Below are 144,179 nucleotides of genomic sequence, written 5' to 3'. Positions count from 1 at the left end.
AAGTGCTGCATTTTAGCACCTTGGACAGATTAGACATACAGTACTTTAGTGCCTCAAATTATTAGCTGTTCTTGATGAGATTCTATCTTCCTGGTTTGGGTGGCCTGAAATTGACTCTTACCATATTTGAAATAATATTGTTTTGAATATAGATAAGATAGAATTATGTGTTAATATGAAGGTATTGTAATTAATCTCACAAATTTGTATTTTATTGTTCAGAAAATATGTTTAACAGCATTTCGGTGTTGTGTGAGTGCATATAAAGACCCACGTGGTATTTTTAAACTCTGTATAATGATTTTTATTTTTTTTATTTTATCAATCAGGTGTGCATAAATAAAAGGTCACATGTCTGTGGTTCTGAATATAGCAATATTAATTTTTTCCCATTTATTAATTTCCTTAAAAAAGGCACACCAATCATTTCAGTTGATTTCTGTGTTTGTAAAATGCATTATGAAGTAATAATCTATGCAAACAATTGTCATTCAGCTTCGTGGTGCATTTATCGTTGCTATTATCGGAACAAAACAACCTATCATAAAAAGCAAAGATGCCAAAGGGCAGTGTTTGGTCACAAGGTGGTAATAATGACAGTTATTTCATAATGCTGCCCGTTCATTGTTTACTCGGGCTAAACCATTCCAACACTCCCGAGCCTGTCAGGTGTTTATGGTTCCAGTCAACGTCACCCAATCAGAAGTCAGGACCCCTTCTCAGATCCGCCCTTAAACGAATGTCATTGGTTGAACGTTAAAACGTAGTGGTGTTATGGGCGGAGTCTATGGCGCTTTGAGGACTTTTCTCCAGCGGTGACAGGTGACGCTGCAGCTGGCCTGAGAGGGAAGACGAGACGAGCAGTCTGCCCTGTTCTCCGTCTAACGTCACACAGCCTACGGGTGAGTGAGCTGTATAGTGCATCTCTTTAACGTGTGTTTGCCCTTACTTCTGGCCTATAATCTAATTAGACTATTAGAAATGCACCGTGAGGGTAACAAAGACTATTGGTCGCAATTTGAGGGAGTTCACGGTAGCTCGTGTGAGCACGTGCAAGAGACAGCTGAATGAGCCAAAACATGATATTACTGAACATCAGCAATATTTCAAAAAGACTGAAGGTTTCGGGGTTGTTGTTTTTTTAAACGTTATGCAACGATGGACTGCTCCCCTTCCTCGAAGATATTTCGTCTGTCTGAAGGAAGCTGGTGAAAGAAAATAAATGAAACATACGCATTTTGGACAAAACAAAGAGCCATTTAAGTCTTTATGTGTCTCTGGGTTCCTCTGTTGGTCGTAGTTTGAATGTAAATTGCAGGCGACCCCCCCATTACCTTCACTCCAGAAGTGCGTGTACTTGTATTACTCATGTTGCAGGATCCGCCCCCCCCCCCTCTTTATGGAGATACAATGCAAATTCATATAAGGTCATTTATGAATTAATATGAATGATAAATAATTGGTATGGTTAGATTTGGGTTCGGCAAGTAGTACTCACGGTTTGGGTCAGTCTCCAAGAAATGTATGGAAGTAAATGTAATGTCCTTTGAAATAATGGAAATTGTGTCTGTGTGAGAGAGAAAGAGAGGAGGCATAATGAAACATATTTACAGTAACGGTGTACAACTTTATCTTATTTGAATGCATTTAGAGGCATCAGTGTTTCCAAAGCCTGTTGAACAAACATCATCAGGCTGACCTCCACCTGAGTCCCTGTTTATTATCTCACCTGCACTTTAATCCCTCCAATTACCTCATTATCTGTTTATAAATGTTCATCTAGTCGAAATAAACCGTGTGTTTTGACTTGTTAGGACGTCTGTCTTTGAGTCATTTGTTAAAAGAAGAAAGGTAACATCCGTTTGTTTTTCAATGTCGCTCTTACTTATTTGACGTTCAAGACTGTTGTGGTGTACAAAGTGCAGCACACTGAACCGTAACAGATTATAATCTGATAACTGGATCCTTCGACAGAGATGAAAGGTGCGGAGGCCGCCAGGAGACGAACCCAGCACGGTGCCAATGGCAAAACATCGGACCAGAGGGAGCAGCCAGCTCAGTGGGGGAGAGCATGGTGAGTTCATGTCCTGTCACAGGTTGCCATGGAAAATATGTTGTTGTTGGGTTTTTTTAGAGTTTCACCACAAGTCAAGTTTGACTTGTTCAGAACATTTAAACCCCATCTGGTACTTTGGCAGCGTCACCAAACTCATCATACTTGCTATAAACCGTTTGACGATCGCTCTCTTATACTCCCAACACACAAAATCAGTCTCGGTATCAAGTAAGAAAAAGACGGAGGGACAGAGAGTGTACACTGAATAAAATGAGCTCATATTTGGAGTCTATGGCTCTTTGAAGCTGCAATTACCACTTATCATTACTTTGGCAAGTATGTGGTTATAAACCGCATACATACAACGAAACGTGGATCTGATGACATCAATAGATGAAACATTCAGGAGTCGCCAGTCGGACTCACTGGACGTAGACTCTGAATCGAAGCCCGCCATCGGTTGACTCTTTCAGTCGGTGTTCTCCTTCTGCTATTTGCATATTTGTGCTGTCAGTTTAACAGCGTTCTGCTTTAGTTGAAGTGAGTGAAATTCAGAAAGAATGAAGAACGTAGCAATCAGCCACCAAAGAAAAATGTGCCGTGACATAGAGACGTCTGTCTCGCACAGTTCACCTTCAGAGAAACATCCATTGTAAGTTCCCTCAGCTTGGATCTGTTGTTACGCTGCGTCCTCGTTCTGTACCTCTGTGTGTATCTCATCCACTCTCAGGGAGGTGGACTGGTTTTCCCTCGTCAGTGTCGTCGGCCTCCTTTGCTTTGCCCCTTTCATCGTCTTCTACTTTGTGATGGCCTGTGATCAGTACCAGTGCTCCATCAGCCAGCCAGTGGTTGAGTTGTACCGAGGAGAGACCACCCTGCTCACCATCTGGGCCCGGGCACCCTCCTTCTCGTGGTCAGCTGCTAAGATGTATGCCATCTGGGTGGGCTTCCAGGTAAGCAGAGGAGGTTTAGGGCTGTGCGACGCAAAGAAACTGTCCGTTTTCATTAAGTTGTAACAGTCTGTGTTGTCCTTCAGGTGTTCCTGTATATGTGTATTCCTGATGTTACCCATAAGTTTATTCCCGGCTACGTCGGAGGGGTGCAGGACGGAGCACGAACTCCTGCTGGTAAGTAAGTCGCACATGACCCTGTCCATCAGTCCCCGGCTTCTGTTTTATTAAGAGCTCCAGTATTACCAGTGTCATTTAATGCTTTTGGAGAGATTAATAGAACCAAACATTTTATGCCCATTTAAAACATCAATTTCCAATTCATCTCAATGCACCATGTACATAGTGACTGTTGAAATCTTTCTTTCTGTTTTTTTCTTCTATTCACAAGGCCTCATTAACAAGTATGAGATCAACGGGCTGCAGTGTTGGCTGATCACTCACGCTCTGTGGGTTGCCAATGCACATTATTTCCACTGGTTTTCACCAACCATCATCTTCGACAACTGGATCCCCCTGATGTGGTGCACCAACATACTGGGCTACGCTGTGTCCACCTTTGCTTTCATAAAGGCTCACTTATTCCCCACCAACTCTGAGGACTGGTGAGTACTTATACACATGTGGCAGGATGACTTAAATAGTAGGAGCGGGTACATATATCTGTCTGCACAGTGCTCATGACGTCCTGAAGATAAACTTATTTTCGCTGAATCAGCGTGCGGCTTTCTTCACATGTTTTCTTCCGACTGTTTGTGATTGAACAGCAAGTTCACAGGGAACATCTTCTACAACTACATGATGGGCATTGAGTTCAACCCACGCATCGGCAAGTGGTTTGATTTCAAGCTTTTCTTCAACGGCCGACCCGGCATCGTAGCCTGGACGCTTATCAATCTGTCCTACATGGCCAAGCAGCAAGAACTGTACGGCCACGTCACCAACTCCATGATTCTGGTCAATGTGCTGCAGGTAAGGTTGGAAAGGGATGTTTATTAAACTAATATCACAGACGGGTGCTATTACAGTGGAAACATAGAAACTGGAAGTTAAATCGGTTCTGATTTAACTTCCAGTTTCAATGTTTCTCGCCTTTCTTACTTTAATCACGTCCGATCTTATAAATCTGTGACGTCATGCTTGTCTCGCACACAGTGGTGTCCAAAAGGTTTGAGGCCACCAGTCTACCTCTACTACTATTTCATGTTCAGTTCAAACTTTAAACAAAGGGAATCATTACACATCATAAAGGCTTCACAGCTCAAGTGAAGAATGGAATCTCTGAAAACTGCATGGATTTCAGAACATCTTAGTATTTGACTTGCCTCTATTTTTACTGGCAGCTGCACTCAAGCTGTATGGACTTCACAAGTTTGTTTTAATCCTGATGACTCGTGTTATCCAAGCATGACAAGGACCCGTTTCCAGGAATGTTTGGCTTTCTCAGTCTTCAAGATAAAGGTTCAGTTGGGTTGAAGTCAGCTCGGTGAGGAGGGAAGTCCAGGACAGTCATCGCTCCTCGGTCCGCTTTGGTCCTCAAGTTGTTTTTCAAAGCTTTTAGGAGTGTTTTGATTTATTATCTGGTATAATATCTCTTTTGTTCGTCTCCTTACATTCACCCCTCTGTCACTGCCACAAACCTCAGACGTGGATATATCGGTAAATAGGATTTTAATTTCTGCATCATCCACAGTGAGTAGTGGTGTGTCTCACCATAGAAGTATTTAAAGATGCTACTTATTCTGTGAGAGCACGACCAGGCCGCCTCCTTCTGACGCCACTTTTGCTGTCTGTATTTCTCAAATTCTGTGTCTGTGATAAAGCTGCTTTTCAGTGTCTCGGTGAACGAAGCTTGACGTATCGATCCTCTAATGGTGTGCTCCTATTCCGTCTGCCTGATCACGCTTCAGATGTAATCGATCCACTATCTCAGTGCTACTTTGTAAGCAATGTTTTGATGGAAACTCGTATTTATAACACGCCATCATAATATAAATAGAATATCAATGGTGTCTGAGACTTTTGGACCCGACTGCATCTCGATCACTTTAGAAACTCCTGAGCTTTCCATCTGTCACGTAAACGTTGGGGCTGTGTTGAGATGTTCAATAATTCCTCCCGACATATTTCATTTCGTGCTAAATGTAAACCGTTGAAGATAAGTGTTTGAGTTTGTTTTCTTAAGTTTAGAGTTCTTGACTCTGAAGCTGTAGTTTGAGTAAAAAGTCACATCATCTCATCCAGAGTTTAAACAACAGCTTAGTGAGTCATAATAACATGATAGTATGCACTAAATTGGTTGTTTGCATTTTCTTGTAGGCTATTTATGTCTTGGACTTCTTCTGGAATGAGGCATGGTACCTGAAGACCATCGATATCTGCCACGACCACTTCGGATGGTATCTGGGCTGGGGAGACTGCGTCTGGCTGCCGTACCTCTACACACTGCAGGTAACAAACGTGTACATACCAACACACCAACAAACAAGTCAATTATGAAATGCCAGCTTTGTTTTTGCATTTTTATCTGCATCAGTTGTAAATACCTCTCTAATACTCCAACAGTGACAACTCAGAAAATCAATAAACGAAAGCTTTTCAGCAGCAATAAATGTGTGCGTGTCTCTGCAGGGCCTGTACCTGGTGCACCATCCGGTCCAGCTCTCCGACGCCCACGCCTCCGCCGTCCTGTTGCTCGGCCTCGTCGGCTATTACGTCTTCCGCTCCACCAACCACCAGAAGGATCTGTTCCGCCGCACGGAGGGCTCCTGCTCCGTCTGGGGCCGCAAGCCGACGTCCATCGAGTGCTCGTACCGCTCCGCCGACGGCGGCGTCCACCGCAGCAAGCTGCTGACCTCGGGCTTCTGGGGCGTGGCCCGGCATCTCAACTACACCGGCGACCTCATGGGCTCTCTGGCCTACTGCGCCGCCTGCGGCTTCGGCCATATACTTCCCTACTTCTACATCGTTTACATGACCATCCTGCTGGTCCACCGCTGCGTGCGCGACGAGCACCGCTGCAGCAGTAAGTACGGCAAAGACTGGAAACGCTACACCGACGCTGTGCCTTACCGGCTGATTCCTGCCGTGTTTTAAGGAGGGAAAAGTCGGGACAAGGAGGGGTGAAGACGAAGATTAAAAACAGATACAGAAATGAGGAAGTTGTATGACTTTAGGAAGATAAATATTCGTTTTTATGATATTGTGAATATACCACACTGAGCATTCTACATCGTATTTCAAACATTCTGTGTTTATTTTATGATTTCTTATGCGTATGAAGGTATTTCATGAAGGTATTTATTATGGGATTATTCATAATAAAACCAAACTTAAACCAGCTCAAGCAAAAATCAGGGACAGAAACAGTTCTGCACAACACTGTGATATCTCTATAATTTGTATGGGTTATACTCTTAACTTCCCATTCATCCTTTATCTATACCCACTGTATCCTGAACAGGGTCACGGGGCGGGCGGGGGGGCTAGAGTCTATCCCAGCTCACTTTGGGTGAAGGCAGGGTACACCCTATCACAGGGACAACACATAGAGACAGACCGAAACAAAGAAGGGACATTTATTTTGATAGAATCACCAATTAATACACATTACATGCAGGTTAACATGTCTTTGGACGGTGCCTCCCACCCATGCAAACTCCACACAGAAAGGCCCCTGGAAACCAGAACCCTCTCGCTGTGAGGCGGCAGTGAGAATCACTGGATTAATGAAATTGTAGTGAAATAAAATACAAATAAAAAAAAACATTTCCCAGTTAGATGGAAGAAAAACAAAAACCAGCAGGTTGAAGTTTCTCACGTATGAGAATTGTTAAGTTTTATATTAATATCCGTTTCTAAAAAGTAAGAAGATTGAAGACAATTATGTCGCCTTTGTAGAAAGGTTGCCTGAAGGCTGAGCTTCATTCAGTTTCATTCTCAGGTTGGGTAATAGCTCGTGGTGTTGCTGCGAATTTCCCTCAATGTGGTCGGGAGCAGGTTGTTCACATAAATCATCTTAGACAGGTTTAAAGGACCACAGGAATTAAATCGTTTACAGCACTTTTGTTTTGTATGATGTTTGTTTTGTGTTAAAGAAACATGTTGAGATCCCAGTCAATGCTGTTAGATATGTTTTTGCTGTCAAACCATCACGTTTGTTTTGTTTTTGTTGTTTGTCCTCATACCAACACTGCCTTTATGGTACAAATAAAATAAGAAAATAAACTTCTACAGACCCCATATGCCTCTGTACTTTTGAACAATTTCATTATTTATGCCTTTTTTATTTTTGTATTGTTCTTGTGATATTTCCTCTATTTGTTTGATTATTTTAGAGGTCAGAAGGATACATTTTAAGAACTTGTTGTATCGGTGAACAAATTTAATTATACCTATAATATTTTTGTAAATACTGGATATATGTGTTAATGTTAGGGCCAAAGAATCGAATTAAAGAGTATCAATAGAGATGTCTATCCTACCTCATTTAATTTGTGATGACTACCACTAGAGGGCAGCAGGTGACAGTTAATCCACGAAGTCAAGTCAGTTTAAGAGAGATGTAGGCGGGCTGTAACAGGTTGTCCAGCTCTCCTGGTTGCTCAGGGTTTGTTGTGACTCTTGAGAAACACTCATTGTGTTATCACCATCATGAAGTTGGTGCAGTCATGCGCACATCAACAAATCAACAGTGCAACGGTTCTGGATAAAAAAGACCAATAGAACGAACTCTATTTATTCAATTTGCAAAGTTATTCTGAAAACAAAAAGCAAGACATTGATGAATCAAAAAGGGAATGAAATTAACTTTTAATTTGCTGGTCTGGATGAAAACCTCCAGGACAGCTACTGAATGGACTCTGATCCGATTGTCCTCTCAGCCACTGTTTCCAAGGCAAAGCTGATAGTGAATCCTTTAAGTAAACAGGAAAAAAAAAAAAACATCTGGGATGTGGAACATCTCACTTTTTATGACATCTGGTAGGACATCTGGTACTGATGGTTTTCTCAACATCACTGGCAGGGTATTCAAAGGTGCTTTCTCTTTTGACGCAGGTGTTCAGTTATAAACTGTAGAAGCTACCTTAAATCCAACATCGTAGATGCAGTTTTAAGATGGATCATAACGTGTGAAGACATCCCATTTATGATTTGGCAGCTTGTTCTGAAGTGTTTGGTAATCCATCAGATCCGGTGGCCTGTTGAGTCACGTAAGCACAATAAGCCTGCTCCCTGGACCTCACCATCAGTGGGTGTCCTCAGTGTAATGGTTCACGTTATGGATGTACATCAGTTATGATAATGGCATTGATTCCTCTTGCCTTTGTTCACGGCTAATGCAATATGTGCCCGATTCATTACATCACATTACATGGAACCAAATTACCTTTGATTCTTTTTTTAAGGTTAACTGATTCTCAAATTACCCCCGAAGGCAAGGAAGTGTTGCATAAGATTGAAGGGGCTTCAGTGTGCGATGGCTGAGTTCACTCATAACCAAATTGACAAATAGCTCTCTGTGAAAGAGACGGAACTCTAAAGAAAGGGGTGATCTTTTTGTGATGACACTAAAAGCTAGACTATTGAATTTGCCAGTGGGGATCATGCACCCATCCATATAAATGTCCAGAGTACACAGTAACCATATTGTTGAAGCCTACTTTTTGCAGCTGCACATTCATCTGTTGTAAGGGCAGGTGGGGGTCATGGAAAAAGAAAAAAACGTCAGCAAAGTGGGCAGTTGGAGTGAGTGGCAAAGACAACGAGAGGCAAAGACAGACAGGGAGCAGTATAATGACATATACAGAAAGCACAATGGGATGCATGGAGCTGGTGCCACTCCTCTGCTAAAGTCGGCTTGATTTTCCGAGAGGCCAAATTAGTTTTTATTGGGAGTTTGGGGGTAAGAGACTTGCGTGAGAGTCGTAAGCCAGGAGGAAAGGGGCACCGCAGAGGGAGGGAAGTACATGATTTGTCAGCAAACTATGGGCTAACTGCTAATTCACATGTACCATAAAGTACAGCAGAACACTAAAGAGCATTCCAAGCCTCGGTAGGCTTAATAATCACATTGCGGTGGACGAGGTTACATCGACTGGCTGCTCGTGGTTGATGGCAGAGGAGCAATTCTAGCCGTCATCATGTTGCTTTCTCGTACTTTGGGTTTGATGGTTGCATTTATTGCAAGTGTCTTCTTTTATTTCTTCTTAAACAGCCTAGCAACACAATAAATCACTCGAGTCCTCTTTTTTGATTTTAACGTCACTAGTGGCGGCTGTTTGTGTGTCAGTCTTTGGACAGAACTATTTACTGAATCGCCATAATGTTCTGTACAGCCGTTAATGGTTGTAGAAAATATCCTGTTGACTTTAGTGATCCCCTGACCTTCCCCAAACACCATCTTTGGGTTGACATTTTTTGTTTTTGAATGAGATGTTTCCACATGTATTGGACGGACTGCCATGAAATTTACACTCAGAAACCTTCAGAACGTGGCTGGAAGTTTAAAAAAAAAAAAAAATCACCATCATTAAGCTGGTTGAAATATTCAATTTCTCCACGACTTTTGTTTTTGATTAAATACGGGCACAACTAATGAGACCCATCCAGCATAGACATTATTAGCACGCAAACATGCACAATTAAGATGATTGACATGGCAAACATTTCACCTCACAACCTAACACCGCTTTTTCCTACATCTGTCTGACAGTTGGAGTGACCCAAGTCTTCATTTTATTTTTTTTTTTTTCTTCCACTAATATTCCTTCCTTCTTCTTTCTTTTTTCCTGACCGCTGACCTTAAGCCCGGTCTGTTTTAGCTAATGATAACTGATGAGACAGCCAGACTGCCCATCAGCCTAAACAAAAAGCTCTCCACTGGTTGATGCTAAAGGTCAGGGCATATGGTCAACACTCATAGGGTTTAATAGGGCAAAAATACCCCAAAGATAGTGTGACTACTGAAAATTATTTGGAAATCAGAGCTCTGGTCAGATATTTGTTCCTTTTCAGTTTAGCAGCAACTTCAACTTCATTGGTCCAGACCAAATCCACTTCAGCCTAAAGCCAGACAACACGTACGTCCCACCTTAACTCTAGTCTTTCTCTGTTGTACCCCTCCAGACATATTGAAGCAGGTCTCGAATTGAGAAAAAGAGTTGGCCAAAGTAAGCAGACAGAATCCTATGCCTACATGTTCGACTTGACTCCTTGTAAATCACTTCAGAGTTGAATTAAAAAAGGATTAGGAGTAAAGTATTAGAGGGATTTAAAAGGATTCTCAGGCCGCACCACAAAATCCACCACTGATGTGGTGAAAAATGATTGGCTGTAGATGCTGCATCTCATATTAACAAGGCTGGTGAGGCATGGACTCATGCTCTTCACACATCAGTGGTGACACCAGCAGGAGCCCAGGCAACAAATTGCCCATATTTTACATGTCTGGAGTGTGAGAGTCAAGGGCCCAACTTCCCTCTGATTTCCCTGTGTTGATAGTCAGACTCCAATTTAAAGCGGCTTCAATTCTGCACCGCTTACAATGAGCCAAATTGAGCTTGACAAAGCTGCAGGGGAGCTGCTGTGTCTGGAGTTACATTTACACTGTTTACCGGATTATAAAGGATGTTCTGATATCAGCAACATTTTTGTTGACTCCTAAAAAATAACAACCAAAGAACCGAATAATACATTTATTTTCCACTGAACTCACAGATAGACACAACACAAACTGTACAAACACAAGTGTGACGCTCATGAACATGTTCCCCAGCATTGTAACACATACACAAACAAACAGGTGGGTAGTTTCCATAAGGAGGGGATTTCTTGAACATGTTTGGTTGCTTTGGAGACGGGCAGACATGCATGTATGGGTGTAAGGGTGTGTGTATGTGGCAGAACTGCCCAAATGACAGCCAGTTGTCTGGAGGGTAGGGAGTAGGGTAAGGGATATTAGCTGGCACTAGTGTCCAGGGTTGACACTGCCAAACTGAGCAGAACCTCAACACCAAGGACGCCCTCTGACCAGATTTTCCGTGGCTCACCAGGCCTCGCCCAACTCCAGAATTTTGAATATTAGCTGGCATGGCATCTGGTGACAAAGACTCACTGACAGTCATTTCAGAGTCACACTGTGATGCCGGTCCTAATCATTCAAGATTGTCAGGTCTTCTTACAGTTTTAAACTGATTTAGAAACTGTCATTTTTCAGCTGCTTAATTGTTGCAGTTTTTTTAAACAATAGACCCTTAATTTCTGCAATGTAGACTGGAGCAGCTTCTCATTTGTGGTTGGACACCACAGATGCTACAGTGACAACTGTCACTATCAGATTTCATCAGCTATTGCTAACTGTCCTCTTAAAATAGCATAAACTTGTTGAAAACTTTTAAAACAGCTATTCTGTAAAACAACAACAACAAAACAACAACAAACAAACTTTATTTAATGTATAATTGATAGCTACATGTACCATGTCCCAGGCAAAAAAAAAAAAAAAATGCTTTTATTATATTAAAATACTACACCCTCTATCAATTGGGAGTAAGGGGTAGAAAATACTTAATAAATCCGGCACTGCTGCTCTGCAACTGACCTTGACATTAACAGTGATACGTTGCGGATGAATATGAAGAGTAAACATATAAATGCTGTGCTAATCCTTATAGTTCCCAAATTCCACAATAGAGCCACAATTACTGTATGTGAATCCTCAAAGAGAAGCTGAGTGAACCTCGCAATTTTCTTTTACCAATTAGGTGACTGGTTTGAACTGGATCTAATGATAATTGACGCTGCAGCAGCACGTCTCACAGCCCCTAATAGCTTTCTCTTGAATAAATCACAAGGGCAATCACTCTTCCATTACCTTCAATCACACTTGCCACAATCACACACCATTAAAATGCTGCACTGTATAGATTATACATGACAGGAATCCAATCCGTTGTCTTTTCAGCAGCCTGAAGTAGAACCAGAGTTTGGATGAAGTCAGCAGTTTTAGTCACACATGCACATCATAACTGTTCAGTCTTGCCTTTTGTTGGCAGTCAAGCAATGCCTTTTAGCTTTGTTTCACACTTTAACCACACTGCTCCCCATATTCAATCTATTCTACTAGCCATCCTAATGCTGAGCCCAGCTCTTCCTCACCACATTATTAGCTTTGACCTTTGCGTGTCGATTCCAGCGTTGATACCGAGCCAGAGAAACTCTGCCAGAAATAAAGGGCTAACACATGTTGCATTTTATGAACAGTCCAGCTTCGGATCATACTTATACAGTCATGAATAGGTCTGTAGGGACTGTAAAACCATGCTCGGCTCTCAACACACACAGAGTCGATTCCCATCCACACCCTGCAGCTCTGTCTTGGCTTGAACTGTCTATGTATTTGTGTGTGTGTCACCCCATCCCCTTAATAGATAGATAGATAGTTACTTTATTAATCCCCAAGGGGGATTATTATTATTATTATTTTTTTTTTTTTGCTACAGCAGCATTTATAGATACAGGAAAGAAATAAAATAACAGTAAAAAATATTAAATATAAAAATGCACAGTATATACAATAAAATAGAATAAAATAAAATAGAATAGAATAATTAACCCTCGTGTTGTCCTTGGGTCAAAATGACCCACAGCTGTGTTCAACCAAGTTCTATTTTATTTTCATATTTTTTGGGATCATTGGTGACAAGGAGGCTGTGAGGGTTTCTTTAAAGAATGATGACCAATGATCCCAAAAAATATAAAAATATAGAAATAAAATAGAACTTGGTTGAACACAGCCGCGGGTCATTTTGACCCAAGGACAACATGAGGGTTAAATTAAAACTAACTAAACAATAGTGCAAAGTTGTTGTTTTTTTATATGTATATTTAAACAACCAAGAAAAACAGACAACAGACAACAGTGTTATTGTTGAGTGATGGATTTTGCCAGAGGTGAGTTATTGTACAGTATTATTGCAGTAAAAGTAATGCTCACTTATTCCCATTCACTTCCTCACCTTCCTCCAATGGGGAAATACGAAACAAATATTCTCATCCCCTCCCTTACTTTGACCTTCCACACCCTACCATCTCCACACTGGGTCCTCTGACTACTGTACGATGTCTCATGATCTGTGATTTCTGCTGTGTTGTCATGATTCCGATTGTCGGCCAACCCGTTCTGGCACACATTCACCATCAGGTCACCTTTTCTCCCTTTCATCATTGAGAAATCATAGTTAAAAGGAGTGGTGTCCTGTTCATCTGTTAAGTTAATTTTTGCCTTCTCAGCAGCTTGTGAGTAATTGGTCACCAGTGGTTGTGAGTGTCAAAGGATTTCCCAGTTCCTGTATTGCTCGACACAGACACAGAGCTCATCTGGACATTCTGAAACCAACAATAAATGACTCTACATATAATTTATTGAGATATTAAGGATGCTCTCAGCATAAAAAAAAAAAAAAACAGTTTTTTGACACAGTGAATATTCAAAGAAGCAAAGCAAGACTACGCAATAATGAGTAAATTACTACCAGCATAAAGTCTAAACTGCCTCCCGAACTGGGGAGCAGCATGCTTTCAAGTCAAACGTGGACTGTTGCAAAACTAATCTATTCCTTTTGGAGTTTTTTTTTCGAGTAGCGGTGCTGATGAACATGAGCAAGCTGTGTGCAGATTGGTGGTTTAATTATAGAGCCCACAAGTCTTTAAATGAGGCTTTGCACCTTTCTAGTCTAGAGGTATGATTCTCGAATTAGTGATATTTAAACTGTTGAAGTTTCTACTCAATCACAAGCGGAACTGCCTTTGCTTTCAAAAATGCTGCTAAAGATGACTTTTTCATGGGTCGTTGGTGTCGGGGTGTGATTCTCACTTAGGGTGTGAGAAGTCCCAGTCAAATCCTGGACGAGCCCTTATGACATGTGCATGTCTCTGAACTGAAAATTCTGCATTTAAAAAAAAAGTGTAGTTGAAACACAATGCTCTTGAAAACTTCACATGTACTTCCCTGTTTCCATTTTAAAGTGCTCGTATTGTGCAACAGAATAGTACATCTCAACTGTGCCAATCCCGGTTATTTCCGTTTCCATTCAGGATGAGACTCTACTTCATTGAGCCTCATGTATTGCCGATGCATACAGCGGCACTCATTACTTGTGGTAAAGATGTAACGGGAGCAAATTTGAATTAATCACAAAATGTTCATCGTCCGAGGGTGAACCCTGGGCCACACCTCCAGCTCGGTGGATTAGGAGGTCATGAATAAGGCAAATTTTGTGTAAACACCTTCACCAAGCTCCTGCTGGAGGACAGAAAGGAATGTGGGTCGAAAGAAGAGAAGGAAGTAGCCACACCGGTCAATCATTATCGTGCTGAATTCAGTCCTTTTTTGGAATAACACCCAGTCCTAAATCTGAAGTCCACAAATAAATCAACTTCACCCGGATGAACAAATAATATTTCATTGATTCCAGTACGGGTGACGTGCATGGCTTTCTCAAGACGTGAACAACAAACATGCCAAATTTGGGTTTCATGGTGTAACGTTATCAGTCTGGGCTCTGAATCCTGTGATCCAAGCTCAAGTCTTGATGGAACGTCAACATTTCCGGTGAAGCTGACAGCTGAGCCCGCCGCCTCCTTCAGAGAGGAGGAAAATGAATGGATAGATGACTGCAACAATAGTGGCAGGCAAAATGGCACTTTTATCTATAGGCAGCCATTAGTGATATTTAAAATGTTGAACTTTCTGTTCAATCACAAGCGGAACTGCCTTTGCTTTCAAAAACACTGGTAAAGACTTGCTTTTTCGTGGCTCGTTGGTCTAGGGGTGTGATTCTCGCTTCGGGTGCGAGAGGTCCCGGGTTGAAATCATGGACGAGCCCACAAGTCTGTAAAATGGCTTTGCTGTTTGAAAAATGTGGTACAAAAAGTCCTTTGCACCAACTCAGAGGTGTCTTTTCAAAGTGCTACTAGAGCTAAGGCATCGACCTTCTTCAACATTGGAACAGAAAATACTCTTCAGGCAACCCAGTCACATCCACATATTTTGCATATAAGCAAAGTATCCCTTTGTCAGATGTGTGTGTCTGAGTTTGTGATTATTTAGTTCTCATCTCCAGGAAAACCCCCACTGATTCCAGTCCCTCTTTACTCCTCTAGTGGTTTGAAAACTGTTATATGTTTACAGCTGTATTTGTGTATTCCTGTGTACATTTACATGATCTGCACGGCACGTTGGGACATTAAAATGTTGTTTGTAAAGTCATGCCTCCGTAGCTTGACTTCTTGCATTGCCTCCTTGTCCTACTCATCCAGTTGACTTCTGACAAACTATGGCTGCATGGGTCAAGCATCCAAGCTACTGTTGTCATATTCACAATCTTTCCATTATTTTCTTTTAGAGTTAGCACACGTCTCTTTGATCTATAGTCTCCTCCCTCCTTGCTTAATCTGATTTTGAGGCAGCTCTAGAATTTTTTTTTTTAGCTGTTTAAGCCTCTGTCCATTTTTTAATAATTAATTTAACTTTACTAAAGTACTGAGGGATTGTCAGTGACTTGGAAATGTTCTTGTATGTATCCCCTGAATATTAGCGGAGTTTGTCTTCATGTTGGTTTTGCACCCAACACATTGACAGCAGAAGCTGGATCTTCCAGACAAAGGTGTTTTCCAACTGATACCAACCCCTTACACACACACACACACACACACACACACACACACACACACACACACACACACACACACACACACACACACACACACACACACACACACACACACACACTGAAAACAACTTTGTGTTTTATATTTGTAATTATTTCACATTAATTTGTAGAGATCTGTTTTAATTCAACATTCCTTCTTTTCTGCTCAGCAGTGTCAAAGAAGTCACAACCGATCTATTTCAACAATGTAAAAAAATAATAGACAACTCAGAGGTGGGAATACTACTTGCACGTATACTTGTATAAGCATGGAGAGCGACACTTCTGTCTGAATGGGTCTCACTGCTAATTCCAATCAGTAGCTGGTGCAGTGATCTATTGGCTGGGCTTTGTGTGTGAGCTGTTTTTAGAAGGAGGGAATGTCACTGGATTTATGTGGCTAATGCCAAAACAGCTGCTGCCATGAATAGCTGAATGAGGCCTTGTACTTAATATCCACATCCAGATCAGTGTCATTCAGGAAATGTTGCAGGTGAAGGTTAGACAATAGAAAGTCAACACATATTTTAATATAGACAGGGCATGGTGATTGTCTTGGCACTCTTAAACGGCTCAGTCTTTATCTGCTACTCAAACACGTACACACTTAAATGTACACACACAAACATACACCAGTTTTCTCAGCCAGCCAGCTGGCACAGCGCCCAACTCAGTCCATTCTGAGGCTTGTCTGCCCATTATGTTTCCAGCTCGTCTATAGGCTCTCCCATGTGTGTGTGTGTGTGTGTGTGTGTGTGTGTGTGTGTGTGTGTGTGTGTGTGTGTGTGTGTGTGTGTGTGTGTGTGTGTGTGTGTGTGTGTGTGTGTGTGTGTGTGTGTGAGCATCTTCCTGTGGAGGACGAGTCCTTTGGCACACACAGTCACATTTCAATACCCATTCACCCACTCTACTCCATGGATACACCTCCCCATTCACACTGTCGTAGTATGCGTCACACACACATACACACAATAATGGGTTTGTCAGTTAGCTGAACCTGACATTACTGGAAGTGAACTAAGAGTGGAGCTTATGTGTAGTGGTGAGTGTGTGTTTGAAAGAAAAATGTATGCATGAAGACAAGACATAGTCAAAAAAAACTGTCATTGAATATTTATGTTAATAATTCAGTTTGTATTAGCTAAGAAACTTACTCATGTTTATTAGTGCAGATTTAAAAATATACATCTTAGGTTACAAATAGTGCCATGTGTAGTACAATGTGATCAGGTATCTTCACTGCCCTGTTTAAGGCCCTCAACACAAAGTACATCGGTTCATATTGTCAACATAAAAATTACAAAACATCTTAACAAATATGTTGCTATTCTCCCAAAACAGCTGTGCACTGTAGCTTTTAGCCAACACTATTCAACAAGAAGTAAACACAAAATGTAGGACTATTTTCAGCAATGGACTAAAACACATTTGGCATTTGTCGGTACACTCCAACAGGATGGTGAATATTTGCAATTGACTTGGCTGTCAGCGGTAACAGTAACACAGTGACAAATACGCAGCCTTTCATGTGAGGCTTTCTCAATTATAATCACTCCATGTTTTACTGTTGAACACTTATGTGAATGAGTAGTTTTCATTTGAAAAGGAGAGCGACAGAGTCCAGCTTGGGAATTAAAGTCACTGTCAATGAAAACTGTTAAGTAGAGAAGTAATTACACACACTGTATACAAGGAATGGCTATTGCTTGAAAAATGCCAACAATTTATATTAAGAAAAAACTTTATTCAAATTAATGGAGAAACTGGTAAAAGAAACCAGCTAACTAAGGAAAAGGTGAAAAACAAAGTAAGAGATCACACATGAGAAACAGACTCAGCATCTCTAAAAGCATGAAATGTTTTCTTTATGAAATGAACAGTATGTGTAATGTAATAATAATTATAAAATGTATAATATTTCCCTTCTACCTTGCATCAATAATCCCCTGGTGTTTTCTTGACAGTAGAATCTTGAATGCCGCATGTTATTTTTCATGTCAGGTGTACGAATCTGAAATCTTGTAAAATGCTCTAAAGTAGAGGAAAGACATCTGTCTAGATTAGAGAGCAATAAAATCCGATCCCAGAGTCACGGTGACATATTAGTGTTACTAGCAGTGGTTGGCAGTGGGAGCTGTTGCGTGTGTGCCGGTATCTGTTTTCAAGTGGGTGGGTGAATCCTTTTATAAATCTTGGCTGTAAAGTGGAGCTAGAATGTATAATACGTCGTGACAGTTATGGATGTTGTTGCTAGCAACAAAAAAAAAAAAGGAAACATACACACACGGAAAAATCTATTCAGGATGCTTTATGATCTAATATACAGCAATCTCATTACAATGTTAACAGTAATCAGTCTGGTAATCAAAGCTCTGTCTCTGCTTCCTATGATGGCAACAACTTGCTCATCCTCTCTCTGAGGTGCTGTTGCCATCCAGCAACAATAGTGACTGAGAGATAACACACCAACTGCAGACAGAGACCATCCTTCTCTGCTGGCTTACTTCACTCTAATTGTATCACTAGGATTGATGATGTCTGAGTCCATGTTTTCTACCCAAATGATGACCCTGTACCTACTTGTACTAATATTTCTGTACGACTCATTCCCCTCTAATAACTTGTACTAGTACTGCTTACGCACATATTTATGTTTAGTCCTAGTTTAGTTAGATTACAGGCTGTTACAAGCCACACTATTTTTGAAGTAATATCTGCGTGGAGGAGGGCGAAATCACATGCTGTTTGGTTACAACTAACCCGAGGTCTATACCCAATAGGGTGGAACAACTGCAAATGATTCCCTACGCAGCCGGCCAGAAGCAGACACATCCAATCAAATTGGGTCTGCTTTGCACCAGATTATATGCAAACACCAACTTGTTAACATTCGCTATACCTGACTCAAAATGTTCCCTAAAATTACTGTTATAACTGCATAGGCTACAACCTTTCAGACAATTTTCAAGACCTTTGTGCACCAATTTTCTAATCTAATCATCAGGATTGCGGGGTGATATATTGGAGGTAGCAAAAACAAAGCTGAAAACCTGGCTGTATTTTGTTTCTGTTATTTGCTGCTCCTTTTTTCTTTCTTTTCTTTTTTTTTTTTTTTAGATAAACATAGAAGGTTATTGGAACCCAACTCATCTGCATCAAAAACTAGAGGAAATATGATGACATGCTGTATCATTCAACAGTGACAGGAAAGTACTTTCTGAAGAAAAAGCGGCTGTATTTTTCGGAAATGAGCAAGTGAGACGAGAGGACTGGTGGTGACAAAGAAAGGAAGTAAAAGAAGAAAAGAGAGAAGAAGGGAAAAAGAGAAGAGCAAGAACTCAAGGACACGTTCTATTTGTACTTTTTGTCACTCGTCCAAATTTCCGCACTTGAGAGCGTAAGTGGAAATAAATCAGCCGACAAGCCTGAATGTGAATGAGAATCCGTTGTGTTTGTGTGTGTGAGATAGCTAGAAAAGGAGTACACACCCATTTATTACTGTTGGGCCAGACAGATTGTGAGTGAAGAGCCATCCGTCATCTCTGCCATGCCCCCCGCCCCCCCGTTATGACTGCACCCCCTCGGTCTCCATTCACATTGTCCCATCCTCAACGAGTACCAGAGAACCTGCACGGCCATAATTGGTGAACTGCCTGCACTGGGTGACAATCACATCAGTCGTCTGTCCGCCTCGCTTTGTGCTTTCTTCCTTCTAATTTGGGGACCTTTTTTTTTTTTTTTTTCTTTGAGCATCCCCCTAAAAGTATCATTTCATTTTTCTTCATCCATCACACTCACTGCTTCAGCCTCCAATCTCAACCTCCACGTCCCCTCTGTCTACGTATTCATTTAACTCTGCGGCCCGGCGTATTGTGGTGAATGCTAATAGGTTCCCACGCTCGCAAGGTACAATACAGTGAAGAGTAAATGACTGTATGCATGTACGTGTGTGTGTGTGTGTGTGTGTGTGTGTGTGTGTGTGTGTGTGTGTGTGTGTGTGTGTGTGTGTGTGTGTGTGTGTGTGTGTGTGTGTGTGTGTGTGTGTGTGTGTGTGTGTGTGTGTAGGAGGCTGGGCGGTCAATCCACAGTTCCATTAGCCTGATGGAGTTTCTATTAAATTAGAAACTCTCTCTCTCTATATCTCTATCTCTCTTTCTCTTCCTCTCTCTTTCTCCCAATCACATTAGTGCTCTTATCTCATTTGTGGCTCTGCAGGCAGGGAGGAGTGTGTGTGTGTGTGTGTGTGTGTGTGTGTGTGTGTGTGTGTGTGTGTGTGTGTGTGTGTGTGTGTGTGTGTGTGTGTGTGTGTGTGTGTGTGTGGTGGGTGGGAGGGGAAGGTGGAGTTATGATCTGGAAGCGGACATGAAAAAGGACAAGCCCTCGTAAATAGAGAGAAGCAGGGCAGGCAAATGCTGTGTGTCTGTAGTATGTATGACCATGGAATGACGTGTGTGTGTGTGTGTGTGTGTGTGTGTGTGTGTGTGTGTGTGTGTGTGTGTGTGTGTGTGTGTGTGTGTGTGTGTGTGTGTGTGTGTGTGTGTGTGTGTGTGTGTGCGTGCGCGTGCGCACCCTTTTTGTTACATATGGATTGAAGTGCGTGATGATTTTAATTGTTCGGTTGTCAGGGATGTTTAAAATGGAAATGGTCCATTAACATCTCTGTGACAGACATGGCAGCCTTGAACGCTGCCTGATGATGAAACGCAGCATTAGAGACAACCAGTGTGTCATCCTGGAAAGCAAATGTCAGTAAAACATGTGGATAAATATGTTTCATGTAAGTGGAAAATGGACAATTTGGCATATTCAGAAATATACACATAAGTTTATACCACTGTCATATCTGTTCAGTAATGATTAAGCTACAGTCATGACATGGTTCGCCTAGCTTAGCATGAAGACTGGAAGCAGGGGGAACAGAGATTACAAAATCACAGCAATTTCGTTCAGTATATACACGAGCAGAAATTGTAGTTTTAGAGGGAGTTGCTGTAAATATGTATTCATAAATGACAGTTCATCCCTCTGTGAAAGATCTGCTGATAGCCTAGAAACCTCAAGGTGACAACAAGAATCAGGGAAGTTCACTGCACCCAGCTCTTCATCTGAAACAAGTATGGATTCAGCAGAACTGTAACAGAGTTTGAGGATAGTGTGGATTAAAGTATACTAACATTGTTTGCTGTATCTCCAGGTCATACCTGAACCATATGCAATACAACCTGATACCCTTGACACATTGAAACGTTTTCAACGGTCCTGTGTCGGCCAACTGACCCAACAACGCGACTGCTCCCTTTTCTCCTGAAATATGACATTCAGAGGACCGTTACTGAGAACTGTCAGACGGCAAAATGAGTGAATAGTTTCAGGCACTTGTCATTTGTGTCTCCCTGTTTGCACATCATGGCGTTAGCGCTCAGTTTGTGACTGATGCGTTTGATTATTTGAGTTCTCTAAGTTCAGTAAGATATGACAAATATAGTTGACCACATACTTAGGAGTGAAACATTTCAGACACAGCCCAAGTTTGTTTTAGATTCATCACCAATATCAGTAAAGTAATCTTCCTAAAACATGTTTTATCGTGTAGGTCACATAAAGGTCGATGTAAGTGTGGAGTTTAAACAGAGCCTCTCATTTGAAAGTACAGTATGTTGTTATAGCGTGTCTGAGATCACCAGCACCCACCAGAGGACGTCAAGCCTGAATGATGAAAACTTAACAGGAGATGTAGTGAGGTGGACACATGGAGACAGACGAGCACGGAGACCTGTTAAATGGAGACAACGTGTCCCTGGAATGTATAATTATCAGTGTGTGTGTGTGTGTGTGTGTGTGTGTGTGTGTGTGTGTGTGTGTGTGTGTGTGTGTGTGTGTGTGTGTGTGTGTGTGTGTGTGTGTGTGTGTGTGTGTGTGTGTGCAGGCGACAGTGAGCCATTAGCTCAGTTGAAATGAAGGTCTGTGTCCACAGCAACTATTCTAATAATGACCGTGTTGGTCGCAGACAAACTAATGCACCGGTGGCGTCTCCTGTGTCCTATTGTGTTTACGTGTGTGTGAGTGTGTGTGTGTGTGTGTGTGTGCGCGCTCACATATGGCTGAGTAAGGAAACATACCTCTTAATTGGTCCAAGGTGACACTCGGTCTCAATGTGCAGACATGGTTTATAATGCACCCTCGGCAGCGGTCGGGTTTCCCTGTTCTGCTGTTGGCGATACACACACATCTACGCCAAACAGCATCAGTCACAACATATATAACTTAATATGTGTGCATTTAAAAGCTTTGCCTTGAATGTAGTTATAAGCTAAAGAAGAATTGTTATACTTCCAATAAATGGTTTCTTGTTAGAGTAATGCCTCCTGACAACGCTGACCTCATCTGCATGCACACACACACTTGCTGGCACTTACGAAAACAGAGACTCACACATGGTTTCAGGGAACAGCCCCTCACCTCTAAATCACTCGACCACAGAGATTCAATTCAAAGGTTACAGGTAGTGACCTCACCGCATACCTCATTTGTTAAACCCCTGTGATTGGTTAATGGTTAATGTGGGCCGTGTTGTGCCATCTGTCGCAATAATTAACCGTTAGCTTTGTTTCCTTAAAGTCCTCTCTGTGTTGGTTAAAACCTCTCACCTTGTTCTTCTCGTCAGCTGGTTTTGATAGTTTCCCAGATTCAAACTGCTCAGAGAGCACAGCAGATAATCGGTCTCCTACTACTATTACTACTACTACTACTACTACTACTACTACTACTACTACTTCTACTACTACTACTACTACTACTACTACTACTTTGGCATGTTGAAGAAAATGAGCTTCTGAAGTACATCATCATGCTGCACCCACAGACGGGTCGGTGTTACTCATTTTCTTCAACATGCCACATAGTTGTAGGAGTATTAGCTTTAAGGCTGTTCACTGCAGACATATTGCAGTTAATGAACTTGTTACTCAGAGGAGAACATGAATCAGGATTAAATGTTCTTGTTGAGTTGTTTGGCAGACTGTGACATGCAAAACTGGCAAATTTGGAAAGTTACATAAAGAGACTTAGTACATAATAAGTCATTAAAAAAGTAAATATATTACTTTACAAACTACTCAACAGAAAAATCAATATGTTACATTACTCCATCGGGCGTCTTTAGACTTCTACACCGAGGATCTTTTTTTATTACACATGTAGAACTAGAAAACAAGACTAAGAGGCTGCCGTCTTATCATTCAGCAGCAGCTAACTTAGCACAACTCTCCAGGACACCTGACCTCAGCTGAGCGATTCACATAACCTTCACTTCTGAGTCAAGGTTAGTGCTAGATTGGATCATTAGAGGGATGCAAGCTCTAAACTCTACACTGCTGTGATTGGTTGTCTCTGTGTTCGATAACTGGTTCCTGAGCCTAATCCTCACCAAAATGTCAACCCTCCCAAAACACAATGACCAATCACAGGCAGGTCATCACTCCTGCTGATCCATGCTAGCACCAGCTTTAGGTAAAACCGGCTGACACCTGAATGAATGTGTTTTCACACCTAACATTATCTAAAGGAACAAGGTAGACGCTAACTTCTACATATGCATCAAACGGTGTACCGGACCGGAGTCAAGGCAATGAACAAGCTGACATGATGTCACTTTAATAAAGTATTGGTGGAATTAGTAAACGTAACATATAAAAAGTCATCAAATGACTGAAAGTCATGTGTTACTGCCCAGCTGTGTTGACCAACACCAACCCTTAGTTTTGTGCTGAACATTAAGCATCAGACATTTTTATCAAACCAATCCATCAGAGTGTAAAGTGGTCTAAAAAGAAGAATGGTTTGCGGTTAAGAGAGACACGAGTCAATGGTACAAATTCATCTTTCGAATGAACTCTTAACTTGATTTGCGTTTGTGACCCAACCCAGCTGAAAACAAGCTGTCTGGGGATTAAACAGCAGAGAAAAAGGCTGCAAGAGTTATTAGCACTAGCAATTCCACAGTATACTGGGAAGTTAGTCCTACAGAACCTGTAAAATAATCTACTTTTCAAAATTTCTTTTGATTTCTAGTAACTAAAAGTTATTAAGGGCCTCGGCCAGCCATTTGGATTATATAACAAATTTAATGTGCTGAATAAATCATTCACAAGTAAAGCAAAAGACAAAAATCTCTCCTTCATTCCTCAAGGCCTTTTAAGGTCCAGTGAAACAGATAGGTGCTTGTTTGCTAGTTTTGTGTGACACCACCTTTTTTTGTTTTAAAAAATATATATGTTTTCCTTCTATATAAGTCCTGCTGAACATCCTGTCATCTTCCTTCCTGCTGCACTGGTCACACTTCCAGAGAAGGATTATTAACTACGAATATAATCTAACCTGAAATGTTTGTTCTGTATAAAATACATTTCTGTTGTTTCCTAAAGCTGTTTGTGAAATCAATCCAAAGGAGAAAAACAATACCAGTGAAGGGGAAGGCAGCCTTAGAAACATCTAGTTAATATACAGAAACAGAATACGTGTCCTGTTAAAGAAAAAAACACCATTTATCTGTCACAAGATCTCAACGCATTTCATTTCTTTCATTTGATCCGAAACATTTTCTTAAACAGATTTTAAAACTCATTCAGATTAGTTTTTGATAAGGATGTCGGCTTTATTTATTTGTCTCCATCATGCTGATGCCCAGGGGGAGAAAACAAACTGTTCTCCAAATGTTAAAAACAATCTAGTGTTCAAGTCCAGACTTTATTATCGTTACACAGGACCAATCGATTGGCCTTCTCTGTCCAGGCCTTCAGTCATCCATCCAAAGTGTGTGTGTGTGTGTGTGTGTGTGTGTGTGTGTGTGTGTGTGTGTGTGTGTGTGTGTGTGTGTGTGTGTGTGTGTGTGTGTGTGTGTGTGTGTGTGTGTGTGTGTGTGTGTGTGTGTGTGTGTGTGTGTGTGTGTGTGTGTGTGTGTGTGTGTGTTTCTCCCAGGATCTCCTGCCTCTACAGGTCCTGGGAATCAAACACAGTCGCAGACAGTAAACACAGCTGGGGTCATGTGGGAGGAGGGATGTACACTGTATAGGTTTCATGTGGCCACGGTCAGTTTAGCAGAGAGAGAAAAAAAAAAGGTCCGTGGCGTGAGTCACTTAAACAAAAATGACAACAGGGGCCGTTTCGATGTAAAGATTTCAAGTCAGACACATGGAAACACAGAAGCATCAGACAGATCTATTAGCTGTGACATTAAATATCTGATTAATGATGGCCTTTTGTTAAGTATCGGTACTGTTGTCTACAGGGCGTCTTCATAACATTCATTTGGAAATCAAATATTTATTAAACAGACAAAAAGAGGCCGAAAACAGCAGAAGTTTCAGTAAATTGTTTGCAGAGACTTCTGAAACTGTCAGAGCAAATACATTTAGAGAGAAATGTAACACCGACTTGTGTTTTTTAAACCTACAAAATGTTAGCATAGCATAGTGGTGTACAAATTAAACAATTGTCACACACACACACACACACACACACACACACACACACACACACACACACACACACACACACACACACACACACACACACACACACACACACACACACACACACACACACACACACACACACACACACACACTAAAAGAAGCAGGCACCAGGTGAACACGTCATGTCCACATCCCAAACTGATGGCATTTGACCAGACTGCTGTTCGTTATCTACTCTTCAAAGACACGTTTCTGTCTCCTGACAGATTTGTATCAGTCGTATAAACACGCCTGTGCGTCTCTGTTTTGTACAAGGATGTATGTTTGCCTTGTTGGGTAGAAACCTGAAGATTCTCATGACGAACTCGCTCACCAAATATTTAGGAGTTTTTCCGAAAAGCTCTGAGAGAGTTTACTAACAGAGAAAGTACTCGTTTCCCATTTAATCCTTAACGTTGGAGTTATGTAGTTCTATCATGACAGCAGTACCTGTCTTACGTCTACCTGCCTGTAGGGTTAAACATGAAGGACCAGTTTATCTCGACGGGGTCTCTTAAAACAGATGTGTTTGTGTCTGATGGATGTCTCTTCATTACACTCATTACACACAAAGTGTAAGCGACGTGTCAAGATGGTCACTCGCTACTCGTTGAGATGGTCAGCCTAGCTTAGCATAAGCCCTGTTCAGACCTTCCATTATGGGTTTTGGGTTTTCCAATCACAAGTGGCCAGCTGTCTGTTTACACCCGGCATCGTCTTACATCTCCACACGTGTCTCAAGTGACCACTTGTGATCAGATTTCACTTACCTGCTTTAGATGCATGAACATGGATCAAATAAAATGAACAAGCGAACACACAAACACATGCAGAAACAAGTTGAAGATGAACATGCTTTAAACACAATCAGACGTCCTTGCTCACTGGAGCCTCATTTTAATCCACTATTAATTGGAGATCTATGATGTATGTCACATTTATAAATGTCTGGATACTCTAGTTTGTTATTCACAAACTGAATCGTCAGGCTTGAGTGATCACATTGATTCAGATTATTTAATTATTCCAGCGGGTTTCAGAGGGTCGGACGCTGCGCTGTGCTAGAAAAATGAACCGTGTAAGAGAGCAGCGGGTTTTTCCACAGCTGTTGGTCTGATGTGTGTTTGAAATTTACAAAAACAATAGAACTAAGCCCAGAGGAGGCTTTGATGAAACAACCGTCAGATATACAGCTTGTGTTTTTAATCACTCATCTGGGACTGTCCAAGGGTAGAGGAGGTCCTTGAAAAATGGACCAGCAGCTCTAAAGCTAATTCATTCAAATGTTGTCTTGTTTTGTTTCATCTGTACAAAAAGCAAAACATTCAAAACAGGAAGGAATAATGTTTTTCTCCTGTAAATCTTTAAAATAAGGAAAGCTAATTTATTTATTAATTTTAATTTGAAGGACAGGTGCTACACCGTTTTTGTTTATTAAAAAAAAAAAAATACACATTAAGACCTTTATCTGATGTTCCTCTATTAATATTTCAGTAAAGTGTTCAAGAGAACAAATGATAAAAGCCATATATTCCTGCTAAACTTGGCTTCATTAGAGCTATTTATTGGACGTTGCGTTAATGTCCGAGTCTTTTCCAGTATGTGACATCATAAAGGTGTGAGAACTGATCCGCAGGGTGGTAACTAACATTGTTAAATGTCATCCTGTCTGACCACAGCCCATCCGCAAGATACGCATACACACACACACACACACACACACACACACACACACACACACACACACACACACACACACACACACACACACACACACACACACACACACACACACACACACACACACACACACACACACACACACACGCTTCACTTCCTCCAGTAGCAGCACGCAGTCACAAACACAGTTGTAAGAGGAAGGAGGTGATGTCACCTGAGTCTCTTCCCCCTCTGCTCTGCTCCACCTCTCCACATTTCCACCTCTTCTCTCAATCTTTCGATCTCAGCGTCTGTTGCGTAAAAGGAAAATCACCACGAAATACTTCTCCACCCAAACCTTCACTTAACAGCAGTAAACCAGATAAGGCGGAAATCGGTCTTTGGAATATGTGGAAGGAAGGAAGTAAAGAAGGAAGGAATTAAATCTCTCTTGAATGAGCAAACAAATAAGAATAACGTGACTGTGATAACATTAAAACCAGGTTGAGTTGTTCTATAAGTGCTGCTACCTGAGAGTGAACTCATAGGTCACACATTGTAATGACTTAACATTTCCTATTCAGTTTCTTCAGAGCGAGTCAGCCTGACATTAAAGAGCCGCTACTTTGTGTGTGTGTGTGTGTGTGTGTGTGTGTGTGTGTGTGTGTGTGTGTGTGTGTGTGTGTGTGTGTGTGTGTGTGTGTGTGTGTGTGTGTGTGTGTGTGTGTGTGTGTGTGTGTGTGTGTGTGTGTGTGTGTGGCACCATCATTTACTCCACCTGGCTATGATGAATTGGTATGACCTGTGACCTCGTCATTAGAATAGCTGATGGTGAGTTATGCCGCTGAGTCTCTGCCAGCTCAGTCGTTCAGCTCGAATGATTTCTGGTACAACATCACAGAAACTACTTTTATTACACATTCAATTAAAAAAAACAAAAACAAATAAAGCTTTTTAAGAATTGGACTCAAATACAATTTTGTGCTTTGAACACTAGCCAACTATTAATATTACAAGTGTGACAGAAATACACCATACAAAAACATTTACATCTAAAATGAATATGCGTCTGAATGCATTATCTGATGGATGAGGGAACTCTATTATGGCCTTAAGGGGATATTGCAGCAATTTAACAGACAGATTACAACAATAGTTACAATTAAAGCAATGACTCTGACTTTTAGACCTTTCATTGGTTAAATCAAGACAATGTAGTCAAGGTTTTGAAAATGGTACAGAATATTTTCATGCTCTGACAAAGATAATGTCCAATTCTTACTGTTTGTCTTTCTTGGTCTTGCATGACCGAAGGTTTATCGTGGCTGATGTCAGCTAATTAGCAAACTTGCTAGACTTTGGATTGCTTAGTCATACTGTTGGCTTTACAGCTCCTCTCCACCTTTGCTTCTGTTACAACAATGAAAATACCATGCAATGCAACACCATCGTTCCCTTACATTGATCTACATGTTTCAAAAGCCATGTCACTATTTTCAAAACAGGCTTTCTTCTCAAAAAGGTTTAATGCCGAGCCCAATTTATTTTCTCATACTTGGCAGAGCTCCTCTGGTGCCACAGAACAGATAACGCAACTGTTTTCACAGACTGAAAAATGCTGCTTGTTATGAATGAATATTGTTATGAATACAACACCTTTATATGTACAATAGATGGATGTTTCTTTTTAATCTGGCAAAGAACAACAAATAGTTCCATTTTGTGCTTTGAAATCAGTTTCATTCTTTTGTCACATGTTTTCATGTCATGGACTCACAGATGTCCAGATCCAGAAATGACTCTTGATATTTGTACTGAAATACAGGGAGGGTGATGAAAACCAAAAACAGTATCAAGACAGGGACAAAGCTTATCTTCAGAGCACATTACCTAAAATGAATCACTCCATTAATTGAAACCATTCCTCATTTTGCTTGAGGACTTCCACTTTGAAAGCTACTGGTCTGGAACCATGGTGGTCAGATAATAAGCCTCTGTGTCCCCCTCTGCCCTTCTCCTCTGTCTCCCCTCATTCCTCGCCTCCCCTTAACCTCCTTTTTCTCCTCGGGGCTCTTCTCCTCTCTCTGACCCTCCGATCCATCATGGTTTTGTTCTTTGACTTTGTGGCTGTCAGAGGGAATAAAATGGTCATAGTGAGTGAGTCCATGCTTTCATATACCTTCCTAAAATATCCAAAAGAAAAAAAGAAAACGTATCCAAATATGCCAATTACAATACCCATTGGCAACAAAGCAATAAATAACAGTCAAGCAAAGCCGGTTATTTGATGGGCCAAAGGTGATATGCATCAAAGTAAAAGCAATCAATAAGTGAATCAATGAATCCAGTAATTTATACAGCCTGATTTAATAGATACGACACTTTATTTAGAGTATTTGTTGTGATAAATCCGCAACATCCTGCTTTGATGGCTCATCTTTCAAAGTGTGCAGGAAATAGAACATTCCTGAGTGAGAGCTGTTTAATGGACACTGTCACAGCCTTGTATTGTTAACAAGTCAGTAATGCAAAAAAAGGCAGCGGGAAAGTTACAGGCAGGTCTGTAAAGAAAATGAAATCTATCTAGATGTAATATTTACTGCAGAAGAATCACCTGTCAATCAAGCAAACATAGACACTTTTGCTCATCATCTATTTCGGATTTATGTCCCACTGCAGACAGACAAATCCAAGACCACCAAAACATGGAAGAACCCCACTTAACTTCACACCTACTTATCATTCTAGTGAACCATCTTTTCAATCATTTCTGCACCATATGCAAATCTAATCTTTTCAAATGTCATAATATAAAGCTGAATAAAAGTTAAATTATTGTGGGACACAGTTTCCATTTTCTGTTTAATAATTTGAAAATCTCTTACCATTTTAGGACCGTAAAAATGATTCAACAATCCGGGGAAGGGACATCCCACATGGTTACAACTCAAAGACATGGAACCTGTGACAAAGAGAGGGAAATGCTTGGTTACAAAGGGGCACAAGCCAAAACGCTGAGAACCAGTAGATTTAGAGTGTGAATGTGTACCTAAGTTATGTGCAAAAACATGTAGGCACTAAATATTTGGATTATTATTCATTATACAATACTAGCAAGGAGGCGTAGGATCAAACCCACATTCTGCAACATGAAAACATAGTCCCTCGTGCCCCTCAGCAACTGAAACAGCCCAAATCCAGGAGAACTGTAGCAAGTTCTCCATGATACTAAGAACAACCTACTGTACCTGCCTCCAGAAGTACATGTAGGAAAACAAATTAAAACAGGATTTAAAAAAGTTTGAAAACCTCTTAAACGGCAACATTCAGTGCCTAAATGTGCATAAACAGCATAACATGTATCCAAATGAACAAATATTTATATTTCTCAAAGGGCAGAAATAAAAAGTCAGCAAACACAACATCATTTGACCTGCAACTTGGTATTATGCAAAATAATGTTATGTTAAAGTTATGTTAAGTTAAATGCGTAACTTAGTGTGAGTAACTAACATACTTTGCTTCAGAAAGTCCACATTGACTTTTGCTTTCTCACCTGTCTCCGTCAATGATTGTCTTGTGTCTGTTCCATCAAAAAAAAACCTGGCCTCACCCCTCTGAGGACTTTATCCCTCTTTGGACTCGTCACATGACCTATAGTACATCTTCAACCCGGGCTGTCATAGCAAAGAAGCCAAATAAAACCTTATATGTATCTTTCTGATGTCAACTTTGACAAATTGGTAAATAAGCAAGTCATATACACGTGTATGCCTAGAAGAGGCAAAAGATAACGTTGATGCATTATCTTCTAGTGGACTGACCGGTGTATTACACTCTTTGCTGGCAGCTAATAAGTGAATACCGCATTTTCAAGCAGTTCTTCCTTATCTAAACCTCCAGGTCTCAGCCCCCGTTTCTTCCTGCAGTCCTCTTGCTGAGTGACAGATAGCCTCTGAATTAAGGCATTGATCCTCCCGCAGGAAATAACCATTGAATTAAACCATAAGGTCACTAACAATGATGAGGTCTTCCACTCTTCACTCATCTCCTGGGAATTGATCAATCCTCTTAAAAGTGCTTCAGTTTATCATCAGATGAAGCTCAAATTTCCACAGCCACACCCACAAACACACAGTACAGCAACAGACACACCCGTGAGCAGAGCAGGCAGAAGTACTGTATGAAAGACGACACGCCTGTTTACTTGTTGACCTTTCAGTGAACTGCGGGCTGTCTACCACCCATGGCGCAGTGTTCCTGTGCGGAGGCTGAGTAGTAGACGTAATTACCCGACTCGTATGGAAATCCTCTGAAACACAAGAGAATCGCCACAGTTGAGCAGGGTAGGCAGACTCAATCTGATGGAGCCCTGTAATTTACATAAATGGGGATGAGAGACGTGGAGGAATAAAAATGAAACATAAAAAGCCTTGTGTTTATTGTCTAGTTTGTGTGTGTATATGAGTGTGAGAAATAAAGTAGGAGGCGGTAATTACAGGAACATCAGCCTACACTAGAGATAAAGATCAAGGTGGAGGGATGAATAAGGGCTCAAAGAAAGAGAGTGGGGTGTGTGAACCGACAGGAGTGATACAATGATAGAGACTCACGTCTCTGATGCAGGAAGACCTCACGAGCAACATGTTTAAATCCAAACTAACCTTATTAACAGCTGAATGGAAGTTTTCCGGAGTTATTTAATATATAAATATCCAAAGAAATAATTTTCTATATTATTACCATCACAGTATGACGCAATAAGATTAAATGACAGTAAATTCAGTTTGAATAATTTCTTAAATTATTTTACAAAATGCCTAATTTATATATATTGTATTTATCATTCATACTATTATGTTTTGTGTTATATACTTGACAATGTCTATTTTATTTGCTTTATATTACAAAAAATGGTTTTAATAGTTTGTGAACATTTGTTCGGGAAAAATAAAAAAAATTACAGTTCGAAGGGCTTTACTAACTTCTTGTGTTTAATAATGGAGCATTGCTTTTTGGTTTACATTGCTTGCTAATAATTTCATGAAATACCAACATCACAATACCAATCTTGTGTGTAGAGCGAGCAATTCGTGTAAAGATATTGCTTTCTACTGTTACATCACGTCTCCATATCAACCCCATGTCACAGCAGGAGCACAGAAAGAGAACATGATTAGCTGCCTCTTGTGTTACTCATATCACAAAATTGCATATCCTTAATTGTGTGTGTGGGTGTGTTTTCATCAGAGCGGTCCTCTGCGCCCTTACCTTTGCTGACCCTGGCAACTGGTCTCCGTGGTAACTCATGTCTTGGTTGATTGGATGATGTGAGCACACCACTGTTTCCTTTGGAATATCCATAATGAACTCTGCCTGGCACTGAGTCTGGATTAGAGTGAGGACACACAATGAGGAAATGGCCAATACTGAATAAATAAATAACCACAACATGAAATTGATAATTTACTGAGACATGAGTAATACTGTACAGATACATATTAAATAGCAATCGGTAGGTTATAAAATTATTCTCACATTTAATAAAGCATAATTCACAATATTATTTTTTCAAATTGACTTAAATGTTTACAGATTTGGTTTGAATTGCCCACACTTTAAGTTTATAATGGTCATTTTCATTGCAGACTGATTCGTTTCTATCTCTTCGCTTGTCAACCAATCACATTGTTGTTGCTGACATTTAAAAAGAAAGAGATAAGCTTTAATAATAAAGACCTTACACACTGCTCACAATGCAGATTCCTCATCAGATGGACAAATTCATTGTATGTCTTCAGATGACCTGGGCTCATTATATTTCCCTACTTTCTCTCTTGAAATAAACTGACTGAGGTTTGGTTTTCATTCAAACTCTTATGTTATTTCACATCCAATCGCTCTCTGACCTACAGATTACACGAGCTGGATCACCCATGCTGTTTAAACAACTGCATTTGCTCCAGGCTATGTGCTTTGACTAATTGGTCTCTAAATAATTAAAGACTCATCCACCATTTGTACACATTACATCTCAAGTGTTTTTAATAAAATAATTGATTAAATAAAATTGAATCTTCCGTAAATCTTTCATTGACAACCTAAAAATACATTCACAGATTAAAACCGTAACAGATCAAGTGATATCAGCAAACTGTGGAGGTGAAATGAAAGCAGTCCAGTGGGGAACAGCTGAAGACCAAGCTGCCAGTTCAAATCATGCTCCATTCTTCTTTCTGTTTGTTTTGACTGGAAGGAGTGCAGCAAGGATGAAGGCACAAATATCCATCCATTTACCTTGAAGGACAATATTCTGGCTCACATCCCACAATGCCCTGTGCCAGGGGAGAGGGGCGGGGGATTAGCTGACCTCATGACTTGGCTAACCCTGTTGATCTCTCTCTCTCACACACACACACACACACACACACACACACACACACACACACACACACACACACACACACACACACACACACACACACACACACACACACACACACACACACACACACAAGCTGTGAACCTGCAGTGGTGCTAAAGTGGTGCTAAATCACATGTGCAGAGCCAACAGGCCTTCTAATGGAAACAGGTAGTCCTGCACGCATGTGTGTGGCAAAAGAGAGATCCAGAGACCAGGACAAAAGTCAATATTTTGAAAATTGGACTGTTCTCTTATTCATAGGTTTACATTTTTTGACTGTAAATTGCTGCTGATAAACACAAACTGACTCACGAGCCTCCTGCAATCTGTCAAAGGGAGATGAGACGACCCATTTCAACTTCGTCCACAATTTATGAAACAGCCTTAAAAGCAAACTACAAATTAAATAGAAATAATAATACCTAATAGTCCATGCTGTTAAGGTTGAAGGTGGGCGGAGCTACAATGGAAGTATTGTACTTTAGTTCCCTGGACTTAAGCTACTGCCACGAAATTGACAAAGGTGTCAACTTTCCCACCCTTCAACAATCTAGATCATCAGGGATGTTTAATACAGGCTATATACATTCACATAGTACTAATATAAGGCTAAAGTAATCACTGGAGGTTTACGGTGGGTGTGCTTAGTGTTTAAAGCTGCACTGAGAGCAGCACAAAAAGCTACAAACACAACACTAATGTTTGATTTAGTTGGTATGGCAATTATAGAGGCTGTTGCCAACAGTTGCCTTTTCACACATAAAGTAAATACTGAGATACATAATTTGGAGTAATGTTTCAGTCCAAGCCCAGAATTCCCTCTTGTAGCTCTAACTTTGGTCTCTACCAACTCTTAAAAGAAATACCTTGTTCTTTAGCTGGCAAATACAATATGTTCTCCGGGTAGTCATGTAAGCTGGTTACAAGTGATTTATCAGAGCACTTTTGGTGAAAACAGCTGCATCAACGAGTGAACCTAAATAGTACGTTTGCGGGCCGTAGAACAAAAACGATGAGCTGAAAGAAGCTAAAAGTGTGAAAGATAAAGTTATTATAAGTGATTTGATTTTCTTTCTCTCTCTCACCTTTACTGTCAGAATATTGTTCTGAAGTTTTGCATAAATAACAAACACGTAACATGTAACAAACACTATTATATATATTGCATATCAAAAATAGCACTAAGTGGCTGCAAGGAGTCATTTCATCCCTTTCTGTAATATTCAGTCCTTCGTCCACACAGGAGCAGAGACCTCTTTCTAACTGATTTAAGGGTTTGACAGGCTGAGGAACCAAAGAGTTCTGCGGTCTGTTCTGTCGAGCCTGTGGGACTCTAAATCTTCTATTTGATGGCAAAAGCTGATACTCTTCAACTAAAACATGAGAGGAGTCGGACGTTATATTAGTCACCAGAGGCAACATCCCTTACAGTGAGTGCAGCTTGAAAGCTTGACCAACAATCTGAGAGCAGATGAGTAGCAGTCTAGCCCGTAGCGTTTAAATGTGGACTGAGAGACAGCTGTTCCATGAATTGAATCTGGATTATAGATTGGAACAACAATGACAGGATCAGTTTGTTCAAAATGACTTGAGTCTTCTCAGAAAATAGATAAACTGTTGTACCTTACTACAAGTACAAATGTAATCTATATGTGCACTTCAGGATAAAGTGGCACCCGCATAGATCCCCAAATATTTATAGGAGGAAACTATTTTTTGTGCCAAGGACAACAACTGGTGCATAACAACAGTCCACAAAACCACTTCCTGTCACCATAGACAACAGGTAACCAACCCATTAATGCACATCAAACATGGAGGAAGTGTAGCCTTAAAAAGGATGAAACAACTGAAGGCATGCAGTTCATTTTAGCCATCACACTGTCATAAGGACATAGTTGGTGACTGTTGATCTGCTATGTGTATTAATGTCACTATATTGTAAGCAAATATCATGTTTGTGCCTCTGTTGGAATTTCCTAATGAAAGATTTGAAAACATGTGACTGAAACAATTTCAGAACAATACAAAATAATACAATTAAAACCAAAGAAACATACGACTGAAATGAAACAATTTGTTTTTCCTAAACTAAACATTACAATAATCACCTATAATTTGATGGAAACTATGGTATGTTAAATATCCTCTGCCTTTACTATTCTGGTGAAACACTTCAAAATGTTTGATGACTGCACATATTGCTGAGAAAACATGTCTGCCAGCCCTCCATCTGACAACAGTAGATTTAGCATTGGCAAAAACGGAAGTGCACAAAAAAGTGGTTATGTCAAATTAAATTGAATAAAGTTGACTCAAACTGAATTTTTTCAAAAGACCAAAACACAAATCCACATAATTAGATTGCAGAGCAGAGATAGAGACGTTCTACTTCTGTGCAGCTTTACATCGGGGAGTAAAACCAGCTCAGTCGTAGCAGCTGAAGTGACAAAGACGAGACGTGGAAAGAAAAGACAAATGGAAAGCACAGTGACTGAACAGATGAGGGAGCAAATGATTTGGAAATGAGAAGAAGACCGTGTGTGTGTGTGTGTGTGTGTGTGTGTGTGTGTGTGTGTGTGTGTGTGTGTGTGTGTGTGTGTGTGTGTGTGTGTGTGTGTGTGTGTGTGTGTGTGTGTGTGTGTGTGTGTGTGTGTGTGTGTGTGTGTGTGTGGTCATGAGGTGGTATTTGCAGAGGCTGAGTACTGGAGTAACAAGGCTCTTTAAAAGGGTGACCAGATTTTTGGACGACAAAATGAAGTGAGCAGCAGCTGGTTGTCTGTGAACACAGAAGGTGTTCCGATCAAATGCTCCTTGTCGGTTATGGGGTTGTACTTCCTGATGCAGCTGGTGGAGCATCTGGTTCCAGCAGCCAACTGGACATCCTCTCAGTCATCTGTCTAATTCACAAAGCTTATTAAATATCCAATCGTATGGAAGAGGCGGTTCGGTTGCCACTGACATGAGCTCTTCCTCAAACGTACCTAACTGTAAACAGAGAAATGTCACATGACGCCAGTGAGTCTTGACGATACATCAGAAGTCAAATTCGCCTGCAGTTTTTTGCATGAATCAGGAAATTCAGAGAAGCATCCAATTCCAACAATATCAGTTCAATGTTTTCTCAAATTAGATGAAGGTGTTTGAATGCTTGAGGTTCTCTACTCAGATAATGTGATTAATCAAAGACAATACAAATTGAAACAATCACTTCAACAGCATGATGTTGATATCATATATCATAGTTTGGCTCATACTAATTAACAGTGGATTAAATCACTGTGTAGAGTGGAAGGTGACCTTTATAGGGACAATCCAGCAAAGGCTTATTTAGCTGATTGTTGTGTTATTCAGCCTGTCAATTACGCTGTCATCACCTCGTTGCAGCAGGCCCAGCAAAAACAAATCTGCCAGTTAGTTGCTAGCCAGTACAGATGGTTGAGCATCAAGCAATGAAAAAAAAGGGAGTTGGTGGAGACCAAAGCAGAGCTAAAAGGAGAGTTCATAATTCACAGAAACAAAGCAGTGTCTTCTGGATGCACAAATAGGCGACTATACCAGCTTATTAATTCTGTTTTCAGACCATGTCCCAAAAACGTTTTTATATAGATATGTGAGTGTTTTATTAAAAACACAAAAACCAAACCTATCCTTTCAGGTGTCAAACCTATGGTCGCACGCATCATTTTGGATGCCACCAACCAATACGCATTACTAATTCAATGCTTTATGCTTTTGATGGTTGTTAACAGTTATCATTGATGAGACGAAGTGCTGCTTTATGCTCAGGGAACAAAAAAGTCCTCAATTCACAATTCCCTGAAGTGCTTGTCAAAAGAAAGTTTTAACAAGTATTTTTGAGGAAATTTTCCTTGTCAGCCCATCATCAAAAAAGCCTCATTATTTTTTTTATATCAGTGTCTGAATTGTGACAAATGGACAAATAAAGCTGAACAGGTCATTCAAACTATGTAAAAAGAAATTGAAGCACATCAGCATGATATCAAAGTGGCCTCTACAGCTGCTCATTTAAACAAGGAAAAGCCAGAGAAGTGTGATTCTATGTCTGGTATTTGTCAGTACGAGTTACCTTACACTGAGGCAGGAGAAATCAGACAGAATTATTCATATGGAGACTCTTCACACTGCTAAGAATGTCTTTCAAAAAACTTTGAGTCCCTTGTTTCACAGTGAAGTCAGGAACATGATGTCGTACCAGTACTCTCTTTCTGGCGCATACAGTACAGCATCTGTCATCTGCCTGATGATCGGGATGTGTCGCCAGCAGGGAAAACATCACATGAGCTCAAAGCAATACAAACATGCAGACATCCACACAAACAGACAGGCCCACAAACACATTGTGGACAAAGCACAATATCTCATGTCCTGAGGGATGCAGGCTTCACTGTAATTGCCCTGATGAGGAAGGAGACGTATAACTTAGCCTTGTTTAGCCTCCTTCAGCCCCTCCACCGCTCGCCTGCTGGTGGTTGAGGTCTCACTTCATTACATCCTTCCACTCATACTTGACATTCTTAACTCGCCTTCTCCTTTTGTACTTTATGTTTTTTTGAAGTCGTTATCTTAAAACCACAAACCTCACGTGCTGTTAGGGTTATGTTATGTTAAGGGGTGGCGTGGGCTGCGCTCTGGAACAATATGACATTATTTTTATTCTACCGTCTTACTTCTGTTGAAAATTGCCACACCTGCCGCATCTGCCGCAGAGCTTGAAAACAACACTGTTTTTGGTTGATTATTGCTTTGCTGCACTGAATGGAGCACAGAGGGAGAAAACAAAGTAGCAGAAGATGACACACAACAAAGGTCGTGAACCAGACAGAGCAATATGCCTCTTGTAGCGCCGATTTGCCCCCGGGGAACACAATTTCCCATGAATTGTCTCCAGCTGCTTCAGACACAACTTTGTCTCTAAAATCTGGCTGTGAAACATTTTAAATAGCATCTATTTTCATTTAGAGAGATGTACTTGTGGAGTGCATTAGCCAAGAAGTGGTCTAATCCACACCTACGCAGCTGCATGACAAGAATAGATGAGGACGAGACAGGTGGCCGACTGGCACGATAAATAGCCCTATAAATCTACCAAGCTACCTACTGCCTGTCTGTGTGTGTGTGTGTGTGTGTGTGTGTGTGTGTGTGTGTGTGTGTGTGTGTGTGTGTGTGTGTGTGTGTGTGTGTGTGTGTGTGTGTGTGTGTGTGTGTGTGTGTGTGTGTGTGTGTGTGTGTGTGTGTGTGTGTGACTGCATCACCCCAGGGATGGAAGTTAGTAGTCAAAACAGAGGTGGTTGCTAACATACTATCTGTCTGCATTCCTGAGCCGGATGGAATAACAAGACAACACAATACAAACACATCCCGTGCCACAGAGAGTATCAAGTGATGGCAAAGATGTTCTTATAATTCATACATTCTGATGTCTCTTGGTGACCACATCCTTCCTTTCTACTTGTCCCTCCGCTGCATCTGATCCTTCATAACTAATACGTGTTATACTGAAACCCGATGAGCCAATGAACCTTAATTACTGCAGTATTTAGTCTCATATTTCTCCCATTTCACTACATTTGATCACTTCAGTTTCCTCCCATTGAACATCCATCTTACCCATCTTTGTTATTAAAGTGTGACATTACAGCCCACAGTTACTCTGCCTAATAATAACTGTTAGTGTTGATTTGTGCTCCTATTTAAATGTGAATTACTTTGTGTCTCAAATCTGTTAGTTGTGAGACACAACAACTACCAGTAAAATAATTTGGTGTTAATACATTTGGCTGTAATAATACATCAGTACAAATTATTATGAAGCAGTAATTGAATGGCAAAGAGTAAAGGAATGAGAGTTTGGTCTGCTTTGGTGTGATATGCTTCAGCATATGAAGCAAGAGACAGCAGGCTAACAGCTAAATGTTTTTATTTTGCTCTTTCCAACACACAAAGGAATATTCTAAATGATAATTTTGACCCTGTTTTTCAGAGGACGTTAAATGCTTTTAATCCAAAAAGTCAAACATTTCCCGCATAACACATAAAGATTAGCTCAGGGTCAAAACCAACACTTTAGCCTTTTTTCAACAACTACTCTACTCGACTCTACTCACTGTTGGTACCAGGTAGATTTGTTTTTTCACTGCCCAGAGTACCCACTCACTGCAGTGGTGTTACTGTCGCATGAAAATTTTATAACATCATCTTCAACACGACGCATACACTCGTTAAACCCTGTCGTTGGCAACCAGGTACCATCTCAATTAACCACACAGGTTTATCGAGTACTCCACCAAATTTAAAATAAATTGCAGCCATGGTAGTAGCTTGGCTACAATGGCGGGTTTGTGAATGATGTCCAGTGGTTGTGAATGATGTCTCTGACCAATCAACGGTCTGCGGTGTTTCCACGTCATCTTTTATTATCAGCTCAGCTCGCTTAAAACCTCGAACTATCTGTGATACAAATAACAGTACAAGGTACCGGGTACTAACCACAGCTTATGCCCTTTGGAAAAAAAAACACACAAAAAAACATGCAGAGTTGAGTCAAACTTGTACCTGACGTCACAATCTGTGTGACATCTAATCAAATTTAATAAAAATCAAATAAAAAGTACAACTTGTATTTCAGTCTGTTCCACAGTTCTGAGACGGGCTTGTTCATGTTGATGTTCCAGCTGGAATACATCATGCATTTAATATACATATCATATGAAATAGGATCTCAATGATTCAATTTGCACAGGCCACAGTGAGAGGACAATACCGTCATTCAGCAGGACGGTAGCCAGAGGCTACGGAGACGTCCAGCAGGTCAAACGGCCAGTCAGCCAGAATGTCAACAAGGGTCTGACTCAGAATGAACAAGGTCATGTTTGGCTTCTGTAAATTGAGTTGTGCTACTTGGATTCATTTGAAGAGAATATATTTGATTTTATCTTTGTTTGTATATGAATTTCTTGTACTTCTTATTATTTGTATTATTATGGCAGCCCAGTCTCCCACAGGAAAAAAGGAAAAAAAGAACATCATACTGAACGTCAGTGTCACTTCCACCACCGGCCTCCGGAGGTGCCGTAGGTAAACAAAGAAAGCCTCTCTGTGCCGAGATGTTATTTTCTAAGAACATTTTATGAATAATGTCAATTACTTCAGCATCTGAAATACAGTATACTCACTTTTTAAACTAAATACAATTTACAGCACTAAACTCTACACAATGTGATGGTGAGGATATGCTTGTTTTGTGCTCCAGTGTGCACAGCGTGCCATCACTAAACATTAGCACTAGACAAAATTCTGGGTTTGTTTTCTTCAAGAAAATGTGTTTTGTATTCTATGTTGTTCACGGTGCGTCTCAGTGAGACGATCTTCTTCATTTATTGGTGAAAAAAGTGAGAGATTGCAAACAGCTGTTAGGACTCTGTCTGAAATGACCAATCATCTGTGTTGCACAGACTATTGCTCTTCCTTCCATGCTTTTGTGACTCTTTAATTTAAACTATTGCTTAAACTATTTAGTATTCAGATGGCTGGCTTACATTCAAATGATGAATTTCTTGTTAGTAAAGTTTCAGTGTGACGTTAAAGTCACAATCCCCTCAAAATATTTTCTTAATATCTAAAATGAACCATTGTGCTGAAAGGAAGCTATGAACTGCTGGTAGTTTTGTCCCTCATGATGCATTGCAGCTGGGGTTCAGCTCCAGATTTATATTAGTCCAATACTGACGAGATGACACCTAAAAAAAAACCCTGTAAAGATATCATAGCAAACTTCACTTCTCTGCTCTCTTTTTGACTCCGAGAACAATTCAAAACGAAACATTTGTTGATGCGAAATAATCATCATTTGCTGAAAATAGGCTCTGATGTATGTTGTAAACAGCTTTTGGTTCTTTCTGTTTGAGACCTCATGTATGTATTTAGCCAGAAGCCAAACTCTGGGCTGAATCCAGTATCGGTTACATGCTCACTGTATGTTTAAACTTAAAATGTGGCCAGTGTCTGATACTCAGCAGGCAAAATCCTGAACTCAACATACAGTACCGCCTACCTTCAGTTGGTTATCAACCCTGTCAGCGTTTTAAAAAGTCACGCAAGCAGACTGCAGATAGACAAGCAGCCACCTACTCAGCCCACTTAGCCAGTCAGAAGTGCATGAAGACTGCGGCCAATGCCCTGGGCTGAGCGGAGACGGAGGCTGGAATGCATCTCTCCCTCTGCACAAGAATCCTTTATTGTGAGGCAGACATGAGAGAAAAGGCACAGTGGCTATTAGACTGGTGGAGGGCGGGGGTGAGAAGAAACTGATAAGCAGATGTCTGGAGAAAATGAGTGAAGCTACAGGCGTCAAATAGAGCTGGGGAAGGGCTTGGCTCTGCATGTTTCCCATTCAATTAAAGTTCTCTATAATTGAAATTCAAAAACTCAACTACATTTCTGCACCTCTTTTTCATTTTCAATTTAAAAGAACATTACTTCAAGAGAAAAGTTTCCTGTCATGTTGTAATTTGCAAGTTTAAATTGAACATATTAAGTCAAGCAAACTGAAACTGAACACGGACCGACAAGTCTCGCTCTCTCACGCTGACTTACTGTGTGAGTCTTCGCTCTCTTTCATGTGTGTCAGTGTGCAGGCATATCTTAACTTTGAGGATGCTATCACAGGAATCCTTCTGGCCAGAGGCGGGTTCTGATGGAGAAGCTGAAACGTAGACAGAACAGACTCGCCTCAACGGCGCAATGAATGAGCAGGAGTGACAGAGGGAGATGAAGCGAACAGAGAAGTGATTCCGCCATGAAAAAGATGAAAATGCGGGAGAACGGGAGCTGAGATGTAGAGACCCAAAGCTGGAAAGAGTTCTCTGTCTGTCTCCGTCAGCATGATGCTGAGCCCCGTGTGACTACTGCATGGAGAGAATGAAGAAGCCATTCGAAGAAAATCCCTGAGAAAGCAGATATGCAGCTTTATACGTTTTATTTTTTCTGCATATATTCTTAAACCCTTCAAATTAATCTGAAAATCTCTAATCTGGTAATGTTTAAATACCAAATGAGTCTGTTCAAATGTGTACCATGTCGTAGCAAGCAGTAACGCTCGTGCTAATGTTTTTCAAAATAGAACCACATCCCCTCAAACCGATTGCTTCTCATTATAAACAGGATGTTGGTACTTCTGATCTATTTTTGCTGAGCGAGCAGTATGTCTTCCTTTTTGTGCCTACGAGCAGTCCTCCCTTGTGCTGTGCATCAGTAAATACACTGTACTCCACAATGTAAAAATAACTAGCAGTTGATGACACTCTTCTCCTCCAGGGTTTCTATTGTTTCCACTATACTCATGTCTCTGGATTAATGGGCCACTGCTGTCAAAATGTTAAATGTAGCACCTACTGGTTTTCTCCTTCGTCGCATAACTTCCTTCATTGATAACTCAGTGTCCACAAAGGGATGAATTCAAGGATGGTTGGAAGGGCCAAACACAGAACTTTCACCAGGACAGGACTTTCTGTGTGGATTTATTTTATATCACATAAGTACCTAACATATTTTATGAGGCATTATTTAATGTAACATAACATAACATAACATAACATAACATAACATAACATAACATAACATAACATAACATAACATAACATAACATAACATAACATAACATAACATAACATAACATAACATAACATAACATAACATAACATAACATAACATAACATAACATAACACAATATAGCCTTTATGGGTCTTCATGTATGTGAATAGTTACTTCAGTAGGTAATGTACTTATTTTAAGGTAAACTGTGATCTTTTCCTGAACCTAGCGATGCCTAAACCTAAAGCTCCTTAACTATACGTTTGGCAGAACACTCATATGACATCAATACAGGCCAAAAGAAAAGAGCAGCAAAAAAAACAAAACATTTGCTCTTATTGTGAAATTGATATTGAAGCTATTTCATATTTAGAGTCTTGGTCAAGTTTGACAGTGACAACTTTACTGTGCAGCCAAAAACTCATCCAGGAAAGGTTTTGAGAAATACTCTTCTGTCCGTTCTTGCTTTTTATAGAGCCAGGCAGGCTGTTTTTCCCCGGCTGGATTTAGTCTTTGCGCTAAACTCAGCTAAGCTAACTGTCTGTTAGGTACAGCGGTCCAGCTCAGTACCTGAGAGTCTGAGAGAGATCTAATCATCTAACTCTAAGCCAGAAAGTGAACCAGTAAACAAACCTCCACCCAAAGAATTCCTATCCCTTGTATGCATACACGAGTAAATGTTCAATCACAAGCAAATAGCCAATATAAATAGGGACGTGGGAATCCACCTGGTTCATAAAAGTTTCTCATTTCCTCAAACAGATGCACACACACAACAACACACACAAGCACTTTTCATTCCTTTCTCCGTTTGGCATCTGTTTGTTTTCTGCTAGTTAGTCGTCTGCCTCATCATTCCCGCTTTAGCTGCCTGGAAAACATGACGGCATCTCCAGAGCCTCTCCAGGACCGGGGTCTCCCCTCCTGCTGTGTGGCCCACTAGCACTGCCTCTCACTGGACTCCACAGACTCCAAATGTCCCTGATACCCTGCTGGAGGCAGAGTCTCTCCAGATGGAGGTGTTTTTTGTGTGTGTGTGTCTGTGTGTGTGTGTGTGTGTGTGTGTGTGTGTGTGTGTGTGTGTGTGTGTGTGTGTGTGTGTGTGTGTGTGTGTGTGTGTGTGTGTGTGTGTGTGTGTGTGTGTGTAGGTGTGTGTGTGCCACCTTAACAGCTGTTAGACTGACAGACACGGTGGGTAGAGAATATTTGACTAATCCTGAATCCAGGTGTTCAGCGTATCCGTATCTGTGTGTGTGAATGTGTTTTCTACAATATCAGCTGACTAACTTGCCATAAACACACTATTACACACACACACACACACCCTCACAGCAAACAGGCCGAGGCCTTCATAGAAAACTGCTATTTGCATGTAACAATGGCACAAAATAAGTCTAACAATAATAATAAAAGGTCAGCAGTAAACATGTGAAAGCTTTGGACAACAAAGCAGCTTCGTTAGTCTGTCAGAATATGACCTGAAATGTCATATGTGTCATTGATGAATGAAGCTTAAGGAAAGTTACAACTTTTATTATTTGAGTATATATAGTGCTCAGATGGAATATTGGTGAGTAGAGTTGTGTTTAATCAAAGTGCCATAAACACCACGTTGTTCCAAGTAGTCTGCTGTGTGTGTTGTGAACAATGAGAACACAAACAATGTGCTGAAGGCAGTAAGTGGAGTGAGGTACTGGTGGTGGCCAATATTCAGGTTCAGTTGATCTGACCCTCTATCTCAGTGACCACACACAACACCACGGAGGATCTCTACTCACACACCCTCCAACTCTGATCAAACTCCGATCATTCCCTATTACAACCACTGGCTGGTGACAGTAAAAGAAGATAGCTTTTCAACATACAGTTCAAGAGGCGAGCAGGTTGCATCCCATGTGGTGAGCTAATGTGTTGTGTGCTATCACTATCACCATAAAGTGTAGAGGAACAGATGGAAACATGGAGAATATCTGCACAATGCCTTAAAGCTCCCAAAACTTTATTGGACCCGAGGAAGACGAACAGGTCATCAGGCAAATGGCCAACATGACAAAGGACAAGATGTGATATACATTAGATATGCAGTATATAGGCCTCGTGTATTTTGGAAGAAAATGGATTACAGTTTGTAACAGGGAGTTTTATTCATCAGTTAACTTTAAAGAAATTGCAGAAAACTGAAAAAACACGTCAATATGTGGTGTGGACACCTTTTGTCTTCAAAAATCCCAAACTTCTCCTCAGTAAATAGCCCAAAATCTAAGAGCTAACTAGGCTTTAAATATATGAAATATTAGATATTTGTTCATATCTCCAGTAACTGAGATGTGTTATGTAATACTATCACCTATTGGTTGGTGAACAGCTGTTATGAAGCCTCAAGTTCAGATTGTGTCCGGTGCCATCTTGCTAGTTCAGAGTGGTTTGGAGCCGGTTGGGACCATATTTGGACGATCTCGAGGGAGAATCAGAGGATGGATCTGACTCGATCTGATTTGAAACCACCAACCTGTAGCAGAAGCCGAACTGCACCACAGGTCAGTCAATCTAACAGACACGCCCCCAAAAACAAAGGTTTTTGAAGCTTATTTTCTTATTAATTAGGGGATTATTTTCAGATGGACCGCCAGCAAACTAATAACAAGGAGCGACTTAAGCCAGCACAACGAAAAACTATATTTCATCAAATTTATTGATGGAGAATTGTAGTAGAGGAGTTGAACGGGAGTCTATGGAGCCGGAGACATTTTGGAGCCAACCTCTAGTGGCACTCGGTGGTATTGCAGTTTAAGGCGCTTCTGCATCTGCCTCATTTTCAGACCTCGCAGCTCCATCCACTCTTTTATACAGTCTATGGTCCCTTCTCTATTATTTTATAAAGGCTGATTTCCAACACAAACACACTGCACAAACACTCACTCTTCCACATACACAGGCACACGCACGGTTCCCCTGTGATGCCTTTGCTCATTAACCTTATTACATCCCGTAATTTGATGAGCTTTTCTTGCCAGTTATGATTACAGGTTTAACATCAGCGTGAAACCAGACTGTGTTTTGCCTTCATAAACACTAATGTGGACAAACACACATACTCACACTGACAGAGTTTTTATTTGTACAGTACATATCATAGTAAAACCCAGGAGCACAGCAGGTTTGCTTTAACTCTCACCATCTGATCTGTCTTCTCTTTGTAGTCTCAGCTTTGAGATCACATCAATGCACAGCGCTACACATCAACCACTGCAGAGAATTGATGTAGGATGTAATAAAAGGTTTAGAGAGAGGAACATAAAGCTCAGAGAACATGATGACCAGGTAAGTCTTCCCATGACTGGTGCTGGATCTCCCTGTGGATTTTCATGCGTGAGCTGCATGTATAGACAGTTTGATATCTCCTTTTTCTGCAAATGTTCCCCTCAGGGTGAAAAACGATGGTTCGCCTCGGACATAGTGATGTAAGTGTGTAATAATTGAAAAAACCTGTAGGGAAAGGAAAACGATTTTTGGCCTCGCAGTTTCATCACAATGATTATTATAGGAAATGAGTCATTTAAACAGCTTGTGTTATCAAATTGTAAAATAGCTATCAACCCTTTAATTTTCCAACGACTGAACACAGTATCTTTGCTGATATGAGAAAGGACTCATCTTGAGAATATATCCCCCACTATTGTGTCCCATCTCTCCTGGGTCTGTGGAGATCAAAGGTTCATAACCACAAGGGGTTGTGGGAAGTGAGGAGCTCGGTTGTCCTTTAGATTCAGCTGCTGTGGAGATGAGGTCAAAGCTTTCTCTCAGGAAACGGCCCAGACTCTGTGAAGGAGAACCAGCCTCATCCACAAACAGATTCTGTAACGCTTGTTGTTTTCAGTTTTTATAGATTTTATACAGAAGTTCTTTACCTGCATTTTGTGTCTCTGCTTGTCTACATGCGGGTATTTTTGCTGCTGAGAGATGGCAGTAAACAATGATGACAGCTCAAAAAAGTGCTTCTCATAAGAGAAATGTGAGTGTGTGTCTGAGAAATGAACCACAATTTATGCACCAGAGTCAATTTACTGTAGTAAAAAAACCAATAATGAATATATCTGTTTGTAGATTTTGTCTTTCATAGTCAAAACAAACGGATATGGAGTGAAATGTTCTGTCCGTTCACCACATGGTGTGCACCTGGATGTGTTAATCTACACATTCTTTGCATGTTTGTATTTGTAAGTACATACAGGTGTTGTTTGTGGCTCCATGCTGGAGTCCAGCTGGGATTTCTCAGCAGCTAAGTGGGCTACAGATCCTTCGAGCACTCAGGCTTCCCCTGCAATTCCTCACAGGTACATGCTGAGTAAATCTCAGTGTGGCCTGAAATGTATTCAAACAATTGCATAAAGCGTGCCAAGTGGCATCAGGCTGCTCATCTAAGGAATGCTATAGAACGCTTTAGGTGATCCATGACTGATCAGCATACAACTTACTGCACATCATGTAAGATTTTGTATTTGATGCATTAAACACAAACACAATTATGGTGTTGCATGTCGAACTAAAGAAAGGGCTTTATGTAGTGGTCTACTTCTGAATAATCTGTGTTCTGATTTTTACGATACTTTATTTTCATGGGCTAACTTTTGATTAATAGCAAATTAAACTTTTTAATCCACAATTATATATAAATATTAAAGGTGAAAAACAGCTCTGCAGAATAGGTCTGGAAGGTCTGGGTTTCATGGTAGAGACAGAAAAACTGCCCATATCACCCTTTATAGATTGTTTGCACCAGTGCTCCTGCAGTCTGCAGGTCGATCCTGGAAAAAACAACAACCCGAACAATGAAGAGGACAAAGTAAGCAGCATTAAACTGAACACAGAAAGAAGGTGCCAGCAAAAACTTGATCTGAAGGAACGCCAAGGAAAAAGATGATTCGGTGCTGATTAAGTCTATTTTAAGAAGATTACTTTTCCGAAGAAGATGACACCGTTCCAAAAAAAACGACTCCATCCGGCCTCAACGACTACCGTCCGGTTGCCCTCACATCTCATGTGATGAAGGTGCTGGAGAGGCTGGTCTTGGCCCACCTCAGGCCGCTGGTGAAATCTTCTCTGGACCCTCTGCAATTTGTGTACCAGCCTCGTGTGGGAGTGGACGACGCCATCATCTACCTGCTGCAACGAGCTCAGTCTCACCTGGATGGAACCGGTGACTCTGTGAGAATCACTTTCTTTGATTTCTCCAGTGCATTCAACACCATCCAACCACTGCTGCTGAGTGAGAAGCTGCGGGTGGTGGGGGTGGACATGTCCACCGTCTCCTGGATCACTGACTACCTGACTGGCAGACCACAGTTTGTCCGTCTGGGCAGTGTGCTGTCTGATACGGTGGTCAGTGGTACTGGAGCTCCTCAGGGAACTGTTCTGTCCCCCTTTCTGTTCACCTTATACACCACTGACTTCCAGTACAACTCAGAGTCAAGACATCTGCAGAAGTTCTCTGATGACTCTGCAGTGGTCGGTGTATAAGGGACGGACGGGGGGAGGAGGAGTACAGGGCAGTAGTGGAGGACCCTCTCCACCACCTACTGCAGGGACAGCAGAGTACTTTCTCCTACAGACTCGTCCAGTATATATTTGTATATACTGTGCATTTCTACATCTTTTATATTCATACCTTTACTCCCTCTATTTCTATTGCGCTTATCAAATCATCAAAATAAAGTGATTAAATAAAACACTACGACATCAAGTGAACGGAAAATTTGTAGGATTTTCTATAAGATTTGAGACAAATTCCAGATGATGAAAACCAAAGCTCAACAACTGTTTGACATAAATCCACTTGAATAGCTCTAACAGTGTAACTGCGCTCTGGCTATGAGCCCCAACCAGCATTTTACAAGCATCAGCAGCACAAACACACTCCCTGCCGCGGTGGTGTGTGCCAAAGCTCGCACCGAAACACACTGGACCGATCGGCATTACAGCTCCAGATGTTCCCTCGACATTACCTCACTGAGAAACATTAAAGAGGATGAGGGAAGAGAGGGGCGTGAGAGAAAATGGAAAGATCACACACACGTTATGAGGCTGGTGTGTTGGATAGCGGTTGATTTTCCGACAACAGTGTCCCACAGACTCATTATCTTATACTGCATTCAGTACATTACCTTCATTTAGTTACATGCTACAAATCCTGTCATCTTCCTTCTCTTGTTTCTTATATCTTCTGTTCTTTGTCTTAGTATGGTCACGACTATAATTCTGCAAACTATAGATGCTTTTTTTTTTATCATAAAATGTTGTAGTGTACTTAAACAGAGTCGGACTGAACTTATAATTAGTTATTATATGTTGTGTTTTTTATCTTTTCTTCGCTGGGTCCAATTATCTGCTGCAGCAGATTCAACCCAACTCTTAATCAAGTTTTAATCTGCTAATTTAAATAATGTTTCACCTAAAGAAACATCTTTTAACGAGATGCTGGAGTCGTCTGGATTTGTAGCAAACTTACTCCTGTGCGCACCTATTTCATATTTCTGCAGCTTACTCTAAGATAGATGGTGTGTGGATTTAAAATTTAAATGATTACTTTTCAACTAATCTTCTTTTCAGAAATGTGAATATAAAGTGAGACCGTCGTGTAAAGGGAAAGGATTTAAAGAATTCAACCAAGTTTTATTTACATTTGTTAGAAATGAGTAGGTTTTGCTTTCTGCCCAACACCGCAAACACAGAGACGGGAAAAGGAAATTCATTTTTGTCCTTCGCTACCTCTGTTGAGGGACCTTAATGACATGTCCACACGTCACATGACATTTACTTGCTTGTCAGTTTCACGCTTTCAAAACGTCACATCTAGACATGCTTAACGTGACTATTTCACATTTTGCTGTCATACTTGGTGGGATATTTGAAAGAGAATCTTCAGCCATGCAAGTGACTCATGTTATGAGACACAGTGGTATGTTGAGTTAAATGATAAAGTCAGCAAGAGCGCAATAACGCTGTCTATATGAAAATGAAGGGGTCGCTTCTTTAGTATAATTCCAACGATAACAAACACAATTTCAAATCTCTGAAAGCTGAGTCATGTTCAGATAAACGTGTCGGTTTGATGCCTAAGAAAAAAATGCTCTTCAACAGGTGGTTCAGCTGCACCACATTCAGCTGAGCTTTCAACGGTGGCTGCTAGTAATTAACTTTCCGTCCTTTACCCATGTGTGGCTTAAAGTAAGTTAATTTTCTACCCTGAGGAAAGAGATGACTGCAAGTAATTACAGCGCTCCACAGGGTGTACCTGGTGATAACTGTAGCAGACAGATTTAACAAGCAGCGATCCCGACTTCACATACACACACACACACGCAGCAGGATAACATTAAAAGCATGTAAACACAGCACAAAGTAGGCCACACTCAGATATGTACCATTAATGTTGTTTACAAAGTGCACAGAGGTATGTCTGACTTAAAAACACTTAATGGCTGACGGTGCGTCTAAAAGTAGGTCATTATTCAGTCGGAAGGTTTGTGAACTTCTTCTGCATCTGATTCAAGCGCCTCAAGAAAGTCAATCGTCTGACGAGGGTCCTGAAAAACACACAGACCCTATTTACTTTTGAATAGTTAGAATACAAAATCTTTCAGATGTGAGAAAAGCTATTTTTTTTTCTGTTTAAAGTTGCAGTTTTAATCAATATTTCATTCATATTAGCAATGGCTGAAATTACTATCCACGAGATGAAAGATTTCTTTAGTCTTTCAGCTTATTTTGCTTTTACAGCCCTAAACTTTGCTGTTTTTTTTTTCCCTCCATTTGAGCAGCTGATGAACATGACAACAAAAAAGCTCTACAAACCCTCACTACCTGCTCATCATTAAAAAAGCAGGTTGAAACAAGAAAGTGGAGCATTCAGGAACACAGCGGCCGGTAGACATCAGAGCAGAAAGATGTTGTTGCTCCGCATGTGTAAATGGGAAACTGTTTACGAAGATGTTTGCCTTTTCTCAGGGTTAACTCTTTTGGCGCGTCTATGTGGCGACAAAATAAAATACCTGAGACCTGTTTGTGTTTGTCCAACTTGTTTTTACAAGTTAGCCATGTGGGGCATGTGAGGCATCAATGGAAAGTGATGAGTGTTTGAAAATTGCACTCAACAAGTGTCCACAGACTCCTGTTTGAATAACATTTGGTACAAACCACAGTATCCACAATTATTTTGTCCATTTAAACTTTTAAATGTGAAATGATTTGTGACCTGTTTTACATCCTCAGCAAAAGTGAATGGGAGTAGGGCTGAGGACCACAGACAGGACAGGCAAATCATAAATGAGCAATAAACTGAGCGATGGACCAATGCATGGTTGGTTTCTGGTTGTACGGTTTATTCTTTAGGATTGATCTTGTGGGAACCACTGCTATCTCTACCAGTTTATAACCATCCAGCCAATAATACGACAGATCTGTCACTGGAGATCTCCACACAGGACAGACAGACGTGTCTTGTTTTCTTTTCATTCTCCTTTTATTTCTAACGAAACATCGCAGTCCTGACGTTGACTCCTTGATTAATCACGAGGACTCAGATGAGGACAACAGAACTTCAATTTGGAGCAATCCCGGCTGCAGGGGGACGTGAGTAGGTGTCTCTTTGTTTGCAGTCTTGATAACAGCTCACCATGGTTCCAAAAACATTTCATTAATGTCCGCTGTCAGTCTGTCCTCTGTAATTCTGAGGTCTGGATAAAAAAAAGAAAACGTTGCTGGTTGTGTGAACAATGAATGTCCTGTCAGTGTGACGACACCATCGGCCGGTCACTTTCTGACAGGCTCTACAAACTGCTTGCTAACTTCCTCTCTGCTCATGTGGCTTCCTGGCAACCTGCCACCCCCCTACCCCCTCCCCCTCCACACCCAATATCCCATGGCACCACAATGCCGTGCTGCTGCCTGTCCCGTGTGAGACAGGAAACAAGGCCCTATGGACTGTGACCTCACCGCAGGAAGAGAGTAGTGTGTGTGCGTGTGTGTGTGTGTGTGTGTGTGTGTGTGTGTGTGTGTGTGTGTGTGTGTGTGTGTGTGTGTGTGTGTGTGTGTGTGTGAGTTGTAGTTCTCCGTTCTAGGTGCTTCACCAGTCACTGCACGGAACACAACTTTTCCGATTTTCAGAGCAATTTTTATTGTGTACATGTCCAGCATGGCTTGTTAACACACTCAACTAGAGGTGAACACACAACACAAATGTAAAAAATCTTACATTTTCTAAAGAAAAAAACCCCACTAACAATCAATCAATCAGAAAAACAACCTAATTGGAATGTTATTAACAAAATATTATCAAGTCTGGAGAGAAAAATGCACAAAATAAAATCAAAATAATACAAATGATTACAGACAAACCTCATTTGTTTTGATCAACTGCTGATTTAATTTGTGTGTTTGTTTTTTTTTTTTTTTTTCTCCATCTCATCCCAGACAGGAAAGATTGTAAAGTCTTTTTTTTTTTTTTTTTTTTTCAGAAAATCACTGAACCATTACTCAGGTAGTAATGAAGAGAGAAGTTCAGAAGGACCTGGTGTGAGATATACATCTACTCTCTACTGTAGCTGCAGTTAGTGGACAGAAACGGTTTCTTAAGCGGGCGGCTCAGCGGTTTGGACGTCTGTCCGGAGCTCGGTGAGACGATCCGCTGCACGAAGCCACGGCTCAGACGCTCACAGTCATTTCTCTGCCATCTGTTCTGCTTCCTGTCCCGCGGTGAGTGGTCGAGATCGCCGAGTGGTGATTTCAAATGAGTGGTTTCAGAGTGGATGGGCTCAGTGAGCAAGTTGAGATGCACTCTGGGAAAAAGAGAGAAGCATCCAGACAACCCACAATCCTTTTGGGGGTCTAGTCGTCGTAAGCCACAAAGTTGACTCCAGTGAAACAGAACAGAGTCTGTAGAGTTCAAACCTTTTTTTTTTTTTTTTTTTATCTTTTTGAGGCTGTTATTTATTGATCTGGTTTTTCCCGGTGGAGTTTGGATTTCGCACAGGGCTGATGCAATGACTCTTTGAAGCTTGCAGCTATTAGGCAGTGCAGGGATACATGGTGACAGAGGGAGGCTGAAAAGAAGAGGAAGAAAATATAAAAAAAAAGGAGCACAGACACAGACCTGACTGTGGTTTCTTTTAACAGATATTCATTTTTTTTTAAAAAAGAGAGAAAAAAAGAAAAGAAGAGAAAGGCAAACGGCCTGTTAAGAAACAACATGAGAGCTGAAACATGAGTGCTTAGTATGCAGTGTTTACAGAAACACATCCTGAGAGAGATGAAGGCTCAGACAAGCTCAGCACGTCCTGAGCTCAACCTAAACTCTGCATCAAGGAGCCCGTACTTCAACACCAACGGGGCGCCAACATGAAACAACTTCAGCCTCTGCAACCTTAAATCTGAACGTGACATCCTGTTGCCAAGTCTGCGCTCAACCGACTGACAGGTACGGCGGGTTTTTTTGTTTTGTTTTGTTTCGGCGAAACCCTCCGCAGTGTTAAATGTTGCTGAGCAAGGAGGTGGATTAACAAACAGGCCTCTGCTGTGTGAGGCTGGGACCTTCGCCTGGACCAGCTCAGGGGGGGAAGGAAGGGGAGGAAGGGGAGGGGAGACAATAATGTGTTTGTGTGTGTGTGTATAGAAGGAGAAAATAGGGGGAGGAGAGAGAGAGAGAGAGAGAGAGAGAAGGCCATTGTTGTTATTATGATCCCCTCGGGTGGAGGGCCGGCCGAGGATGTGGAGGGGTGGGGATCTGAGAGAGTGGGAGATTTACAGTCAGAAAACAGGCCTCTCTTATGGAGAATAGGGCTTATTAACTGAACACCTCAACACACACACACACACACACACACACACACACACACACACACACACACACACACACACACACACACACACACACACACACACACACTCATCAATCAGCCTGGACAGATTTCTTTCCCAACCTCAGTGTTCCTGTCAGCTCGGTATCAGACACACAACTGAAACATCATCAGTTTGGATGTTTCTGAATCACCGAGGCTGTGATTTCGAGAACTCTTCTGCCCTTTCCACTTCTTTGACTTTGAAGTTGTTACTTTCTAGCTTTGAAGTGGTAAACTTCCCGCCGGCTCCGTTTGGAGGAGGAGGAAAAAAGACAAAAAAAGAGAGGCACGATGAAGAAGAGCTCCGTATACAAGTTTGTGTCCAGTGCAATGAGTCGGCAGTTTCTGAGGCTGTCCAGACGCTCGGCCGTCTGAGCACTCGACCGATGGAGGAGCGGGACGGGACAGAGAGATGGGGAGGGGAGGTGCTTTTAACACTGATTAGCTGCGACCGCCAACAACCCCCTCACCCCTCCTTAAACACTGATGATGAGGAGGTGAGCGATGGACACGGGACACCGTTTCCCGGCAACCGCTATCGACCTGCCGCAGATCAATCTGCCGACTGTCTGTTGACGGCTGCTCTTCCTTTGCTTCCTCTCGGCGTTAACCTGAACTGTTGTGTTCACTACGGTGTCTCACCTCGACCTGTCTTCACCTCCGTGTGTGTGTGTGTGTGTGTGTGGGGGGGGGGGGGGGGGGGGGATTGTCTGACTGACACAAAACAATGCTGCTAAGGCTTTGAAACATGTCCTGGGCTACAACTACATACACGAATACGAGGAAAGCGCTTCGATACGCCTCCTGAAAAAGGTCCGACAGCGACTGGAAGCTAAAGTTTCCTCTCTGGCCGGCGCTGCTGTTGAGTTTGCAGAAGAATCTGGGTCACATGGGCTGCTGCCAGTCCCCCCCTCCTCCCCCCTCCTCCCCCTCCTCCCCCCTCCTCCTCCCCCCTCCCTCTCCTCGTCTTCTTCTTCCCACCCCTCCGTAGAGCCAAACTTTGCAAGCTCAGGGAGAGGAGGTCAACCCTCCCCCCCCCCCTTTCCCTTGTCTCCGCTGCAGGAAATTCAGACTCTCCGGTCCACATCTGTGTAACCTGAGCCCAGCGAGCTGCCCCCCCCCCCCCCCCCCCAGCTCCTCCTCCCGGTCAGAGTGGCAGCTGACTTCTTAGGGCTCCCTCAGATAAGCCTTCCTCCCATTCATATTTGAAGTCAAAACTTTCAAAGCCTTTTTTTTTTTGCTGCTGCTTTTAAGAGGAAAAATGTTGATTTAAAAGTCCTTGTTTTTTTTTAGTTTTACACCTTTTAGCCCCTTTGACATATTTAACAGCGCAGTAACCCTTTTACAGCAGCCCGTTTTCACGCCACGCTGTTACTCTTTGGTTTCCAGTCATTTCTGTGCAGTGTAGAAAGCAGCAAGCCTTTTGTAAAAGTTTAAATAGTCTTGTGAAAATGAATGGCTGTCATGTTTGATGGGAAAATAACGACAAGTCAAGCATTTGAACCTGGTTGGCAACGACTTGTAGTAGAGAAGTTAAAATATTCAAACCAGCAGTTTGGTCCTTGAATACTGATGTAATGAATCAGAGTGATGAGAGGTTAAGATTCGTCCGTACGCGCCTTCCTTCATCCTTCCTTCACCCTTCCTTCATCCTTCCTTCATCCTTCCTTCACCCTTCCTTCACCCTTCCTTCATCCTTCCTCTGCTCGTGCGAGATGAAAAGGGAGCGGAGAGCGTTTTGATTTGGGCAGTTCAAAGTTTAGTGAGGAGGTCGCGGGGGGGTTAACAGCATCTGCACGCACCTGCTGCTGTTTGATGAAGAGGATTAGTCGGTGTTCACATGAGCCCACCCTGGTGCTCACAGATACGCCATCTTTACAACGGGGAGAGCAAAGGTCATCGCCGGGCTTTCTGAAATCGTCCTTTTAAAAAAAATACTAGCAGTAAAAAGCCCCTTTATAAACTGCACGGCACATTAGCTGCACCCTGTGCTGCATTCGTGGGGCCACATCCTGTTCTGAAGTTAAAGGCCATTTCATTGCTTTGTTTCTCCCTTGTTTTATGTCTCTCTCTCTCACACACACACACACACACACACACACACACACACACAATGAACACTCCCTCTCCTGTGTTATTTCACAGTGAGCTGACTTCTTACATTAACCATCTCCCTGTGCAGCACGAAGAAAAAGCCTCACTGTTGACAGAAAAGAGGCACTCGGAGAATTAGCCCTGTAATTGAAAGCAAAGGGAAGATATAGTCTGTTTAGCCTTTCAGCCACCGAGCTCCTTAAATAGTTTCCAAATAAGGGAAAGAAAGAAGGTAGACCTGTTGTCCGACTGTGTGAGCACCAGATGAAGGAGGAGGAGGAGGAGGAGGAGGAGGCCGTAGTCGTCTGAACTTAAAGGACACTTACAATCTATTACAACTCGGGTCAGACTTTCAACATTTGTGTCTGTTGTATCAATGAAAACAAATTGCTGATCCCGTATCGGGTATCGTGGCTACAACAAAGCCTGAAACACGATCGGCTTGTAGCGTTGGATGAGAAGATGGACACCACTTAAAGTGTGCGGACACCAAATATAAAGCCGGAGCAGGATGCTGGTTAGCTTATAGCATCAGATACCGCTTGGAAACAGAGGAGACACTTACAGTAGCTCCGTCTGAGGGAAACAAATCTGCCTTCGAGCTAATCTAAATCTTACCAGTACTTTACAGCATGTATTAACAAGTGTTCACCAGTAAACTGGAGCGGAGCTGTTGGAGGCAGCGAGCAGCTCTCACTCTTTATGCTTCTCGCCTGCTGCCTGGAGTTTCATTTTCAGCCTCCAGACTTGAGAGTGGTGTCGATCTTCTAACCGTCCGCTAACAAGCAAATACATGTATTTCCCCAAATGAGCCAGTGTCGTCGTGTCAGACAGATCGTCACATTATCACTTTGTTCGGAGAGGTACATCCAAAGCTGCGTGTGCACGTCAATGGAAAGCAGAGTAGATCTAACTGGAACCAGAAAACTGCTCCGTAAACTCATTCATGGCTGTTCTTCCAAATCATTTAGGCTGAATGGGGAGTTTGTTTGAAGCCTGTAGGAGCAACATGTTCTTTTAGCGACATCAAAACATTCCCAAATCTCAGCAATTAACAAAGTTATTATCGCCATTAAAAACTGCAAAAACAAGATTGAAATTGAAATGATCCTGTTTGAACTCAGCTTTGCAGTTCCCATCACACAATCATCACCATCACAGGGAGTCAGAGGAGATGAGTATCGGAGCTCAGGGCAGGTCTGTAAACACCTCTTCACTATCAGCCTCAATGAAATGCGGATTATGACCAAGTCCGGTTTCTGTCTGACAAACCCCGCGGCCCCCGACACACCGCACTGCAGAGGAAAAAGGGAGGAAAAGGAGGAAGATGAAGATGACGAGGAAGGAAAGAGAATGACTGGATCCTACTGAGAGCACGATGTCGTATCTACAAATCCTGTCCAACCCTCTGCTTTTCTTTCTTTTGTTGCGACTGCGATAGAAAAAGCAGATGTCAAGTTCCCCGTCAGGGAAAAGCCCCGACGGGGAGGAGGGGGGAGGGGAGGCCCAGAGAGAGAGAGAGAGAATAGAACAGCCTTCCTGGTTTAGAAATAATAATAATAATAACAACAACAAGTCACACAAAATGAACCAAAACAAACACAACAAGAGAAACAAAAACAATGTGCAAACTTCTCTCATATAAATAGACCACAGTCACCGCGTTGTAGAGCACCATGGGAGACGGGAGGTTCAGGTGGTGTGTGTGTGTGTGTGTGTGTGTGTGTGTGTGTGTGTGTGTGTGTGTGTGTGTGTGTGTGTGTGTGTGTGTGTGTGTGTGTGTGTGTGTGTGTGCGTGTGTGTGTGTGTGTGTCTATGTATCAGTACAGTAATTGCATGGATCTACTACCACATGTACGAAGAGCTGCAGGAGCCACAGAGACTGAGGACGGATGAGAGGAAGAGGAGGAGGAGGAGGGAATCTAAGGTCCAATTCAAGTTCAAAGTTCAGCGCCCCCTAAGGTCAGAGGTCAGACCCAGTCCTGCAGCGAGCGCTTGCAGTGCACCAGCAGCCGCGGCGCCCCTTTGCTCTGCAGCGTGTTGATGATGGCGTAGATCAGTCCCAGGATGCACAGCACCAGGACCAGCGGGATGGTCACCATCAGGATGTTCATGGTCCGCTCCTCGCTGTCGTCCACCTTCAGCACCACGTCCACCTCGTTGGTGTCTTCCTCACGACCCTCGCGATAGTCTTCGTCTTTGTCCTTGTCCGAGCCTTTGCCCGCGTCTTTGTCCGTCCCTCCGCGGTCAGTTCCCTCCCGGTCTTTGCCCTTGTCGCCGTCTCGTCCTGCGTCCGGGTTGAACGGCGGGCGGTTTACGTCCGGGTATTTGCGGCCTGAGTCGGTGTCGGTGTCGCGGTCGGGATCCAGGTCCACGCTGCAGCCCATGAAGTCTCTCAGGATGGACTTGGGGTAGCCCGGCTCGCTCTTCATGCGGTGGTTGTCAAACTTCCAGTACTTGGAACCCTTATAGAAGAGGGTGTACGCTGAAATATAAAAGCGGAGCAGAACACGTGAACAAACGTAACACTGTGGCCGCTGCAGAAGCGCCTTAAGCTGCGATACCACCGAGTGCCACTAGAGGTCGGCTCCAAAAAGCATGTGGCTCCACAGACTCCCATTCAACTTCTCTCGTGAACTTCTCAGTCAATAAAATGTCTCCACCAGTTATCTCGGTGTTGCTAACTAAAGTCACTCCTTATTAGTTTTCTGGAGGTCCAACTGAAAATAATTCTGTCATAAATGATCAAATAATCCTCAAAAAGACATGTTTCGGGGGCGTGTCTGTTTGATTGACAGGCCTGTGGTACAGTCAGGTTATTATTTACCACACAGATATGAGAGAGCCTCTCAGCTCACGTTTAGCAAAAAGGCAGATATGTGTAACTATAGAAAAAAGTCCCGAATAACTAAACCTTTTTCTCAAATTTTCTGTGTATCCTAAATAATTTGTAGCATAAATGGAAAATGAACACCATCTCAGAGTGTCTCTCCTGTGAAGGACAGCCCTGGTTAAGATAACCAGGGCTGTCCTTCACAGGAGAGACACTGTCAGCTCAATTTCACTTCTCAACAGACACAAAACATGCATCCCCCCTCTCCCCTGACGATCTCACAGCCACACCCTGATTCTTTGTCTACCACAGACCCGCGTCACACACACACACACACACACACACACACACACACACACACACACACACACACACACACACACACACACACACACACACACACACACACACACACACACACACACACACACACACAGAGAGAGAGAAACCACTTGTCTTGTATTAGCTCACCTCCATCATCGGTGAGGAAGGCCCCCTTGGGACCGGAGGGCACCGACGACCCCCAGACGCTGATTGGCTTCGGGTAACCTCTGTCAGCCGAGCGCGACTGCTCGTTGAAGCGCCAGTACCTGCAGACAGAAAGCCGAGAGGAGGGTTGTTACCGTCTATCTAATCTGGTCACAAGAACAGAACAGACCTCACACAGCAGTGCGAGGCGGGCCTCCATGTTGACAACATTCAAATGTGATCTGTGTGTAAATAGTACACCAAAATAAAAACTATAGCCAGTCAGTTGTACTGTGCAAAAATAACCCCACCAGTTATGTACTGATATGTAATGTACTGGGTAGCAGCTGAATCTGTGTTTGGTGTGATATTGACAGGTTGTGCAACATTACCAGTCTCCTTGAAATAAGTAAGTGTAGCCGGACGGCTCCCACCAGATGGCTGCGTCTATTCGGTCGTAGGGAATATCTTGACCGTAATCAACCAGCTCAAGTGGATAGCCTGGTTCCAGGTTAGCTTCCCTGAACAGCCAGAATCTGTTTCCTGAGAGGAGAGGGGGAGGAGGGCAGAGGAGAGGAGAGGAGAGGAGAGGAGAGGAGAGGAGAGGAGAGGAGAGGAGAGGAGAGGAGAGGAGAGAGGAGAGGAGGAGAGGAGAGGAGAGGAGAGGAGAGGAAAATGACTTCAGCTCCATATTGAACAAATTGTGATTTCCATTCCTTTTCTGATTCAACAGGAACGCCTCCTGTTGAAGTGTTATAAATACAGTCACAGTGTCTGAACAAAGTCCATTTTCAGCTATTTTTCCATTTGGACTTTGTGATGTCACAAATTCACCCTCATGTGTCGTGTGTCTCAGCATGGCCCATTGTCCGACATTTTTGTTTGGAGGAAAACACAGAGCGCTCATTCTGTTACAGATCGAACAAGACACTCGCAAACTGGAAAACCTGCGTTCAGCCTGAGCATGCGACGCTCGGAAAACAGTCAGCCAATCAGATCAGATGATATCATCGATATCAATGTTCCTTAAAGACACAGACACGGCAGCCTCCTCTTGATCGAGCTCCAGACTGAAGCTTAAGAAAGAAGATGTAAAACTATATTGAGATGATTTTTGATAAAAAGTACTAAGACATCTTCGTATGGATATCTAGAAAGAAAATAAAACACAAGAAAAGTGTAAAGTATGGACCTTTAATGATTCTGTTTGATGCGTACATCGGGACATTCCCCATCCACTCCCACTCATAACCCTCATGGACTTTGGAAAATGTGAACACACACACACACACACACACACACACACACACACACACACACACACACACACACACACACACACACACACACACACACACACACACACACACACACACTATCACACTGTAAATGAGATGTGTACTTGGTTACACACACGTCACACACATTCAACAAGACTCACACGTCCACATTCTGACAGCCGCACACACACATGGTTGCACACACACATGGTTGCACACACACATGGTTGCACACACACATTTCATTTGCTGGCAGTTCCAGATAAGAACAATCCCAGGAACCGAACCAGCACTTACACACTTGTAAATTATAAGAATGCAATAATGATTTGTTGGCAAGCAATCAAAAAACACAGCAGAAGTGAGTACGACATCACTGACTAAGGAGTTTGGGTTTGGCTTGTAATTATCCATCAGGAGCGGCTTGTCTCGTGTCAGGCTGAACCAGATTTCTCGCTGAAGGGAAGGTTTTATTGTTTTTCCCAGTGTCAGACAGGGGGACTCTGTTCCCCTATTACATCTCTTTCTGGCTTCAATCCCCCCTCCCCCTCCTCTCTTCCCCACCCCCACCCACCCACCTCCGGCGGCCCCTCGCTTCTCGTTTAAAGCGAAAGCTCTACACTCAGCATCTGGAGAAAACAAGAGGTGACGCAATGTTTCCCAGGGTTCCTGTGGTGCCCGGCCCTGATGTAATATCCCAGGACTTATTTCATGGCTTTCCAAGACTATGAAGGCTCCACTGACCCAAAGGTTCGATTCCTTCTCTCCATGTAACGGCAGGATAAAAGTGTTGTTTCTTTTACAGCTGGGCTTCTTTGGATAAAAACTGCAATGAAACCTCAACAGCTGTGAAACGTGGATAAAACAACTCTCGCATGATACAGCGCAGAGAGAGAGAGATGGTCAACATCCCTGATGTTCTTATAGAGCACACATCTGGAGTACACCTCTTAAAATCCAACATATTCCAGATACAGGATGTCCAATAAAAAACACCGGCCATCCCTCCATCCATCCATCCCTCCCTCCATCCCTCCATCCCTCCCTCCCTCCCTCCATCCATCCATCCATCCATCCCTCCATCCATCCATCCCTCCCTCCATCCATCCATCTATCTCTCCCTCCCTCCCTCCCTCCCTCCCTCCCTCCCTCCCTCCATCCATCCATCCATCCCTCCCTCCATCCATCCATCCATCCCTCCATCCATCCATCCATCCCTCCATCCATCCATCTCTCCCTCCATCCATCCATCTCTCCCTCCCTCCCTCCATCCATCCCTCCATCCCTCCCTCCCTCCCTCCCTCCCTCCATCCATCCATCCATCCATCCATCCATCCCTCCATCCATCCCTCCCTCCCTCCATCCATCCATCTCTCCCTCCATCCATCCATCTCTCCCTCTCTCCCTCCCTCCCTCCATCCATTCATCCATCCCTCCCTCCATCCCTCCCTCCCTCCATCCATCCCTCCCTCCCTCCCTCCCTCCCTCCCTCCCTCCATCCATCTATCCATCCATCCCTCCATCCCTCCCTCCCTCCCTCCCTCCGCCCGCCCGTCTGTCCATCCATCCATCCATCCATCCATCCATTCATCCATCCATCCATCCATCCATCCATCCATCCATCCATCCATCCATTCATCCATCCATCCATCCATCCATCTGTCCGTCCTTCCATCCACTATATCAAACACCTGTATTGTAAGGTGATAAGTTGAACTTGGGAGAACAGATTCCATAGAAAGGAGGACACACTCACTGATACACTTGGTACAACAGTGTTCTTCTTCTTCTTGACATCCGTTTAGTTTTTAAATTTTAATCTATATGCAATTAGTAAATGTAATTTGAGCTCACTGAGATCTTACTGTTTTCACTGGAAATGGTTATGTCTATGAAGATGGAGGGCTGCTAATCACAGCTAGCGTTCCCCTGCGAGCTGGCCCTCAGAATCAGAGCCCGAGTGTTACTGGGTCTGGGGGCCGATGCTGATTCCAATTTAAGAAAGCAAAAGTTCAGAAGTTCAGATATAAATACATCAGTTGAAATGTAGTTATCAAAGATTTTAAACAAAAATATATAATGGTGGCAGAATGCTTTACAGTTTAATGTTAAACTTTATTGTCAGAAATGACATCAGTGCATCAACATTTAACTTCACTGTGAATGTAACAATTATAAATAACCGTATATTAAAAACAACACAAATAGAACAACATCTAAATCACCAAACCGCTTTTTCTTAATATTATTCGAAAAATAAATGTTTCAACACACCGATGACAATATATTTGTAGCAGGCCAATATCGGCCCATAAAATCAGCCAACCGAGGAATCAGCCAACCGAGGAATCAGTCGAGGAATTTTAAGTGGGCATTATTTTGATAGTTCTATTACACAATATATGAATAACAGTTCACTCAGTCGACATGTGTGCAATGGATTACATTGTCCATGCACAATATGAAGTGTTGATATTTGGTGTTTAAACTAAAACTAAACCATCCCCCCCCCCCCCATAAAGACACACAAAGTGCACCGTAGCAGGGAAGTGGGGAGTGACAATATTAACTGAGACACAGTGACAGGTGCCATTACTGCTGACTGATGTGAAATACATGCTGGGAGAAACTTTGCAGGAAACCTCAAAACCACATGTGAGCTCCCAAAGTCACCCCAAGAACAAGACCACTCCTGAGCGTGACCTATTAATGACGGCGTTTCACGAGACCGCCAGCACAAGACTGAGAAACGACAGAAAGTAAAGTTGATTGATTGATCTTAGTAACAGACATCCCACTGTTGTGCTCGTCTTCCCATGTCTTGTGCTTTCAGGTCTGGGAGTCTTACTTTCTTCCCTCCTTCTTATTCCTTTGTCTCGCTCTTCCTTTGTTAATGGCTTGTGGCCAAGTGTCATGCTGAGAGTCGATGACATCATTCTCCTCATTATCAACAGCTGCCCCGAAGCCTGGAGCTCCCAGAATCAAGTGGCATTAAAAGGCTGAGTTCTTCCTTTTTCATTCAACAACTTCATGCAGAGTTGTAAAAGACAAGCTGCTCTCGGTGACTCACAGTGTAAATAATGAGCTGTGCAGAAAAAGATTTATACTCCGCATGTAGAATACATTATGTACTGCTGCTTTCTTAAATCTTCAATTTTATCTGCACCAGATGAAAAAAGCTCAAGAATCTTGTTTTACTGCTCAAATATAGCATCAAGACATGTAAAGTAACTGTATCTGGGCTGTAAAGAAGAAACCACATGGTGTATATTTTTTTATGCATTTCATACATACGTACAAAATATTTTCCATATGCTCGGGAAACTGCGATATCTTATTTAAAGATGAAAAGAAGAGACTATTTTACCATAAAGAGCTCTTATACTGGCTGATGATGAGAACTGGATCATATGAAGTCGATACAGTATCCTATGACTGGTGCTGTGATTGTGTATTGACATGCCAGAATCAACAATGAAGCTTCACTGGAAACTGAATCCAAGCGATGTTTCCTCACTCATTGTTGCTGCTCGAGCAACACTGCTGACACACACACAGTGTTGCTTCTCTGTCGCGCAGCAAGCGGCCTAATTTCAAAACCGGGCACATTCTTAAAGGGTACTGTTGCTACAGGAAGTCCGTCATGCTCTAAAAGTGAATCATAACAGAAATGGATCATTTAGAACAGGCCTGTTTTCACAGCAGCAATATACACAACAACAGATGGTATGTTCATAGTCTGAAAGAGATTGCGGTGCACAATAATGGGACAAACATAACAAGCATGCATCAGCGTGTTTGCAGGTTATTCGCCGCTTACCTTTAAAGAAGACGAACCTGCCGTCGTGTCTCTCGTAGGCGGCGTCGATGTCTCCGGGCAGACCTCTCCAGAAGTGACCGATGGGCATGGGGTAGTTATCAAGAACCCTGTTCTTACGCACCCGCCAGAACCAGCGGCCCTGAAGGGACAAAAACAAGAAGTGTGTTTCAGTGCACATTGTTTCAGTTTCAGGTTTTATAGAGGTCAGTTAAACACATCTTCAAAAACCGTCAGTAATAGTTTCCTTCTTCCTCTTTCTTTTTAATTCCTGGCTGAGACTCAAAGCTTTGATATACAGTGAATCCAAAGTTACTCAATGCCAGAGTTGACTGAGAAACAGCCCTTCATTACTCATTCTTTGCCCTTAGACAACATTTCCATTCAGATAAGGACACGCAGTGTGAAAAGGAAACAGCTACTGTGAGACAGGTATTCCTCAGATCATTGGATCAGCAGCTCTTAGTTGTTCAGAGATGTAAACTGAGTAGCAGACTTTCTCTGTCGCAGCTCTGAAACTTAAAAACAACCTCCTCTTCCTGATCAGGTCATCAGCCAATTAAAAACCGATTTATTTTCACTCGTTTTCCACATTAATTTCCATTTACTTCTTATTTACTGCTTTTACTTTCTTGTGTGTTTTCTTCAGCTTTATTGTGTTATCAATTTCTAATTTAAAAGTGTCTACATTGCTTTTTCCTCTTATGTTCAAGTCTTTCTTATTGTTTTAATTCTATTTGATATTTTGATTATATAATTTGATCATATGCAGCCATTTGGTCAACTTCTGTTATGTTTAAATGTGCTGTATAAATAAATCCAACTTGACTTTTGTCTCTTTTCATTAGTCAACTGACTTTAAGTGAGGCCACACAGCACTGTTGTAAAGATTGGTGGAGGTTATGCCAAGCTCTGGAGGATAACTAGACCAGAACGTACAATAAACCAACAACAGCGGAACACTAGCAGGCTAATAATAGTCGGTCTGTGCTCTGCTGCTTTTATCACATCCCCTTATTGCGCTCTCTCTCTGTCGATCGCACTCTGCCACAAGTTTACTTTTTATACAGAGCTGTGTGATTTCAAGTCATCAGCACAAAACAATAGAAACCACCAGTAGCACATTTTTTTTTTACCCGAGAACCGAATGAGGCTACGGTTTTGTGAACACTTACATCCACCGTACACACAGTTCACGCTGGGCCGCAGACACATTTTCACCAGAAGTTTGCCGACTCATTCACGAGGGGTGAGTCAGTCGCCTTATTTGTCCTGGATAGTGTAACAGTAAAATGCTCAGTGCTGCTTCTTTCTGGCAAGCACACCCAGCGGTGTCCTTCACACGGGACACGCTGGCAGACAGAACGGCGCGAGGCTCTACGCAACGGACCAGGCTGGAGATGAGTTGGAGAGGTGAGAGGCAGAGCGGGTCAGAGGATGATTTTCCTTTCTGACAGCTCCCTGCATTGACCAGATAACGTCGGAATTGACCATATTAGACCACAGCAGAACAGAGCAGACCTCAGCGTGGGAGTTTCAATATTGAGAGCAGCTCCATGTGCTCCGCCGGCTGTCTTTATGTCCAGTCATCTGCTGTGAAGTGCACAAAAGAAAGAGGCAACTTTCCCTGCAGAATGACAGCCTCTTTCTTCTGCTAATGGACAGGACTCCTGGAGGAGAGAGTGGTACCGATGTGCTACAGATTACTCCCCCTCATACAGCACATAGCGTAAGTGATTCAGACTGTGAAGAATGACAGGAGAGAAAAACCCTGTCCACCAGTAATAACTACAGTTTCTGAACAGTGAAGGAGGATAATTCATCTCCAGCCAAGCGCTAAATGCTAACAGAAACACATGAACTGGTAATAGTCAGAGCTCGCTGATAACATCTTGATCTGAAGTGTGTCTGTCACTCATCAATCTTCATTCTCTCTGACATACTCTCTCACTACAGAGACAGAGGACACAAAGGCAGACCGAAAACTGCAACCTTAGACCCGTTTCTTTCCTCGATGCATGCTGTTTAAAAAGCTTCGGATTAAATGTACATGAATGTTACTGTACATGTGCTGATACATCCTGTAAAACAGCCTACAACAGTAGCTCTTTGAGAAAATTTCAACTGGGGGTCGCCAACTTTTTTTCCTCTGAGAGGGCCTCATGTAGCTCTTGGACACTTTAATATTTATTCATAAAGCTGAGTGCCACCCAAATCAGCTGAATAAGCTTTTTTTATGGGAACAATTGATATTCAACACACACTCAACCAGTAGCTACTGGTTGGAGACCCCTGATTTAAACCAAGCAATGCTGATGTTAAGCAGGTCTATTGTTTCCCAGATTCACAGTCTTGGTTCGGCATGTTAGCATGCTCACGTATGCCACGAAAGTATTTAACAAGCTACGACTTTCACCTGACGATGGTGAAAGAAGTGATTTCATTTCACCCTGAATCAGATTCAATGATAATCCATCCATCACATATCACTACAAAAACAAAATGTAAGTGGTGGCAGTAAAGAAGCAGTCAGGGAATCACCGAAGTTATTCGGATTCCTCCTGTGGGTCCTGAATATCTGTACAAAACATCACAGAGATTCATTTTACAGTTTATTTCCGTTTGGACAGAAGTGTTGACAGACAGAGCACCACTGGCATCCACACAGCCACACTGTGAGCAGCTACAAATGAAAAAACAATGCCCAGATTGTTTCCCTATTGTGAGCTTGCAATTAACTTTAGGCCTAAGCTGCGAGAGACAGATAAAGAAACATGCACATAAATGATAATTACAGATTTAGCCAGTTGTAATGACTAAAATTGATAAAACTAAACTGACTACTAAAAATAATGTACTTGCTTTTGGTCTGCATTCACGCTGATCAGGTGGTTTGTATTTTAAGAACGGCTGGCAGGCAATGAATTGGTTAATTCTGGACACGGATTAATGCTGTCCAGGCGAGCTTCGTGACTTTGGATGAAACCCAGGAACACAGACATTACCGGCTGAGATGAAACCCAAGAGCGCAGATATAACGGTTTGACCAAGTGCAGCACACGTCCAGGCAGCTGCACGTCACATCTTGTAACCACTGGTCAGTGTCAAGCACACTCGCAGTACAAGATAGGAGGCAGTCGGAGGCGGATCTGTGAGCGAGGAGGGACGGGGCTCTGCTGTGGGGTGGACATCAGAAACTCCTTCTAGAAATGTCTGACAACTGTCGGAATAATGCTTCTCAGAAACATTTGCATCATTTCTATAAACAAAACTGCTTTATATTCCACCCTTGATTTATGCATGTCAAGAGGTTTACTGGGATCCAGCTCCAGACGTGTTTGACAGTTTGACACTGTTGAATATTTCAGCTGCTGAACTCCCTCCTGCTGCAGTTTGCTGATTTCAAAAATGTTCATGGAAACGTTTCTGGAGGTGAAACTGAGGCTTTCTTAGAGCGAAGACTGGGCGTGCTCTGTCTAATATCTGCAAAGCTCTTCACTTTTCAAAGTTATCAACAGTACACACCTCCTCTAACCTCTCCCACTCAAACACATCATTACTTATCTTTGGAGACCTGAGCTATGTGTGGACCATCACCAAATAAATCCTGAGGCTGTGAAAATAAACCAGGAGGAAACTTTGAGAGCAACCACATGAACCTCTTGCATCACTGACTCTGACCGGGAACTGGAACCTCCACTGGAGAGACACGTCACATAACAAATAACAACTGGACTGCACTGCATAATATCAGAAATGTCCTAAATCTCTGTCTGTATGTCCTCGGCATAGCTCAGCTTCACCCGGTTATTTTCTACCTGGTCATGGTTCTCTTTTGGCCTGAGACACATCACGCGGCGTTGGTGAAGAATCTCCACGTCCTCTATTAAATGATAAAATGACATAAAATGATAATGTCTGGTGACGTGGTGGAGTCATACTGACAGGCGATTTTCAATGGGCACTGTACTATAAAAACAAATAATAAAGCCCAGCAAAATGATCGGGTTAAATACTGGCACGAACTTCTCTAAGACTCTCAGAGGTACAAACGAGCTGATAGCTCACTGCTGCTTTGTGTGGGTCCAGAGGTTCTTTAAAATAAACACCTGACCACCCTCCACCCTTTTAACAGCGCTCCATCTCGTAAAAGAACGCCGGCCCTGTTAGTTTACAATCCACCCGGACCTGATTGAAAACAGAGCCCCTGTTGGCCATGCACACGCCTTATGTCTCAAACTGACTCTCAGGAAAGCGTAACTGATTTATTGAATTGACAGGGCAGCTCTGCCTCAAGCCAGATGAATTCCCAAGGACATGCTGTGAAGAAAACCTTAATGAAGGCAGAGCTGCTGTATCTCACCCAGTGTTTTATGCACAAAGCGAGCAGGCTGTGTTCAAATGTTCAAATGCCACTTCTTCCTGATCCTCAGGCCATTTACCTTGAAAACAAACATCTCTCCTCGCAGCATAGCAACCGTGTCAAAGTTCCCTTCGCAGATATTGGGTCCGTAGTGATCCGGTCTTTCGGTGGTCCTCGGGCGGTCAGGGTGCCGAGGAGGCGTTTGAGGTGGCCTGGGCTCCGGGCGACGGGGTGTCACTGTGGGCAGGGCCTGAGTGGGGCCGCCGTTCGGCTGACCTTCAGGCAGAGACAAACACAGTGGGTCAAACTGAGGGGATTACCAATGGAAAAGAGCGTTACCATGCACAACGATCACGGCTTGTGATGGGTTGCGCATTGAAACGCCTTCAGAAAACTGGACACGCAGCGCAGACTCCTCTAATAGAAACGTTGCTTCCTCTACCAACGTTTTTCAACACAGTCGGTGAATATGCTTCTTTTGAATTCAAAACCACATGTATAGGATTTTAAGTTAAAAAAGATAATAAAGAAAATTGCCTTCTATAATACAGTTGTCACTTTGTTCTTGTAAAACTGCATCCTTACAGGGTGTTTAAATCATGCGGACACAAACTGTGGACTTTTGCGCTTTGGGCATTTTGTTTTTGGGTTAAACAAACCGGACACCAGAAAGTAAATCTACAAAAACCGTACCATAGATCTGCTGTACGCCCCTCCGGTCATCTTCAGGCAGCTCGAAGTTCTCAGTCTCCATCCATTGGTAAAAGGGAGCCATGATGGCCAGGGGGTTGTTGGAGTGCTCTAAACCCAGGGCGTGTCCCAACTCGTGGACTGCGACCAGGAAGAGGTCATTACCTGTTTGAACATGGGGCAAGTCAGCAGAGGGAGGGAGATCTACATTTTTTCTCTTGAAGACCCATTCCAGTGAAAATCCCATTTTAACCTTGTTAACATGTCCACGCAGAGTCTTCTCCATGCTTGAAGACATGACATTAATGAAATAAGAAGTCACCGTGAAGGCTGAGGATTTCTACTTTGGAAGGTTCAGACAGGCAGAGTTTCATGGAGACAGGGACTACCTACATATTCATCCATCTGTGCAAATTGAATTCGGGCAAAGGTGTAACGTTACATTAAACTATTTTAAGGCGTCAGGATAATTTAGTTTTTTTTGGAAAAGAAATTCTAAATATGTAACTTTCATGAATCGATTTTAATCGATAGCAGGAAAGGAACAATAATCACCAAGCAGGACTTGTCACAATCATGAAATGTTAGTTGAGGAGAAACTGTCATACAAATAATTGCAATTTACAATTACATTTTCTTTTTCTGTCCATTTTGTGCCACTATTTTGACCCTAATCATAGTTTGATAACACACATATACAACTTCGGAAGAGGAATGGAATGAATGAATTCTGATTGTATGTGGATTGATGCTCATCTAAAAGTCACTGGTTGAATATTAGAAGTTAGATAGAGATCCGTGCCCCTAAACCACAGAAGAGGAAGCGGCAACACAAGATGACATCATTAAAAAAAAAGTGCCAATCAAACCTCAAAAACTAGATAATGACGAGGAAATACTGATGTTAGTTTTATCCAGCTGTTTTTATAAACATGAATGGAAACGATTATTCTCCAATAACTTTGATCAGGTAAATATGTAATAACTGTGACAGACCTAAAAAGGAGGAGATATCGGAGTTTCGACCACAGTAGAGTGTGTGTGTGTGTGTGTGTGTGTGTGTGTGTGTGTGTGTGTGTGTGTGTGTGTGTGTGTGTGTGTGTGTGTGTGTGTGTGTGTGTGTGTGTGTGTGTGTGTGTGTGTGTGTGCATTCATGCTACACAAAGAGGAACGTCCATATGCAGCACATCCATGTCACACACATGTTCATGAATAAGGACTCCTGTTCTTTGATCTTAGTTGTGATGTCAACAAAAATCCCCACAAATGTGACACCGAGGTCACACACAGGCACGCTAATGACCAAAGATCTGAATCAGGATACATTACTGTCACTTCTGACCAATCGAGGCCTGCTGTCGTGAGGTAACAACACTGTGACACACTGACCACTGCATCAACTTCCTCTGAACACAAAAGACTGCTTGCAGTTTCTTTTGAAAAAGTAAAAAGGTTTAGATTTGACCAACATACTGTATCTCTATCGGTCCATTTGTGCAGAAAAACCAGCTCACAGCTGGCGGCTTCCCCTCAGTCAATACCTCTTTGTTGTTGTTCACCCGGGGTCCTGGCCTGACTGAACTCTGAACCTGCTAGCCATTTTGTCTGCCTCAAGATGGGCCATACTGATTGGTCAGATTTGCACCGGTGACATCATAGTGTTGGGAACCGTGACCTCACGATGTCACTGCTGTGCGTGCGAGAGAAGAGGTGGGGGTGCCCCCGATACTCCGTCCTTGTGCATCTCCTCCTAACAAGGATGCAACAGTTCATCTCCGCCACCGTCTATAATTTCAGTCACATGAGTGTCCTCACGGTGAGCCAAGCTGCAGCGAACACTCAAGGGGACAAGACAGCAGAGGGCAAAATAGAGCGCGAGAGATAGCCGAGGAAGAGGAGAGAGTGAGCACCGAGAGCAGATAAAGAGGCCTTTGTGAGGTAACCGTGACAACCATTCAGTTTGACAGAGAAAAGCAAGAATAAACTTCAAACGTCTCAGCGCAGTTAGAAGTTCAGCCAATGCATCTACTGCTAATTCTGGCTAACCCTCCACGCACACACGTTGTCAGCGATGTCCTCTTTCACCTCTCCGAAGCTTTCTTCCCTTGTTTACCGAGTCTGACACTTCATTCATCAGCAGCAGGGGAGTCCCAGAGTAGAAAACAACCGGCAGACTAAAGCAGCACCTTGACAACCAAAAGACACTTGCCAAGTCTGTTCTGCCCTTTTGCCAGAAACGTACTCTCATTCGTCTCATGTGATCGCAAAAGCTTCAGACCTCTCATTGCCACCGGCCTGCAGCGGTTCATGTGTGAGCTGTGTGAGTAACTTGGATAAAGTGGAAAAGCTGGTTTTGTTCGACCATCTGGAGCAGAAAGGCTGATTAATCACATCGTGCGTCACAAGGTTTACACCTCAAATCCAGAGCTGCGTAGAACTGTTGGTCAAGAAGAGGCGAAGAAATGGATTCAATGGACTCCTGCTTCATCTGAATTTTTCATGACTAACTATTGATCGCTCAGCTGCTTTCGTTATACGCTGTTCAAAAGGAGGTCAGAGGTCATTTAGTTAATGGACACTGCAGCTTTTTTGTTTTGTGTTTTTTTTATGAGTAGTGCTCATATATTGTAATATATTACCTTTTTTAAATGGAAAATTATGTCCCAAAGGGAAAACTTTGTACAAATATTTTTTTAGCAAATTCAAAATACAGTTTTCAGTCTGTTCAGCTCACTTTTCTTTTTCTAAAACAATTGTTTTAAATTTTTGATCTATAAATCGGTTATTTTAAAAAACCCAACTAAAAATAAGAGTTTTTTTGACTAACAATGTAAAACTATTATCCATATTGGATAATCCTGACCACCCTCTCCACCACCTGCTGCAGGGACAGAGGAGCACTTTCTCCAAAAGACTCCTCCAGCTCCGCTGTCACAAAGACAGATACAGGAGATCATTCCAGATACAGGAGATCATTCCTGATACAGGAGATCATTCCTGATACAGGAGATCATTCCTGATACAGGAAATCATTCCAGATACAGGAGATCATTCCTGATACAGGAGATCATTCCTGATACAGGAGATCATTCCAGATACAGGAGATCATTCCAGATACAGGAGATCATTCCTGATACAGGAGATCATTCCTGATACAGGAGATCATTCCAGATACAGGAGATCATTCCCGATACAGGAGATCATTCCAGATACAGGAGATCATTCCAGATACAGGAGATCATTCCCGATACAGGAGATCATTCCAGATACAGGAGATCATTCCAGATACAGGAGATCATTCCCGATACAGGAGATCATTCCCGATACAGGAGATCATTCCAGATACAGGAGATCATTCCTGATACAGGAGATCATTCCAGATACAGGAGATCATTCCTGATACAGGAGATCATTCCAGATACAGGAGATCATTCCAGATACAGGAGATCATTCCTGATACAGGAGATCATTCCAGATACAGGAGATCATTCCTGATACAGGAGATCATTCCAGATACAGGAGATCATTCCTGATACAGGAGATCATTCCTCATACAGGAGATCATTCCTGATACAGGAGATCATTCCAGATACAGGAGATCATTCCTGATACAGGAGATCATTCCAGATACAGGAGATCATTCCAGATACAGGAGATCATTCCTGATACAGGAGATCATTCCAGATACAGGAGATCATTCCTGATACAGGAGATCATTCCTGATACAGGAGATCATTCCTGATACAGGAGATCATTCCAGATACAGGAGATCATTCCTGATACAGGAGATCATTCCTCATACAGGAGATCATTCCTGATACAGGAGATCATTCCAGATACAGGAGATCATTCCTGATACAGGAGATCATTCCAGATACAGGAGATCATTCCAGATACAGGAGATCATTCCTGATACAGGAGATCATTCCAGATACAGGAGATCATTCCTGATACAGGAGATCATTCCTGCCGACCACAATAAGTCTGTACAATAACTCACCTCTGGCAAAATCCATCACATAACAATAACACTGTTATCTGTGTTTCTTGGTTGTTTGTATATAATATATATAGATATATACTGTACTGTATATACTGTGCATTTTATATTTAATATTTTTTACTGCTATTTTATTGCTTTTTATTATTCTATTATTATCTTATTGCTTCCTGTATGCTGCTGTAGCGAAAAAATGTCCCCTTGGGGATTAATAAAGTAACTACCTAACCTAACCTAACCTAAAACCTAGAGGTAAAGTAGCAAATCTTTTTACAACATATTTGAGAAAATAAGCACATGATCGTTGCTTTATAGTAATAAAGCAACGATCATGTGCTTATTTTTGGCAATCAGCCAAATTTAGCAAAATTGTTGCTGTGGTAGAAAAATGACTGTTCTGATCAATCTGAGCTACGTGAGCCGAAACAATGACCAACGCAATTGTCAAAAAAGGCAGAGTCGACGTTTCAGTAATAATGCCGATGGACGGCTGTAAACATTCCAGAGTTAAATCGAGACAACATCTAACTAAAGTCAAGACCGGATTGTAATTTGCTTGGACTTTGCTTTTGAGCCGTGTAAGTAGCTCGGTGCAACAAAGAGACCAGTCTACTGAACCCCCCGAGTGGAACACACTCCCACTTACAGTGGCATTCAACCATCCCTGTGATCTGTCCTGTAACACATCCCACACACAGCTGATCACACACACACACACACACACACACACACACACACACACACACACACACACACACACACACACACACACACACACACACACACACACACACACACACACACACACACACACACACACACACACACACACAGCTGTGTCAGCTGTGTATATGTAGATAACAGGGCAGGAAAGCCCATTGTCCAAAAAAATCCCTCTGGAGTCAGCGGGGTTAATGGGTGCACAGCAAGAAGAGGAACTCTGAAGACTTGTTGAAGATGAACAGATTCTCTCAATCCTCACTGCTGCGTGTGATTGGTTTGGTCGACATTTGTGTGAAGAGTTTTAATTGGGTTTAGGGTTCATCTTAAATAAAATGTAAATGCTGAGCATAAAGCATTGAGGGATGATGTTTTAGTCTTCAAAAGTACAGAAGTACAAATATCCTGTGTGTGCAATGTGTTCACACATCGGCGTCTGTCAGTGCGAGGCTCTTAACAATATAAATAGGGATACATTTGACAGCTATGCAGAGGTGCAGTTGGGGAAAAGACTTTGTGATGTCACCCAGCGTCCACTTTGAACTTTTCCAAAGGGAGGCAGAAGAGCAGAAGCTGACAGATGAGAGATGATGTAGCTCGCTGAACTATGGCAACTCTGGTTAGCCACAGAGGAAAGCCACGGGGACAGCTGTTTACAATCTGTTATATAGATCCGTTACCACCTGAACAACATCACACACTGCTGTAAACTATTCAACAGCTGAAAGTGCACAAAAACCCAGAAATCCACCGTTTACACCTAAATGTTTACAACAGCTCCTCCGTAATATGTAAACCCTTCAGAAGGGCCGGATGCTGAACCTCGACTCTTTTATCGTACAGACCAAATTACTTGTGTATACCGAAAGATACTTTGTTGTTCAGTCCCAAATTTTGCTACATCCACACGCGTTCTTGTTTTAAAATGCATAACCTTCGCTCTGTTTACGCAGGAGTAGCTCTCATCAGCACCAGGGAGTCACAGCCATTAATCTTACGCTATAATGCCTTATTTTACAATTCTAAAACGAATTTTCCGCCACACACCTGTCAGCGTTGCATGTGCTGCAGTAACTGCTCTTCATGTGTGGCTGGTGAGCTCGCGCCTTTGAGGCGTTTACGGAACATTGGCAAATTGTATTACCTCGCATTAACTTGCACGTGAGGCCTTAACGGGAAATCTGTTAATTGCAGCTACAGCGAACGCCTCGGGTTCTGTTCTCCCCGTCTAAACTGCAGGCAAACGAAAGGTTTGTACTTAAAGTGTGACGTCACTTCTGGGGAAATCGGGTCTCAAAATCGGTATCGCAAAAAGGATCGTTCAGGAAGCGGCGTCAAGGCCAAGGCCAAGGTCAAGGTCAAGGTATGTTATAAGGAATCTTATAACATCAACATGTTTTTAAAAGATACTGAGCCCTTATGAAAAACTCCATCACATAACAAGAAGCTTAAACACAAACATATTGTGCAACTCAACTTGTGTAGCAAAACATCCGCCCACCTTAAGCCCCATTAGATGTTTTGTTTTTGTCTCCTTAGTCCTAACAACCTCTCCTAGAAAGGTGTTCACTGTGCATTATTGTGTTTGGGACATTTCCTGCTGTTATTTATGCTTTTAAACTCATAACATTTGTTTGTCGCAAAGGAACATTGCCACTGAAATCCCTAAAATCCACAATTCAATACACATACCACATCATGGACAGAAACTATTTACCATGTATGTTCTGGTTCCCGATGGTCCACGGTTCATCAGAGTCAAAATGTGTGTCCCCACCCATGCCAGGTCCAGGGAAGTAGGCGTGAGCTAGGAAGCCCCCCTCCCCATCAAAAGGAGAGCTGTCTCCGTGGAAACCTGAGGCGAAGAAGATCATGATATCGGGCTCCTTGCGGCGTCCATATTTGATCTCCTGGTATGGGATTTCATCAAAGGTCAGTGGGGTAACCTTCTCCCAGACTCCAAAGGCCCGCCGGATTGCCTCATACGAGTTATACTCTCCAATTTTGGGAGTGTAGTTCTGAATACTGTGGGAACAAAGAGGGGAAGAAGAAAAAAGTCTCAAAGGCCAGTGACCCATATCAGTTTGAAGTAGTTTCAAAAGCCGGAAAAATGCGGTCTTTCATTTTTACACCGGTGGCAATTTAAGAAGTTTGACAAGTTTGAGGAAGATAACGGGGCTAAAAGGCCGGTTTTAGTTGGGTTGAGGCAAATTTAAATAACTCCAAATTCCACGTTTCGTGCATAATATTTGGCATCGACTGTACGGTGGTAAATTCATTCTTCATTCAGAAACCAAATTCTGCCTTAAAGATTGGACTTAATTCAGTCCCGACTCGACATAAGATTCTTTCACAGTCGGCAACTCCAAGTTAGATTGTGCTGTTAGATTTCCTTTTTTTCTGACCTGTAAGTGAGGTGGCTCTTGTTCCATTTATGTCCGGTGAGGGCGTAGCGTTTCCGACGCACGTTGGTTTTGATCTGGCCTCCGAACTTGTCAGGGACGCCGCAGCGGGGTCTCTTCATGGCGCTGAAGGAGTTCAAAGAAGTGATATGTTTGTGTGTGTGTGTGTGTGTGTGAGTGTTGAAAAGATGAAGCACCCGAGAGAAGAGATGAAGAGGAGCACGACGTTACAACTCCTGCTTCGTGGACGTCGGTGCATTTTTGTTGTTGTTGTTTAATTGAAGGTGCTGTCAGGAGCTGCAGCGCTGCTGGGTTACTGAGCCCACCTCAAACAAGTAGGGAGAACGTGCGCCTTACGGCGGCGAAAACAATACCCATGCTTTTGTTCCACTGATGACTTTTTTTCTACATTCTAGGCCGAATCATCACACTGAAAACGGTTTAACTAAAGTCACCCACAATGAGTTGCCTGGCAGTGTACCGGGGGGCTCGTTTATATTTTCTGAAAGTCTAAATGTACAATAACCCGAGTTAAGCCCCGCTGACCTGATGGTTTGAGAGTCCATCTGTCCGGTGACCTCCAGCCCGTAGAAGCGCTGCATGTCGCCGATGGCGTTGGACAGGATCTGAGCTGACCGCATGGTGGACATCTGTCTGCTGGCCTGAGGCAGATAACCGTACATCCTCAGCCAGGACTGGAGGCGGAGAGGAAGACAAGACATCGTTAGAACAAAAGCCGTGTAAACAATTCATGTAATCTGATGCAGACTCGCTGGAATCTAAACTCGTTACTGCAAAATAAAGATTGATCCTAAGAAGGAGTGTGTTCGCAGTAAACCTTTAATCCTGGACAGTTTACTCCTCGTAGACAACCCCGGGAAGTTAAAACAACTTTTCATGAGATCAAGAGGTGAATCCTGATAAGAGAAGGGCAGAGCTATGGAAACAGCTGCTTTATGAACATACGGACAGTTTGTGCTGAGTACAGCTGAGAGCAATGAACTGAAGCACTTAAGACCATGAAGGTTGTCCTCTTCTCAGTTTCAGCTTCTGTAATATGATGACATGACGGGGATTTGCTTCAATCACAGGTTTTGAGGTGAAAATGACACGTATTTGTTCTGTTGATCTTGAACGAGAGCACATTGTTTATTTAAATGTGTTCTGCACCGAATTGGGTTGCATTTCATTTTTTGGAGAACGCAGTGAAACCTACTGTGTGTCTGACTGCGCTGTGGGAGGATGTGACTGGGAGGGTGTGTGAGGGGAGGGGGGGGGGGCAAGCTTAAAGGAGAAAACGGGATACTTGACCCAATCACAGATGACGCAAAGTCCATCCCACCTGTTATGTAGAAACCAAATATGCACACACACACACACACACACACACACACACACACACACACACACACACACACACACACACACACACACACACACACACACACACACACACACACACACACACACACACAGAATATCCCCCAACATGTTGGGAAGTGTGGGACACGAGATACTCCTACACACTCCCGATGGTGGTGCAGGGACTGTACCAAGTCGTGTGTTCTGTGTCTTTGTGCAGGTCTGAAGATCACGCCCGTTTTTCGCAACGCAAAACACAACTTGATAAAGGTTTGTTGACTCAGCCACTCCTTTAGAGCCACAAAACCAACTCACCTCTTTCATTTTCTCTCTCAAAGATATGTTGGCCAATATATGGTGAAACGTTCTGTACAAAACATGTGAAAAAATATGCTTGTAGTAAATTCCTCTGTTGGAGTCTGTTCTAGTTATTTATTTACTGTTTTAATGCACTGATGTAAGGTAGAATAAAAATAAGCAGTAGAATATTCTACTTCTGTCACATATATTGGTCAAAGGTGTCACAAGTTTTTGATAACCACATTTGAGGGATCGGCTGAAATATCAATATTGGAATTTCTTTACTTCCTTAAATTGGTATCGGCATCAGCCCTTAAAATACATTATGGCAGGATGTAATAAAAAGGGCAAAGATGTGAGCCTGCCAGCTGATGACACATTGTTTAAAGGTACCAGTCCAGACACTGATAACACCCCTTACAGCAAAAATAAACATGTGATCACACGAAATGACAAATGAAATTATGATGAGAACCATGAAAGTGCTCCAAAACCACATGTTTACCGTGGGCAAAATACATGTTTCACATGTGCACAATCACACGTGTCATGTGGTCACATGAGTTTTTGCACACGTGAACTTCATGTGGTTTTTCGGGAAAGTAAAAACCTCAACCTGAGCACTTTTTGTCCCACATTTCCCGCAGGTGAAAAACAACACTCTGCCTTCTTTTGTCCTTCCCTTTCCATTACACAGTCCTTCATGCGAGTCGTCATTATGAGGTGAACACATAATACCCGATCGATCAATCACTGTCAGTAGCTGAGCTGAGTCTGACAGCATCCCGTCCTCTCAGATCAATTAAGGTAGCAGATGATGACTGTCACCCATTAAACACGCAGCCTTTGTTGAAACAGCAGCTTTTCTCTTTTCACATGAAGGTTACGGTTTCACATTGAAATTCTGTTTGGTTCTTGAACACCAGTAAACAGCGGCAGGTCATAGGGAAAATATCAATTAGTTTATTAACCTGAAACTTAACAAGTCTCCCGTCCAGTGATATTCTGGTAGTCTTCCATCAAAGTTAGAAAACAAGTTCATACAAAATGTATTTCAAAAAATAAATTGAATCACTGCGGAATTTTTTTTCCAAATTAAATTCAGAGTAAAAACACAAGTAATTAAATGAAAGGCGCAGCGCGGTGAGGTAAACTCTCTGTTATGCTGCACCTGAGGCCTCGGGTCTTTATACTCAATCCGCCGGCCAATCAGGAGGTCAAGGATGGAAACCCAAAGTGTTTGGGCCCTCGGGCTTGGAGACGCGGCAGCTCTCCTCCACACGTTTCCAGAGACACGCAGCTCTGTGCTTTCTACTGCAGCAGCTTCATTCACCAACACGGTCGCACAGGTTTTAACTGATGACTGCTGTAAGTTTATACTCAATCACGTGGTTGTCCACATTCAACGTGTGTGTGTGTGTGTGTGTGTGTGTGTGTGTGTGTGTGTGTGTGTGTGTGTGTGTGTGTGTGTGTGTGTGTGTGTGTGTGTGTGTGTGTGTGTGTGTGTGTGTGTGTGTGTTGGAGAAGGAAGAGGGTGCAGAGCGGGCTGAACTGGACGTGACCCTGACCCACCTCAGCCTTACGATAAGGAAGTGCCAAACACGCTGACTGACATGCAGTGACACCCCCCCCCCCACACACACACACACACACACACACACACCAAAGCAAACATACACTTCCTGAAACACTATCTAAATACTAACCCCTCTCTCTCTCAAACACACATGCACTAACTTAAAAGAGAGAAACATGTGGCAGGGTTCTCAAAACACTCTTTTCTTCTCAAGTAACAAGTTTTCAATATTAAGAAAAGACTAAGAAGATGACAACAACAACAACAACAACAACATGAGTATATCAGAAACAGCTGTTGACTGTAAATGGCAAAAAGCAGTTAAGCTTTGACTTGGTGACCCAAAAACAATCACATAAAATGCTCTACTGAATGTAGTTTTGCCTTTTTGGTGCTCTGACAGTGACTCATAATTACAGTGAACCCTGGTTTTTCGCGGGGGTTACGTTCCAAATAGAAACCGTGATAGGCGAAATCCGTGAAGTAGTAACCTTTATTTTACAATTGAAATAGATAGAACTGGACATTAAATATATCTACGTTACATATAGTCGTAAGGTGATTTCAATGCACGATGCAAATCCGTGAAGCAGCGAGACCGTGAAAGGTGAACCGCGTTATAGCGAGGGTTCACTGTAATACTATAACCAGGATGCAAGCAGCGTGTTTATAACCTAATGAAGGAACTCAACTGCAGCTGCTGACACCAGAATGGAGAAACATTTTAATTGTGTTAATTATAAAAATCAGTTTATGCACTTAAATTTTATACATAAAACAAGTAATTTAATAGTTTCTCCAACTCATATCCAGCATACCAACTATTCACCTCCACGCAGCTGTGCCGATGGTTCTGAATCACTAATAACTCCACAATCGAGGTCATGTGTTCGGTTTGTTCGGTAAGTGAGAATCCATTAAAGGTCCTGTATTGAATATATTCTGTATAAATTCATATTTGCTTTTTTTCTGATTATAAACCAGGTCTAGGTGCGTTATAAATACTGTGGAGGAGTCAAAATGCTCAGTCCACAGAATAATGCACACATTCGGCAACTGTGACATGGACAAGCCATTTTGACCGAAGGTTTGTGATGTCACAACCTCGTGCTCATGTTATATGTCCTCCCTCGACGCGTCCCAAACACTGATGTTGATAAAAACACAGAGCGGTCATTTCATCGCGGAGCTACAAGAACAAAGAAGAAACAAGAAGTTGGACTGAGCACTTGTCACTCAGAACAGTCAGCCAATCAGGAGACACGGTCACTGACATCAATATCCTTAAAGATACCGACACAAAACAGCCTGTTCTTGGGAGAGAAGCTCAAAACAGAGAGATGTTCCTCAAACAACAGAAAGATCGTCTTTTGGAAGTCATGACTGCAACTATAATAATATGGGACCTTGACTTCCTGTTGCTGCGTTGTTAACAGTGACACCAGAGTTATATTCACCACTCAACAATTGGATCCCTCGATTTCACACAAACGTTGGTGAAAGCAGGTTTTCTTCTTTTTATACTTTTCATACTTTATCAGCTATCGCTAGCAAGTGTTGGCTAATTAGCACGCTGGTTGAAAACTGCCCGTCTGGCAGACTTGCTTTAAAACGAAAACCCTGAACGAGGCGTTCGGTTTCACTTCATGGCTGCAGAACTGAAATGCACCGCCATCTTCAGTCATGACATTTAACTTATGTTAGAGCACCAAAGCACAGTTTCATGCATAGCATTAAAAGCAACATATTTATTCTGTTGACTTAGACTGACACAGATGGGTTTAAGGAAATAAATGACGTTCCTAAATGACAACAAACACGTCCCCAAAAGACAGAAAATCTTTCAAGAACTGGTTAGTAATGACCATTATTGATTGTCGTTTCATTTCAGCTAATGCCGTTCATATTTCATAGTGCCTGGAGATAATGCCAAAGCACGTCGCAGTGCTGTGATGTACCCAGTAATGGTCATTCGACCACAGCGAACACTGAGGAAGAAACGGCAGGGGCACATTTCCAACTCCTGTCTGAAATCCAATGAAAGCAATTAAAAGAAAAACCGAAGCTTTTGTCCTCCCGACGTGAGTCTTTTCACTCTGCAGCCAGCGTCTCCCCGCGGCTGCAGGGGTGACGCTGATGAAACGGGGGGGTCGCCTTCATGTCTTCAGATGTTTGTGCCTTTGAGGGGTGTGTTTGTGTCCGATGTTGTCTCTACACAGTCTTTCTCTGTCCCGTCCTGCACAAGTATCTACAGCGGGCTGTTGTCGGGAACAAGGGCAGAGTTGCAGAGCTGTTAGGAAGACGTATGGAGGCGTGTGAACCCTCAACCCCGTCCTCTAAAACAGTAAAGCACTTCAGTCTGGCTGCTCACCTTCCCTCGTCAGCCGGGCTGCATACAAAACAACACGAGCAGTAGGAGGGCTTGTGTGTGTGTGTGTGTGTGTGTGTGTGTGTGTGTGTGTGTGTGTGTGTGTGTGTGTGTGTGTGTGTGTGTGTGTGTGTGTGTGTGTGTGTGTGTGTGTGTGTGTGCGCGTGTGTGTGTGTGTGCGCGCACGCTGGGCCTCGTCTATTAAATGGTCTTTCAAAGAGTCCTTGAGCTTACCTGCCAAAACCAGACCCAGCAATATACAAGGAGTTGTAAAACCTGCCAGTGTGTGTGTGTGTGTGTGTGTGTGTGTGTGTGTGTGTGTGTGTGTGTGTGTGTGTGTGTGTGTGTGTGTGTGTGTGTGTGTGTGTGTGTGTGTGTCCACTACAATGTCAGCCAAGATACTAACAGAGCTTTTATTCCAAGGCTTGGTCTGCTGCCATGTCTTACCCCCCAACGTCCGACCGAGAGGACGGATCAGTAAATGGAGTCTCGAGGAGAAAGAGAGACGGAGGAGAATTCAAATTGTTCAATTTGAAGATTTGACCGAACACGCGCGGCGGAGTCGAACAGATTAGAAACGTCGCTGTTTTTGAATGTTCCACGATTTGATCAACTGAAGTAATCAACAGCTTATTTTGCTACCTGATTGATGGTTTTAATCAAGTGAAACAAGTGCAACCTTCAGTCTGGGTCTTTTACACATTCATGAACATCCATAATATTCCGCTTCTTGCCAAACGAGCTCACACAGCGCTGATTAAACAACAGGCCACGTTTCACAGCACTCAGTTTTGACATCTGTTGTCTGGCGTGTCCCGACCAGTGCAGACCCGCCGTGCTCAGTGAGCAAGGCGTGCCCAACAGGAACTTAGAGACTTGTCAAGCTGGCTAACTTCCTGTTTGACCTCATGCTAAACTGAGTGGGGATAGAGTCGTGTGGATTATGTGGACTTTCTGAATGTGATTGTGAAGGATGTTTTAAATGCTGCTGGCAAAATGAGTCCTGTTGCGTTTTGTAAAACCTTTCGCGTGTTTGACGGAGACAGACAGCCGGCGGGGCGGGACGGGACGGGTCGTCCAGGTTCAGGTCTGACTTCATTATCAATTAGCATCCTCACCACTATTAATAAACACAGGTCGGGTTTGGTTTTCAGCAGCTTGGAGGTCAAGGTTTGTCCATTTGTCACCTAATTGTAGGCTTTGATTGCGGTTTTTTTGTTTTTTTGCTGTCACAAGTGTCGATACGTTCTATTTCGTTCCTTTCAGGGGGGGCGTGAGGTCCCGTCGGCCGACGTCTTTTCCCACAAGACACCGGTAGGTGAGGCATTGCTTTCATCTCCTTCAGCCACTGTTTTAGAGCGCCTGAGACTTCCACCCGTCGAGCTCTACGCTAATGGAGATCAGATTCTTCAACCGTGTGGCTCTTTTGGACTTTCTAAATGTCATCAGGCCAAATGGATCAAATTTGACAGTGAAGCGCGTCACTTCACCTCCTTTTTTCCACCATTTATCCACCATTTTGTAGCCGCTACAGTGGAGTCCGGGATGTAAACGTGTGTCAACGGGGGTTTATTTAAGGGGAAGACAAAAGCGCTGGAGGTTTAAATATTCTTCACTTTCTCTGGTTGTGATCGTGAGCTGCACTTTTTTGCGAGCCTTTCGCTCTTTTTGACGTTCCTCGCGCCAAACGAGAGATTATCGGCGCCGCCACTAAATGATGAAGCGCCGCTGCTCGCTGCAGTCCCGTCCGCACATTTTAGACACGTAAACAAAGAAAATACCAACATGTAGAAAAATAATCTCCTTAATACGTGCTAGGAGGTAGCTCGTTGTCCCCTGTCTCATCTTCCCGTTACTGGAGCAATGTGAGTCTGCGTGGACGTGGTGACAGCCAATCACAGGGGAGGAGGTGTGTGTGTGTGTGGGGGGGGGGAGGAGTGGGGGGGTGTTGTCCAGTTACGTGATGCAATAATTGAGCGATTAACCGTCCTCTCGCCACCATTTTCTGTTCTTGGCGTTCCTGGTCGTGTCCACGTCTCTCTCATCGTCTTTCTCCGCTATTCACAAGTTTTCTCTCACAGCTTTCTCTCCTTCAGACAAGAGGGCCCATTGTACTTCCTGAGATGCCTTGGAGTCCCGGGCCGGCATGCCTGCGCACGGTGTGTGTGTGTGTGTGTGTGTGTGTGTGTGTGTGTGTGTGTGTGTGTGTGTGTGTGTGTGTGTGTGTGTGTGTGTGTGTGTGTGTGTGTGTGTGTGTGTGTGTGTGTGTGTGTGTGTCCCAGTTAGAGAACAGCTGTCACATTCAGCCATCACATGCTGCGCAGCTGAGACTGGCCACTACCGTCGACATCAACTTTCTCCATCTTTGTCCCTCTTTTATAAATAACTCCATCACAGATTTCTCTCACTGGGAGGTTTCCCCTTTTTTTTTCTTTTTTTTTTGGATCAAGATTCATCCGATTCTTGTCCCGCGCTCTCTAATAATCCCTCTCTTTCTCCTCCACTCTTTTAACCTCCCACTTCGTCCTGTTTTGTCCAGACAGAGTAGGAGTCGAGGTTTCAAAAAGAAACGTGGACTCGTGAGTGACGACCGGGACTCCAGATGAAGTATTAATTACGTGATCAAACTGTACGACGGGTGTTTAACCAAATGATGTTTTGCATATTATTTGATATTATATGTCAATTATGTCGGAGACCCACTCGGCTCCCCTTGTATCCAAGACAGCACGACTCTGCAGCGTTGTGCGTCACCACCTAATCACCCCTGAAATTCAAGCCTAGTTTCTGTTCACACATAAAAAAATTCTATAACCTCTATTATCACCGTTGTGGGTGAAAACAAAATGTTCTTGTCGGACTCCAGAGAAACATTTATCTGCCACAAAAACACAGCGTGACCATTAGTGATTTCATAAAAGCGGGCTCTCCCCTCCTATAAAGATGAGTGGGAGATTAGCAGGCCCATCAACAAACAAACAAACAAACAGCATGAGTTCTACTTTAACTTCCCGAATAACACTCACAGTCTCGTCTCACTCTCGGCCATATTTGTCAGGCCGTCTTGCAGCATCACGGGTTTTCACTGCAGCTGATCAGGATGTGGCCCAAAACTCCTGACGATATGGAAATGTACACTTCCTTCATATAATAGTACAAAATGACCGCAAAGTAAAGGCCGTTCCGTCACTCCTACACGGTTTTAATAATTCAACTTTGAATGTGAACAGCAGTGACAAAAACAAAAATGTCTTCTTATTACAATAATAAAAAATACATGCACTATTAAACAACAGGTTTTCAAGGGGCTGTTGTGCCCTCATTATTTTGCCCAACACGTTTTGTTATGAACTAAATAGTTTATTCAGTAAAAGAACTGCCAGAGGAAAATAATATATATTTATCCTTGACTAGATTTTCACACATTCATACTTTTCAACAGCGATTTTTTTTTTCCAGCAGAAGAAAATCCTCTTTTAAAAGCTGTCAAGCGTGATTTCTCTCATCCCAAATGCAGTTCATTTACTTTTGTTATATCATTAACCATATTTTAAGTTTAAGTTGTGTCCGAGATGCACATAAGAACTGCATACTGACAGACATCGCTGCATGTATGGAGCAGTCCACGTCTTAAATCGATAACATCGGCCATGCAACTCTACAAGCTTACATGCTGAGGAATTTCTCATCAGTCCACACTTTGGGAAACCCTTTGTCTTTAGTGCACACACACACACACACACACACACACACACACACACACACACACACACACACACACACACACAGCTATGTTAATAGCCCATCAGAAGGTGTTGTAACCTGACAACCAGACCCCCCCCTCCTTCCGGTCACTGAGTTTGGTAATGCAAGCTCACCTCTAATGACCGGGAGGTCTCCCTCCGTCAGACAACACACAAAAGCTCCACCACTAATCACCTTCCTAAAGGTACGAAGCCTGCTCTTCAATTCAAACAAACAAGATTCCTGGACAACTCGACTGCACGAACAATAATGCTGGTTCGAGTTCCAACTCGTCATTCTGGCGTCTAATGACACACCCAAATAAACATTGAATAAATGAGCACCTTTAATGGTTAAGAGGTAAAGGATCAAGAGACTCCGTCCCAATACAGTTCACTTTACAATGGCTGCTATGATCAGTACAAGAGTCCATCAGCATGTGTATACACATTCATTCACATTTTAGGGACAGGACTCCCAAATTCTAGCACAGTGGTCATTTAAGAAGGGTGCAAAGTGTCGAAATAAAACATCTCCGATTACTACATCAAGTGGGAATCCAAAAAGAGGAAATGAATTCTATATGTGAGTATATATTTGGCAAACTGGTAAGGGTAATAAAGTAGTGCCATGTATAGCAGTGATGTTCACAGAAACACCTGCTGTGCCTCCTACAATATCACTGCTGTGGTTAGGGTCCTATTTATGTAGTCTGCACAACTGCCAGTAAACATACCTTACTAATAGAATTGGAAAAATAATGTGTGTGGTAGTCAAACGTAATCAATAATAGTAACATAAAACAGATGCTGTGCACTGGATAGTCCAGCAATAACTATGCTATAACTATAATAACAACTGTTACTGTAAAGAAGTGCATTTGACACTAGAATAGCATTGTTACGTGCTCATTTTATTTGCTCTGATTTTTTCCTAAAGCTTGTTTCCTAAAGCTGTCACACTCTTTCTACGATGCAGTGGAGAATCTCTAATCTTGTGACACTGCTTCCCATCCGTTATTAAGTCCGTGACCAGGATTTAAACGGTCTGAGCAGCCCAAAAAAAACACACACAAAAAACGCTGCTGTGCTTTTTACCTCTTCGTTGAACGCGCTCTCATCCTCTGTCCCACGCGCCCCGACCGCGCACAGCAACAGCGCGAGGAGGGTCCGTCTCCAGGGCAACCAGAGGCAGCTGTCCCGCGAGGTGGAGGCCATGGTCCGGGCGCCGGGAGAAATCAGCCGCTCGGAGTGGTTCCCTCCCGGCGGTGTAAAACGATGCCTCTGGCGAGTTTTGACTCGCTGTCCTGCCCGTTTGTGCGGTAAAAGCCCAAAATAAAACTCTGCAGTGAAACTGTTCCCCAGAAATAATGATAAAACAGCCCTCAAGCGAGCACGTGCCTCCCGCGAAAGAGCTCCATCCCGGGTTTAGTTACATCTGTGACCCTCCATGAATCTCTCGAGTTATCGCTCGTGTGTAAGTACACAAGTACACAAGTACACAAGTACACAAGTCCGCACAGCTTGCTCCTCGGAGTTTTGTAAACGCTGTTGGCAAAGTGTCACCTTTCTTCGGTCACCGCGCTGCTATCTGACGCGGGAGCTGCCCACGAGAGCGCACGTGTCATTAAATGTACATCAAAGCCTGATTAGTGAGCGTGAACGTGCACTTTGCAACATCGTCTCCAGCAGCGTCCGCGATCAGCAAACCGGGTTTACCGCAGGAAAGCTTCAGCGCGTCGTGCGGGACTGCTGACATGTTCAAACCCGGTGAGTTGATCAGACTCTCCTGGTCGTGATAATGCCCGAAGGACCTGCAGTGAAATTCACCCCGAGAAAGTTTCAAGCGTTAAAAACAACAAAAACGATGAAGCCAAAGTTCACCACACTTCACCGACTCCTTCAAGGACCAGACGCGGTCAGCGCACGCGGCTGCTTCACACCGCGACCTTTCCTTTATAATATATCTGTGACGCTTTCTTTGCCCTTTACGTCCGGTTTTCCCTTTTACCGGAGGAAATCCTCTCTGAAGCCGGTACGAAGCTGGCTGCTGTCAGTCCTCTGGTCCTGAAGCAGGCTGCGTGTCGTCACCCTACCGGGGCAGGTCGGACAGTGATCCGCCGGTCGCAGTGTTTCGGTACCAAGCGTGGAGCTGCCCGCGTCAAGCTTTATACTAATAGTGGGGACTTCCTGTCACGACTTTCAAATTAAAATGTAGGCGTTGTCTTATCCTTGGCTGTTGTAAAGAAAACCAAGACTAAACAGGCAGCCTATCTGTGGTAAACTAATACAGTAAGATCAAAACAATATGATATTGTCCTTCTCAAAAATGTCCTTGTTAACCGTAGGCATGTTCGCCATTGCAAACTTTTTCTTAAATTCATGGGAGCACATGGAACACATCAATTGGCTTATTTGATCAACGCAAGAAATAGTTGAGCGACTCAGAAAGAGAAAAGTCAACTCCAAACTACAAAAATGTTTCTTCCGAGGTGTGATTATAGTTTGCCTTTTATTTTGAAGGCAACCTATTTCCGGTATTGGCTTTTTCTGACCACTACAATGCTCAACCGGACGGATGGAGGTGGAAGTGGGGAGGCATCGGTGGAAGAGCCGACAAGAGCTTGTCCTTCCTCTCCAAACCCCCACCCCTTTCACTGATCCAATAGACCAATAGAAACACGCGCACACGCACACGCACACACACACACACACACACACACACACACACACACACACACACACACACACACACACACACACACACACACACACACACACACACACACCCTAAGTAAAGTGGGCTTCTTGATCAGATAAAAGGTGGCTATAAAACCACCATAATGTGTGATGAGGTGAGTATAGACGTACTATTTATCCACCAATATGAAGATGTTATTACTGTAAGTTTCATTCAGGTACACAGGATGTGCACAGGTAGGCTACAGTACACTTTGTGTTAACAAGTGCATCATTTATTTCTGATTCTTTGTCATGTTTGTAAGCAATAAAAAATAATAATAATAACAGAAGCACCACTAACTGCATGTTATTATTAGGCTATATAAATCTAAAACTTTGAAATCAGTATTAAGAATTAAGTTGCAAAGTTTTGTTTCGAAACTAAAAAACAAACTCAAAATGTGTGAAAGTCAACATGCGCTCAGAGAAGCACGTCATCAGTCGATCCGATTTGTTGCTCGGTGTTCACATAAGGCAAAATGAAGGAGCTACTTGCAGTATGGGAATTCACAGATCAAAAGCAAAACAACCACTAAATAATCAATAGCCATGTCTGGAACGTGTAACTTTCCATTTGTCATTCATTGTTAGACAGAAACGTTTCTTGCATTCAAACCCAAGGCGTGACGGCTCCCTGTCTTCTTAAGCCGCCAGGATACCATATTTATTATTATTATTATTATGGTATGCTTTGGAGCGATTCACACTCACCCAATGCTTTAAATGGAAATTAATTAAAATGAAAAAAACAGATTTATTTCCAGGTTAAAGAAACTGATGATGAAGGCAAAAAGCAGCAGGTCAGCACACATGTTCTTAAAAATAAGAACTTCACACCTTCAAAATCCCCACAGTATATCATGTTGGCCTGTTTGCTGACTTTATATATTCATAATGCTTACTTTGTTAGAAAACGCATTTTATCACCTTGGGTTTTCCACTTTGTCATCGTAAAGATCAACACCAGCTGTGTGACTCATTCTGCTCCTGGTCTTGTTCTCCAGGCGAGCACTTTCTTCGGGTTTGTTACAGGTAAGGTCAACGAGGCCATCTGTCACTAATGATTTCAACTGTCTTGGCATGAATCAACCAAACACGGGGAAATCCCCAGCTAACAGTGCACATCTTGATAGATTTATTGTTTGTTTTTTTAAACTTTGTCTCCCAACAAGAAAAAAGTGTCACATTTACACAATGATCCTTAAAAGCACTGACAACCAGCTTTGTAATATGTGTTATTATTGTTTTCAAAGTTAGATGCAGATTTTGATGTTAGCAAATCAGAACATTTCGTTGTACTTTAACACAATTCCAGTAAAACAAATAAACATGCATATTTTTACAGCCATTCATTCCTTTACATGCATTTGGACAGATGTACGTTATATATTTAAATAGCCAAAGTGCCTGATATTCAAAGTCTAGTCCTGTCGTGTGGGCCACCCGGTAGAAAAGCCACCTGCCAGCCCAGCCAGTAAACCTGCTGATGAGCACGCACACACACACACACACACACACACACACACACACACACACACACACACACACACACACAGAGAGAGAGAGAGAGAGAACAAATGAGTGCATGCACAGTATCACAAGCCACAGGTGAACCCATAAACATTCGTGGCTTGAACTCAGGCTCTCATGATGATGATACCAGTCGCAAACACCAAACATACAGTAATCACTTCATCTGAAACTGGCCTCACAGCGGACTCAGACATTTGGTTGCTTTCCTTAATAATGGGGGGGAAATATAATAAGCTAATGCACATGGTGGATCACTTTGAAAACAAAATATGCAAAACTTTCTGTGATAACTGACAGAAAGTTTGACATGGGCATGACTGGCAGGTAAATGCAAATCAAGGTGTTCATAAGAATTGCAAATGTCAACCTGGCTACCAGCAGAGGCACAATTTATTTACAACAAAAAATACAGTTACTGATTCCTCCAGGCTTTGACATTCATTCATGTAGTAAGATGGGGAAAAAAAAACATAACAATATATACACATGTAAGGATTGTCTTGTTTCAACAGGTCCACTTGATTTTCTTGATGTACCACTGCCCTCTGTTGGTGGGAATAGTGCCATGCCACAATAAATCAAGTGCTGTACAGTATTTATCAATAGTCATCCAATAAGCTTCAATCAAATACAGAAATAACGTTGTCTCTAATAACGATGACTCATTCATGAATTTGTATAAAAAATGTAAGTGCAATTTCCAATAATGACAATAATATTGGTCTATAATTTGATACAAGTGTGTACAGTATTTGATGTTGACAAGAGATGCAACAGGTATTTTTATCTGTCTGTCTGTTGATAGTTCCTCTTTTTCATTTTGAATATCACTTGCATCAACTTCCCATAAAGCTGTTCACCCTCAACATGTGTCGTCACTCGCTTTTATCCTGCTGGCACATCAGTTGTGTTTTATGTGTTCTTCTCAGATGGCATCATTTCAACAGGAACTCAGCAACATGCAACGGTAGGCGATACTTTGACACCAGAACCACCTAATTCAGCAATCTGTATCGATGCTGACATTAGACCTGAGAAATATATATTATTTATTTAACTAAGTATACAGAAATGACTTGTGTAAATCCATGCAGTGTTATATTCCCAGTAAAGATCAATACATGTTCTGGGTGTTGGTACTTCCTTTTATGTCTGTTTAAAGGGCTTTTAATACTTTGTTTGTTTGTTTTTCTTTTTTTCTTTCTTTCTTTCTTTCTTTCTTTCTTTCTTTCTTTCTTTCTTTCTTTCTTTCTTTCTTTCTTTCTTTCTTTCTTTCTTTCTTTCTGTGTTCCATTGACAGAAATTGAAATACTTCACTGTGTCACTCATTTGAAGATAGTTTTCTGAATGGTTCTTAATGGTGTTGATTTTGGTAACTTGTAATGTGTGCAGGTCTGCTGCTTTATGAAATAGTCATACAACATGTTTTGCATCCTAAACCACCGTGTGGTTTGTTTGTCCCTGCCCTCTGAATGCAATATGGCCCATGGATGATTTCCTGCATTAATGTCCTACCAGCAGCAGGATATACTGTATGGTATTAGCACCTCTGTTTTATTGAAGCTGTAATACAAACAGAGTTTGGGTTAAAGTAGGTAGCCTCTACGTCATTGTCAGAATAAGAAACGTAGTACAGGCTATGGAATAATTATGGTTAAACAAAACGTTGCCTTTTGGTTTGAAACAGGAAATGAACATTGTTTCTTTATGGTTGCAGGTAAAATTATGGAAAAGTCATGGTCATGCCTGTTTAAAAAGGCAGACAAACAATGGTCCAATTATTTGTCGACTCGCCCATCCACACTGACCTCATCTCATGGCTTCTTTACTGTCTCCTCACTTCCTCCTCTGCTCTCATCATAATTACTGTGAGACAAAATACAACTTTAAAACCAAAATGACAGAGTTACGGTACTGTGGCCTTGACGGGGTGCTAAAATAAAACATAATTCTGAATTTTAATGAGATACTTGCACATATGACCGATGGGGTCTTTTTATTTTTTTAATGGAAGGCAATTTCTAGCCAAAGCTAATATAGTCAGAATGTGCAAAAACATTTTCCCTTTATATGAGCTGCCAGTCACAATATTTTTATCGCAACAAAACTGCTCAGGATTAAGGGTAATTTTCCAAAAGACGTCCTCTGAAGTATGCACCCCGCGTGGATTTGGACAGTTCTAGCACTCACAGACATCTGGGAAACAGATCTGCTAATTCCTCAAGTTTGGATTCAGTCTTGGTGATTTACTGTTAATTGTGATGTTCTATGTCTGAAACACGTCAGCAAGGATATTCTAATAAAACAAAATGTTAGGTCTAATTGTGTTCACTTCACAGGGTAAAGTGGTGCCTTCTCGGGTGGGTGGTCCTGTCTTTAGTGTCTGACGTTGAAATGACCTGTGATAACTGTCCAAGTAAGATGCTTTATTACATGGATTTTATGGAACTATTCGGATTGTGTATATCTTATATCAACAAATCATGAATTTACTCCAGGAAATCCTACGGAAGTCACCTGCTGTTTGGGAATGGTTGACCAACTGTTGCAAGGAAAAGGCGACGCTATCAAGTAAATACTTTAACCCTATAATCTATCACATAATATTTTTTTGTTTGTTTTTGGGATGTTTGTGTGACCATTTGCATTCCTTTTTGTGTGTTTGTTTGTCACATTTTTGTTTAATCACATTTATATTGTGTAAAGAATTAATGATAAGGTGGAAATTGAAATGCATTGCTGTAATTTGCTGTCCGTTTCCACAAGTGCCCTCAAGGACCTGCAAGCATTTCTAGACCAAATAGAGTTTACGGAGACGACATCCATATCATCCAGCAATGTTGTGACCATCTTTGTCAAACCTCAAGACCCCTCTAGCGACAGTGAAATTTATGCCAATGACACTACGGTAAGAATACATTTAATCTGGTTGAAATCTAATTTAAAGTCAGTTCAGACATTTTAACATGGTGGTCGATAAATGCAGGAGATCGCAACGTTGACGAAGTCCACCACTTTTGTCCAGACTGGGTGACTTTATTTTAAATGATATAGAGACATATTTAGTTTTCAGATGATGTCCGTTGGCTTTGGTGAATCTTTGATCTTTTCTCTAGTGCTGCCTTCAGGCTTCTAGTAAAAATCTACCCAAACCTCCTCATCACTCACTAAATGGATTACCATGAAATCTAGTACAGCTGTTCATGGTTCCCAAACTTTGTATTCTTATGACTTTGGTGATGCCTTACTTTTCGTATAGCACTGTGAGGTTGGCATATCATGTTTTAATACAGTGACTCAGCAGCCATTGGATGGATCGCCATGAAATTTGGTATCGACATTCACGTTACCATCAGAATAAATTGTGTTCAATTTGCAGATCACCTGAGTTTGCCTCGAGCACCACCATCAGGTCATAATTTCAGTTTGTCCAGGAAAACCCATCTCCACCCCCTCTCCATTTAACTTTGTGTATAAAGCTAATTTCTGAATGTTTTCATAATTTGCCAATCTAAAATTATGAAGAGGGTTTGTGCTCGTCCTCAGTACTGTCCCGACGAACCACTAGCATGGCTGTAGACAGCATGCCAATCAGGAGACAGTACATAAAGGCAGGCTGGCAGCTGTCATCAAAGCTAGTAATTCAACAATTTATCTATTATTTCCAGATTGGTAAATTGTACATAGTACACATATATATATATATATATATATATATAGAGAGAGAGAGAGAGAGAGAGAGAGAGAGAGAGAGAGAGAGAGAGAGAGAGAGAGAGTAAAACAATAATCCAGACTGTAAGCATCAGGGCTTTCATCAAAGATGCATAAAAGGTTGAATGTTTTACCCCCAGCCTTGTGAAGAGCGTTAGTCAAAAGGCCTTGTTTGCAAATTAAAATTCTTTCCATGGTCTTAATGTAAAACAATAATACAGTCATGAAAGTTTTATTATAATCTTTATATTTACATGCAATGTTTCTCTTCCTGTTTTGTGCACTGTTACTGGTACAGGCATTGGCCAACGAGGTTGTCCCCAACAACAAAGTGAGCGTTCGACTGCCGAGAACGTTAGATACTGGGCTGAAAAACACGACTGTGTTCTTCATGTTGAAGTTGCCTGAAAAAAAGGTCAGAGACTTCACTTTGTCTTGTAAAATGTTGTCGAAAAGGATCTGATGAGCTATTATTTAAACGACTGTAGTATTTAAATTGAAAACCAAAATGAAAGGGCCACTCCTGTTTTTGAAATTGTATTTTTGTTTTACTTTTAAATATATTAAAAATATTACTTTTCTTTTCTTTTTACACAGGCCAGACTTTGGGCCTTATTTTGCCCATTTAAAAATAAAAAAAAAACCATCTTTATTTATTCCCCAGCAAGGATAGTTATAGAACACAGCTTGGTACGGAGGCACACACAATTTAAACAATCCGATTTTAATCTCCAGCCTTTCTCGTTCGTGAATTTCTAAGTAAGCAAAGCATGCAGGTTCTGGTTCAACTGGGACGTGCAGTTATCACTATAGTTGTGGGATAGTAGCATGCAAAGTGAAAATCAATACACATTAGAAAATATTATTGTGACAGAAGGTGGATGCACCTGTAAAGTGTAAACTACATTCTTTAAATAAAATGTAAATGGGGCAATATCAAGAAGTGTAGCAGGTACTTGAAAATAATGAGAAAATCTGTCTTGGACAAACTGTCAAACAAGTGACATGAATGCATGTTGTATTGTAGGCTGCCAATATAACCTCCACTGAATTGTATGAACGCAGACTGGTTGGCCTGATTGTGCAGGGCAAGATTATATCAGGACTGCAGGAGCGAGTCAACATCACGTTTGATCTTTCTGTGGCAGTAAATGTAACTACAACGTTATTTTATCAACTTCATCATTTACTTTAGTTTACACTTTATCATTATACTCGTGTAAACATGAAATTGTATTGTTTCACAGGATACCCAAAACCCCTTGTGTGTGTTCCTCAATTTTTCCACCAGAGGTGAGTTAACAAGCATCACATATGTCATGAATGGTAATCTATCAGACACATTCTTTTGATATGAGGTTGACCATTTGGATTCATTGTGGTTTAACCAGCAAGGTAAATTGTTGTAATTCAGATGTGACAGAATCATATGCATAACGGAGCTGTCTGATTTAATTACCAGGATATAGTCCGGACGGCTGCCGGACCGTGTGGGAAAGGGGACAGAATAACATCATCTGTTCCTGTGACCACCTCACATACTTTGGTGTACTCCTGGTAAGATTGGCCATAGATAGATAGATAGATAGATAGATAGATAGATAGATAGATAGATAGATAGATAGATAGATAGATAGATAGATAGATAGATAGATAGATAGATAGATAGATAGATAGATAGATAGATAGATAGATAGATAGAGAGATAGAGAGATAGAGAGATAGAGAGATAGAGAGATAGATAGATAGATAGATAGATAGATAGATAGATAGATAGATAGATAGATAGATAGTGTGTACTGCGATGATGCTACCACTAGATGTCACAAAGGCTTTCTAAAAAATCTAATCTGCCACAAACACACTCTAAATATGTGCAGCAGTACACTGTGTTGTACCTCACAATGTAAAAATCGATTTTCATATTTTCATTTGTTACTCAGTTAAAGCCAGTGGAGGTGCAGCTGACTTTAGAGATGCCATGTACTTTTAGGGAGTTTAATGTGTAACTATATCATAATTTTAAAAAAAACCATTTTAACATTTTGCTATCTGCCTCTGAAAAGTAGGTAAGTATGAGTACCAAGTAGCATGACATAAAAATAAATACATTGTTCCTCAGTACTTAAACAAAATGGATATACTGCAGTTACTCTCCACCAGGATTCATGTATCCACTGAATATAAGATCATTTAAATTAAAAAATATCGAACTAAATGTGACAACAGAAATACAGCAAGAAGTGCTGGAGAAAACCCCTGTTTATATTCTCCGCAGGTGTCAGCTACCCTCCCACCTGAAGACGTGAAGGTTCTGTCATACATTACTCTGGTTGGCTGCAGTCTTTCTCTTTTAACCCTGGTCATCACTGTTTTGATCTTTATTATTGATAGGTAATTGATATTTTCACAGTGTATGAGACTCCGCCCACCTTTCATCGTCTTTATTCCTTTAATCTATCCTCCCGACTCAAACAAATTCAGTAGAGTACCGTCCTCCCTCTGTCCTTACTATCACCTCGGCTTCTCAGCTCTCTTCTTTCTCCCTCGTTTGACTTTTCCTTGCCACTTCCCTCACACCTTTGTCCATTTGTTGCCTCATTTTTTTTTCTTTCCTTCTTTCCATTACTTTGAAAGACGAAGCGATCTTCCTCCCTCATCACATTTCATTAAAACTTCTGATAGCACACGGCTTCTTTATTTCCACTTTACATACCTCTGTCCTTTCCTCCTGCACTGTATGTCCTAAGAAATCTGCACAAAAGCTATTACTTACCACACATCACGTTTCATCTGTCTGACAGAAAAGTAAAAGAAGATATGTCTATGAAGGTCCACATCAACCTCGCAGCCGCCCTGATCCTCCTCAACGTCCACTTCCTCCCCACCCAGGCGGTGGCAGCACTGTCCTCCAACGCGCTTTGTTTCTACATCGCTCTCGTTGCTCACTATTCCACGCTGGCCACTTTCAGCTGGATGGCCTTGGAGGGTTTCCACATCTACCTCCTCTTAGTCAAAGTCTTCAACATCTACTTCAAGAGATACCTGCTCAAACTCAGCGTGGTTGGATGGGGTGAGTAGCAGTACACAGTCCAGTGGAGGTTGTCATTATCAGAAAACCTTTGATTGTCTGTAAGACCAAATGGTTTCAGCTAATTCAGTTTTGAAAATCACAGCTGACCTCATACTGTCTCCAACATAGGGCTGACATTACATTCCACTTTGTATGAAAAGAAAAAATTACAATAATGTATTTGTGGGCCTACACTACAGCTGAGTTATTAACATAATTACAGGAGCGTATGTCCTCAGCGTGAGTCCCTATTTTGGGCCCCCCCGGCCACCTGGAGTCATTCATGACATATATTTCCTTCAGGAAATTAGCACATATTTTTTTTCAATTTGCTGAGTCATACAGTGTCCCACAAACATGATTCACATGTTGCCAGATTCTAGACAACATCCTCTACACAGTTATAAAAAGACGTCGCTACTGACAATATTTTCTGGTGAGATACATGCAACCAAAAAACCCAATTTCAAGACAAAATAAAGATTTCCCCCTGATATGAAGCCTAATATACAAAATCTCAAAGCATTATCAAATCAGATGGTGAAAGCATGAAGTGTTAGCTCCAACAATAACCAAGATATGAGCTTAAAGGGGAAGGGAGTGAATTCTTCCTGGAAGTAGCCTGGGATTCACAGGGTTAAAGGAGCAGTGCCTTCACTATTTCCTTTGTTTCAGGTGTTCCTGCAGTCATTGTGTCTCTGGTGGTGGTCATAGACAGGAACGCATACGGCCGTGTCCCTCTGGACTCATCGAACTCCAATGACACTTTAATGTAAGGTGAAAGCAGGAACAACTTCACAAGCATCCACATTCGAGACTAAAAATGAACTCCTGCCTATTATGTTTTGCATGTGTATGAGAGTGTATTTTAATATTGAGACAGGACTGTTCCTCAAAAAGAAGCACCAGGCAGCCAACCCCATTATTTGATATTTTTCCTCCATGTAGTTGAATCTTCAGTTACCTGAATTGATATGTTTGATGTCTCAGTGCATGAGATGAAATTGGCATTTTGCTCCCTTTCTTTGTAGATGTTATATAGCCAATGACGTCATAAAAACAGTGACCACACTGGGAGTGTTCGGCATGGTGTTCCTCTTTAACATGACCATATTATGGGTGACAGTCAGACGTGTCGTGAGTCTCCGCCACAGCTCAGAGGTACAGGATTATCTGCACGTTTTACATTCTCCTCATCTTGTATTTTAAATGACAATTTGATGTCCTATAATCTTACTAAAAAGTGGTAGTTGGGCCGTTAGTCTTTACATGCGATTTATTGGCAACAAGAAAAACACAGATTATCACCATTCACCACTATTTCTTATTTTCCTCTAAAGTTTAGAAAAAGTTTTAGTGCTCACTCTACAACACTACAGTTTTAAGTCTCTAACTGGTTGTCTATAAACTGCTATGTCCTTTTATACTATGTTTGGCAGCGTTCCCTCGGTAGAGCCAAGCGAGACATTTGTACCCTGCTGGGAATCACCGTTCTGCTTGGCATCACCTGGGGCCTGGTCTTCTTCTCGTTTGGCTACCTGACCATTCCTGGCCTCTACCTCTTCAGCATACTGAACTCACTGCAAGGTCGGCACAACCTGTGTTCATGTGTTCAGCTCTGTGCTGTGGTGACGCTACTGTAAATGCAATTTACAGGGTTACGTAGGAAAATATATCTTACATGCGCTTTGGTTGATCGCTTCAGTGAGAGCAGTTGTGTTTTACTCGCACTGCCCCATGGTGAGAAAAAACCTCCAACAGAAGGAAGGAAAGCTCCTTTTAACAGGAAGAAACCTGCAACATGACCAAGCTCAGAGGTGGGCGGACGTCTGCCTTGACTGGACTCGGCACAAGTTGCTGAAAACTAACAAGATCACTCAAACTTTACTTTTTACGTTTATAGTAAAGCAAGAATGAATGGTGCACAATATTAAAATACATCCTTTTACTTGCGGCTGAAGAACAGTGACCTGACAGTTAAGATTGTTTATCAGTGTCATGTGCATCATTTGCATGATCCTCATGCATGTACAGTGTACAGTCTAAACTTTTAGTTCACCCTTCTTTCAATTTGTCTCATGCAGGTTTCTTCATCTTCCTGTGGTTTGTGTTGTCGTTGAGAAAGATGAAAAACTCAAGCCAAGACAAGCATTGAAACATAACACCAGAGGCTAAGCCTAAACCCCAGGAGCAACACGCCAAGATGTGTGTGTGTGTGTGTGTGTGTGTGTGTGTGTGTGTGTGTGTGTGTGTGTGTGTGTGTGTGTGTGTGTGTGTGTGTGTGTGTGTGTGTGTGTGTGTGTGTGTGTGTGTGTGTGTGTTTCGGGGGATTTGTACTGTAATACCGGTGTTTTTATTTTCTGCTTCAGATCATGATGCTTTCATGCAACGATGTACAGGAGAAGCAATCATTCCAACGAGTGGCACCTCATTCTGACTAATCAATATCAAACGTAAACAGCTCAGTTTTACTGCTATTTTTAAAGCCTTGTTGTTAATATACGATGCAGTACTTACGGTATAAAAACTTGTGCTGATCACTCAGAGTGGTTTATATTCTGGGGGCACTTCTGTTACACTACATTACATTACATTACATTACATTACATTATATTTAGCTGACGCTTTCATCCAAAGCGACTTACAATAAGTGCATTTCAACCATGAGGGTACAAAACCCAGAACAACAGGAATCAAGAAAATACAATTTCTTCAACAAAGCCAAACTACAAAGTAAGTGTCATTTTAAGTTCTACTAAAGTTCTACTGTTCAAGGTGAAGTCTGAAGAGGTGTGGTTTTAGTTTGTGGCAGAAGATGTACAGAGTTTCTGCTGTCCTGATGTCGGTGGGGAGCTCATTCACCATTTAGGAGCCAGGACAGCAAACAGTCGTGATTTTGTAGAGTGTTTAGCTCAGTGAGGAGCAACAAGCTGATTGGTGGAAGCAGAGCGGAGTGAACGGGCTGGGATGTAGGGTTGGACCATGTCCTGGATGTACACTGGACCTGATCTGTTCACAGCACAGTACGCAAGTACCAATGTTTGGAAACGGATGCGGGCGGCCTTTTACATTACACCACTGACATCGAGTGCAAGTTTCTGTGAGACTGTGGATTGTATATATATAGGTCATATTGTATTGAAAATTCTGATATGTAAAGGTTTGTATCCCAAGTCTTTGTAGTTATTTTCATATACATATATGTATATATACATACATACATACATACATATATATACATATATATATATTAAACTTTTGTTGTTTTTCAGAATGCCCGTTTGTGTGTCTACACATACAGAGCATCTGGAAAGTATTGACAGCGCTTCACTTTTTCCACATTGTGTTATGTCAGTCTAAAACTCCAAATAAACACACTGAGTGTTTGACTGCAGTCATTACCATATATTGACATTATAAAGAATATTTGCATAAAACAAATAACCCCGGCGGACCCAACACAAGCACCACTGTGTTTCACAGAAAACTCCCAATAATGAGATCACTGAGCTCACTGATGCTTGTTTGGTTCATCCTGTTCACTTCAGAGGAAAGAACTACTCAATTTTACTGTGAGTTGATTTTATTTTTTTTCTTTATCTTGGTGTGCAAAATGTTTGTTATCATGGTATTGTGGACTCGTTTGTCAGATTCAAAAAAATTACATTTTGTAAGGTGGTGGAATTTAATGAAAATACAGAAGTTTAATATTTTAATTTGTGTTTTAAATTGATTTGGTTAAAATCTTGAAAAAGGATGTCAGAGCTCCATGAAATATTTTCCTCTTTGCTGAAACTTAAATGAGTTATGGCAAATACTGTATGTGTGATTTTTACTTTTGAGTTTTTAATGTTTTTGAGTTTATAATTTTAGAGTGGACTGAAAATCTGGTGTTGCTGTGTGGAGAATTTACCTCAAACGTGTCTTTATTGGTTGTGAGTGGACTGCTGTGTTCATGGAAGAGCAATCTTTCTACTAGAAGAGTTTAGACTTTAAAATGTAGTCAGGTTGAAGAACAAATTATTTGATTAAGGTTAGGTCAAAACATCACGGTTTGGGTTTAAAAAGGTTTTTGTGTGGGTAAAGTTACATATGTCATGTAAGTGTAGTCTATGTAACCCAGTAGATTTCCTGTGTTAAGTTTAGGACTGTCTTTAGGTCGCTCTGGGAGTGAATGAAACACGGCAAATGTTTGCAGTTTAAAACAAGGAACTGAACTGCAATTTATTATAGTTATTAACACACAGAAAATCAAGGGAACAACATAAAAGAAAAATAACAAATTCAAGTAATAACCCAATACCGGTATTTCTCTCACAGTCAGTCAGTTTCAGTCTCTTGTCTTTCAGTCTACTACCCGGGTAGTTTATGTCTGGAGGCTCTCAGACTAACTCTGATCTCAATCTTTTGCTCGTCGGTTCGGACGGAGAATCCAAGAAGACCAAATGCAGCTTCACCCACGGTGAAGATGATCAGGGGTCACAGGGTCACTCAGCTCCAGCTCTGTGGAGGTTTCTGGGGATCGCTGTCTCCATCACAGATCCATACAAACAAAAACAATCTGCATACAGCAGAATTTAATACGACGTCAGTACTATAATTTATAAACTCTGTTGTTGGTGTAACAGTAAATGACCAGTAAAATAGTATTACACACATATATATATATATATATATATATAAAATATTCACTATGGTCAATATTAACATAGCAACATATCTCACACACACATGTCCTCATGTCTCAGTGACATCTGTCACTTATACCTAACAGACATTATTTAAACGTCCACCGTTACTAAGCAACACACTCAACAGCTGTTCTCAATCTGACCGTTTACTTCTGGCGCTAAAAACAAGAACATGACGTCATCGTTCCCGCTCGGTTCAACAGCTCCCGACGCACAAACCCTCAGCGCTTAGATAGCCAAATAAATCAAATAGATCAAATAAATAAAGATCCTCAAAAACAGTGAGCAGAAATCAACCAAATGAGATTCTTCATGTCGATCATGACCTGCTGTTGGAGACATAAAGGGTCGTCTCCAGGGAGACGGCTTTGATCTCCCGACGTGCACGAGAGCGCCCCTCTGGTGAACGTCGGTACTGTATGTGTGAGTTAACCCTTTAGTTGCTGGTAAAACTAATGTGGCTTACATTAGTAACAACATTTCCAAAGTGAAATACATGATGCTGTGTATGTGACTTTTATATTTATTTATATCACTTAAAAAACATGAACTTGAACACCAGTCTCCTGGGTGGAGGTCCTGGGTTTGTTCCGAGTCCCCACTTAGACTTCCTTCTTTGACTTTGTACCTCTTACTTGTACTTCATCACATGACCTTCATCCTTCTTCGATCCTGGTTATACATGTGTGCACGCGTGGCAAAATGTTAGCCTGACATACCATCATCTAGAGGAGTAATGAATATACTGTATACCAGGCACTTCATGTTAAAAGAACATGGTGTCATATACTATATGTTGCTTCTTTTTTTTTTAAAGTGACTTTACAAAAGTATTTCCTTTGGAATAAAAAATAAATGCATACAGTTGAGATGAACACTGAATGAGTTTATTTATTTTTGCTTTTTAATTCAATCTATTCAGAGGAAGAGAAAATGGTTCCCTTACTGCTGTTACTGCTGCTGCATGAATCCCCGGCTGTCGAAGGTATGAATATCAGTTTTGCTTGTTCAGGATTTCAGGAAAGAAAAATACCAAAATATTACGGTTTGGTAACTTGTGGTACATAATCCAAGAACAAATATTGAGAGCCAAATGATTGTACTTTTAGGGGTCTGAAATTCAAGTGTGGTTCATTGTAACATGTACCCTCCCAGTACCAATTACTTTTGCTATCCCAGCCAACAATTAGATGTAAACCTGTTGTTCTCTGAATAATGTTTTACCTTCAGATCTTACCTTGGAGCTCCTATTTTTCCTTACAAATATGACACCCAATTAAAAAGGGTGAAAATAAAAAAATAAAAATTCATGTCACGGTGAGTAAAAATGAGTACGTTACAGTGAGTTGGATCTGTTTCTCATCATCTATTTCTGTGTTCAGTTTGTGTCAACATTTCAGATTTCCATGTTACTGTGACTGGGATCAGTTCGTACGCTGTTGAGGACCACCACTTTGTTGTGAGCTGCAATATTGATGGACACGTCTGCGTCCCTCTTTGCAAACCCATAAGCCAGGAATGGTTCAATAAATTACATGACTGCATAGATGCTGAAGTGACAGAATGTACCAACAACGTTGTGTTTAGCGCAAAAGAACGTAAGTACACTGTCTCTTAATTAGACCGCTGTCCCTGCACACTCTTTAAAAGCTGGACAACCATGCGCCCTTCCGTATGTCGCACAAATTATGTCTGATGGGAGACCTTTACAGAAAAATCACGTTAGTTTCTCATGTTTTCCCCATGATACTGATTACATGTAGGACATGTATGTTACAACATATGTAACAACGTGTTACAACATATATTGTGTCACAAAAACTGATAACTTCCACCAGCAAATTTGCAACAGGTGCAGTAATGTGAGCACTGACAAACACAAAGGTGCAGCAATACTGATCAATTAAAGGAATACATGCATAACCTGTAAAAAAAAAAAAAAAAAAATGTATATACACCACACCGTCAGAGGAAAAAGGGGGAACAAAGGCAAAGAGGATAAAGTAATTGGTAAACATGCCAATAAATAAATGTTCACTTGATTTGTTGGGGGGCATTTTGATCCTTTTTAAAGACAGTTTTGATAATAGATGTGCATTGCATGTTTAAAAAATTAAAACTTGATTTTGTTATGTTTGTTTTCATTTCTTTGTCCCGGTTTGATGGTTTTGTAATCCCATGATGGCAATGCACATGGGTTCCACATAGGTACATGTGAGTTTCATATGGGAATATGCATGAGTTTCTCACGTAATGTCATTGGTTTCTCATATATATCAACGGGTTTCACACAGGTAAAGGTTGTGGTTTTACATCACAATATACAAGAGTGTCACATGTAATACCATACAGTATATGGTATTAGAAAAAACCCAATAGGTTTTACATATAATTTCATGGATTTCACATGAGTGGGGAGGTAAGGGGAGTTCAACAGCTGAATCATAGCCATGCGTCGTTAAACATATATGCCTTCATCTGATTCCTGTCTCAATTCTAAGATTTTAGATGCTCCAGAATCCTGTGCAACGAGATGGAAATCTTGGAGCTGATGGAACCTTTGAAATGTGACATCTGTGGCCAGGAGGACATGGCGCTGCTCTTCTACATCAGGGATACGTGTGTACAGCTCTTCCGCAGTAATCATGCAGTCAGGAGATGTTTCATAGAGTAAGTGTGCTCCTCTTTCTGCTGCTGATTAGACAAACATATTTCATTCAGATTAGTTTTTTTCTGGGGTAGTTGGTTTTTAGCCATGTAAGCAGCATGTTTCTGGGGACGGCCGTGTCTGTGTGTCTATAGGATGGCTTGGCACATTTTTCTCTACATTGCCTGAGGATGAATCCTCATGAGTTTTGGTGATCCCCTACATAAGGCCAACATTTGTGGTCCAGTATTATCATCTGCCCCCGCTGTATTTTGTTTTAAGCGAATACTAGCATGCTACCACACTGAGCAAAAAGACAAATACGGTAAACATTAAGGGAGATGCTTGCAAATGTCTAAGTCTCTTAAAACAATTGTCAGACGCCCACATAAATATTGAAAGAACAATTTTTCTTGCTGTGATAATTATCCCTGTTTATACTGACTATTTTTGCCACTTTCAATAGAAGGGCGGGTCTTTCGACTGTTTAATCATGTTCAAAACCAGATGTGTTTATAATCTTTCTGATACACTTTAAGGCAGATTGAAAAGAAAGCCATTGGTTTTACCTGCTTCAAAATCTCATGCCACTTACCTGTCTGCGCGAGTGGTTCTTACATGTTACGTAATGTCCATTTCCTTTGCAGAGTAGAGAGACATCTTATCCATAACATTATGGAGAAGACTCAGTTTGAGGCAGGAAACATCACCAACTACAGCCTGCAAATGTTGTCTCTAGCTGTGGTCAACGTCTCTGAGGCGGCCCTCAGCTCTGCAGGAGATAGCGACTCCATCCAACTAGAAGCTCCACAGGTACACAAGCTTTGATGAAGATGTTGTTGAGGAATTCAGAAGGAACGATGCTTTATTATATCTGGCTAATGAAGCGATATTACACGAGAGGGTGTGATGCTTACGGACCTCGATGCAAGCGCCTTGATCCTTACTGCATCACTGTCGTGCCAATAATGCACACCCTCCAGTGTAATATTGCGATTATACAACAAGTTACCATCTAAATAAAATATGTGATCAAAATGTATTCACATTGAGACAATTCTCTCTTGAAATATAAAACCTTTTGTTCGTGGGATCTCCGTTACCATGGCAACACATGGGGTATGACTAACAACTAGAAAACAATCAGTCACATCAGTAGACTCTTCTGTAATGTTTACTACTCCAGGAAGTAATACGACCCTTCGCAACGACCTAGCAACTGAAACTATTTCTAGTCTGTTTTATTGCTTTCTGGTGATGGTTTCTTAAACTGAATAAATACAGCACATAGAAACATCGGCTGAAAAATGTTATCGTTGCAGTCATGTATTTTGAATACATTTTTAGCACAGCGTGATGTGTTAAAACCAAACCGGTCAAATTTACCGCCGCTCTCATTTTAAGTGCTCGACTACCCGTGGTGTTACGGTACGGGTGCTCGGAGCGACAAATAAGGACCAAAAGAGACCTAATAGACCTATAACAAGTAAAAATAGCACCATACTGCATATTATAGGAAATTCAATTTCAATTATATATTCCCATTGAGAAGCTGGAGTGACATTTACTGGTGATGATGTCATGATGATTCGAGCACGGTCCAAATGTTCAGTTGACCAATCAGATCTCTGGGTCGGAACTACTTGTTGTATAATGTGACGTTAAGATCAGTGAGAACCTTGTTGACCAAGGTTCAGATTAACATTGGTGATTTCTGTGTTTTGAGTTCAAGCCACAAAGGGTACTGACATCAACATCATTCTTTTATATCCGCTATCAGCTGTTGCCAGAGAACAAGTCATTTGTCCCTCAGACTTGGCTGCCTGTGAACGCCCTGCGAGACATCAAAAATGAGGAAAGGGTTGTTGGATTGGTCAGCTACATGGAGCACAGCCAGTTCCAAGTATGTTCCATAGCCTTCTTTTTTTATCGTCCATCTAATCCAAAGTCGTGACTCCCTCATGTTTAAATCACATACATTTCAAATATAGTCCGGGTCGCTCATTTAAAAAAAAAAAAAAAGGGCATATATATATATATACTCTGCAAATGCACAAGCAATAGCAGCCTGTATTTCCATCCATCCCTGTCCCGTAACTGTCCTCTTATTAGTTTGGCCAGAAGGAAATTTCATCAATGGTTCTCAGGATCGAGCTGCTCGGCGAACGACGCCTCAATGATCTGAATCCGCCAATCACGATGATTTTCAGAGTTTCTGAACACACAGATATGGATGTAAGTTTGTCTGTGAAAGCATGTTTCAGCGTTTAACATCAATCTGTTTCATAATCAACTGCGTGTGTCTGATGTCTGAGAAAGCCCTGTGTTGGACTGACCTTCAGGCTATAAACAAGACTGACCTGTTTTCCTAATGAGGATATATTGTCCCTTCTCAATGTAATCTCACTGCTCTGTTCAAATTATTTAACAAATTGTCATAATCTTTGTTGACAAAGAGGAACGATTTGATTTCGCCGGAGTTGACCCCCACTTTTATTCTGGTGGAGAAACTTTTGTTTTGACTGTGCAGCATGGACCATTGGTAACTTAAATGTAGCTCTGCATGTTTCTATTTCCACAGAATGACTCACAGTTACTGTGTCACTACTTTGACGAAGACGGTAGGTGAATATCTGTTTTTGCTTCCAGCAAGTTCACCAGTAAAGCACTGAAGTTGTTTTCTAGATGTCAATTATTAGCTCAGTTATTAGTGTAATGATAACGTGAAGAACTTATTAGGTTGTAAATATTTGATCATCTCTGCAAAATTAGAAAGCTGGGAAATTAATTTCAAAAATATGAATAACTTTGTGATATGTAATTCTTACATTTAAGCATATTCAAAGATGTATGTAATAAAAGCATATTTCATAATATGTTCAACACTTAATTATCTTTAATATTTATTTTAAAACCAAAAGACTTTCAAACTGCACACGTGAAGTGTATGTGTGTAACAACTGAACATCACGTGTTGTAGAAATGTCTGCCGTATAAGATGTGCAGTATAAGCAGCCTGCACAAGAACATATTTTTGTTTTGCGGCAATGACGAGCAGTTATAAGGAAAGGAGGCCTTTTTTCATGTGTCACTGTTGCACTAGTTGTGAAACAAAAGAAAAGAATGCATGTTTAGAAGTGGATTTTTCTATACAAACAAAATATCAGAGTTTGCATAATTACTCCGTGTTGTTCACATTTCCAGATTGGGGCTGGAAAACAGACGGATGTGAGACAGTCAACAGAAACGACGGTGGCCAAGAACACATTATTTGCCACTGCACCCACACAACTCCCTTTGCTGTACTACTGGTAATGAGACACCTGACTAACTTGTTGCTAATGACATATTTTCTTTTCAAAATATTTCTAATAATAAAGCAATTTCCCAATCAAATATTTATACAGAGACATTCATACGGGAAATGAAAAATAAAACAGCTAACAGTTGTTTTTGAATGATCTTTATTCACTTTTATAAACGTGTTATGAGAAAAATCTTGTTGCCGATTTCTAAATAACTAAATCAGTAACTGGCACTCAGTTGACCACTGTTCCATATGCTTTGCAGGTCAGAGGACCAATTGCAAACATCCACTGGAAAATACTGTCGTACATCAGTTACATAGGCTGCGGACTGTCAGCTTTCTTCACTGCTTTGTCCCTTGTGATATATGTATTCAGACGGTAGGTAGACAACTCTTCGAAGGAAAAACATTGACATCATATGTGGTTGGAAGTGCACTCATCAGGATTTGACTGAATCAGTCTAATGACAGTTTGTACACTTTTTGATAGCAGTCAATTAAAACTAAGAAACCTCCTACACCTCTGCACACACCTGTCAGATCAGATAATGGAATAACTGTAGATCAATACAAGTTTAAGTTATTAGTGTAGTGTTGAAGTGTATTAATTGGGTCATAATGCTGCATTTGCATATTATGTCTTATCTTGCCTGTGAACTTGTCATATGCTCCTGTGTTTTTGTTTTTCTCTTTCTCAGTAACCAGAAAATGGACTACTCCATCTTCATTCATGTCTGTCTGAGCGGAGCCTTGTTTCTGCTCAATGCCACCTTCCTGCTGACCGAGTGGGGGGCCAGGGTGAAACCCGACTGGGTGTGTGTGTTTGTTGCAGTGTTCATGCATTACTCCCTGCTCTGCTGTTTCACCTGGATGGCCATCGAGGCACTTCACCTCTATCTGCTGCTTATTAAGGTGTTTAACACCTACTACAAACACTACCTGCTCAAACTGTCTCTTGCTGGATGGGGTGAGTACTTCAAGATCAACTAACCTATGTACTACGTGCTGATGTGGCGTATCAATGTGACACTGGAATTTAAGATAGAAAATACCATGTTGCAGTTCTTAAGAAAGATGAGAAAAGAGGATTTTTTTTTTTTTTCCGAAAGCAAAAACCCACTCTGCCAGCGACCCAGTATCACTGCAAAGCTTGAAATAGACGCCCTCGTCCACAACAGCAAAACGTGAAACATCCATGAAACTTACACGCACGTACATTTCATGTGACGCTGGATCAATGTGACCAAGGTCCCGCAACAGAGGCAACCTAGGACATTATCTGGCAGTATTAGCAGGCAGGAGGCTTGCTGGCATTCGTCACAGACTGCCATGTGGGACGAAGAGGTTTGAATCCAGGAGGTTATAACATTTCTGTTGAGTTGTTTTTTGTTTCCTAACCCCAACCAAATGTTTTAGCTATAAGTTTCATCTTCCTGTAAATCACATGGCTCTACGCATGCTGTAGGTTTCATTTTTTTCCACTTCAGGAAAGCCTGTAACTTTCACGCCTAGACAGCCCAAAGCGTGTCTATTTCACATTTGCCGTGACACTGGGTTGGAGCCAGCGTTCCACAAAAAGCTACTAATCCAGAGGATAGCAAGACAATGACTGGGATCTCAGTGTATGTGAATAATAAAGGTGTCCACCTCTTCTGTGAGGCTGCTCTATAGTGTATGACTGTCTAAAACTGGTGCCCTTCATTGTTGTGAATGATACAAACACCTGAGGACTGAGTGTTTCCTACCATCAATCTTCACTGTCGCATTTTTTAGAAATATCTTAATATGATACCAAGTTGTATTTGCTTGATCAGGCACCTTTCATAACATCTGCCACATACTTGATGTTTAAACTGTGTGTGTCATTGTGTGATTTTTAGGGATTCCTGGTGTAATCGTTGGAGTCTCTTTGGGAGTGAAGGACTTCAAACAGTTTTACGGAGTATCGGAGATGACCATGGCTGATACTAACCAAACTAACGCCATGTAATCAAATTTACAAACATAATCCGTCTCAGCAAAGTGATTCGAAAGCCATTTTTTCATCAGTATCTGATCATCCACACAGTATAATGTCTTTTGTATGTGATCAATGAGTGTTATTGTATTTTTTTTTGCAGGAATTTTAGCCATTTTCATACAGCTGTAGTACAACATTTTTCATTTTACTTAAATTACTTTTGAATACATTTGCATTTCCCCTCACATTGTGTCAGATGAGATTTGCCCATTTCCAACATAGGAACCAGGCTGTGAATTAAATTCTGGAAAGTTATAATCATAAAAATCTCCCTCCTCTGCAGCTAGTTCTTTTAGAAGCTTCAAGAAGGTTTGGGGGATTTGCAGTGCTGGATGCCAGTGTTTTACTTATTGTTATACTTCAAGCACTTAAAAAAAAAAAAAAAAAACAGTAATGCATTGTGGTTTGCACTCAACAATAATCAGGATTGAGGAGGCCCAAAGTTTTTGCAGCTGAGAGACTGACAATACAGATTATTGCTGCTAAATCTTCTCGCTCCGCGCCCTGCGGTGGAAAGGCAAGTCAAAATGCACTAGACGAACTTTGACCCCAAAGTCTTAAACACTGGTTCTTGGGAAAGTTCTTTGATGTTTGATGGCAAACAGAACCCAACACAGGATTGTCAGACTCCGCCACAAATAAACAAAAATATTATCTAAAAAGGTAATTATGAGGTCTAAATTCATTGAATGGCTACTGTAGGAAAAATGGCAACCATAAAGTAACAAACTCTCTTTGATTTCATAAAAATCTCAAGGTTGGTTTTAATTTAAGCCTTTAAGATTATGTTTCTGTTCTTTGTGCATACGGAATTGTAGATGTCTTGTATACACAGAGATTATGTCTCTTTGCATAGTTATGAAACGTTATTGTGACAGCCCTCTTCCTGTGTCGCAGCTGCTGGATCACAGACGATTCCTTCTTCTACTCTTTGAACCTGATGTATTTCGCCCTCATATTCATCTTCAACTCTGGCATACTGATGGCAGTGGCCTCAAGCATCTGTAAGATGAAGCAAGTGTCCAACAGAAACTTAAAGCTTGGACCAGAGACTGAGGGACGGTCGTGGGGAGACTCAGAAAGGTTCAGTGCATCCTGCAGACAAGGTCTGACTTTGATGGGTCTCACCTGTCTGATGGGGACCAGCTGGGGTCTGGCCTTCCTGGGCTCTGGATACGTCAACTACCCCATCCTCTACCTTTTCTGCATCCTCAACTCCACACAAGGTCTGCTGTATGATTTCAGTCTTTTGATTAATTTAAGGCTAGTTTGTTTTTTTGTTTCTGAGGGTCTTTAACCAGTTTGTTTGCCATCTGACTGCATTTAGAAGTCGATGGATCTGTTCAGCTCACATCTCTGCCTGTCATGTGTGTCTCTTTGATTAGGTCTCTTTATCTTCCTGTGGATCTGTCTGTCAGTCAACAAGCAGAGGAAGAGGGATTTGGAGGACAGGATGAGTTCAACTCCAGTGAGGACTTCAGGTGTCAATTCTACTAGTAGACCTCCTTGACTTTTGTTATTCTGGGCTGATTTGTCCCATAATAACCCTTTTCTACATAATAACAACAACATTAACGCCCACATCCAAACCTCCCATCACGTTATGTTGAACATTTCCTTGACTGTACACTTTAAACGCAACTTTTAAAAACATTTTTCTGTGTTATGTCTGAATTCTTAATTTTTTGGTTTCATTTATCTAAAAAAATGTAGAACATTGTACTGCACAACAAAGTTTTAATCAAGGAACTGAAGTACATATGATAATTGATCAGCAGCTGCCAAACATATACAGCGATTTAATATAGACAAAAACATAAACACGCTTCAATAATCAGTTTAACAACAAGAGAACTGATTATTAATGGGGGAAGACTTGGCATAGACTCAGTCTGGTGCAGAAATGCTTGTAACTCTGAGGCTGGTCTACGACACTGCACCAATATTTATAGTAGAACCCCCTTCTGGCTCATTGGTGTAGTTTATCCGCTGCTGTTTGTCCTCTGCGTTTGGAGCTCAGGAGGAAGGTTGATGTCGAGATGAAGCAGCAAGAACAAAAATAGCGACAAGAAGATAATGATGCAAAGAAAAAACAAACACTGTTTGTGTTTCATAGCAGTGTCAAATATCGTCACCCTACTGTGACGAGGATGTGCAAAAAAAAAAAAAAAAAAAAATCATCATTACATTCTTCTATGCAATACTCGCTCACATTACAAGCACTAGAACTTTTGGTTTATTATACATGATTTTAAATAGTGGTATTCGGATAAAGTCACTTCAGAAAGTGTTCAGACAGCTACACCTTTTGCATCCTTTATTGAATTGAACATGTAATTATTTTTAAGTTTATAAAACTGGAATCAGTCTACACTCAATAAGTCAATAACCCATAATGACCAGCAACAAAACAAGACATGAAGTCTAAGGACCTCTTCACCATTTCTAAAACCTTGACTGTTTTCAGTAAAACAGCAGCTTCTAAAATTGTGAAAAGGAAACAGTTTAAAACCACTATGACCAGGAAATGCCAGAATAAAGCGGAATCAAAACTGATGTATGACCAAGATGTGAGCTTTATTACTTTATAAAAAATAAAAAATATCTCCAGTTAACTGAATAATCCAACTAAAACACAGGGGAAGATAAAGGGGTTGAAACAACTATGTTTAATGAACAACCAAAGATATAAAGAATGTGAGTCGAAACTGCACTGGCAGGCAGACTGGTGGAAAGTAAGGTATACAACAAATAAACACCACTGCAAAACAAACTAGTTCACAGCACTACAATATGCTGAAACTTAAAAGAACTCAAACAAAACATGCATGAAGACCGCCACCATTTTGTTCTCCCTGGCAGAAATGAAACCACAAACGGCCCAAACAATTTTGTATTTAAAACCAACTAAAACCTAACAAATGGTGGAAATAAAGAACAGTGGCTGGCTTCTCAGAAGTGTCTGGTAAAAGAACTAAGGAAACAAACAAACAAATTAATATACAAAAGAAACTTTAGAACCACATTTTACAAACAAAAGCAAATACCTTCCAGGCCTGAAACAAAGCCCTTCCCCTCAGTTGGGAGCATGCAGGTGCCAAAGACTATTTATTAAAAAAAAAAAAAGGCCAAGTTAATATGTTAAAAAGACAATTGATTAATACATCTTTTATTTTGTCTAAAAAGCTGAAAGGCACAGTGCATCTAGTAAAACCATGTCTTTCAACAAACAATTTAAAACAAAGGGAGCCTATCAAAATCACCATAAAGGTGGGCCTCAGCTTGAGCTCAGATGTGCAGGAAAGAGGCCCATGTGAGCTTCCTGTCTCCCTTTACAGCCTCTCCTCCCTTCCTCCCTCCCTAGGTCCTAGTGCTCGACTGGTATCTGCCCGGATGACCCTTCCTACATCTGTCCTTCCGTCAAACTGAGCGAGTATGTCGGGGAGTTGACCAAGAACCCAGTAGTCACTCTAAGAGGCCTCAGAAGTCCTAAAGAGGTCGAAGAACCTACGAGATGACAGTCGTCTCAGCAGTACTTTATCAATCAGGCCTTTATGGTAGAGCTAGATGGAAGCCATTCTAAATATTATAGCTGCAAGCAACAATAATCAAGGTCCAAACAAACTGCTAGCAGTAAAGGACAAGAAGCACACGGCAGTGTTACCTCACAGCCAGAAGGTTATGGGATAGAGACCTGCCAGAGGCTTATCTTGGTAAAGTTTGTTCAAATATTTGGGAAAATAGAAAATGTTGTGCATTCAGTGCAGATTACAAGATGTAGAATAACACTAAGGGCTCACCATTTGACCAAACTGAACCCCTCAATTATATTTCATATCCATAGAACTTCTCTGTCAGTTCTGGTAACGTTTGAATAAAGTTTTGTGGAGTTATACATGTTTAGTGACTTTGCATATTTTTAATAAATAGAGTAACGGACTTCTGAATTGACCTTTTCACCGTATAGGTTTTACTGCAAAATCACTTTTAGTGGAGAAAAATGCTAAAAAGCGGGAATATAGCCGCAAGTCGTAATAATCAGGGTCCAAGCAAATTCCAAGTAGTAGAAGACAAGAAGCACATGAAAGTAAATCACAGGCACACGGTGCAAGAAAGTTCCACTTAATATTCTGCATGTTTGTTTAAAGCAGGACATGAACCTCTGACATTTTGTACCACGGGCAAAGTCTTCAAACCTGTCTCCTAAAGTATTCACCCTGTCTCCTAAAGTATTCACCCTGTCTCCTAAAGTCTTCAACATGTATCCTAAAGTATTCACCATGTCTCCTAAAGTCTTCAACGTGTCTCCTAAAGTCTTCAAACCTGTCTCCTGAAGTCTTCAACCCTGTCTCCAGAAACCAGATTGTGACAAGCATCTTTGCCATCATCGGGGTTCTGTCAGCACGAACAGACAACACTCAGCCAAAGTGCCGCTCAACGTGTTTATTCCAATACAAAAGCTCCACATCAATGTCCGTGTTCTCTTCTGCCGAGCATCCGATCACACGTTCAGTCTGCAGCCAAAGTACAGATTTAATCTGTCTGTTACTTGAACCCTGGGATGCCTCGAAGTATGCGCGAACCTGTGCTGTAGGTAATTGCCAATTTGTGAGGCTAGTAACTACAATGAATGTCTACTTCTGCAGTAGAGGTCATTCTTGGTCATGATACAGTTTCATCACAGCATTTGATTGGTTTTCTAACTCCATTTGTAGAAAACAAAGGGTTGTGTTTTGGTGTGTTTTAACAAGTCTGAATATACAGGAATATTGTTTTCAACATAGTGTATATAATATCGGTGAACCAGATTACAACAACAATCAGATTCAATTATGTGTGTGTCTGTTTAAAGTTTGTGGATCTGTCTGTCAGCCAAGAAGCAGCGATAAATATAGAACACAGAAAGTCTTCAACTGCCTTGTAGATCTGATTGGATTCTCTTTCCTGACATTAGTCCAGATCATGAACCCTTGACACCATAACTGATGGTAATCTCCCTTTATGTAACCACAGCACCAATGACTCATACATGTCATGCATGACTTTTTTGTTGTTGATTTTATTCACTTTATTAATCCCCGAGGGGAAATTTCTTCTTGACTTGTTGAGAATGTCCTTAAATTAATGGAAACATAGTTCTCTGTAAGTTGGAACATGTCCTTATTTCATCATCATCGACAGTTGTTCCTGTTAAAATAAATGTTTTCTTTTTCTTGCCCCCTTTTATAGAATCATCAATAAATTATTCCGATTATATACTGAAGAGCATTTATATGTTCTCATGGGCTCTGCCAACTTAAAAAAAAAAAACCATGTTATTCGGTTTCACTTCTCCTCGAGGATGAGTGTCTGTACCAATGTGACTTGAGTAGTTCTTTTCTCTTGCGTATGTAGATTATCAGTAACATTTAGAAACTTCCCATTTCTTCTTCCTGATGTTGGAGGCTTAGTGACACAGCTAAACTGTTTTACATGATATACAGAATTCACGTCAGGCTCCCTTACAGACTTACTACTAAACTCTAAATCCTCAGTGTGACATTTTACTATCTCTAGGTAATTTCCAATATAAAATTTAAGCAAAAAACTAAATCATGACACTACCTTTGGAAATAAATGAATCACTTCCTGCTTTGAGCTGTCAACCGCTTCTCCACCGACAGCATGTGATATTTGTAGATGTGAAACTCTAAGCTCACCTCATTAAGCAAAACTCAACCAGGCAGAGCAGCGCTGCGCATGAGGCTGTAACACACAGGGAGACACGATGCGGATTCCTTTTCTTCTCGTCACATTCGTCTGGTTTTCTACATCCCAAGCCAGCAGTGAGTACATTTCACATGTGATTGTTGTTTTGTTTAAAGCTGTGTGCCATTTCAACTGTTAATATATCAAGGTGGTGGATTATCTAGAAGAAAGTTAAAATATGTTAAGGTTTTAAGCACCACGGTGACGGAATCTCTAACCCAACGAGTAGTGTGACGCTAAAACCAGGACCAGGTCCCAAGAGTAAGTCCAACGCAACATTTTGTCTCTCCTCTTTCTCTGGAGTCAGATATGACACATCTGAGTTTGATCACCTGTCAGTCTGAGGTCCAGTGTCCATTCATCACCTGTGCCAGTTCTGACTCTTTAACTTTCTGTGTTACTTTGACAGAGCAATGTAAAGATCTCATCAGGCAGTGTCAAAGTCGTATGGCCGTTTGGACCAGGTAACTCATACAGTTGATGCTAAACTTATGCTGTTTTCAAGGAGTAAAATCTGACAAGTTGATCTTACTTTTAAAAGTTTTGGCAAACCAATTGCCTTTAAAAAGGTAAGTTAATGTCATGACTAGTCTTAAGTTATGTTTACTTTATATTTCACTCTTAACTTGACCTATAATTTATCTGTGTTTACTTAATTTTCTGAAGTTTTTCAAACATGACACAAACATGTTCCTTGTTATTGTTGAAAACTCGAGTTAACCAAGTTAGTATGACTTTAATGAAAAGTTGTATTTACTCAGTAGAATTTAGGAAACTATCTATCATACTTGACTATGGAAGGAAAGAGAGAATTGTTAACACTCACATTCACAGCTACACTAATTAACCTACACACACGTTTTGGGACTGTCGGAGGAAACCGGAGCGTCTGAAGAAAACCTGTGCAGGTACAGGGAGAACATTGAAACTCAGAAAGGTCCAAGCCGAGGTTCCAACACAGAACCATTCAGATTACCTGCCTTTAGAAACACAATTGCATTTCTCCATTTACAGCACAGTGTACAACCTTCTGAAATCATATGACTGTGTACAGTATTCATTAGGTTTTCACAGAGCGGCCTTATTTGTGTTGAACTTGAATACAACTTGCCTAAAACCAATTAATACCACGTATAATACTGTATAACTCTGTTTAGATTGCTGAATGTGTTAAATATGTGTTGACAGGTGTTATGAGGACGAAAGTGCGACCTGCACGACCGGACGCCTTTTTTCGCCAGACTTCACCCGTATGATTGTGAACTCATCACAACAGGTGAGGCTGTGTTTTGGGGCCAGTTAAAGAAAAATCGCACTGTTTATGTAACATGCACGAACAAATCAGCAAAACAGGTGTGTTTTCTTCATAATACACATTCACATACAACAGGATGTTACATTTTTCTATATGTTGTAGCTCCAGCTTGAATCATGTAAAAATCAACGTTTGAAATAATTTCCAGCAAAGTTGAGTTCCATAAATAGCCTATTAATTCTTTACTTATTTGTAGTGTATATTCGGCATGTGTAAAAACTTTTTGCATGTTTTTGTGTGTGCTTCTGTTTTTTTAGGCTGACGTGAGACTCGTTGAACACAGAGTTCAGATCCCGTCCTCGGCTCTTCGGATGAGCAGAGGAACCGTCCCCGAGGAGAACGTCGTGCTCGTGGCCTCGGTGATCAACAGCACGCATTTTACAGTGAGTGCTTTCCCTTGTGCTGATTTGCATTGATTTTCATGAAATATGTCCCCTCACAGTCACCTGTTGTGTCCTATGAAACACGAGGAAAGGTTGCTACTGTTTTATTATCTGATTTATTTCTAAATTACTTCACGGCTCCGCTGCCAATTCTATCTGTCATTTCAGCTCAGTCCCTCGCGAGGACAAGGAAGAGCACGAGGAAGAGGGAGACAGTTGCACCCGCCTGCCCCGAGGCAAGCCACTGTTTTAGATGGGTTAGTCCTGGCAGTGAGGGCAGGGAACCTTCCAGTCAAAAACCTCTCAGAGCCCATCAGGTTATTCTTCAAACACAACAAACAGGTAAAATAACTGAAACAGCAGCGCTACACAAACAGCCTGTTTTCCTCTTACTTTCCTCTTAATTTATTCACATATGTTTCAGGTGAACGGCACCTGTGTATTTTGGGAGGAGTCACAGGATGGAACAGGTGGGCTGCAGTATTTTTGGTCTGAAATAAAAGGAAGAACTCAAATTAACACATTGTGTGTTTTTTTAGGTGATTGGAGCAGAGTTGGCTGCAGCACCACCATCAACAGATATGAGTTTATTTGCAGCTGCGATCACCTGAGCTTCTTTGCTGTGCTTGTGGTAAAAGCATTCGTCATCTCATTTCTTCTGGTGAACAAAGCAGGGTAGACAAATCAAGTCTGGTTATATCACCACATGATACACCACAAACGCTGACATGTCAAGTGACGTTACTTCTCTGAGCTCTCAAAATCTTTCCACTAAACGAGAGAAATAAAGAGCTAAACACGCAACAAAATCAAGACTGTTTTCTGTCCTGGCTCCTAAATGGTAGAATGAGCTCCCCACCGACATCAGAACATCGAAACTCTGTACATCTTCCGCCGCAAACTAAAAACACACCTCTTCTGACTTTACCTTGAGTAGGTAGCACTTTAGTAGCACTTAAAATGGCACTTGCTTGTAAGCACTTTGAAGTTTGGCTATCTTGAAGAAAATTGTACTTTCTTAATTGTTGTTCTGAATTTGAACCCTCATGGTTGAAATGCACTTATTGTAAGTCGCTTTGGATAAAAGCGTCACCTAAATGAAATGTAATGTAAATATTCCCAGTTGAACATATATTCAACTGTATTTCCCCACTCGGACATCAGAGTTTTCCCACTTTGCACTTGCTCATGAACACACCATGAAAACAATATTCCACATTCAAATAGTTTAGAGGATAGTGTCTTTTTTTCAAGCTTTTTCATTACCAAAATCACCAGAGCAAAGGGATAAGGAATGGATTCATCTGCCCCAACGTACGTCAGAGTGTCCAGCTCACCTAACAGAGTAATCTAGCATACTTCTCAAGCCAAGAAGAATATCATTTTATGGTCTTTTGAAAACTACAAAAGAAAATTAAAATGGATGTGCCAAACAAAAGAACATCAAATTTCGGGGTTTTACACTCCACGTTCTATGACTTCCCATCCCACAAACAGGTGGATGCAGCACTCTATAGAGAAAAAGAGCAGAGCTTTATTTGAGACAAATCCACAGAAACTAACAGTCTGGAGTCTCCTGATGTGTCTTCGTCAGACGTGTAAATTAAGTCGTACCTCTTTTTGTTGCAGAACCCAGAATTATCAGTGGATAAACGTCATGCTGTGAACCTCAGCTACATCACCTACATTGGATCAGGACTCTCCGTCATCTTCACATTCATCAGCTTGATCATCTACATTTGTCTACAGTGAGTCTGTTTGTTTGTTCGACTTACAAGTGTTGTTCCTGCATGAAGAGTGTTGATGAACGAAAAGTGAAGTGTTTTCCTCTTCAGTCTGACACACAGAATTAGGGTCGTCTTTTTAAAGACGTGATATGTTTCACCATACTGATGTGCTTTGACAAGTTTAAGTTACACTGCGTCACTTTATACATCTTCTTGCAGAAAATAAATCATCTGCATGCTGACAGCTGTTGTCGTGCGGCGGCTGCAGCGTTAAAAACCCAGTCAGAGCCCATAACTTCAGCTCGATGTCGATGAAATAGCTTCCCATACAGAAGCAGAGCTATGGTGTGTTTGAATAGCAAGCAGCTCTCTCCTCCCACTTCCTAAAGCTTCTGACATGACTGAAGATGTTATCTGCAACAATGTTTAGATCTTAAATTCTGACTAGTCTGAATAAAATACTATTTCAAATTGTTATTACAGATAACCTTAATTACAGTTTTGATCAGAGGAACTGATGTTGCAGAAATCTGTAACGAGAAGCCCATTTTGTCATTTTGTTCCTGCCAAAGTGCTTTAACATCATCTGAAACACTTCTGAAGTCAGAATTAAAGGAAACGTGTCTCACAATTTCTAAATTGCTGAAACCATTGATCTGATAATTTCTTAAGCTTTCTTTATTGATTTTTTTTTTAACAACTACTTCTGTCACTTAATATATAAAGTGTGCACTGTTATGTCCATATTTAATCTATCATCATGTTTGCTTCCCTTTATGACTATGGCTAAACACTCACAACAACAGACTCATGTCACACAAAGTAGTGCCTTTAAGTTGTGATGGTCCTGCCTCTTATTACCATATGATAATTATTCCATACCGTTACCAAGACCAACAAAGCACAATCAGGACAGTGTGACGTCAGTACAGGAGAAAATTTGCCTGCACAGCAAAGTGTTAAATCAGCAACTAAGGAGACGATAAAACTGAACAGGAAGTCAAGTTTGACTGGTAGCAGTAATCGGGCAGGAGAACATCAGCCCAGTATCACACCAGAGTGTGTAGTACACCTATTATGTCCTTGAAATGAGTATTCCTTAGTCAAAGCTAGACAGAACTAACAGAGTGAAGTCCTCCAAAAAACCCAAGGCGTAACTTTTCTTGAAGTTAATCAAGATCTAAGTTTTCTCTTTTTTACTTTAAAACTGCAACAAAGAACAAATTGCAAACTCAAATCATTACCGAACAATACTTATCACACTCACATTACTAGTGAGTAACAAATAATGCTGAGTCACAGGGCAGGACACACCGTATTAACTTGCATCAAAGCAAATATGCAGTAAATATATTATGCCTGTGATATCAAAAGAATCAATAAAACAAATACTTAGGGACAAAAAGTGTTCAAGACAACAACGTAGAAGATAAATTGCAGCAGGAGAAGCAGTCGCATATGTTCTCTATCATGCTGTACTCAAAATAAATGTTTCTAATTTACATGTTCCCAGAGGACAGAACAACACCCGTCTGTCCAGGATGCAGTTGGTGTCACGTTTTCCTTTTTTCACGTGTGAAAAGTACACATGCATGATCGTAATCAAAGAAGGAGGTCATGCAGGTTTAAATCCAGGTTACGTAGCCTACATAACACAACCTGTTTCATGTAATGTGTATTAACTAACCTAGGTGATGTTACTTACATAAAATTGCCTGTTTTCACACCAAACCATGATCTTTTCCAAAAGCTAATCACATGGGTCCTGGTGCCTAAACCACATGCGTGTACTTGAGACACAAAACATGACACTGACACAGTATCCTGTAGCGGACCAGCGGGTGTACCGCACGCTGTGGCATGATACCGGTTTGTAACAGTAACATATGTGGGAATGCACGGGGCTCATCAGACTGTGTTTAGGTGGAAGTACCTGTCACATTCAGGGCAAAAAGAAACTGACGATGGTTTATTGCTGTTTGTCTTTTAGTCGGCGGCGTCCTGAGAAGGCCATCAGTGTGCACATGCAGCTCACAGGGGCTCTGCTCTGCCTCCACCTCAGCTTCCTGCTGTGCTGTCTCTGGGTGTGGCTGCAGAGTGACAACGAGGACAGCTGGGTTTGCCGGGTTCTGGGTCTCCTTCTGCACTGGTCCCTGCTGGCCACCTTCAGCTGGACCGCTCTGGAGGGATTCCACCTCTACCTCCTCCTCGTCCGGGTCTTCAACATCTACGTCAGGAGATACCTGCTGAAACTCAGCTTGGTGGGATGGGGTGAGTGGAGTGCGCTTCGGACCGTGTGTCTGTCAAATGCCGTCAGTCAGATCAAATGGAACTGGACTGTTCACAACTGAAAGCTTTCGTGATTAACAGTGAATACTTCAACTAAATTATTTGGTTGGTATACATTCTGCTGTATTCATGCTTTCATATTGTAATGTTTTATTTTGCATTTACAGAAACTTTTGTACGTAGCGAGTGCAGAAAGCAATGTTTTGTTGTGAGATTGCAGGATTTGTATTTCATGCTGAAGCATTCAATTCAATTTTATCGTTATAGTGCCAGGTTAAACGTCACAACACGGGTTATTTCAAGGCACTTAACACAGTGAAGTCCTTACAACAGAACTTTACAACATTATACAGAGAAACCCCAAAATGTAACAAATCCCACGTAAACGAGGAGAGAAAAACTCCTCTTTAAGGGAGAAAAACCTCCAACAGAGGGAAGGAAAAACTCCCTTTAACAGGAAGAAACCTCCGACAGAACCAGGATCAGAGGTTGAGGTGAGGTGCGAGATGAGAGAGAATTCAATTTGCATGAACACAAAGACTGGGTGATAAATATGACATTAGGAACTACATACTCCAAACTCTGAATGTCAGATATTCATGGTGTGGTAAAGATAAAGAAAGTGCGGAGGGGGGGTGCAATAATAACAATGGAGGTCTCTTGATATGCGCTTCCACTTTATCCTGGCCTTTGAAATTAATAATTCAGTTGAATAGAATTGTGACTGTTATTTTTGCAGGTTTTCCGACACTGGTTGCAGGGGTTTGTGGGATTTCAGGTGTTTATGGGAGATACACTCTGGAGCTGAAGTATGGAAACAACAATAAAACGACGGCAGAAATGTAAGAAACCATCATTACTTTGACTTTAAATATGCAGGAGGTTTGACTACTTCGCAAATACATGCTGCGATGTTCACTCTGCTTTACTCACTGCCTTCAAGTTTGGAATTTAAACATGACCTCTTTATGTTTTTCTGATGATGGCCAGTTGCTGGATGAGCAGCCAGTTCCCACAGATGCTTTTAGTCAGCTACATCACTACCGTGGCCTTCCCTTGCCTGGTGGTACTGTATAACTCCTGCATGCTGGGGCTGGTGGTGTTTAAGCTGTGTGGGCTACGAGGAGGTAAAAGAGGCTTTGAGAGGGGCAGTGATTGGAGGAAGACGAACAGAGAGGACAGGAGCAGGTTATGGAAGGACTGTGCCACGCTGCTCGGCCTCAGCTGGGTGCTGGGGTTACCCTGGGCGTTAGCCAGCACCACGTACGTTTCCCTGCCCGGGATCTACGCCTTCACGATATTCAACTCCCTGCAGGGTCAGTATGCGAACGATCCCTCATATAAAGTGTGACTTTGGTGGTTTGCTGGAGGGATTCACAGCCTGTCTTTTGTCTCCTCAGGTGTGCTTGTGTTCCTGTGGTCTCTGGCTTTGACCTGCAAGTCCCAATCTGACAACAACTCCTCAGTCAGAGACCCTTCCTCTCAGAAGATGATGACGACCAGTTTGAATAACTGAAGGTGTTGAGTGACTCAAGTCATATGCAGTTAAACACAGTATAAAAGTTAATTGTCTTGTGTTTGTATACAAAGATTATAAAAAATCATGCATCAATGATAATAATCCTTGTTAGTTTCAGAAAGACGTCGACTTGTCGAATCTCCCCGTGTTTAAACAATAACAGTGTGAAAGAGAACAAGAGAACTTGTTGGGCAGCTGAAATAAAGTGGAGGAAAACTGGACTCAGAGTTCACTGTGATATACTGTATATAAAGAGGCCATGACCTCCTATAACAAAGCAATACGTCTGGCAAGAAAAGATTACTTTTCTAAGATTATTACAGAGAATGCTGGGAACTCAAGAATATTGTTCTCCACCATGGAGCAGCTGCTCAACACTAGCCCCGCCCCCCTACAGGTCTCTGCATCACAATGTGAAAAACTAGCACCGTTCTTCAGAGACAAAGCCACTTCAATCAAAGATGCAACCATGGAGAAATTCACCTCCACCACATTAACTGAGCTTTGTAAGACTCACCGGGTGTAACTCCTCCACTTCCTGTATTGACCAACATACCTACAGCATTTTTTTTAAGCAGGTGTTCAACAGCATTTCAAGTCATGTCCTCAAGATTATAAACGCATCCCTTCAAACAGGCATTTTCCCAGATGCCTTCAAAACAGCTGTTGTAAAACCCAACCTCGACCAGCTGCAGGCCAAATATCCAACCTTCCATTTATTAGTAAGATACTTGAATAGATAGTTTCAGTGCAAATAAACTCCCTTCTTAAAGAAAACAACATCCTGGAGGAGTTTTAGGCTTTAGAGCACTGAAACAGCACTGACCAAAATAATCAGCGACCTCTGGCAAAACTGTAAATAAATAAATAAATTTAATGGCAGAGCAATAATTTCCTAAAATGAAACGAGGATGAAAAATAAATCCTGCTCGTTGGCCCCAAAAACAAAAGAGAAATCGTAGAAAAAGATCTGGGGCAACTGACTCTGTGGGTGCGATCAGAGGAAACTAGTCTGGGTGTAATCTTAGACTGTGATCTAAGTTAAGACCCACGTTAACAAGCTGACCAACATTTATTTTTCCCACCTGACAAACATAGCCGAGGTGCATCCGTTTATAAATCAGACAGATGCTGAAAAGTTGATTCATGCCTTCATTTCTGGCCGACTGGACAACTGTGATGTTACAGTTAATACTTTCAAAAGAAAGCTCAAAACATATTTGCTTTAAATCTTATGTATATGGACCGACCTTCTCCAAACATCACAGGTATGATAACAGCCCCGCCCTGAAGACCCCTGTGGGGTAATATCCGCTCATAGTCATAGCGCCCCCTGTTGGCCACTGGAAATGACACTTTTCATACTTTCACATTCTACGTCCAGCTGGTTGATCACATGAACGTAAAGTCGGGTCACAATAACCTAAACATGTAGTTGATGACATATTGAGACATTCGTTCGACTTTGTCAATGGGCGTAGCGGAAAAGTTGGATGTCTCGCACACAGGAAGTTGATGTTTAAGGTCAAAGGATGCTTCAAACCTCACATGTGACATACATCGAGTGTGGTGAGAAGATACATCTGATGTGTTTTGTGAGTCGGTGTGGCCAAACGCCTCACCAGCACCCCTTGCTGCAGACAGGAAATGAGACAAAACTAGTACTGTAACTTTAAGCGGGTATACCCGGTTCCTCGCGCGCTGCACGTCGGGGGGACGGCTTCTGGGAGGAGGCGACGCGTTGGAGTGCGAGGGCCCATACATCACTGCTTGCAGTTTTAATTTCCACTTGTATTCCTTGCGATACAAATAAAGTTTATTATTATTATTTTTTTATTTATATTTTTTGCTTCTACAGTTATCATTCATATGGTTACAGTAATATCCACTATAAACAGACAAAGATTATCAACAATTTACAGGTGAATCACTCAATAAGAAAATTAACAAAGTTGGTGTGTAGTGTCTGAATTCTTTAAACTACGTTCTGGATTGAGTAAAACAGAGAGGATGAAAATCCTACATATTTTATCTACATACACCTATAATTTACTGTTATGGCCCTGTGAGTGCTTCCTGTCTTCACCCATTGTCTGTTTAGTCAGTGCTTTGTTGTACATTGCTCTTCTATCAGTCTCACTTTGATTAGCTTGTTTGTCATCATCGTAGCCTCAGTTTTATTAATTTGTTGTGTTAAATATCCGTTCCGTCTGTTTTGTGTCTGTTTTGGGTTTTTTTACGTGAGAATTTTGCTCTGTTGGGATGGAAACGTTGCGTTAGACTTGGGAGCAACAGTTTAACCTGTTCTGCTGCACTTTCCTTAAAACTAAAACCAGATTTAGATATTGTATCTTATGTCTATTATCTTTTAAAAAATGTAGGCTTTACAAAAGCAAAACAATGTGCACAGACATGTTCAGGTACTTTGGATGAACTGGATGTAATAGTGGCAGATGAGCGCCATCTGATGGCCAAAGTCCAGGGCTCAATTTATTCATCCATTAAATGTGGAGATTTGTTTTTCACATTTTAATCGACCAACACAGATTACCAAACCATAGGACATACCCATAAATCAAAATAACATGAAGCAATATTCCATACCAACTATAACATACAGTGAATGTTTACAGTATGGCCATGTGGCTCAATGTACAGATGTTCAAGATCAATACAATTCTTTGTCGTGTTTTGTTTTTCAATTATATGCATGAATAAATTAGATTAGATTAGATTAGATTAGATTAGATTAGATTAGATTAGATTAGATTAGATTAGATTAGATTAGATTAGATTAGATTAGATTAGTTTAGTTTAGATCAGATTAAATTAGATTGCATGGATTAGATTACATTCGGTTAGATTCGATGAGCAATAATATCCATACGGGATAAATTCATATATGGGTCGATGGTTTCAACTGAACTCAAACAAATCAGCACAAAGAAAGAGATTTAAAGCTTTAAAGACAAATAAAACCAAAGTCGGCTGAATGATGAAATTAATTTGAGAGAAAACTGTAAATTATGTTTTGTGCAACAATCCTTCTGTGACTTCAGCTTTAATCAGTCAATCCCAATCAGGGATACTGGGACAACTTTCAAGGAAGATTTTGGAAGAATTTGACAATGAAATAGATGCATAATAGAACAGGTCAGACAGTCAGAGGGAGAAATAGTTCAAAAGGTTTGTTAAAAGTAAATGACTGTAACTTGATTTCATGTATTAAACTCTTATACAATTCACCCAAGGCCTGTGTAGTTACAAATGGTAAACAATCACAATACTTCACATTGTCAAGAGCAACCCATCAGAGTTGTCCAATCAGCCCACTGTTATTTGCTTTGGCCATAGAGCCCTTATCCATCACAATTAAGTCCTTAACATCAATAAATGGAATTTTTAGTGGAGAAGAAGAGTATAAATTATCTTTATATGCTGATGATTTATTATTATACATATCAGACCCTATTCTAAGTGTACCCCACATTACCCACGCTTTGTTAAGATTTGGAAAATGTTCTGGCTACAGACTGAATTTCAGTAAAAGTGAATGCTACCCTGTTAATAACTTGGCGCTTCAAATTCAGGATAACGTATTACCGTTCAAAATGTCAAGAAATGGCTTTAAATACTTGGGCTTTAACATCACAAGAGATATGCAGAACCTTTACCAAGAAAACTTTTCTTCTCTACTTGAGAAAGTAAAATTAGATCTGAAGAAATGGAAAACAATTAACTTATCCTTGGCAGGGAAAGTGAATTGCATCAAGCTGAATGTGCTTCCCAAATTCCTTTACCTGTTTCAGTGCCTTCCACTCGACCTTCCTAAATCTTTCTCTATATGTATCAACAAAGCTTTCATCTCATTTATGAATGGTAAGAACCCTCGGTGATGTGTAGAACTTCTACAGAGGCCTAAATTACAGGCGGGGCTAGCTCTTCCTAATTTTTGCTACTACTACTGGGCATCAAATGTTCAAAAAAAAAAATCTTTTGGCTTCATGCTCCAGATACAGACTGGTGTCACTATGAAGCTGGATCTTGTAGTTCAACATGTCTTACATGCCCTGGTCACTGCCAGCCTTCCAGTTTCTATTTCACATTTCACAAACGATCCAATCGTCATCAATACCCTCAAGATATGGTTTCAATTTAGACGGAACTTGGGTTTTAATTACCTTCTTCACATAAGCCCTAAATGCAATAACCACCTTTCCCCCCCAGCATGTTTTGGTCATGCCCTGCTCTGGCATCTTACTGGTCTATGATCTTTAAAACATTTTCTGAGGCTCTTAATATTGATCTCCAACCCAATGCAACATCAGCATAGAGTGACGCAGGCGTGTCTACATACGATGTATGTGTGTTTGTTTTTTTTCTTCTTTCTCTGTTCTTCTAGGTGGGTGTACCAGTGGGTGGGGTGGGAGGGATAGGGTTGTTGTTCATTTGTATATGTTAACAAAAAGCTGAAAAACAATGGAAATATTAATCAAAGTATATGTTTACTGTATTCTGTGTCTGTCAATATTTCCAAATAAAAAAACTATAAAAAAAAAAAAAAAAAAAAAAAAAAAAAAGTAAAGGACTGAAAAGTTGTCTGCCACCCTAAACTTGAGCGAACCAAACAAAACACCGGTGTACAGTTGTATAGTGCAACAACATCCACATGGTGGTCTTGTTGAAGGGGGTTCTTTGATATGGCTGAAAAAATAAAGTTGAGTATCAACGGTTGAGAGGTTATAAATGATTCAACCAGTTTTATAGAGCAGAAGTCCTGAGAGTTGTCACCACTATCAATAAGACAGGGACTAAAGAAGACTGACAGTTGAGGAGCGAGAAGGAGACAATATCTGCAGCACTGATGTCATAAAAGGCGATCATTGTTCCTCATCATCCTCAAACACTCCCAACTTCTGGTGCTGCAAATCTCCGCAGACAGCCCGAGCTGCGTGCTCATGTCATCCCTCATAGGCAGAGTCCAGTAAGAAGCCTCTGGATGTGATCTGTGTTCTCCTGTACCGACTCCGCCCCAAAATCCCATTTAGTTTTAAAGCTTCGATCTCATAGTACTCACTGACGCAGTAAGAAAATCTCTCCGATTGTCTGGGAGATTCCTCATTATAACCCTGCGATTGAACTTGTTTCTCATCCTTAGACGTACGGCTGCACACGCTTCAGCTCAGCCTCGAACAGCGTCTCCAACCCTCCGCTAAGTGTCTCTTTGAGTGAAGCCTCAACTGTGACTACAATATCAGAGGATGGCTTTCGTTCAGTCCTCGGAGGGCCGGTCAGGATGAGAAGCCTTTAGATGAGGTGAATATCGAGCTTTAAAGCTGCTTCATCTTCACATTTCTCTTCATCAGATCAGAAAGTGTTCTAGTTTTCTGTCTCTTTCTGATCTGTTCGGTGAGCTCAGCCAGGCCTCTCAACAAATCGTGTCAGAGCAGTGAAGACATGTACACCGACCGCTGACTCTTTGTCTGCAGCCTCCTCGCTGAGTTGTGCTGACTGTCTCAGCTGCTGTACCTTCGGATGTCTCTCCTGCATCCGCAGCTGAAACTCGGCCTCTTTCTTTCTTTCATTAAAATCCTTCTGTCAGCTGAACAACCTCATGTGAACCGTGCTCTGACTCGGCAGACACAGCGGATCAGTCATGCAGAACAGCTCCACGAGTTCATCTCTGCTTTGTACGTCTTCTGGTCTTCTGGACGAGCCTCAGTGAGCTGACGTGTTGTTCGGCCTGACCCTGTCTGAGCCAAGTTATTCAGGCAGGATTTAAAGGCCGTCAGTTTGATCCCACTCCAGACGTCATAGGGAACTTCTCATTTCGGTGGCCTCCCAGGTTTTCTTCACAGCTGACTGTCTGAACTGAGGAGCTGAGATATGAGATCATTGACATGCAGCTCAGGGCTTTTGACAAAAAGCTTGTTACGCACCAGATACTGATATTTTCTAATGATCCTCGAGCTCTCATGGAGGTTACAGGAGTTGTGAACACATCCAGACAGACGGGTGGCAGCTGACATGGTGATGAACACACTGGGACCAAGAACAAAGATGTTTCCTAATCAGAACTGAATTCATGAATGCTTCTTTGAAAGATAGTCATGCTTGACTATTATAATCTTATCTCAAGTAATCAATCTCTAAATGTGAATTGATGAAGGGCAATTTCAATTTCAATATGTTTAGGAAGACTGTTTTGTCAAATATACAAATACAATAATTAAATACATATTTAGGGTAGTTATCGAGGCATGAATTACACATTAATGTGCATATTTAATAATTGTGTTAGGCTACAATTTAATTGGTCAAAATGAAACACTAAAAAACAGTTCATCAGTGACACGTTGAGGACTCCGTCAATAAACGAAGGGGGACGTTAAATACTTCAAGTAAATAGTGCCGAGAAGAAAAGCACGGAGCGGGTTTAACGAGAGTCACGGAGGAGAGTCACGGAGGAGAGTCACGGTGAGTCACGGAGACCACGCGGACCTCTGTGACGTCTGCGGCACGCGGAAATAAAGGCGGGGCGAGTGCGCGCGCAGATCAGCAGCCAGACGGAGTCGGACAGACGGAGGATCGACATGGACCCAAACACCACCATCCTGCGAGTCAAGAGGAAAAGGGGCACCGACCCCGCAGACGCTTTGTTGCTGGCGTGCAAACGTATCCGGCCCGAAACGTCCCAGAGTCCGGGCGAGGCGGTTCCGGAGCCCGCCGAGGCCGAGGTGGAGAGCTCGGTGTTCAAACTCGTGGCGACCGTCGAGACTCAGGTGAGAGGCCGCCGGCTCACCGAGCCCGGCCGGCTAACGGCGGCGCAGCCGGCGGGGAGCGTGTTAAGCGGAGCTTTGGGGGACATTGGGGGGTTTAATTAGCGCGGAAAGTACAAACGTAACGAATAAGCGAAGTGAAGTGTCCGATGGCAAAGTGAATATAACTATTAAAGAGATGAGTGACGTTTCAAAACAACGTACGCTGGTTGTTGTTAGCTCATGTTAGCCACATCACGTCCCTTTAGCCTGTTAGCTCGTTCTGTTGACGTTGAACGTAGTGATGACGTCATCCCAGGCCTCGGGGACCGTTTGACTTTATTCAAATCAAAACTACGGAAGCTGTGACGTGAGAAACCATTGAAACACAGGGTCGACGTGACGTCAGAGATCATCTGGGACGTGTTGTGATACCTGCTAGTTTACTTTTTTTTTTTTTAAGTTTTAATTTTAATTTTCGTGTTTTGTTTTTTAGCACGAGGACTGGGTTTAAAAGTAGTGGCTGGACAGTGACGTTTCTGAGGGACTATTATGAACACATTCGTTTCCCCCAAACTTTTAATGAAGAGAAACTGTCTCCTTGTTTCTGTGTTGAGAGCCTAATTGACTTTCCCCCCCCCCATCTCCTCTCCCCATCTCCTCCCCATCACCTCCCCATCTCCTCACCATCTCCCCCCCATCACCTCACCATCTCCTCTCCCCATCTCCTCCCCATCACCTCCCCATCACCTCACCATCTCCTCCCCATCACCTCACCATCTCCTCTCCCCATCACCTCCCCATCACCTCACCATCTCCCCCATCTCCTCCCCCATCTCCCCATCACCTCACCATCTCCCCCCCATCTCACCACCTCCTCCCACCTCCCCATCTCCCCCCATCTCCTCACCACCTCCCCATCTCCTCCCCACCTCCTCACCATCTCCTCCCCAGGATGCTCCCGTTCAGACGCAGGTCCGACAGGCTCTGGTTCGGCCCCGCCTGGCCCACGCGCTGCGCCCCTCCGCGGCCAGTTCTCAGCGGGTGATCGGGGACCTGCGGAGCACGAAGTGGAGCACCCGGAGGGAGGAGCGCTACCGGATACTCTCCAACCACCGCGCCGGGCTGTCAAATCCAGCTGAGCAGCAAACCCCCCAGACAGACGCTTCTGAGGCCGCGGAGGAAGCCGGGGAAGGAACAGACAAATGTTGGCGTCTCGGAAAAATCCAGGTGGTGGATCTCATCCAGGAGGACGAGCGGGACCCGGACAAACCTTCTGGCAAGGTGAGCTGAGTGTGACTGGTGCTGGCTAGACGTGGCTATTACTGGAGTTTAGTCTGTGGTGGAGGTGGTGGTGGTGGTGGAGTTCACCAGACTGCTCACTGATGTGGATAGTTAGGAGGCGTTTAAAGTTGTTAGAGAGAAGAGAGAGAAAAAAAGAGGTTTTGCTGCTATTTCACTCGATAGAAACAAAAATAGACACACTGCACTTATCGTTTCCATTCATCTGTATACAAACAGCTGGATTAAACTCAGAAATGTTGGATTTCAATCACTCTCTCCAGTTTATTTCCCTCTTTGAGGTTTGATTGGTGCTCTTTTAATGATGTCATCTTGTTGTTTATTGGTACATTAGTGAAGAATTAGTAAATGTTTTGATTTGATTATTGGGACCCGTTATATTCAAGTTGTTGTTTGCCATATCCGCCCTGTAAACATTTGTTTATAAAGCGTAAAGGGCACTACAGAGGCAGCATAGTGGCTTCTCACAACAACACTCACAGAAGAACTTTAATCTCTTATTAAACTTTAAAATCATTGAAGTTCTTCCATGTTGCTGAAGTTTTGATTCTGTAAAGCCTGAAGAGTAAAAAAAAACCCGAGCAGGTTTTATTTATCTTTACTGATGTTCAATGCCAATGAATGGTTCTTATTCTTATTACTGGTAATGTGAGTGTGTGTTATCAAACTAATGATTAGCCTTATACTACAAAAGTGGCATAAAATGAACAGAAAATTAAATGGTCATATTTATCTGGATGACAATTAATCGTCAACTGAAGTTTGATGAATGTGGCGGCCCAAGAATCAGCCTGTTGTCGTGCGACCTGTTGAGCTGCTCACATTTGTTTACTCTGTCTTCATTTCCTGTTTACATCAGTTGGAAGGAGCCGATGAGGGAGCATGGATGAGAGTGATCCGGGTAATACTAATCTAACAAAGCACCTCCAGTACACAGATTAATATGTAATCCTTTTAATGGCAGTGCAAAGTGTTTTTTGAGAAGGTGGGAAGAACAAACTGTGTGTGTGTGTGTGTGTGTGTGTGTGTGTGTGTGTGTGTGTGTGTGTGTGTGTGTGTGTGTGTGTGTGTGTGTGAGAGAGAGAGAGTGACTCCGTTCCCCCCTGACATTATTAACCCGTCCTGATGTGATCAGATCACCAGTAGGCAGCTAAAAGTCATCTACTCGGGCCACATTCGTTTAGCAGTGTGTAGTTTGTGTACGCGATTCATCCTCAATGCATTCTGGGAAACATTTGAAAGACGCCCAATCGGCTGTAGTAATAATAAACGCAGCTCCACGTTCCTGAGTTCATGTCTGCTCCCATGTGTTGCCTTCATGTTCCAGCAGGTTTGTTAGTTTTGGATTTTCTTTCTTTCTTTTTTTGCCGTCCTTCTCAGTCGTTCACCTGAAGTCTTCTGACTGATCTGCTGAGTGCAGCTGAAAAGTACAGAAAGAAGATTTACTGTAAACTCGCGCTACGAAGCGACTGTTAAACCATTCAGAGCACGAGGCGTTTCAGCAAAGCCTCCTCGAAACTTATCTTTTTTTAAACATTTAAATTTATTCGGTGTAATTTCCGACACATCGGAGCCGCCGCCCGCTTCATTGATCCACAGCAGCAGATCCAGACACTCCAGAACAATGAAATATTCTGATCTGTTGCTTATGGGTCATGTTTTTAATTCGCCTACAAACTCACAGAACCATGTTCAGACACTAACAAATGTGAAATATGCCATTTATTTCTGAAACGTCAAAATAAGGCTGATGAGCAGAGACGTCTCATTTTGTCAAACGCCTGTTGCGTCTCATCCTCTCCTCGTGTCCGTCCGTGTACATTTCCAAGATGAACATTTCCGTTTTGGAGACGCGATGCCAGCTGTGAACCGGCAGCTTAAAGCTGGACGGACGAGGACGGTGGAAGACCTAAATAATGAAATCGTGTTTGTACCTGCCGGGAGAGAAGACGGGCTGCACTGAACTCTGGAACTTTTATCAACAATTTAACCAAGTTACCAAATCGGTACATATTGTCTCTCCAGCTCCCGGCTGGGATTTTGTCCCCGTCACGTCCAGCGGGGACGTAACTATAGTTTCATTCCCTCTTCTGAGGCGAGCCCCTCCAGTGTTTCCACCTCCGTGCTGATCACCGTCTGAACTCGTGAGAAAAGCACCGCGTGGAACAAAAGCTTCCAAAGTATTAAAGCCAGCCGACGCGCTGCTGTAGAGTCGGAGGTGAACATCGGACACGTTTCCTCATGTGACCAACTTCTTACTTCTTTAACTGTCCAAATACTTTTAATCCAAACGAGCGACCTGTGTGACGCCAACAATACAAATGCATTATTTGTTTACTGCTTATTGTTATGTTGCGTCGTGACTCGGTGTAAACCTGCCACACGTTGGCCTCCACACGCAGTGACGGAGTCTAAAGCAGTCTGAGCATCTCCAGCACTTTTTGTTTTTTGTTTTTTATCTCTGTGCAGAATGTCTGGTCGGGTAAATATGGATTAACGCGTTACGCCTAAAAGTCCAGACGCCGGTCATCCGCCGCCGATACCAATCTGCTTCTGTTCTCCTTCAGGCGCCGTCCTCGGACCCAGAAGTGATCCTGTGTAACAACACCAAGATGCTGCGGGAGAGTCTGAGCATATCTGGCGAGCGGGCGGGGGAGGAGCCGCGGCAGCAGGACGACGACTACGTCTACGACCTCTACTACCAGGAAACGGTCGCACCGGGCTGGATCCAGGACATCCTGTCCGTCAGGGCCTACGCCGACGAGGGAGAACTGGTGTGTGTGGATGGATGGACGGACAGATGAATGAGTGCTGAAACCGGAGTGAGTGAATGAAGACGTGGGCGAAGTAGTAGAAACCCCGTGTTTAGATCAACATGAGTCGGTCCGTGTTCCTTCATTCAGAGACGTCTGCGGATCAAACGCCTTCGGTACCGCCGCGCGTCCGGAGGAAGTGGGCGGCGGGACCGAACGTACCGGCCTGTCAGATCAACGGTTGCTGTTTATTTCAGGTTCCCGACCTCGTGGTTCACGAAGAGGAGGTGTACGAAGACGACGATGACGAGAACGAGGAAGGCAACTGGAGGAACGACTACCCCGACGAGGGGAGCGACGGGGGCAGCGACAGGGAGGAGCGCTACGGTGGTACGTATTTATCAAGAGTTCGGGACGTTTTTCAAGTTTCTCACCAGAAAACAACAGAACCAGACGAGCTTCAGGTGTTTTTAGTAGAACCGGGTTCATCGGCTCATTTCCGCTCCGGGACAGAGTCCCGACTTTTTAGTCATCGCTTGGCTTTTCATTTCCTCTTGATCAGTCAGCAGGTTATTTATTTTCCCCTCATTGCAGTATTTTATAGTCCGTCTGATTATAGTCTGGAGACTCTGAAGGATGAACCAATCAGAGACCGGTGTTCGGCGCTGAAGTGTGATGATGAGTCGGCTGTTTTTTCTGCGTGTACTTGTAGCAGCGTTAGTTTCATCCAGGCTGGGCTGATTGCTGATTGGTTGAAGCTGCTGCGACGGTTTCTAAATGAGCCCGAGGTGCTTTTGACTGCTGAGCCGACGGCATTCTGTGAAAAGTAAAGAGCTCCAGTTGTTTTTCTGACAGTCTGCTGCCTTTCAGCGCAACTTGTTAGTGAGGAAGGAGCGTTGGATCGGACCGATCTGATTGGAAACCCGGCGATACTACGTCCCGCCCACCGATAGCATTTAATTAATGACGGGATTATTATTTTCAGATGGAAAAAATGTATTGACAAAGGATTTTATGAGACTAGTTAAATGGGAGTCTATGGAGCCCGGAGGCTTTTCGGATCCAACCTCTAGTGGCGCTCGGTGGTATTGCAGCTTAAGGCACTTTTGCACCGACCTCATTTTTCGGACCCGGAAGCTACGAACCTTTTTATTTACAGTCTGCGGTCGTACGTTTTGCTCCGAAACCCACCGAGCTGTAAACAACGGAGACCCTTCGTCAATGTGAGGAGCGCGATACCGTGTTGTCAGTCCTGTCGTTCATTGGCTGACGCGTGTCATGTGTGCAGGTTACTGGGAGGAGGAGCACTCGTACAGCCAGAGGAGCTGGCAGCGCTACCAGAGGGAAGTTTTGCACGAGCTGGGCCGCGACGAAGACAACGAAGACGATGAGGACGACGAGGGCGGAGACAAATCTGATTGAGCTGCTCTCCTTCCCTCGCACCCGCTCAGTGGATCGTTCCGGTGCCCTCGACACAAATAACCCCGCACGCCTCCGTGGAGGTGAGAGTGGACGACAACGGCTGCTACAAAGAGAGAAAGTGTAGCAGCGTACGTGTAGCACGCAGCAGATTTTAATGTCAATTTGAGAAGCATCCCGGGACCAACACCGTTTCACAGATTCAATTTAATGTGCCAAAGTGTTAAAAACATCACGCAGCCTGTTGACCTGAAAGTTGAGTTCCTCTCTACTGAGCAGACGGTGGAGGAGCGGGTGTTATTTCCAGAAGGATCCTGAGTGTCTTCTTTTTGTTTTGTTTGTTTTAAACTGTGGTGGAGTGGATTTGTGGTGTGTGTGTGTGTGTGTGTGTGTGTGTGTGTGTGTGTGTGTGTGTGTGTGTGTGTGTGTGTGTGTGTGTGTGTGTGTGTGTGTGTGTTAGAAACGTTGCACATTAGTGTGGTATGCCTCGTATGCTTTGTGGTGTTAGTGAGACGTCTCGGGCCGCGCGTGGTTGCAATTTAGGGTGTTTGCATTTTGTGCACGGTAGTGTGTGTACGTACAACGGTGTGTGTGTGTGTGTGTGTTAGACTTTTTTGCATAATGTGAAAGCGTGTTGCATCATTTCTGTTGTGGGTGTGCGAGTTTGGTTCGGAATATTTTTCCCTTTTGAAGTTCAGATCGTTTCTCGGATGCTTGTTGAATTTAACTTTTTTGTAAATATGTAGATGTGTATAAATGAAAGCTTTCAAATAAACACAAAACATCTCTGTGAAATTGTCCTGCATGATAAACACAAACTGATTCATTTGAAGAATTGATTTATTGACGGTATCATTAGTTAAAACATCCGAAGATGTTCTGCAACCAACAACTGAAGAGGTCACGGTTCTGGAAAAAACTCCATTTTCTTTTAAAAGTGGAGGAAGAGAAAGGAAGGTGTAGAAATCCTCCAACTCTGGTCTGAACTGGTGATGTCGGTTTGAGGTTGAACATCGTGTGATCAACATTTCTCATGTTGGAAACTTGAATCAAGGATTCAGTCAAAGACGACACGTCTCATTTCATATTGAGTTCAACAAACTGTTTCCTCTTTATTAGACCCGTCTTCAAAAACGTTCAACACGGCTGGAGGTGGAAAAAAAAAAAAAAAAACTTTTGCGTGGAGTTCTGTTTTCGGTGCATCATCCTGCTTGTAGAGCTCAAAACAGAAAGAGAGTGTGTACGTGTAAATACACCATTTGGAACACAGTGAAAATGCCTGCTGTAAAAAAGCAGGAGTAATGATCTCCTCATGTCTTCAGATGAAGCGTGGAGGCTGAGATGCCGGATGTTTGAAGTGTACTTTACTTCAGAACAACGTGTGCAAATGTTCCAACGCTAAAGCAGCACAGCTGATAACTGAAGTGTTCGTCAGCACGATGAACACTGTGACGCATAAAGAGCAGATTCAGCCGACGGTAAACAAACCTCAGGGGAAAACAAAACGGCAAGCTGCAGGAGGTCAAATGCAAAAAAAAAAAACAACCTAAACAACAAAATGATGGCACCACGAGTTCATAAACAAACAAACAAACAAACACGAGGATGACGAGTCAACATCTCATAGCAGCAGACACGGTCTCGTCTTCCTTTTCTCTCTCGGGAGATGAACGTGAAACGTGCTTTATGACGCTGCTCACACAATCTGAGGGGAAATGGATTAACAGGATGAGCATCATCATCATCATCATCATCAGGTGTCTGATGTCACGCAGCACCGGCACACTCTCACAGGCACACACGATGTCATCGAAGGCATCCAGGACACGAAATGTTTTATAGTCGAGGTCATTAAACGGTGCGATGAAGACGTGGGACAACGTCCACAGAGTCTGAGTGAGCTCCTCCGTCTGCGGCGCTTCAACGCGGTGACCAGAGAAGTCCCGGACGGTCTTTCCCAGCAGCCTCTCTGCCGGCGGAGGTTTGCGACGTGTCCGAGGCGCTACTGGCTCGTGTCCAGCTCCGTGAGGACGCAGTAGCAGGCGTGCTGGGTGACGCGGGTCAGAGAACCTGCGGGACGAGACGACGGCACGTCACACGCTGGACTTTTCTAGAAATGACCGGGTGACGCCGGCGTTTTAAAACGTGCGGTCAACTCACGCAGGAGTCCGGTGACGACCGGCGGCCGCTCGGACTCCGGCAGGTAGACGCCCAGGAAGTAGACGGGGACGCCCGACAGGGCGATGCCGATGCCGATCAGGGAGTTGACGGTGTCGCTGTAGAGAGGGACGGCCACCAGGAAGACGGAACACAGACAGAAGACCACCGGGTACAGCAGAGACAGCTGCGGAGGGAGACGCCAGTCAACACTCGCACGGGTACTCTGAATCTGAAAGTGTTATTTGTTATAATGTGGGTGAACCTCTGTGTCTGAGGGGTTCAATGTCGGGGCGTCCCTTTCCTTTCACTTGCAAATTAAAACGCACAAATCAAAACTTCACATCTGGTTTCTACGTCATCAGCGAAGCAGCCGGCCGACGTCACGTCACGTGTACGAGTTGCGTTTGTGTTATTGGGCCAGTTATGGTGTATTAATGTACTTCAGCGATGAGTTAATATTGCAACAGAGGTGTTCTGGAAGCGCAGAACTTCTCACGTCAGCAGAAACACTGAAAACTACCTCTGATAATCTACTTTAGATGCCAGAAAAACAACAACAACATCCCGATTGTCGAGAGGAAACAATATTTCTCGACGGCTCGGACGCTGCTGCATTTGGAAACTGAAGCTGTTTCGAGGCGACCCGACCCGACTCCTCTGGAGTTTGGACGCGGTCCAATTCGAACCCTCTGGCGGTGAACGGCGCGGGAGGCCGGGTGTGTTGACGCGGCGTCACCTTGAGAGGTCGGGGTCGGTCGGGCTCCTTCCAGCGGAGGTAGATCTGGCCGGCGATGGAGAGTCCCATGAAGAACCAGTAGCTGAAGCTGTAGTAGTTGATGAGCTGGAAGACGTCCTCCACCGTCAGGTAGATCAGCGCCATGACGCACTGGAGGGGGGGAGGGAGGGGGGAACGTTACAGCTCGGTGTGAAGCTTCACGGCCTCGTTTACCAGAGCGATAAATGTGGTTTAAATAAAGGGTCTTTTTTTTTTTAATGAGCCGGGAGATACTTTTAGTTTTAGCTTCACGGCAAAAAAAATCCGATTTTATTTCCTAGTTCCAGACGGACGATAATATACTTTATATTTGAAGTTTCACACGAGTGAGAGCACTGAAGGAGATTCGTAAACAAGCCGGCTCCCCTGACAGTAAACAACAGTACGTGGATGTTTCCTGCTCTTGCGGCACCACAATTAGCACGTAACGGATCCGTGGCTTTCCTGGGAATTGTGGAATTGTTGGGTTTCTCTGTATGATGTTGTAAAGTTCTGCTGGAAGGACTTTAATGTGTTACGTAACATGAAATAACCTGGGTTGGGATTTGGTGCGAATTGAATTGAACTGAACTGAACTGAACTGAATTGAATTGAATTGAATTGAATTGAATTGAATTGAATTGAATTGAACCGGACCGGACCGAATCGAATCGAATCGAACTGAACTGAACTGAATTGAACTGAACTGGTCGTACATTGAAGATGAGAGCCGGGACCGGAGTGAATCTCTGGATGTGGATCATGGACAGAGCGTCTGGAAGGTGACCTTCACGAGAGCCCACAAAGAACAACCTGCACACAACAAACAGGAGTCGACACCACGCAGAGTATACAGACACGTGTGTGTGTGTGTGTGTGTGTGTGTGTGTGTGTGTGTGTGTGTGTGTGTGTGTGTGTGTGTTGTACCTGGATGCAGCTATAATGGAGGCGTTGAGGCCTCCATAGCAGGACAAAGCCACAGCGATGGGGATCGTCCAGCTCATCACACCCAGAGTGTGATCTGAAAAAGTCTGAGGAGCACACAAGGAACAGGAACTGGTTTACACACACACACGCACACGCACACACACACACACACACACACACACACACACACACACACACACACACACACACACACACACACACACACACACATCTTGTTCTTCATCCCACCAGCTCACCACTGCCACTGCATCACTGGCCAGTATGGCGTTGACATCCAGAACAGCGTAGTAGGCCACGTTGGTGAGGATGTAGATGATGGTGACGACGGGCATGGAGATGGCGATGGCCAGCGGCAGGTTCCTAAACACAGAGGCTCACTTCAATATTCGGACAGCTCGTACCTTCTACAGAAGAGGAACCAAAACAAAGGAAAGATGACCTTTCAGGGTTTTTGATCTCCTCTGTTACAAAGTTGAGGGTGTCCCAGCCGGAGTAGGAGAAGAGGGCGGAGTAGAGCGCCAGCGCGATGTCTCCCGGGTCTGTGGACGACCCCTGAAAGGACGATTCAAAGTTGGTCGTGGCGCCTAAGACGGAGACACAGACATTAAAGGAACAAGCAGTCAAATTCACTGTATTTGGTGGCAGCTCAGCATTGACTGAGACGCTGGCGACGCCGTGTGTTCGTGGAGTCGACCCTCTGCAGAGCCCACGAGACAAAAGGGTGAGCGGTTCGATGCTCCTCCTCGTCCGCCCGCCCGAGTGTCCTCGGGCGAGACACCGAACCCTGAACCGCTCCCGGCGGTAACGCCGTCAACGAGTGTGAATCGGCGAATGGGAAACAGTGAAGAGACGAAGGCGGCGGCGTGTGGGACGGCTGCAGACCTTCGGTCGGAGCGTGCGGTGTCTCACCTCGGCACAGCCTGACCAGGCCGGTGACGATGATGACGATGAGGGCGGCCACCTTGGCGTAGGTGAACACGTCCTGCACGCGGGTGCCCCACTTCACGTAGGCAGAGTTGATGAACGTCAGCAAGCCTGGGGAGACAGGGCGGCTTTCATCCAGATGTGCCTCCGGGACGGTGCGAACAGCTGGACGGGCTCGACCAGGAGTACTTACAGATGCAGGCGGCGGCGCCGAGCCGCGTCGCCGCGTACGGAGGCTCGCACGTCGGGAAGAGCGGCTGCACCAGGTAGTTGGAGAACGTGATGGCGATGACGGCCTGGCCGGTCGGCTCGATGATCAGCAGAGACGTCCACAGGCGGATGAACGCCACGAAGCCGCCGAACGACTCCAAGATGTACGCGTAGGAGGCCCCCGATTTGGTGACGGTGGTGCCCAGCTCGGCGTAGCAGAGGGCCCCCACCACGGAGAACAGGCCCCCGACGGCCCAGATGACCAGCGACAGCCCGTAGGAGGCGCTGTAGACGAGCACGCCTTTAGGGGAGACGAAGATGCCGGAGCCGATCATGTTGCCGACGATCAGGCTGACTCCGTTGAGCAGCGAGATCTCCTTCTTCAGCTGCATGCTCTCTTTGGGCCGCTCCTCCTCCTCCTCCTCCTCCTCCTCCCCCCCGCCCCGCCGCCGCCGTTCATCTTCTCCGATTCTTCCCGGTCGGCCGCGGCGCCGTCGTCTCAGGGCTGGACCGGCGGTGGACGACGCAGCCCGTCCTCCCTCCCTGCAACAACCTGTCCAACGGATTCACGAGAAGAAAGTCATTCGTAGTGGAAAAGAAGAGACAGATAACAGAGAGGTGGAATCAATGATGTCAGAGGGGAAACATGGTGTCTGATGTTCTGACGTGGACATTGTCCTGGATGGGAGTTTTCAGCGGGGGGAAAGGCTCACGCCTGTTCCAGTGTTCGATTTGCCGTCTTGATATTCATCGGGAGACATTTTGGGGGATTTAAGGACCAGAAACCATCACAACATAGTTTTATATCTCCTTCGTCTTCTCTCTGGAGCTCTTCGAAGGACATGCTGTTTAATGTCCATGTCGGCGCGTCGACATGACCCTCTCTCCTGATTGGCCGACAAACCTAAAATTGACTTCCGTCCCCGGATTCCTGCCGTCCCCTCCCCCCGTCCTATTGTCCCCCTTTTTTCCATCTGCCCGTTAACGGAGCACGGCGTCGCAGCAAAGGCGAAACACCTCCGACCCTGTTTTTATTTCAATAATTAGAGCTGAATCACGGAACCGAGGAGTCAAACAGACAAAAGACAGCAGCAGCTTCGTCTGAAGCTCCAAGTCAAAGCGGTGCTCGTGTCTCCTGACGAGCTACGTGGGACGCCGCTGCGATTCAGACGCGTGCGTGAAGTTGTGCGAGTCGACCTGTGAGATGCTTCACGCAGCTCAGTTAACACTCCTGAAGACGTAACAGGTCGACCTGATCATACGTCACCTGCTTTTATTGTTTTCAGACTAAACTGAACACACAGGAGGAGCAGCAGCACTGGAGCTCTGAGATGTTGTTGTTGTTGTTGTTTTTTTTGATGTGGCTGTGATGTTCTGGGTTTGAACTCGACCTCTGACCTTTTGCTTCACCCTGCTCTCTCCTTCAGGGTTTCTAATAAAGACTCAACACACAAAGACGTAACTTTAAAAGTGAAACAGAAGCAGAATGGCAGCTGATTGGTCGACGTTGTTCAAAGAGTCCAAGTTTCTCCGTTGTTGTTTTGTTTTATCAAAAGTGAATATTTGGGGGTTTTGGACTGACTGTTCAGACAAAACAAACTCTGGATCTGCACCAGATTTCAGCTTTCAGAGATGGCATCAGGCCTCGTTTTATTCTTCTCATCGAGTGTGCGTGCACACGAGCATGGATGGATGTGTCTGACAAAGAAAGATCGTTGTCTGGAGCTGTTTTCGACTCCCTCAGTAGCCACAGACGGGTACGTGACAGTGTGGATCGGGGAACAGAATGAAAACTGGACCAAACCTCAGTTCTGGCTTTAAACACAATACATACTTCATTACAAAGTGAGCTGAAATGGCACAGGAAGACATTACATTTTAATATTTGAATCCCAGAGAGTTTGTGCTCTAAAATGATGCTTCAAAAGCCCCTGGTCATCTCAGCAAGTACAGCAGGGAGGGTCGTGCTGAGTCAGCTGCTGCTCAGCTGGGTTTGATCGGCTGATGTCGGTGTCCAGCCCGGATCCTTCTTTTTCCCGTTTGCCGCATGATAATAAATATGAATTAAAACATCTGCTGACGTCACCCAGCAGCCGGTGTTTTCTCCCGAAAACAACCGGTGTCAAGTAACACGGAGTCACTACGTCCCACTTCCGCTTACAGCTTTCAAAATAAAGCCACAAACACGTCGGTTCAGTTGGACAGATGAAACAAACATACGTCGCATGACGCTTTTACGAGCTACGAGGTCATTTAGTGAGACAGTAGCAGATATTAAAAGAAAATACCTGCGTGAAAGCTTCCGTACAAATAACGCAGGTAAACGAAGCAAACCATACAAAATGTTAATAGATCTTATCAAGAGGCCTATTTCACCTCTCCGGTTATAATAATGTTAGAATATATAACATATGTTATCTTATTATCACCCAACACGGAACATATGTCCACCGTCAGCTTTACTTCATAAAATGACCCAGTGTCAAACTGTCAAACACCCACATTGAAATGATCCATTTCTGACGCTGCTTTCCTTTTGCATGAAGCTGCTCACCTCCTGCTGAGTCGGCTGTCTGCGGGCGACTTGACGCGGCCGCCGACAAACACGCTTCCCTTTTGTCCCGTTTCTGTCTCTAAATTCAGGAAGTCATTTCTTCATGTTAGCAGAAACTGAACCTGCTCAGCAGCAAAAAGTTCCAGGTTGTTGTCTCCAGTCGTGCCTGTGCTGCTCGGTCCTCCCGTCCAGCGGCTTTGACAGGCGGCCACCGCGGGGTCCGCGAACAAAGGCTTTAGAGAGTGGCCGCTGCTGCGCGACACGTCACGTGACGCCGCTTCGCTGCAGCGCATCGTGACCGAACAGCGCTGAAACATACTATACACATGTGTTCACTGAAACCTACTGTACACATGTGTCCACTGAAACATACTGTACACATGTGTCCACTGAAACATACTGTACACATGTGTTCACTGAAACCTACTGTACACATGTGTTCATTGAAACCTACTGTACACGTGTGTCCACTGAAACATACTGTACACATGTGTTCACTGAAACATACTGTACACATGTGTTCACTGAAACATACTGTACACGTGTGTCCACTGAAACATACTGTACACGTGTGTCCACTGAAACCTACTGTACACGTGTGTTCACTGAAACCTACTGTAAACATGTGTTCACTGAAACATACTGTACACATGTGTCCACTGAAACCTACTGTACACGTGTGTTCACTGAAACATACTGTACACGTGTGTTCACTGAAACATACTGTAAACATGTGTTCACTGAAACATACTGTACACGTGTGTTCACTGAAACCTACTATACACATGTGTTCACTGAAACATACTGTACACATGAGTCCACTGAAACATACTGTACACGTGTGTTCACTGAAACCTACTGTACACATGTGTCCACTGAAACATACTGTGCACATGTGTTCACTGAAACATACTGTACACGTGTGTTCACTGAAACATACTGTACACACGTGTTCACTGAAACCTACTATACACATGTATCACTGAAACATACTGTACACACGTGTTCACTGAAACATACTGTACACATGTGTCCACTGAAACATACTGTACACGTGTGTTCACTGAAACCTACTGTACACGTGTGTTCACTGAAACATACTGTACACATGTGTCCACTGAAACCTACTGTACACATGTGTTCACTGAAACCTACTGTACACATGTGTTCATTGAAACCTACTGTACACGTGTGTCCACTGAAACCTACTGTACACGTGTGTTCACTGAAACATACTGTACACGTGTGTTCACTGAAACATACTGTAAACATGTGTTCACTGAAACATACTGTACACGTGTGTTCACTGAAACATACTGTACACATGTGTTCACTGAAACATACTGTACACGTGTGTTCACTGAAACCTACTGTACACATGTGTCCACTGAAACATACTGTACACATGAGTCCACTGAAACATACTGTGCACATGTGTCCACTGAAACATACTGTACACGTGTGTTCACTGAAACCTACTATACACATGTGTTCACTGAAACATACTGTACACGTGTGTTCACTGAAACATACTGTACACATGAGTCCACTGAAACATACTGTACACGTGTGTTCACTGAAACCTACTGTACACATGTGTCCACTGAAACATACTGTGCACATGTGTCCACTGAAACATACTGTACACGTGTGTTCACTGAAACCTACTATACACATGTGTTCACTGAAACATACTGTACACGTGTGTTCACTGAAACATACTGTACACATGTGTTCACTGAAACCTACTGTACACATGTGTTCATTGAAACCTACTGTACACGTGTGTCCACTGAAACCTACTGTACACGTGTGTTCACTGAAACATACTGTACACGTGTGTTCACTGAAACATAC

The 144,179-nt window shown here is 42.4% G+C and overlaps 6 protein-coding genes across 6 annotated transcripts; 4 read left to right on the top strand and 2 right to left on the bottom strand.

Annotated features, from left to right (window-relative positions):
- Positions 1–813: 813 nt before the first annotated feature.
- dhcr7 (7-dehydrocholesterol reductase) lies at positions 814–7,248 on the top strand. Its single transcript, XM_069709838.1, has 8 exons — positions 814–902; positions 1,975–2,074; positions 2,787–3,009; positions 3,093–3,183; positions 3,398–3,611; positions 3,774–3,978; positions 5,326–5,457; positions 5,638–7,248. Exons 2-8 carry the CDS (start codon positions 1,977–1,979, stop codon positions 6,100–6,102), a joined length of 1,428 nt encoding a protein of 475 aa, XP_069565939.1. The 5' UTR covers positions 814–902; positions 1,975–1,976; the 3' UTR covers positions 6,103–7,248.
- Positions 7,249–57,404: 50,156 nt separating this feature from the next.
- mmp15b (matrix metallopeptidase 15b) lies at positions 57,405–87,131 on the bottom strand. The gene is made up of 10 exons (XM_069709829.1): positions 86,934–87,131; positions 77,033–77,181; positions 76,490–76,612; positions 75,802–76,109; positions 69,368–69,529; positions 68,754–68,950; positions 64,315–64,453; positions 59,607–59,757; positions 59,218–59,336; positions 57,405–58,398 (listed from the first exon to the last, which is right to left on the bottom strand). Exons 1-10 carry the CDS (start codon positions 87,051–87,053, stop codon positions 57,884–57,886), a joined length of 1,983 nt encoding a protein of 660 aa, XP_069565930.1. The 5' UTR covers positions 87,054–87,131; the 3' UTR covers positions 57,405–57,883.
- A 15,936-nt stretch (positions 87,132–103,067) lies between these two features.
- LOC138627482 (adhesion G-protein coupled receptor G2) lies at positions 103,068–111,195 on the top strand. The gene is made up of 12 exons (XM_069709833.1): positions 103,068–103,183; positions 104,087–104,255; positions 104,880–105,045; positions 106,013–106,135; positions 106,345–106,467; positions 106,814–106,853; positions 107,437–107,543; positions 107,803–107,918; positions 108,238–108,506; positions 109,420–109,525; positions 110,457–110,785; positions 110,945–111,195. Exons 2-12 carry the CDS (start codon positions 104,119–104,121, stop codon positions 111,067–111,069), a joined length of 1,641 nt encoding a protein of 546 aa, XP_069565934.1. The 5' UTR covers positions 103,068–103,183; positions 104,087–104,118; the 3' UTR covers positions 111,070–111,195.
- A 4,100-nt stretch (positions 111,196–115,295) lies between these two features.
- Positions 115,296–123,614, top strand: adgrg3 (adhesion G protein-coupled receptor G3). Its single transcript, XM_069709832.1, has 12 exons — positions 115,296–115,384; positions 115,717–115,771; positions 116,496–116,583; positions 116,880–117,005; positions 117,174–117,347; positions 117,430–117,475; positions 117,545–117,636; positions 118,635–118,753; positions 120,723–121,003; positions 121,761–121,863; positions 122,012–122,337; positions 122,422–123,614. The coding sequence occupies exons 1-12, from the start codon at positions 115,327–115,329 to the stop codon at positions 122,535–122,537; spliced, it is 1,584 nt and encodes a 527-aa protein (XP_069565933.1). The 5' UTR covers positions 115,296–115,326; the 3' UTR covers positions 122,538–123,614.
- A 5,454-nt stretch (positions 123,615–129,068) lies between these two features.
- On the top strand, positions 129,069–135,567 carry slc7a6os (solute carrier family 7 member 6 opposite strand). The gene is made up of 5 exons (XM_069709871.1): positions 129,069–129,322; positions 130,253–130,582; positions 133,168–133,374; positions 133,611–133,743; positions 134,642–135,567. Exons 1-5 carry the CDS (start codon positions 129,134–129,136, stop codon positions 134,773–134,775), a joined length of 993 nt encoding a protein of 330 aa, XP_069565972.1. The 5' UTR covers positions 129,069–129,133; the 3' UTR covers positions 134,776–135,567.
- Positions 135,568–135,859: 292 nt separating this feature from the next.
- LOC138627493 (Y+L amino acid transporter 2-like) lies at positions 135,860–142,570 on the bottom strand. Its single transcript, XM_069709869.1, is given in 11 exon segments — positions 135,860–136,842; positions 136,933–137,116; positions 137,669–137,818; positions 138,403–138,499; positions 138,614–138,717; positions 138,871–138,994; positions 139,074–139,218; positions 139,544–139,669; positions 139,752–140,202; positions 140,205–140,321; positions 142,323–142,570. Coding segments are annotated over 10 exon segments (1,473 nt in total). The 5' UTR covers positions 140,229–140,321; positions 142,323–142,570; the 3' UTR covers positions 135,860–136,774.
- Between the last annotated feature and the right edge of the window lie 1,609 nt (positions 142,571–144,179).

This window comes from Brachyistius frenatus, unplaced genomic scaffold (assembly GCF_029030835.1).
Source record: "Brachyistius frenatus isolate BFR_SWC_R1_liver_20210118 unplaced genomic scaffold, ASM2903083v1 Contig_86, whole genome shotgun sequence".
In the NCBI taxonomy this organism is placed as follows: domain Eukaryota; kingdom Metazoa; phylum Chordata; class Actinopteri; family Embiotocidae; genus Brachyistius; species Brachyistius frenatus.
The sequence above is the reverse complement of the archived record's forward strand: the minus strand, read 5'-3'. Positions and strand labels throughout refer to the sequence as shown.

Bases quoted from the DNA above. Each gene is read 5' to 3' on its own strand.
- adgrg3 (XM_069709832.1), top strand. From the start codon at position 115,327: ATGCGGATTCCTTTTCTTCTCGTCACATTCGTCTGGTTTTCTACATCC. The intron at 116,584-116,879 runs GTGAGGCTGTGT...CTGTTTTTTTAG, and splicing joins TTGTGAACTCATCACAACAG to GCTGACGTGAGACTCGTTGA. The intron at 117,476-117,544 runs GTGGGCTGCAGT...GTGTTTTTTTAG, and splicing joins GGAGTCACAGGATGGAACAG to GTGATTGGAGCAGAGTTGGC.
- slc7a6os (XM_069709871.1), top strand. From the start codon at position 129,134: ATGGACCCAAACACCACCATCCTGCGAGTCAAGAGGAAAAGGGGCACC. The intron at 133,375-133,610 runs GTGTGTGTGGAT...TGTTTATTTCAG, and splicing joins ACGCCGACGAGGGAGAACTG to GTTCCCGACCTCGTGGTTCA. The intron at 133,744-134,641 runs GTACGTATTTAT...TCATGTGTGCAG, and splicing joins CAGGGAGGAGCGCTACGGTG to GTTACTGGGAGGAGGAGCAC.
- dhcr7 (XM_069709838.1), top strand. From the start codon at position 1,977: ATGAAAGGTGCGGAGGCCGCCAGGAGACGAACCCAGCACGGTGCCAAT. The intron at 3,010-3,092 runs GTAAGCAGAGGA...GTTGTCCTTCAG, and splicing joins CCATCTGGGTGGGCTTCCAG to GTGTTCCTGTATATGTGTAT. The intron at 3,184-3,397 runs GTAAGTAAGTCG...TCTATTCACAAG, and splicing joins CGGAGCACGAACTCCTGCTG to GCCTCATTAACAAGTATGAG.
- LOC138627482 (XM_069709833.1), top strand. From the start codon at position 104,119: ATGGAAATCTTGGAGCTGATGGAACCTTTGAAATGTGACATCTGTGGC. The intron at 105,046-106,012 runs GTACACAAGCTT...ATCCGCTATCAG, and splicing joins TCCAACTAGAAGCTCCACAG to CTGTTGCCAGAGAACAAGTC. The intron at 107,919-108,237 runs GTAGGTAGACAA...TCTCTTTCTCAG, and splicing joins GTGATATATGTATTCAGACG to TAACCAGAAAATGGACTACT.
- mmp15b (XM_069709829.1), bottom strand. From the start codon at position 87,053: ATGGCCTCCACCTCGCGGGACAGCTGCCTCTGGTTGCCCTGGAGACGG. The intron at 69,530-75,801 runs GTAAATAGTTTC...ATGTTCAAACAG, and splicing joins CGGGAACCAGAACATACATG to GTAATGACCTCTTCCTGGTC. The intron at 68,951-69,367 runs GTACGGTTTTTG...CTCTGCCTGAAG, and splicing joins GGGCGTACAGCAGATCTATG to GTCAGCCGAACGGCGGCCCC.